We start from the raw sequence: 142,495 nt of genomic DNA on the forward strand, positions 1-142,495 counted from the left end.
GGACCTTGACTTTCAAAAGAAATGCAAAATTTATTTTCATTTGAAAGCAGGACTTTGGATCACTGAGCAACAGTCGTTATTTTTCCCCTTTGCCCAGGTGAGACGCTTGCAATGATGACAGTGGTTCAGGAGTGCCTTGACACTGAGAACACGACACTTGGGACCCATTTCCTGGACATGTCTGTGTGTGGTGGCTCTGGATCTGTTGATTCCAGCCTCAGTCCACTCCTTGTGTAGCTCCTTAAGTTCTTGAATCTGCTTTGTTTGACAATCCTCTGAAGGCTGAGCTCTGTTGCTTGTGCACTTTTTCTTACCCCACTTTCTTCTTCCAGTCAACTTTCTTTGATACAGCCTCTGAGAGCAGTCTGCCCTTTCAGCAGTGACCTTCTGTGTCTTACCCTCTTTGTGGAGGGTATCAGTGATTGTCCTCTGGACATTTGTGAAGTCAGTAGTCTTCCCACTGATTGCAATTGGGTGTACTGAGCCAGAATGAGAAAAAAAGCTGACTGGACTTATCCACAATATTCTAATATTTTGAGAGTGAGTTTTAGATTTTGTGTGATCTGTAATCATCAAGATTAAAACAAAAGAGGCTTTAAATATTTCTCTTTGTGTGATTAATCTAGAATTACTATAATGCTAACTTTTTTAAAAGTAAATCATGGATGGATAAAGTGAATTTCTACACAATATTCTATTTTTTTAGATGAACCTGTAGCATGGAAAGATGATCTGGAAACTGTTGGTGCATATTTTACACTGTCAACCTTATTCATGATCGTATTCTAACGGTATTGCATCGTAAAACTAGTTCTTAATCTTGTTTGTCATCATTAAAACATTAAAAAACACCTATGTTAGTGGTTCCCAACCTGGGGTCTGGGCACCCCTAAGGTGGGCACTTAGGGAGTGCAGGACCCTGTTTGCTTTACATATAGATATAAGCATAATTTTTTTAAGTAAAATCTTGAAAAGAAACATAATGTACAACAGCATATAAAGGCCACCTTAATCAACAAAAAACTGGTGGATCCAATATTTTTCTCAGCAAAAAAGTGTACATTTTTTGGGGAAAACATTTTTGAGATCATTGAATGAATGAATGAATGAATGAAACCTTTATTGCCCCGGAAGGAATTTGTCTTGCACAGAGAGCTTATAAAACACAAACTACAAAAGACATCAGCAAACACACAGGACGACATATAATAACATGAACAGAAAGTTATAATAAAAATAAAAATACTTGTAATAAATAATGATGTAAAAATACAGCATTAAGCATCGCATGATGCTATGTGAGCCAGATCACATGTCGGGTCTTCAAGGTGCAGAGTGTCAAGTTCATATTGTGTGCTCACAGTTTATTCAAGGGCTGGATGCTCCGTGGTACAAAGGACGTGATGCCTCTTTTATTGGGTATACATTTACAAGAAAACATACTCAGAATTTCAGAGTTTAAAAAGGTGTCAATTTCCATGGAAAAACTTAACATTATCAAGTTTAAAATGTCATATTTTTATTTTTAAAATTACATAGTTTTACATTTTTGTTACTTTAAACTTAAAACATCCAAAAATGTACATGAAACTGAACTGAAAACAGTGGTTGGATGGAAAAATTCAAAGTTTAAGTTCATGTACATTTACAACTTTTAAATTAAAAAGAAAATTCTCTTTAAAGGTGCAGTGTGTAATTGGCCTAGTAGCATTTAGCTGAACAAACTTGGTCAAATAAAGCAAAAAATTTCTAAGATGGTCTATCTAAATAAGTGTTTAGTCATCTAAATTCAAAAATAGCTATTTTGGAAAAAAAAAAACAAAAAAAAACAACTCAGAATAAACCTTTTATCCATACATAGGGAGGGTCCCCTCCATGGAGGCCACCATGTTAGATTTTTACATGTTTCCATGGTAACATAGAGGAATAAAGGATAAGTAAAGTTATTGTATTGTATTGTATTGTATTCACATTACAGATACACATTAAATTCAACTGGTTGCCACAGTTTCCAGCAGAGAAATGCAATCTAGAACCCACTTCTAGATGTTGAAATTCAGTTTTACACACTGCACCTTTAAAATAAATAACATGAGAATTTAGAGTTTTTTCTTGAAAACGAACTGATTCCCTTTATCATTTTGATTTCTGGAGTGCCCCTGATACACTGGTGCAGTAATACTCTAGATTGTTTATACAAAGATTGTTTTTCAAGAACAAGGGTAAGCAGGGCAATTATGCTGGCATGTTGTAAAAAAACAAACAAACAAACAAACAATAAAAGAATAGAATAAAATAGAAATTAATGTTTTTTTTTTTTTTTTTTTATCCAAATGGGTCCTGGTGGGGGAATGATGGTGGGGGGATTTAGATACAAGTAGGGGGGCTGTAAGGAGAAAAGGTTGGGAACATGACCTATGCGTATACTACACCAGCATGCTCAGAAAAATGGACAAATTCACTATGTTAAATATGACATGATAGTATTATGTTCAAAAGAGAGCAATTTATTGTACTTTTTGCATCTCTCCTTAGCAGAAAAATAACAAAATGTTTGGAGTGGTTTTTAAGATTTTTTTTTCAATCATTAGTATTTAAAATAAATGTATTTTTGCCTTGTCTTTCAAAATAAAACCAAAAACTGCATAGAATTAAAATGTGTCCTAATACAATGTAATACCTGAAAATACATGTTTAACTACCATAAATGGCAATAAAAAAATCTTATGTGTATGATTGAGGAAAGAATCGACACCTTCCTTGGTGCACCTGAAGGCAGCATGTGTCATTGCTGAGATCATCCGCTAAGTAGCACGCATGCGCAGTCGGAAGAGGTCTGGGAGTGTCTGAGCAGCTCGTTGGACGTGAATCCCACCCGCAGTAACTGAACTGAACCCAGGAGCATCTGCATGAACAATGAACCGGCTGACTTGGGAGGAAATGATTTGAAACGGACATGAACGGGACGTTTGAGGAGTGTCGAGCTGATGGGAATTTACACCAGCAGTGATTTTTACGGGATTTCTGTGCTGTGAATGACCTCTAACGGTACAGGGAATTAGTAATTTGTATTACTTTGTTGTCTGGAGTGCCAATCCTCTTACAGACTGATAGCATTACACTGGCGGGCTCGTGTCTGTGCTTTTTAATGAACTTTCACTGTAACCTTTGTGAAAACTGCAAACATATCGAAAGGCTTGGTCACCGTAGTGTCTCCTCTTATTTATCTACACTGATATAGTCTTAACGGTCTGCTAGATTTATCTAAGGGGAACATAGTTAAGCAAACTCATCTATTTTATTTTTAAAAAGAGGGATTTTGCTATTTTTTTAACCCACTGTGCATCACCAGCTGCCACAAACACAGAAGTGAATCTGATTTGCTGCAGATCACCACAATATTAAACAGAGCACAGCTCTGACTTTTGTTTTTGAGACACTGCTGGCACAATAAGCTGCGGGGTGTCATGAGGTGGCCATCTGTTATGGGATCCTGCTTAAAACTGCGAGCAGATTAACCAGTGAGAGGTCCAAGGCATCAGCAGGCAGGACGTTAGTGTGCCTGGACTCTGTGTTGGAGGAGGAAGAGGAGGTGGAGGAGGGATGCTGAGGGCCACTGTGGGCTGTGTGCTGGAGAGAGATGAGGAGCAGGAGGATGAGGGTGAAGAAGAGTTGAGGGATGGAGGGGTCCCTTTCTATGTCAACAGAGGAGGCCTACCAGTGGATGAGGAGACTTGGGAGAGGATGTGGCGTCATGTGGCTCGAACTCACCCCCATGGTGAGGCTTTGGGGAAGGATATCCGGGGTGCCACTGACCTTCCCAAGGTAAAAAGTGCATAATATGCAAAGCTGATTTTAACACTATGCATGTGAACCCAACACATAGTTGAGAAGCAATAAACACCTATGTGTTGTGGGACATATTTACTTTGCAGCTTCCCAGGGCTGATAGAAGCAGTGCCCCTAAATTAATGAATATTTTCTTCTGCAGTCCAATGCAAGGATTCTTTTGTTTATACTGGCCTGTATTTTCAACTATTTGAATGTTACGGATGTTCAGAAGAATGACACTTTTCATTCCTCTCTTACCAGAGTAGTTCAAGAGTTACCCTTGCTATTCTTCAACAAATAAAACAACTTTTTCCAGCAGCAATGAATGCTGGGATTGTTTAATGCAGCTGTTTGAATGCTCTCTCCCACAGATTCCAATACCGAGTGTGCCTACATACCAACCTACCACCACTGTCCCACAACGCCTGGAAGCCATACAGAAATACATCAGGGAATTGCAGTATCCTTTGGTAAAGTTGGAATGACTGGTTATCACCAAAATGGATGGGGTTGTTGTTAATACAGGGATGTCATCTAGAGATAGATTTTGCACACTAATCTTATTCAAAAGGATGATATGAAAATAATAATACTTGCATCGTTGTTTTCTTAATCCGGCTGACCCACTGTTTTGACACACTTTGATAAATATGGGCCAAACATGAGAAAGTAGGCCACTGTCTCAATATTCTATATTAAGCTTGATTTTCAGTCAGAGCAGAAATTCATCCATAATTAACCAACAACCTATGAATATCACAAAGCACTCTAAGTGATTGTGTCGTCTCCCCGCCTGCTTGGAGCAGAGTTTTATCTTGAAGCAGTGTCGTGTTGCTCAGTTTATGACCTTAACTGTTCCCTGCAGGTACAATCACACAGGGACGCAGTTTTTTGAAATCAAGAAGAGCCGCCCTCTAACTGCGTAAGCACATTTGTTTCTGATCACCGGTAATCGCCTCACAGGGCTTTGTGTCCCATTATGTCAGTGACTGTGTTTGTTGATTTCTTCTTGTTCAGCCTGTTCTGCTTATGCCTGGTCTGTGTGGAGCAGATGCATCTTTGGTTCAGCCTACAGGCTTATTAGAAGGAACTGCAGCAGCAGCAGGGGCCTGGGCAGTTTCCAGAGCTAGCTTTATCAGATTTAATAGCACAATTTTTTGTGTGTTTCTTCTTTTTATAGAGGTAGCGAAGGTGTTATTCTCTTGTTCTTCTTCTGCACAGGTTGATGGATATTGCTAAAGAGATGACACGGGAGGCTCTGCCAATCAAATGCCTGGAGGCGGTAATCCTAGGGATGTATCCTTACATTCAACATACATACATACATCATTTCATACAACAATAACAAATTTCTTTCCTGAAAATTATTCTGATATAGAGACTTAAACATTTTAGACATTTACAGTGCCTATACAAAGTTTTCACCCCCTTGGATGTTTTACCCTTTTATTTATTTTATAAATCAATCAATTAATTTATCTTTTTTGACAAAAACACTCTCGGGTGATACCCATTTCACTAATTGTGAAACTATTACTGGACCCTTGTTGAATTAGGTCAGTCACTTTAAAGGGGGTGAATATTTATGCAGTCACTAATTTTTACATTGCATATATGTTTTTTCACTTTGACACTTAAGAGTTTTTTGGTCAAAAAAGCCTAATTATATTATCAATGCTGACAGCCCTTGTAATATCTTAATATAGCCATTCTTCAGTGGTTGACATGTTTCAAGACAGTTGAATAACATGACATGACAGTATCTGGTTAACTGAAGAAATTTAGTTAAATTGCAAGGGATTCAAAAAAATAACTTAAAATATTTGGCACCAGGACTATGATAATTGTGTCACACAATCTGGGACAATGAAATATCGTTGTATTGCTATTTTTTCCACCACTACTCCAAACATGAGTGCAGCATGTTAAGAGCCATGTTGGTTTCTTTGACCCACATTCACACAGTTACCTCACCAACAACATGCCCGGAGTAGAGCGCTTCCCCCTCAGCTTTCAGTCTCACTTCTCAGGGAACCACTTCCACCACATCGTGCTGGGAGTTCACAGCGGGGGACGCTTTGGTGCGCTGGGCATCAGCCGTAGGGAGGACCTCATGTTCAAGCCCCTGGAGTTTAAGACACTCATGGACCTGGTGCAGGAGTTTGAAGGAGCCTACAGGGGCTACTGGCACACGCTAAGGAAGGTTAGGATTGGCCAGTATGTGTCCCATGACCCTCACAGCGTGGAGCAGATTGAGTGGAAACACTCCATACTCGATGTGGACAAGCTTACCAAGGAGGAGCTGCGGAAGGAGCTGGAGAGGCACACTCGAGACATGCGGCTGAAGGTACAGCTCAGACACGTTTACTTTTTCATGTAAATTACACGCCTTATTTTATTCTTACTTTCCAGCCTCTTTTTGCATACTGACAAAGATACTGCGGGATGAAGAAAGTGCTGATAAATGTAATTTTTCTCACTTAAGCAGCCAGCCTCTTCAATGCTTATTAGGTTTCTTTGACATGCTGTCTCTTCATGCTCACTGACACCGAGTTGGCCTGCTGTCTGAGGAGCAATTCCTCTCAAACGACGCTCTCTCATCACCTCTCATGCTCTCATAATGAAGGCAGCCTTGGCGCCGAGCTCTGTGTGTAATAAAACTAATGTGATGGCTTCACTCTGCACTGCTGTGCTTCATGCATGGCCAGCTCAGTCTATCAATAGCTGATCTTATGCAGCAATGCTCTGCAAAAAAACACACCAGGGACATAAAGCACAGTCAGCTCATCTGTAAGGGAAGTTGTTGATTAGATACTCATTTTTGTGATCTATTTTTGCAGATAGGAAAGCCTGCACCACCCTCTCCCACCAAAGACAGGAGGAACAGCATGGGCTCACCGCTGCGAGGACAGAGCAGTCCCATACGCAGACTCAGCCGCGTCGAGAGACGGTATGATTAATCATGTGCTTGAGCATCATTCACTCCCCACTAAAAATACAGATATGCAGCCACTGTGCTGATGTGTTTTTAGAAACTGGAAAATTTTTGGTCCTTGGACGCCTCATGACCTGAAGCAGAATTAGTCACATTTTCCTCCTTGAGTGAATAAAACTCTTTTTTTTTGTCTTGTGTGTGTTTATTGCAGTCCCTCTGGAGAGAAGAAGGTTTTGGAGCAAAAACCGTCCACAGACATGAATGGATACCAGATTCGAGTCTGAAAAGGAAGCCTAGCTTTGTTTTTAAAGTAACAAGGTACCAAACACAAGTCTGATGGGGCCATTACATTACTCTTTGGACAAACTGGTCTATTCACAGGATCCAATGTTGGTTACCAGCAACTTTGACTAAAAAACAAACCTTCATTCATTTTGTGTCCCTGATTCTGTGTTGTTGGGGGCTTTCTGGAGCACTCACTGCGAATGGTAATTGGTGCTGGCTAGGCTCCCAAATTATAAATAAGCGGGGTCAAAAAAGTGCATCTTGGTAAGTCTTTCCAACTCGTACAAGAGAGATATGACTCTTCCCTCACACGGAGTAAACCACCACCCAGTGTAATCATACTGGACATATCAGATGTCTGTGGTGTTATTTGGTTCAACAAAAGCTCTTAATGCATCGTCTGCAATCTGTATCGTTGTACTGTAAGTGTGCATATACATGTGATGTGATTTGAAATCCACTTAGGCTCTGCTGGGCAGCGACTGCTTGTGTTGTGACTAGTTTGCAAACCACTACCCTTGTGCCTTGTTTGAAAGTTCAAAGAGACTTGTTTTTATATCCAAACCCTTTACTCTCATTACATTACTCTGCACTTCCACAATACTGAAAATCAATAAAAGAAATTGTCATTTTTTTAGTAGACTTGTCATATCCAGATGCTAGTATGTTGAACTTTCTATTACTGACTGAAATGTTGACTGGGGGATTTCATCACAAGTTGTACTAAAGTATATTTAAGTGGAGGCGTCTGTTAAACTTTTACATAAGAAACTACAAAGGTGATTTGTGGCAATCCAGCTGACTGAGCTCTTCTGCATTTAATGTGGATTTAAAGAAATTGAGGTCAATTATAATGTACTGTATGATGGCTTTATAGATACATTGTTTCATACTTTTATTTGTAGCAGTTTTTTCAAAATTTTCACTTGCCTTAAGTGGTATCCAAGCAACTGACTTCCATTCAAGGTGTACAGAAGTTTGTTTGCAGCAATTTTGTATTTTTTTAATGGGGATTCTGCCATTTTATACAACCTTCAGTGTTGCTGATGACCCGTTGACCACCTAATATCTACCACAACTGATTTTTAATTTTAACACACTTGTATGAGTTCGGCACTGTAGATGTCCACTTTAATTTCAGTGCTCCATAAGGCACTTGTTTTGTACCAAAATACTGCTAATAAAGGCTCACTAAGATTGTGGCAACATCATCCTGATTCTTTCTATAAAATTACTCTAATTTATTAATTGTTTATTTGTGTATCTTAGATGACAGAAATTCAAAGAGAGTCAGTAGCTATTCTTCAATTGGACTTCAGGCAGGCTGGGTGTGAAACAGAGAGGACGGGAGGAACTAATCCTTCAAAAAAAAAGCAGAGGGTGTGCTCAGCTTTTGACACCAAGGCAAATGATGATGACTTAGCACCATTTAGTTTACAAAATAAAGATTGTCTTCCAGGATTTTCTTATTTTTGCCACATTCATTTTACCCTCTACCTTCAGAAGCCTTCCAGGGCCCACAGCATGATGCTGCCACCATCGTGCTTCACAGTGGGGACAGTGTGTTTGTGGTGGTGTGCAGTGTTTAGTGCCTGCCAAACATAGTGTCTTCTCTGATGGCCAAAAAGCAACATTTTGGTCTCGTCAGACCAAAGTTCTTTCTTGCCTTTTGGCAAACCGAAGTCAGGGTTTAATGTGAGTTTTCTTCAACAGTGGTTTTCTCTTTGCCATAAAGCTTTGACTGATGAAGAACCTGGGCAACAGTTTTTGCATGCAGAGTCTCTCCCATCTCAGCTGCTGAAGCTTGTAACTCCTTCAGAGTAGTCAAGGGTGTCTTGGTGGCCTCTCTCACTAGTCTCCATCTTGCGTGGTCACTCAGTTTGTGATGGTCTGATCTAGGCAGATTTACACACATGCCATATTCCTTCTATTTATCGACAATGGATTTAACTGAACTCTGAGGAATGTTAAGTGCCTTCAATGTTTTTTATCCATCCCCTGACATATAGTTTTTCTTTATACTTTTGTCTTCATGGTGTAATGGTTGCCAGAAACACTTACTGACCAATGACTGTACCTTCCAGACACAGGTGTCTTTATACTGCAATCACTTGAGACACATTCACTGCACTCAGGTCAATAATTGTGAGACTACTGTTTAATTAGGTCAGTCACAGGGGGTAAATATTTCTGCAGTCACTTATTTTACATTACATATTTTTCATTAACTGACATTACTTTGTAGAAATCTGTTTTCACTTTAACATTAAAGAGGTTTTTTTTTGGCAACAAAGCCAAAATATATTGAGCTTAATTAATTTATAATACCAATAAAAGGGTAAAACATCCAAGGGGGTGAATAACTTTTTATAGGCACTGTATTCCAATAGTCTTGTCTCAGAATATCTGAGTTATCTATCAGGCATTACAGCATTTTAAGTTTTAAAAGCCTTTTTCCCTGAAATCAATTGCCACTTTTAGCTTTTCATACTGCTTCAGTGTCGGAAGCGTTTGCTGCAGTGATATACTGTACTCTGAGTAGCAGCTACAAGCACCTGTGTTTTCCTGATCATGGATCCTACAACTAAATGGATAGACAGGTTGACGGATGCCCAGCTAATCTACTAATAAGGCTTAATGGCTGCTGCATTCAATGAAAACCAGTCTGCAAGGAACCACTTTCATGTGTTGGTCAATAATACATTTCTAAAAGGGCTGCATGTGAGCACTGGCATGTTGCTGTATACACAGACCTGAACGGGCTCCTTCAAACTTTGTTTTAGCCATAGCAGAGGGGAATAAGACAGCTTTTCAAACATCCTAGTTTGATTTTGATGCTTTCTCCAGGTTGTCCTTAGCATACTTAAGTCTGAGTTGATGGTGTCTCTTCTGCAGAAATTGAATTTTTCTTGGTCTGCAACCTCACAATTCCCACCTTGGCTAAGTCATTCACTAGTGTCTTGGCAGTAGTTCTGGGGTCTTTAGACACACCTTGCACTAGTTTTCTTTCCAGGGTCTTTGAAATCTTTTTCTGTCTACCTCTGCCAGGCTTGTTCTGGACTGTGTGGCTCTGTTTGAATTTCTTGATGATACTTCTCACTCCAGTTCTTGACACTTGAAAATGCTGTGATAACTTTGTATATCCTACTCTTTGCTTTGTTTAATGTCACTTGGGCAATACTTTAAAAAGTGACATGTATAGGGAGGCTAATAAATTCTTCCTCATTTGCATGTTATTAAAAAGGGGATCTTATTCCCTCCTCCTGATGCCAACACCTTACCCTACTGTGGTTGTAAGATATAAAAACAAGACTCATGACCTATTTAATGGGGAAACCCTACTGACCTACTTCATCTAGATCTGTAAAACTACCACAGGCAAGCGATTCCTTGATATATTAAATGTTTCGACCTCTCCTGCATCATTTTAACAGTTATACTTATATGGCTCGGAAAAAGGAGAGAATAGACGCCCAACTGCTGGGCATCATCGCCACATATTTTCTATGGCCCACACATAAACACAAAGCTCTCTTACCAAGCTCTATCATGCATGAACACTCAACTATCTAAATGAATTATTCATTCATGCATCACGTACGCACACACATATACAAGCAGACATCTTCACCCTGACAAAGTGAGTGCTGCAGTGTAGTGGGAAGGGAGGGGGGGAGCTAACATTCAGGTCACAGTCTCACCCGGCAGGACACAGCCAGACAGCTTGTATATTTAACTGTGATGCATTATAAATGCAAAAAAGAGCTCAATATTGGCATGGTGAGCGGTTAAAAAAGGAGCCAAAAAGTACTGTAAAATATTTATTCAGTATTCTTACAGTCTGAAAACAAAGAACCGACTCATAATGAGCGAATTATACTTTTTAAACACTAGAAAATATGCCACTATACAGAAGCAACAGTCCTCACTCTCCCTCCTCATATGTCTTGTCTCTCTTCAGCTGTCCTATGAAACAAAGGCAACAAAGCCCACAATATAATCTTAAACAATAAATTAAAAGCGTAGTCAAACAATCATTATAAACTTGTGTTGACCTCCAACACAAGGAGTCAGGAGTAATCCACGATGGTACTCGTACTCAAAAAAAGAAGAAAAAATTGAACAGGGATTGTGGCTCAATGTGTAGAGTCGGGCGTCTCTAATATATAACAACATTGTGGGTTCGATCCCAAGCTACTACAGTCAGCCAGACGCTTAGACACATCTGCTCCCACTGCTGCATCAGTGGTATGAAGGTGTATGGGTGCGTGTGAATGGGATTACTGATGGCCACGCTGCATAGCAACTTTCACCATCAGTGTGTGGTGAATGGGTAAGTGTGACCTGCGGTCTAAAAAGTGCTATACAAACTCAAGTCGATCAACCATCTGAACAAAAATAAGCACATCATCAGTTATCTCTTTAGATTTACCCAGACATTTCCTTCATGCAGCATTCAGCTCCAGCTGGAATTTGGCAAGTAGACTGAGATGGTCAGAGGGGAATATGTGATTAGGAAGACCTCTCATTGACCACAAAACATCCTCTGATAGCAGAGAGAGAGATCCAATGAGCTTCAGACCCTCATTCGCATAGTCATCACCAGCTGAGGGAGGAAAAAAAGCAAATAAGTTATCTATTAAGAGCTGAAACACTGCCCTTAGTGTCTTGTCTTCGTACCTCTGTGATCAGCAGTTAGCACACGTCTCGGGGTGTAGAAGATGTAGTCAACTGTTGCTCCTCCTTCAGAGTGCAGGGTGGTGACTTCGGGGTTGCCTGAACCAGGAAGAGAGTGCTTGTAGACAGAGTCCAGGTCTACCTGAAGACTAATAGTGTGCCGGAAGCTGTGAGACAAAATTTGGGAAAAATAAACATTACTCAGGGATATGAATTGATATTTTATCAGATTCCATTTGGCAATAATCCTGCAGTCCAGGGGTTTCATTCATCAACAGTGCAAGTAGGATGAAGTGGACCATATCCTACTCATCAAGCAGGATGAGGTTGATCAAAAAAACCTCTCATATGGAGTGAACCAAATTAATTTATTTCTTTCACTTATTGGGGAGGATGATTTTAAATTGTAGATGTTATGTTAGGCTGGAGGGAAAACACCGTCAGCAATCTAGGAGAAAAGGTTTGATATCAAGCAAAAAGAAAGAGTAGAAAATCATAATATGTTGCACAAGCAGGAAGTACAGTCCCTGTAAAAAGGAATCTTTAGGCACCTCACAATTTGATTTGATTATGATTCACAGGGCTACGTTTCGATTCTAAATCGATTACTGATGCAGTTTGGTTCCCTTTTTATTCTTTTAATATTTCTGTTCTCACTGTGTCCAACATAATAAAAACATGACATTTGTATTTACAAAAAAATAGTGGGGATGCTAGATATTGGATTTTTGCTATTATCCAATATGCCGATATTTACAGATTCATTTTAGCCTTTATCGATACCGGTATTTAGATATGCTTTTTGGACTAGAAATTTCAGTCCTTTTCGACACACTTAAAGATTAGAGGATGACCACGGAAACAAACTTAGGTCTTAAAAAACACTTTAAAGAACGAGGATAAATAAAGAAAAAGACTTTAACTGACATAGGTATGTTGGTCCAGCCTAAAACGCCACAAATTTATTAGTATATATGGACAAAATTTAGTTGATATATGCTGAAATACACAGACAAGATATTGGATGTAAACATCAGCAGAAATTATGATATCTTCCGATACTGATACCTGACTGATAATATTGTGTATTCCCAAAAAACAGATAAATTAAATGTTCACTATCCTCTAACGGGAGATGTGTGTAAACTGGAAAGTTACAATTGCATTGAACCAAAGGTAGCAGCAACCTTTTCATGTAACATATCTGAAATTACAAACATAAACAACTGGTAATCTAAACCAGTGTGCTGCGTTTCAGAGTTCCGCCTTTTCATTACTGCTATTTCACCGTATTAAATATTCGAATAATCACTAATTGGACATTTATAAATCCACAATCTAAATAACGATGCATCGAAGAATCTATTTTTCTCCCACTTCTACTAAATACTGACTTGAAGGGGATGAATACCACACAATTTTTACTATTGGACACTGAATTTTTTAGCATATTTAGCTACACAGCTCTCTGTGTGATTAGAAATAACTATCCAAACAGTGTGGTTTACCAGTTCTTCGAATAAAACAAGCACTACTTTTCAAATGCCCATCACAGCTGCCTTTCAATGAAGAGATCCCAGAACATAAATTAGAGTGACTAATGCATGCTTTAACACCCGTAATGCTTTTTATTTGTAGTCTCACTATTCTACCATTGATTAATTGTGTGTAAGGATAGTCAGAACTGTCTTTAAATTTACAAATTCCTAAGTAAATGTGCATACTGATAAATACCACATTTAATGAGTGATGAATACAACAGATATATCTGTTGTAAATATTGGCTGAAATTTTCCCATCTGCCAATACCAAAAATGAACTTTTTAAGCTAATGTCTGCCAATACTGACATCATGCAGAGAATGTTGTACATCCTTAATGCAAAACAATTAAATGACGGCCAATAGGGCAGATATGGTATTGACTGTTATGGCTACTCCGTTTCTTGTTGCTGTGACACTAGAGCCCCATTGTCTTTAATAGTAATTTCTCTGAATCTTAAGCCAATTTGACACAAAAAGAACAGGTGCTGACCTTTTTTCAGGCAAATCTCTCACTGAAGCATCTGTATAAACAGACAGAAAACCCACTGTTAGAGACAAAGAACACTATTTAAATCAAACAGTAACTGTTTTTAGACTGTACCTGGTGTGTTGTCAGTCACACCTGGGATCAGCTCTAAGTCAACAGGACGGACGCATGCAGCTGGACAATAGCGCAGCTGCAGCAGGAAGTCATGGCTGAACTGACCTTTTCCTACACAAGATCAAAATAAAGAAGTAAGTGGAGAGAGAGAGGGACTGAAACAGAAACAACTCTGCTTAGATCAAGATATCAAAAATAACAGCAGGTACGAAGGGTGCTATGGCTTCAAACGCTGACCTGGTTTCTGATTCTGGTCCTTAAATATCTCCTTGACAGTCGAGTACTGGCAGCTGTCTGTGATTCCTAGACTGCTGGGCCACAGAGGAGCAAGCAGTCTGTGACAGTGGACTTTGTAAGAGAGGTCCTCCTGCCCTGAAATCTATTGGAAATGGTTGAAAATATACAGCAGCGGGGGTTAATCCTGCAAGCATTGTATCAGACAACATAAATTAAAAAAAAAAATAACTTGGGTATTTCAAACAGATAACAGAGTCAATTCTAAGAAGTTTGCTTTTGCAGGCATTGATTATAATCTTTCTGGTGTATTTTAGTCTCACCATCCATGCTGGTAAACCTTGGAAGTAGAGCTCCCCTGTGGTGATCAGCTGATACAGAGGCGTGTGGGGGAGGGAGTTAAAATCTCCACACAGTATAATGTTACAGTGTTCACCCATGGCCTTACAGGATCTAACCACACTGTCAATGTCTGCCATCAGTATGGCCAGCTGAGCTAGCTTCACATCACCCCTTCTTGGGTTGAAGAGAAGGTGGGTGTTCGCAACGCAGAGCGGCGGACCCTTCGCCTTCACAACAGAATCCCTGGTGACCACTGGCTGAAGCAATAAAACGATGCCCACGTTGTGCCGGTCCAGCAGCTCTGTGTCGGGCCTGTAGAACTCCAGCAGGGTGACGGATCGCTCTGAGAAGAGATTGCTGCGATAGCAAGTGGCACAGCCGTCTGTTTTGTCTCCTGTACGCCGCTTGTACACACATGTGTAGCCTGGAGTATAACAAACACAACAGAGTCAAATCTGTGTTCCATTGCCTAAAAATAACTGCTTCTCTATATCATTTCTGAGGACCTACCCATCTGAGACAGGACTGGAAAGAGGTGTTCATTGTAGTGGTTCTCTTGAACCTCTTGGAGACACAAAATCTACAAACAGGAAGAAACACAAGTAAATAAGAGACTAGAAAAATCAATCTGAAGGTCTGAACTGCGTTCATATATTGGTACTGATACTGGCACTGGCCAAAGTGGATTTGTATAATCAGCATTTCAGAAAATCCAGTATTGTGCATCCCTACTTACAGTGCATTCATAAAGTATTCATACCTCATTCACTTTTTAAAATTTTGTTATGTTGCAGCCTGATGCTACAGTTGAATAAAATCATTTTTATTCTTAGTAATCGACACAGTACTCCCTCATGACAAAGTGAAAACAGAACTTTAGACATTCTTGATAATTTATGAAAAAATAAAAAACTGAAATATCACATTGACATAAGTATTCAGACTCTTTGCTGATCATTGCTGAGCTGTTTCTACATCTTGTTTGGAGTCGACCTGTGATAAATTAAATTAATTGGACATGATTTGGAAAGTCACACACTTCTCTATAGAAGGCCTCACAGCTGACAATGCAGATCAGAGCAAAAGCCAAGCCATGAGGTCAAAGGAATTGCCTGCAGAGCTCAGAGACAGAATTGTTGCAAAGCACAGATCTGGAGGAGGCTACAAGAATGTTCTGCTGCACTGAAGGTTCCCAATATCAAATGGAAGAAGTTTGGCACAGCCAGGACTCTTCCAAGAGCTGGTCGCCTGGCCAAACTGAGCAATCAGGGGAGAGGGGATTTAGTAAGAGAGGTGACCAGGGACCTGGTGGTCATTCTGACTAAGCTCTACAGATTCTGTGTGGAAATGGGACAAAGTTCCAGAAGGGCAACCGTTATTACTGCCCTCTTCTGATCTAGGCTTCATGGCAGACAGAAGCCTCTCGGAGTTTGCAAAAAACTCATCAACGTTATATTTCAGTCTTTTATCTGTCACATATTTGCAAGAATTCTGTTTTTAATCTATTTGTTTACAGGAATTTAGGGATGCATGATACTGGATCCTTATTGATAATTGCAAACTCAATTTTGCTGATACTGATGTATACATTTTTTTTTATTGTGAAAAACACCAAGTGTTGAAGTTGACAGGCTGAATAATAATACTAATATTTAACTTTTTAAGCTTACATCTGCTGATACCAATATCATTCCAAGTATATTGTGCATCCCTAACTAACATGACATTGAAAAGGGATAAATACATTAGATTTTAGACAGGATTGTAGTTTAGATCCCAAACAACCCTAGTACATTGTGTTTTGAACGGTGGTTTTTGACTCACATCTGGAGCCCACTTCGCTATCTCCTCTAGAAGCAGGCTGCAGCGGTAGCTCCAGTCTAGCACCTCCAGAGGGCAGTGTGTGTACAGCTCCTGGTTGGCCTCCAGTAGATCCTGAGCTAGGATATTGTAGGACATAACAGTGAAGTCCATTGTGGGGCTTGTGAATGGAGAAAACTTTGGGGTGGGTTCTGCTGCAGTGGTGCTCTCAGCCACCTCCTCCCACACTCTCCACATTACTGAATAGAAAACAAACATAAAGTTTGGACAAATTTTATTATAGTGGAAGACTTAAAAAGCCAAACATTGAAACTTCCAGTTAAGGGAAAAATCTAATTCTCACCTTCAAACAGCCCTGTCGGCTCTAATGGAGGGTAATAGCTCACTGCAGGAAATTGCCACAGTGGACACCACGCTTCTTCTGCAAGTCCAGGTCCTGCCGGAAAGTGCCATCCAGTTTGTGAATCATGCTGTTTGTTAATTTCAAGATGAGTTTGAGCATTAGTGAGCACTTCATCTTCAGCAGGAAGAGAATATTCATCCCAGCACTCAGCTACTCCAGCTGGAGTCTTTGACTCTTTCATGATTGGTGTTTTTGTCTGTTCCTGTACCTGACAGGATGTTTCTCGAATGCTAGGCTCAGCTAGAACTACACAAGCCTCAGAGCTTGGTTGCTCTAATTTTTCCTGCACAGGAAAAGTATTTTCCTCCATGTTTAGACAATCAAACTGTGCACAAAGTTCTTGTTTAAGGGTTATACCGTCCTTCACAATAACACTCCCCTCCTCTGTGTTTTTCTTGACATGACACCTTTCATCCTGATGTGTTATTTTTCTGCAACCATTCTCAAGAGCTTCCACTTTGTCTTGTAGCTGCCAATATCCACTCTCTCCTTCTTCATCTCTCTCTACAGGGTGCACATCACTCTTGTTGGGAGCATCCCCATTCTTTACATTTTCTTGTACAGCAAACAGATTTTTGTCTTTGTTAGAATTTGTTATACATTTCATTTCTGGGATTTGTTCCTTCATCCTTTCTTTCGTTTCTGCTTCCATCCCACTGCCTGAGCTGAGACACTGGTCCAATAGGGTTGTGTGAGACTGGGTAAGCTCTCGGGTTGTGACGGTACCACCATCCCACACTGCCTTGCCAACAACCACTGCAGGAGGGTGACCCTTTCTGGGGGCCTCTGTGACAAAAGACAAGCAACAGATAGGATTGTCAAAATACCAGAAATCTGAACCTCCATATGACAGAAGCCATAAACAAGCCAAGCTGATACATGCTGATTACCCATTGGGTAGTTTTTAGTTTAAAATGCCTGCACTGATTACTAAAATCTCCTGATTGCAGTTCTAAATGGATTAGTTCCTGTCCTATGCACCTGTTTAATGAAATATACATTTTAAGTTTATTTAAACCTCTGAAAATCTATGGATAATAAAAACAACAGCCTGCATTGTTTCAAAACACCTGGTATTGAAAAACCACCAAAGCACCAACACGTTTCCCAGCATTGTTATGAAAAGACAATGATGCTTCCAAATAAGCTGAAAGCTGGCTTCCGTCAATTCTATAACTGTAATAATGATAATCACAGGTCACGTTCCATCAATGTTGCAGCAAAGCAAAACTGCCCTACGACACCTGACGTCATTAGTGGGGTCTAAAAAGTGCAAGCTACCAAAAACATACAGGTGCTCCACACACGTTGTAACGAGCAGCGTTAGCAAAAGGGCAACGACAAATGAGCCGCAAACGTTCTTGTTTACAAAGAAATGAACACCAAATTACACCGGGAAATAACCAGAAATGTGTCATGTCGACTTTGCTGACTTTGAAGTGAAATAAAACTTTATATTACCAGCTTAAAGCTGGCTTTAATAAAATGATAGCACTAACTGCGCTGTCAGCAGAGACTCAAACTAAACGTTAGCTACCGTTAGCTCTAAAACGTTACACAAGTGAAATGCATATATGTTCCTGACAACTTTTAAGAGTTGTTACCTGAGTTTCGACCAGTCAGGAACCTCGAAAATGGGTAGAGAATGTAAAATAACACACTACCGATCATGCTGCCGTGCTGAAATCAGCGCATGCGCAGTTAAGGGACTGGGTTGGGAAAGGTCAGGGCTCACCCCCTCCCCCAACCCACCGTAGAAAGACTTTGAATGTTTTTATTTTTTCGTTGATCTGTTTCTAAATTCATCTGAAAATAAAGTCACTATTTGATTAAATATAAAGCATGAAAATGTAGCCTACTATATTAACGTCCTGCAAGCCCTATTCCAAAAAAAGTTAAGGCGCCGTGCAAAATGTAAATAAAAACAATGCAAGATTTGCAAATCTCGCAATAGAACATAAACATATCAGATGTTCAAACTGGCACATTTTAACATTTCGTGAGAAATATTGTTTGAATTTGATGGCAACAACACATCTTGAAAAAGTAGGGGGGACAATAAGCTGGAAAAGTTAGTTGTACTTATGAAAAACAGCTGAAGAAACATTGTGCAACTAAATAGGGGAATTGGCAACATGTAAGTAAATAACTGGGTTTAAAAGGAGAATTTTAGAGAGGCAGAGGTTCAGCAATCTGTGAAAAACTGCGTCTAAAATTGTGGAATAATTTCAGAAAAATGTTCCTCAACAGCCTTGAAAATTTCAGCAAGACAATGCTAAACCATGTACCGTATCCATCACAGCAGCATGGCTTTACAGAAGACGATTCTGGGTGCTGACCTTTCACCCAAAAAACATTTGAGTCATCATACAACAAAAAAAATCTGACAAAGACCCAGCACTGTTTAGCAGCTTGTATAGTACATCAGACAAGAATGGGACAATATTCCTCTCCAAAACTCCAGCAACTGGTCTCCTCACTTCCCAGCAGTTACAGACTGTTGTTAAAAGAGGTGATGCTACACAAAGGTAAATGTGGTCCTGCCCCAACTTTTTTGAGATGTTTTGCCACCATCAAATTAAAAAAGAGCTAATATTTTCATTAAATGGTAAAAATGTCTCAGTTTCAACATCTGATGTGTTGTTTGTGTTCCATTGTGAATGAAATATAGGATTATGAGATTTTCAAATCAGTGCATTCTTATTTATACAGTGCACTAACTTTTTTGGAATTTGGGTTGTGCAAATGCTAGTCCCCTTCCACTGTTGGGCCTATTATTATGCCTTTTGGTTTTTCTTGCCTCTGCCCCCAAAAACATGCTGTAACTTTACTGGGGTGTAAATTATTAATGTAACTACACATGACACTTACCTGTAGGGTAGAATTACCTGCGTGGCAGCACAGCTCTATTTCATTACACCACAGGGTTAGCTAAACAGAACCTGGTAAGAAACACATAAGCTGAAGACTGCAATCCTTGTCTGGCTTTGAAATGATTTCTAAGAGGAGATAAAATCTGATTGCAATGTCAACATTGTCATTTGAGTCGCTCTGTTTGAAAGATGATTATCAGTCCTCAGATGAAGCCCAGGGAATGGAGGATGAGACCGACTTAGAGTCAGATGGTAAGTACATTAAAGTGTTGTTTTGTCACTAAAATACTACTATTGCCCCGTAGTATAAAACTATGAATTTATTGATTTAAAACATTGCAAATGAATGTCATGATTTGAGTTGCTGTGAATGAATGTATCCCTTAGCAAAGTGCCACTGCTGAAATTGTTGGACTTATTTTCAGAGAAAGAGGAAACCCAAAATGAGATGTCAGTATCTGAAGTGTACCTCCAGGCCTGTAAATTGGTGGGTGTGGTGCCAGTTTCCTACTTTATAAGGAACATTAACTCTCCAACAATGATGCTCAACCATCACGGGCTGGGACCTTTGGGGTGCAAGGCACTCGCCATTGCCTTAGTGGTAAGTTCTAAATGACAGTGTGCAGTCACATATGATTATTTACATAGTCTAATGATCTCTCTTTATTTAGACTGATATGAATATCAACACCTTAGAACTGGCAGACAATAATGTTCAAGCAGAGGGAGCCAAATACCTTGTGGAGATGCTAAGGGCCAATTTCACCATTCAGCACCTGGTATGTCATACTGTCAACTCACCACTAGAGGGAAGAAGTGCTTCTCAGGTCATATTTTGCTTTCCAAAGGTGTAACTCACTATACCATCCTCTGTTTCTTTTTCCCTTAAGGATTTGTCTGACAACCATCTGCTGTCTATGGGGGCTGAGTATGTGGCTAAACTGCTGCTGGACAACATTTCTTTGAAATCTTTGAAACTTTCAGGTAGTGTGGACATTAACACAGTTTACACAGGGTCATGTAATTTAATTCAATTCAATAAAAATAACTGGTTGTCTCTATTCAATTCAGTGTACTTGGAGCTGCAGCATTACAAGACGCAAAGAGCAGAAATCTTAAAAAAAAACACACAAAAAAATAGGTTTTTAAAATACATAAACAGTAAAGCCAAGAATGGTAGTGCAAAGAGAGAGAGATTTTAACTGGAAATAAAGATCTAAACAGAGTAATGTGAAATGGATCAATCCTGAGTAAACAAAGTGGTTGTAGTGCAATGAAACAAGATAGAAATAGATCAATAAGCATATAAGCGGAGGTATATGAAGTGGACTGGAAAAAGCACAAAGTTACAGTAGTGACTGTTGAGTCATCATCAGGGTGAGCCTGTGACTGTTAAAGGGGACATATTTTACTCTTTCAAGACAAGTTTATATCGGTCTCTGAGGTCCCCAAAACATTCCTGTTAAGTTTGTTTCTGAAAACACACTCCAGTTGTTCATTGTTGCATGTCTAAAACCCCTCTGTTTCAGCCCTGCTCAGAACAAGCTGTTTCTGTGTCTTTGGCTTTAAATGTTATTGAGCTATCTGACTCCGCCCCTGACCGCGCCCCTCTCAGGAAATGGATGAGGCTTAATGGATGTGGCTGTCCTGATCCTCCTCTCAGCTGGCAGCTAAGAAGAAGATCAGGAGAGGAGGGCGGAACTTTTTCCCAAGTGAGGAGGGCCAACCGAACCTGGGGGTGTGGCTAACTCCCCACATGACATCATGAGGGGAAAGTTTGAGAACAGCTTGTTTCAGCACACATTTCTTGAAAGATGGGAGGGGGTTTCTGGTACTTGAGGGGATTGTGGACTGGCCAGGGGCACATATTTTTATTAAAAAAAAGCCTGAAAAAGTGATTTTTGCATAATATGTCCCCTTTAAGTGGTTATTGGAGTCACTCCATGACTGTTGAGTGGTCCACATGAAATTGTCTACAATGAAAATTCCATCTGGAATCAACAGAGAATCTCATTAAAGTCATGATGTTTGTGATGGATTTGAATAATCATTAGTCATTTTGAATTAAAATATTTTTACATTTTGTCTCAAAAGGGAATGGATTTACTGATGATGATGCTAGATATTTTGCAGAGGCTTTATCGGTAAGCCCTACAAGACAAATGACATTATATCTGTGGTTTGAAATAAGGTAAGGGAAGGTTATTTGGTTACTCTAGTAATCATAATTTTAAATGTCTTTATAGGCAAATGCCAGAATAAAGGAACTAAACCTGAGCCATAATGCCTTTTGTGGAAAAGGAGGGGAACATTTGGGACAGCTTCTGGGTAGGCCTTTGTAAACATTCACTAATTACTGACAGAACATGTGACTAAATATATTTGATCTGTCCCTGTTCGATTTCTCAGCTTTTATTTTACTTTTGCAGCTAACAATGAGGGTCTTGAGGTTCTAGATCTGAGCTGGAATCACCTTCGGATGAAAGGAGCTGTGGCTCTTAGTGCTGGACTCAAAGTAAGACTTTATCGGAAGTGTGTTTGACTGCTATCTTGTTTTACTAAACCCATTCACATGCTTCATATTTAGGTCAACATGATGTTAAAACACCTTGACTTATCATGGAATGGCTTTGGGAATGAGGGAGCCTTGGCTATGGGGGAGGCCCTGAAATTCAACAACACTCTTGTGCACCTCAATCTCAACAACAACCATCTCACCAACGAGGGTGCCGGGATGCTGTGCAGGGGCCTGGAGTTCAATGACACTCTAAGGGTCCTACTGGTGGGTAGACGGTTGCATTAATCCAGCCAAAATCATCCAAATGGTTGTGTAATACATTTAATCTTGCACTTTTGTAGTTGGCTTACAACTCTTTAACAGTAGAGGGAGCACTGGCCCTGGTTAACATGGTGAAGAACACATCGAAAACTGCCTTAGAGGAGATCAACATATGTGTGAGTTACCAGGGCGTGATTTTACTTTCTGATCCTGCTCCAAAATGTTCATAGTATCACGAAGAAAAAAATGCTTGATAAATATGTGTTATAATTCAAAGTTTTTCCTATTTCTCTTTCTTCTTTTTCTGCATGTGCAGAATGTGCTGGTAAATGAGACCTTCCTGAACCTGCTAGAGGTAGCATGTCAGGAGCATCCCAGTTTAGATGTACAGTACGGAGGAGTTGGGGGGTTTATCGCTAAGAAGCCACCAAAACGTGTTGATCCAATGAAGGTTATCCAGGTGAGTTGGCTTTCTAAGTAGTACTGAATTTATTTATCCTATTTATTAAAAAAAATACAAGGAGAACCTTGTCGAGATTAAGAAAAGCGTCTTTTCCAAGACAAGCAGCTGCATGGTTAAAAAGTTTCCAACAAAACACATCAGTTCATTAGATGATGCTAAAATAACACATAAAGGCTCATTTTTTTCCCCAAAATTAACCATGATTAAAATATACAGTACTGTGCAGAACTTTTAGGCATGTTTACGTAAAACTACCAGGGGCATGGATGAATAATTTGTTGGGGGTAAGGGGTAGATGTGGCAAGTAAGCATGTCCCAGGGTACCGTCCAGGCAGGTAGATTCTCCAGGTGTCTTAGCCCGGACAAAAGATATGCCGCTGAGCTCGACCTTGGCTGCCAAGCAACAGACTTGTGTATCAACATTTGTTGAGCTTTTCTCTGGCCTACTCACCTCCTTCTCCTGCTCTGGGTTGTAACACATCAGCCCCATGATGAATCCTTAGCGCCCTACATGCCTAAAACTTAAGCACATGACTTCTGTTTTTTTAAAGTTACACTGCCATATGTATTTCTACAACTTTCAAAATGTCTTCATCCAATGTTTTTTGTAGGACTACTTGGATCAGCGTAAGCTTCGCCTGTGGGATTTCTTCCGTAACATTGACAAAGATGGCACCATGCGAGTCCCTACTGCTGACTTCAGGAAGGCAGTGCAGGTTTCCAAACGAGATCATTTATTGATCTGTTAAGGGACAGTGATGTTTGAAGGATTAAAAATAAATTTAATTGCCCTGTTTTTCTTTTTACAAATGCAATGAAGCAATCAAGTATCCCTTTGGATCGATACCAGATTGAGGAGCTGATTCAGAGGCTTGACCGGGACAGGACAGGGATGGTAGACTACAGGTGAGCTCTCTTGATGACCTCTCATTGTCTAGCTTTATGATATTTGATATGTTTTATTGCTGTAGACATTGGTTAATGGTGTTGTATATCTTATCATCGCTCATAATGCTTGAAAATGTTGGATTTGCACTTGTCATAAGAGCTGGGAATTTCTCCAGATCTTCACCTTGAATGACGCCTTCAGAACATCCGATGCAATGTTGATGTTTGTGTGCAGGGGTCTGGCAGATACGAGGAAACAGATGATGAGGGATCACCGTCGTCAGCTGAGGAAGGTCGAGTCCCGTCAGAAGAAAGAGAAACAGAAAAGTGACCGCATCCTAAAGACCTTCCAGAGCGCTGTGGAGGCTGTAACTCCACGCAGCTCTATGGTGATGTCTCCTGGGGGAACCAAGGAGGATTCAAGTGGCCCACAGCATTTCTCTGCCACCCCGCTCAGCTCCTGGCACCACATCGTCATGTCCAACAGCAGTCGATACTCTGTCACCAATCTGAGCAACGAACACATCCACTTGCCCATGCTAGGAGGTGCCACGCCATACCGCCCAACCAGTTCACCGGCCATGCGCTCCTATTCCCAACCGAACCTGCTGGATGAGTCCCCTTGCTCTGCTCCAGGCAAGTCCATCTCTGCTCAGGGTGTCCGCTCAGATCCAGAGATGGGTCACAGCAAGCTGAGCCCCACTGCTAACACTTTGACCAGATCCAGGCCTGCTCTGAATGACAAGCAGCCTACAGTTAAACTCAAAACCAAGAAAGTTAAGAAGAAGAAGAAAACAAAGAAAGTTTCAAAAAATCCTACATGAAGATAATCTCTCCATTACTCTATATGTATGACTCCATTTGTCTAGGCTTTTGTTTTTTCATTAAATAAGTTAGTATTGAAACTTTACTCTGTAAATTTGAGTTTATCGCAATATCTTTCACATTTTTGAGACATTTGCAGAAGATTTCAGTGTATCAAAAGAAGAATTATCGATGGGACTTTTTACCAATGTCAAAAGCTGTTCCACAAGGTCAATGCTGAGCCCTGCCTGATTTCAATTTTGGATGCCATCTCTTCGTTAACTGACCATAATATTCACCTATATGCAGATGACACAATGCTGTATTCTTTCCATGACTTTGCTGTTAAAAGCCTGTGTTATTCTATTAGTGAACAAAAAAAAAAATTAACAGCCTTAAATTCTAATTCTTACTGCAAGCAAAATAAATTTGAAGGAGTGAAGGTCAAGACATTATTTTAAAAGCCTGCTGCCATAATTGGTTTTATCATAAGGAAAGGATAGGCAGTTGCCAAGGATGCTCCAAAGAGCTTCAAGATATAGTCATATAGGTTTGTAGAGACACTTCCAGTGTACACTGTTTGTACATTTTAGACAGTGTGCATTAGTTTGCCTGCAATTTTTGCTCATATTAGGTACCAAGGATTTCTATTTTTTTGTTACTGAAACATGCATCATTATTGTATACATTTTTAGTTTTTACAAGTACCATACTGTAGTTAAAAATTTTTGAGTGAAACCCTGCTCTGTAATTTTAGTTTTACTCAATTTCTTTCACATTTTTGAGACATTTGCAGAATATTTCAGTGTGTCAAAATGTGAAATATCCCTTAGGTTTTTACAACTGTAAAAAGGTGTTCCACAAGGATCAATTCTGGGCCCTGCCTTATTTTGAATTTAGATGGTGTCTCTTTGTTAACTGACTATAATATTCACCTTTATGCAGATGACACAATTCTGTATTCTATGTCAGTTGTTCCCAACCTGGGGACTTGGAATCCCTTTGTTTTGACATTGTCAAAACTAGAAAGTGAAACATAAAGTACAATGGTGTATTAGACATCCTCTAAAACATAAAAAAAATCTGTTGATTTTTGAGAAAGAATTTGAAATTTCAGAGATTATGAGGACGTACATTTACAGGAGATCAAACTCTAAGTTTAAAAAGTTGTTGATTTAAAAAAAAACTTGAAATTTCAAAAGTTGTTTTAGCAAAATTTAATTTGAACGAATGCCAGGCAAGACATTATTTTGACATTTTGCACAAGTAAATGATTTTATCAGAAGGCAAAAGTAGGCAGTTGTCCAGGGCCTTGTGCTCCAAAGGGCTTCAAAATATAGTCATTTTGGATTTATATCAAATGTGACATATGTCTTATATGACTTTGAATGATTAAGGCATATATTCTGAATGTAAATAAAGGAGTCATGAGTGAATAAAATTGTTTTTGGGGGATTTTAATTGACACTAAAAATGTCTTTAGGAGGTCCAAACTCCTCAAAAAGTTCTGATATGACTTCATATCAAGCAAATACAGTAGAAAGAGCCATACTGTGTGGTAAAATGAGATTCAGCAAATGAAAATGTATGATTTGTGGCAAAATTCTTCACTTACTGTGAGTCGCATATGTTTTTTTATTTTTATAAGTTACACATGGTTTAAGACATGTTGACATATTTACATGTGGCGAATTTGAGTTATGCTGCTATTCCAAAAGTGATGGGCAAATACTGTTTGGTATAAAGAGTTATTGTAAAGATCTGGGTAAGTCTTCTCTGGCTTTGTTGCTTGAAAAGAGATTTTTCAATATATGTTGTTCATTCACTATGATTGCTTTTGGTTCAGTGGGAAAGAGTCTCGCTCTCTCTCTCACGCTATAACTAGGGCCTCCAAATGTCTAAAATCACTGCTGCCTGTACTTTTACACATTGAGTAGAGTCAGAAAGTATACATATCTTGGTTATTGGCTTGATGCATATTTCACATTTCACACAATGTTGTTTTGTACAGAAACTGATCCTGAGACCAGATCAATGCAGTTTTATAAATCAGTAAAGTCCTTCCATCAGTGCTCGATCATGATTACAGTTTCACATGCTGTTACTTCCAATGTCAAATCACTAGTCTCACTTGTCATTCAGCTGTATTAATATAGAGCTCTTTGATACTCACAGAGAGGTGTAATCAGTGCTTCTGTTTTTAATCTATTAACCCTTTACTGGATGTTCTCTACTCTATGACATCTACTGGACTCTCTCAATCTCACTGAACTAATTCCTCTAGTCCAGCATGTTAAGTCTGAACTTTTAAACATGCCTTACTTAGAAAAAGTATTCAAAACTGACCTTTAAGAGGAAATGCAATGATCTCAAAGTACTCTGTATTTTATGTTTGCTAAGATGGACCATCTGATAACGCAAGGGAAGTCTGTCAGATTGTGGACCCACCCTTCACTAGTTCTTCGAATTCTGATGCACTGCCTGTCAATAAACTATCATATCAAACAACTATTCAAGGATGTGACCTTTGTTTGCTAAACATAATGTGCCACATCATGGCATGTACTTTGCTAACAATGCTGAGAACCAGAGCAGGTGCTGCAACATGCAAAATGCTGAAACTGGCTATATAAGCCCTGAAGATCCAGCTAGGTTCACCATAACAGCTCTGACTGCAACAGAATGATAGGCACACTGTATTTCTTAGCGGTGCTGAGCTCCACCACAGCCTGGGGTGTAAGTATTGCTCTAAAAGCCAAACTGGCTTACCTTACTCATTGGGTTTCATTGTCCTGATAATCTCTACATTGATATAATTCTTTATAGCGTGCAGGCCTGTGGAGTGAGGGCAGGAATGAGACAGGAGGTGGAAGTGAGGACAGGTGCACATGTGATGCCTTCTTGCCTACTGCCACCTTTCCTATCAAAGACCTTGTGGAGTTGGAGCAGGCTGCTGTGGAGATCTCACACCAACTGGAGTTGGAGATGGGCAAGGTACACAGACTTATCTGAAGCATGTGCAATAGATCATGACATATTTGGGTTCGGAAAAAAAGTGCTTGAAATGTATTTTTGTTTCAGGTTGAAGAATACGAGTCTAAGCTGACATCCTATGCAGAAAAGATTGCAACGTTAACAGCAGAAATTGACAAAATGGAGAAGAACCCTGACAACTACAATGACGCCGACATGGAAGATGTAAAGGTAGAGATCAAACAAGTGGAGGCCCTGATCAAAGATCTTCAGCTCTCCATCAGCGGCTCCACAGCTGTCTTTGAGTCCCTGCAAACTCAGGTAAGACCTTACAGTAGCTGTCAGCAGACATAATGCCAATCTACATCTACTTATGGGCCGTGTATTTTCTATCAGATTACAGCCATGGTGGAAACCCTGAATAAGCTGGAGAAGACCTATGACAAGAATCTTGTCCTGGCTACCCGTCGAGAATACATTGAGGTGCAGGCACAACTGGAGGATTGTGAGAGACGCCACCAAGAGCTTTTCAACCCCAACATTGGTAGGCTCCTTCACAATCAGATCCACTTTGAAATCTAAGTCTTCTCATCGATACATTTGACCAATTTTTCGTTTTCTTCTGCAGGTTCTTGTGCACACACTGGTATCACCAGGATTGGCACACCAATTGTTAGCCATCTGAATGCACATCTTAGCACTAGCTATAAATATGGAGGCTGGGGTAAAGATTCAAAACCCATTCCTGACAGAGAATCTATGTACTGGTTCTCTGGCAAAACTGGGGCTTCTATTAGTGACATTAGATTCTACACTAACTACAAAAACCTCATTTTGGGAAACCACTTCCAGCATTACACTTTATCGAGCGGCTGGACAGGAACAGGGAATAACTACATAGTCCGCGACAACACCCTTTATTATCAGTTATACAGCCCTTTTGGGTTGGGGAAGTACAATTTCACTTCCTCAAAATATGCGTCCAGGGTGATTCCAGGCGCTAGCAGTCGTTTTTCCTACACCAACTCTGGTAATCAGAATTTTGACTTTGCAGCAGATGAGACAGGCCTGTGGGTGACCTACGCTTCAGAGGAGTCCAGCGGGCTCATGATCATTGCTAAAATAGACGAGCCTTCATTTGGGGTTGTGGAGGAGTGGACGACTAGCGTCTATAAACCAGGTGTGAGCAATGCCTTTATGGTGTGTGGTGTTCTGTACGTCGTCAGAACCATTGATATCAACACTGAAGAAATATTCTACAAGTTTGACACCAAAACCAAGGAGGAGAGCTACGTTAGCATTCCCTTTGAGAGGTTCCAGGATAAGTACTCCAACCTGGACTACAATCCCACAGATCAGAAGCTCTACATGTACAATGACGGCTACTACGTTACATACCACCTGTGGTTTAACCACACAGCTACAACCACAGTGGAACCACAAATGCTTCTGAGCAAATCACCATAAGTGACCTACTAAATGACATATCATTTGAATCAATTGAAGCAGTTGTTATCATGTCTTTCCTTTTTCTTGCACTTCCTGCATTGCCTCTGTTCTTTTATTCCCGCTAATAAATGATCTAAAGCATTGCAAAACATGTGTTGCCTGTCTTTGTGCAAATGTTCATACTAAATCAAAACATTCTCAGAACATGACAGAAAACAACTACAAACAATAAGTTGACCATACCCCCCTGATGAAGTGAGTATGGAGAGAGTATGGTGATGATACTTTTATAGTGCACAAATGCTGATGGTTACTGTGTTTTATCTTGCAAGTCTTAGAAGCATGGAGAATCTGATAAATGCATATAACTGCTTTCCAATCGCAAAACATCAAGTCAGTATACTGAAATCCTAGCATGAAAATATAAAATTTCAAATAAAAAAAAACATAGCCTACTTAATAACCTATTAGATACCACCAGGACACTGATAATATTAGCACTCAACCACACACAAGGAAATAGCTTAGATAATTAAATTTTGAGAATCAGGATTATGATTTAAAAAAGGTTTTATTTTAGATATTAAAGCTCAGCTTAAACACTAGCTTAAGGTAACAATCACAGAATGTATATATTAACAACATAACATTATCTGTGTAGCTCTCTGCCCGCTCCACAGTTATCATTAGCATTGTCACTCTGGCCTGCTGTAGGCTAACTGTTGCATTTTTAGCTAGCTACAGTAAAGTTATATTTAGGACAGAAAAGAAACATTTTATTTCAGATAATAAAGCTAAACTTGAATACTAGCTTTTGGTAACAATCATAGAATGTGTTACAACAAAACATTAACGGTGCAGTTTTCTACTGTTATTGTTAACATATTGTCACTCAAGCCTAATGTAGACTAACTGTTATGTTGTAAGCTAGCTACAGTATAATTATGATAGTTTTCACAGAAAAAAAATCGTTTTTCAGCTATTAAAGCTCAGCTTTAACACAAGCTTTAGGGGACATCCACAGAATCTATATCAAAACAACACTTGCCCTGTAGCTCTCTGTCCAGGCTGTAATTGTTAGCATAATGCCACTTTAGCCTTCTGTAGACTAGTTGATAAGCTATATTTTCCACTAGCTAAAGTACAGTTATGATATGAGAAGTGTTTTATTTTAGATAATAAAGCTCAGCTCAAACACAAGCTTCAGTAACATTCATAGAACGTATTTATTTGTACAGGTCAACATTTACTCTGTAGCTCTCTGTCCAGGTTTCACTTGTTAGCATACTGGCACTTTAGCCTGCTGTAGGCTAACTGCTGTATTTTGAGTTTGCCAAAACAAAGAAATGATAGAAATAACATTTTATGTTAAGCTTAGCTTGAACATTAGCTTAATAAATTATTAAATTATAATAATTATTAAATTAATTAATTGTTAGCATATTGTCACTTAAGTCTTCTGTAGACTAGTTGATGTATTTTTAGGAAACTTAAGTAAAGCTATGATATGAAATATGTTTTATTTCAGATATTAAAACTCAGCTTAAACACTAGCTTTAAGTAAAATTCATAGAATGTATTAATATTTTAAATTAACACTGTGTAGCGCTTTGTCCAGGCTCCACTGTTGTCGTTGGCATATTGTCACTTTAGCTTGTTGTCGGCAAACTGTTGTATCTTTAACTAGCTTAGGTGAAGTTTTGACTGTTATGATCAAAGAGAATGTTTTATTTTAGATATTAAAGCTCAGCTTGAACACTAGTTTTAGGTTATATTCAGAATGTTTTTATGTTAATAACAACATAACATTAATTGTGAAGTCTCTGCCTGCTTCAGTGTTATTGATAGTCACTTTCGGTCAGTTGTTTTATTTTAGATATTTAAGTTCAGCTTGAGCTAAAGCTTGAGGTAACATTCTTTGTCATGTTTACAACACAACATTAACTGTGTAGCTCTCTGTCCAGGCTACACTATCAATAAACTTAATACAAAAAGTTAGGAAATTTGTGTTTGGCAGAGAAGATTTGAAAAATTTTTCATGGGCACAACCCACATACTCAGCTCTGCTGCTCATCCCACAAATGCATGTTCCTTACAAATGTGGCACCATTTAAAAGGGAAATAAACAGGCTTTCCAACGGTATAAGATTTATTGCCAAGAAGCAATGTTACAACAAAGAAATAATCTACCAAACACAAATTTCCTTCCTTTTTTGCTAAGTTTAGTATATCCTTAAAACCTGCTGTAAGCAAGGGCTAGGATACAAAAAGTAAGTCAAAACTTGACCTGCAAAACCTTATTACAAAATGCTTGATAATGCCGAGCAAACACTCTGCTTACAGGAAAAACTTTGTCCCCCATGGAAACACTTTAACAAGGCTCATGTAGTTAAGGCTAAAGCTGATGCAGCTATGTTAGCTTTGTAAGTTGTATCGGTAACATAGCTAATGTAGCCAAAACAAATGCTAAAGAAGCTACATTGGCTAAAGCTAACAAAGCTACATCGGTTTTAGCTACAAAGCTAATGTAGCTATGTCTTAATTTTGGCTGCCAGTGTAATTAACAACAGTGCTGCCTCCATTAGCAGTGCTAATGTTATAACAAACTATCACGATATATATATTTGCAGAAAAAGTTCATTTTTTGATGAGAAAGTACTTTGAAAACCTTGTATTTGTGTTGAATGTTCCTTTTTAGTGGGGAATGTTGAGTCTACTATATTTTGCTTATGTTTTTTATGTTAACATGTTTTGGAAAAATAGGGCTGGTGTGTTCTTGTATTTCTGTGACATGTCAGGTTGTACAGTGTGAAAATGGCCTGTGACATTTTTGTGAATAGCAAATTATTTTCACAATCACAAAACCTTTAAGCAATCTCTGCTGTCATGCATGTTCATTCACCATTCAAAGATGAGTCAAGCATAAGAATAGTGATTGAGGAAGCAATACTTAGAGGCCTATGAACCTGCCAATGTCATATGAGAAGGTTTTTTTTTTTTAAAGATGATACAAACCCGGATGATCCATTGTGTTTTATTAGATTGGATCCAGTTTAATCACCATATCCATATCCAGCTATAAATATGATGATTTCCTGCTGTATAACGCATGCAATACACAACTAACAGACCATAAACATAACAAAGAGCAGACTAAATCACTACACCTGGTATTTTTCTCATACTCCTCCCATAATGATATTAAACTTGATGTGGTGGACTCAGCAATGTCACCTTAAGTAAACAAGGATATGATCATTACCTAATCATTCAAGACAAACCAAGCATGGGAAGAGAGAAGGTGTCTGCGATGAGATGATAACATTTGTCTTTAAAAACCCTCTGACCAGAAAGTCAAGGAGACACTTGAGAGGAAGACTGAGTCAAGATGTTGTTGTTGTTTCTTCTTCTGTTGCTTCTACCAGCCCTCAGTCCGGCTTCAGCCTGGATTGTAAGTGACCCTTATTTTCTTTAAAACCCGTCAGGTGACCTTGTTGTTTATTACAGTAATGGTGGTCTTAATTTCAGCCAGTGGAGGACTGGGAGTCTGGCAATGTGACTGCATCAGAGGGAGAGTCTGGTCAGTGTGTTTGTCATGTTTATCTGCCAGAGACCACCTTCCCGGCCGACCGGGTTCAGCACATGCAACAAGTCAGCAAGGATCTGATCCTGGAAGTGGGCATTCAAATGGACAAGGTGCAGTGAGACCTATTTAGATTGCATTTGAATGATCATAAGCCAATAATGAATGCTGATCCCTGTTTCTTGTTTCAGATTGAGGGCTATGATGGTAAGCTGAACGTCTACCTAAAGGAACTGGCAGAGCTGAGTTTCCGAGTGGCCATGCTGGAGAGCAGCGCCGACAATTACATCAAGCTGGACTTTGAGCTGCTCAGGATCGAGCTCAGAGAGTTCGAGGCTCTGGTGTCACAACTTAAAGACTCCCTCAACTCCTCCTCACCCATGTTTGACAGCCTGTACAATGAGGTGAAGAAGATTTTTATAGACCTACCTGCAAATATTGTTGTCATTCTAGATTTGAATGTTAGATTTATATTTGATCGCAGATCCGCAACATGACCCTCATTGTGAACCAACTTGAGACTTATGACAAGAGCAACCTGATGGTGATCCGCATTGAGTTTGCCAAGCTGCAGAAGAAGCTGGAGGAGTGCCAGCAGGAGCAGGATTACATTGAGCCAGATATCGGTAGAAAACCATCTGAAAGAAGACAGTGAATGGTTAAAAAGCCTTTTTGTGCTGACTGATGCCAACATTTCTCTTTTCTTTCCAGGCAACTGCAATCACACTGGAATCTTGAGCATCAGCAAACCATTGGTGGTCCAGCTGAATGCTCATCTGAGCGCAGGATACTATTATGGTGGTTGGGGGAAAGACTCCAAACCCATTCGAGGTCACGAGTTGATGTACTGGTACGGTGCTTACAGCAGCACCAGTGTACATGACTTCTATCAGTATGCTGACTATGACAAGCTGCTTCTGAGGTCTAATTTTAAACACCATGACTTAGCTTGGCCTGGTACTGGTAACAATTACATTGTTCATGCTAACGCCATGTATTACCAGATCAACAACCCTTTTAGTATGGCAAAACTGAATCTGACCAGCTCTGCCAAAGACTACAGAGTGATCCCATCTGCCAGCACAAAGTTCTCGTACAGTTATTCAGGGAATCAGAACCTGGATTTTGCAGCTGATGAAACAGGATTGTGGGTAATGTATGCCTCAGAAGAGAGCAAAGGTAAAATAGTGCTTGCTAAAATCAACGAGAAATCATTTGGTATTGAGGATGAGATGAGCACCAGTGTGTTCAAACAGCTGGCTGGGAACGCTTTCATGGCCTGTGGAGTCATGTATGTCACCAGGTCAGTGGACCTGACCACAGAGGAGATCTTCTACTCCTTCGACAGCAGGACCAAGGAGGAGAAACACCTGAGCATCCGCTTCCCCAAGTTCCAGGAAACATACTCCAACCTGGACTACAATCCCACAGACCAGAAGCTCTACATGTACAACAACGGTTACTATGTGTCCTACAATGTGAGGTTCAACAAAGAATGAGCCCTCTTCATCCATATGTGATCAGTCGATTATGATTAATAGGACTGATCTGCATTTACTCACTCTGTCACTTCAGTGGTATAGATCTACTCACTGTAACACTAACACTGTCTTTTCCTGAATAAAATCAAACTGAAGCATTCAAGACATGTCTTTTTTTGCTTGATGCACACCATCAGTCAAAAGGTCTACTATTAACATAACTGAAGTGTAGAAAGCTTTTTTCCAGATAGTCAAATGCAATTTTTGCATTAAAGCATTTATTATTTGAAGCAAGTTTATTTGTGTTACATCCAGTATTAAACCAAGATAGTGATTAAAGCATTATCGATTAAGCATTCATCAATGTCAGTGATATTTCTTGCATGCCTTCCATTTGAACACATTTATCTTTACCATATCTAAACTGGACAAAGACATGGCGCAGCTGAGACAGGTTTACATTTGTTACTAAATGGAAGTTTAAACAGGATATCTGTCGAAATCAAATAACTGATGCAACGGTGGGAGTGAGCCACTGTGGTTTATACCATGGACAACACCCTTTTCTTCCCACAATCTGCTCTTTGAGTGTTGCAACTAAATCAAATAAAATGCAGCTGCTCTAAAACTGTGTTAAAGAAAAAGAAAATCCTTTAACAGTGGGTGTTATTGTGATTTATTTTTTCATAGTTTTTAAGTGAAACTGATAAAGTTTTATGAATGGGCACAGCTGCAGACAAGAACTACAACCCCAATTCCAAAAAAATTTTGAACTGCTGTGTGAAATGTACATAAGAAAATAATTTGTTTATTTTCAATTTTCATAAACCCATATTTTATGAACAGAAGAAAATAAACAACATCAAATGGTGAAATCGAGATATTTTACCATGTTGTGAAAAATATCGCCTAAGTTTGAATTTGATGGCAGCAACACATCTCAAAACAGTAGGGACAGGGTCATGTTTACCATTGTGTAGCATCCCCTCTTCCTTGAGCAACAGTCTATAAACATCTGTGAAGAGAGAGAGACCAGTTGCTGGAGTTTTGGCAGAGGAATGTTGTCCCATTCTTGTCTGATGTAGGATTCTAGCTGCTCAGCGTACCTGGGTCTTCTTTCCCATTTTATAATTTTCTTGTTTGTTTTTTTCACTTTTATGATGCTCCAAATGTTTTCTATTGGTGACAGGTCTGGACTGGACTGCAGGCATGTTAGTTCAGCACTCAGACTTGTGTAATGTTAAGCCATACTGATGTGACTGATGCTGTATGTCAGGGGTAATCAACTAAAATTCAAAGAGGTCCAGTCAGAGAAAATGTATTAAACCAAAGGTTCGGAACATCCAGGGACTTCAGGGACTTGTTGCGCTGATAAAATATGAATATTTTCTTTGTCGACAGCTCACCTGTTTCTCTATCTGTGACTCTCTCCTTTAGGGCCCTATGAAATCAGTTTAATTTTTTGCCAAATTTGGTTTAAATTTTTTGGAATTCCGTTTTTAAGCTTTCCAGATTTTACCATGAAAAAGTGTCCTTTTTATGTAAATGAATAAAATGTTCACAAATGAAATAGAAATAACCTTAAATTCATTGAAAAAGGGCCACAGTTAGCCCAGGGGCCACAGTTTGGATAACCCTGATATAAAATAAATATAACCAGTGTATCAGACATTTTACATTTTAAGACACATTCACGTGTATAATCACACACATTCTAACTGATGTTTATAATGTAAATGAAGAAATCCTTCTGTTCTCTCAAACAGAGTGATAGTGACTTATTAAGAAGGTCACATTAAAGTTAAATGGTTAAAAGTAAACCTGTACATTTTCTTTACCCTCACAGTCTGTAACAGTCCATGCAGTTTGATGCTGCATTGTTCTACTGACTGTAACTGTTCTCTCATCATCTCCCTCCAACTTCCTGTCTGTCTGTCTGCCTCAAATCAGACCGCTACATTAATGCAGACACGCATTGGCTCATTAAGCAACCAACAGTAGCTACGGAGGAATTATGAAGCTAATTGATACTTGAATGTAACATCATTTAAACTACGGGACTTCAAGTCCGTCTGACATGAGTTTGAAGCCTCCATGGGGTGTGCAGGTCCTCAAGTTGTGACTTCATTTGTGTGCCTCACACACAGACACCTCTCTCTCTCTCTGTGACTCTCTGGTGTGGTGAGGTAAAATAACTTGTAGCACAGATGGGTTTTCTTGTGGGTGTAACATGTCGCACAGTACTGCCCCGTGCTGAGCAACCTGATGTTTGCCGGTGTTTCGTGCAGCTGCTTTGACATGCTTTGTATTGTTTAGGAGGGGGTGGGTGAGTGTTTGTGAAGTGAGGCACAAGTTGTGCCCCGCTTTAGTGATCTCCCGGAACATATTCCTCAGATATACGTTCCTCTTTCTAGAAAACACAACAATTCAGTCAAATTCATTCAATTTCCGCAATTTCCGCGTTAAAAAGTTGATTACGTTTTTATTGACCAATAACATAATTCCATTAACCCGGAAATCATAGGGTCCTAGACTCCTTGTGTCAGGTCACTCGTCTTTTTGTCTGCTCTCTTTGTCTTTGTAATGATTGTAGGTCCGGGTCCAGGTCCGTATTAGATGGCGTCTAGGTCCGAACCCGGACTACAGTCCGCCAGTTAGTGGCCCCTGCTGTATGTGGTTAAGTACTGTCTTGCTAAAAAATGAAAGGCCTGCCCTGGAAGAGACATTGTCTAGACAGGAGCATATGTTGCACTAAAACCTCTATCTAGTTTTCAGTACTGATAGTGCCTTTCCAGATGTGTAAGCTGCCCATGCCATGGGCACTAATGCAACCCCATACCATCAGAGATGGCTCCTCTCCTTTTTAGTCCACAGAACACAGCATCTGAGCTTTCAAAAAAAAAAAAAAATTCAAATTTCTACTCATCTGACCACAGAACAGTTTTCCATTTTGCCTTAAAATGAGCTTTGGCCCATAAGAGATGGCGGCTTTTCTGGATCATTTTCACATATGGCTTCTTGCTTCTTCATTGTATCATACAGCTTTAAATAGCATTTTTGGATGGCACGGCTAACTATCTTGACAGGCAATGATTGATGGAAGTGTTCCTGAGTCCATGCAGGGATGTCTAGTACAGAATCATACCTGTTTTTTTATGCAGTGCTGCCTGAGGGCCCATGGATCATGAGTATCTCTTGATAATATTAAGTACTGTAGATGGTGAGATATTCAAACTCTTTGCAATTTTATGTAGAGGAACAATTTTCTAAGATTGTTCCCAAAAGTTTAGCTTTTTCATATTGGTGAACCTCTCTACATCTTTATTTCTGATAGGCTGTGCCTCTCTAAAATGCTCCTGGCAGGTTGCTATTTAACCTAATTAGTTGCAAAGTTCTCTTCAATCTGTTTTGCATAAGTACCACTTACTCTTCCAGACTTTATTTCATCCCTACTTTTTTGAGATGTGTTGCTGCCATTAAATTTAAAGGAGCTAATATTTTTCATGAAATGGGGAAATGTGTCAGTTTCAACATCTGATATGTTGTTTATGTTCTATTGGGATGAAATATTGGTTTATGAGATTTGTAATCATTGCATTCAGTTTTATTTATATTTTACACAATTCCAGAACTTTTTTGGAATTAGGGTTGTATATTAAACAAAGTAATTTATTGGAAAGTACTATCTAAATTTCTAGATTGCACTTGTTGAAACTTGGGCACTAACAATGGATGGAATCCCCTGAGGGTGGAATGAACTACCAGACTCCATTAAATCAGTTGATTCCTTTTCTACTTTCAAGAGAAAGCTAAAGACCCAGCTCTTTCAGGAACACTGGTGACCCTCAGCTGGCGAAGTAAGTCAGTCCAGACGTCCCCCTCCCCAGCAATGCTTTCAAGTTCCTCTTTAGAGATTCTGAGGTGCTTCCAGGCCAGATGGGACATATGATCCCTCCAGCAAGTTCTGGGTCTGCCCTGAGGTCTTCCCAGGAGGCATCCGGATCAGATGCCTGGACAATCTCAACTGGCTACTTTAGACGTGAAGGAGCAGCGGCTCTACTCGGAGATCTCTCCAGATGTCTGAGCTCCTCACCCTATCTGTGAAGCTGAGTCCAGACAATCTCCCGAGGAATCTCGTTTCAACCACTTGAGCCCACACTCTCATTCTTTTGGCCGTTACCTAAAGTTCATGGCCATAGGTGAGGGTTGGAACCAGTGTTGTAGCCGAGTCACCAAACCTCGAGTCTGAGTCGAGTCCAGAGTTCCTAGTGTTCAAGTCCGAGTCGAGTCTAAGCCACCAAAGAAAAATCTGAGTCGAGTCCCCAGTACCTAAAAACTAGAGCCAAATTAGTAATTTTTTTAAGCCATTCTAGCTAGACAGGTGGGTCACACTGATGTGTTTTATTAATGCATGCATGTCTTTTTATTCTAAAGGACTGGAGGAGCTGTTTACAGCAGGGGTGCACAACCAGACATCTAGCAGCCTTAGAGAAAGTGTTATTTTGGCAACCATTTTTTAGTTTTAGTCTTTAGACAAAAATACTTTTAGTTTGAGTCACACTTTAGTTCTGATCCCCCTTCATAATTTTACTCGAGGTAGTCGTTGAAAACTCAAAAACATTCCAGTCCAGGATGAGGGTCCTTGATTTTTATTGATATTGACACTCTTATTAATACTCTTTAATGATCACACTTTATATGGATAATATTAGTTCTATATTAACAGGATTATTTGTGTCTTTAGGGTGGAAAAATGAGATGTTTTTAACTGAACTCATGCTTTACATCTATCTTACACTAAATATTCCTCCTTTTAAATGACTGGATTTATTCAGATTTCCCACTAAAAACTAGAATTCTAATTTTTTCCGTTGAATATTTGAACACATCATGAAAAGGTCTTAACTTTGTCCCCCCTTCGATATTCTTTAGTCTGAGTTGTCAGTAAACACATCATCGTTTTACCATGCCACCTCATTTAGCTCACTAATCAGCATTATCTAACCAATGTCAACACAGCTCAACGCTGGATTAATATTTTTGACTAACAGGACTCACTACAAGGTTTAAGAGTTTTTATCACCCTGCCAAAGACTGAGGAGGATTACTAATATGACGAGTCTGAGCAGCTGATGGAGATTTTCTGTGATTCAAAGGTAGGCTGGCTGCATTTGAGTTTAATTTCTTGGAAAGATTACTGCGGGAATACAGAGGAGAGCCACAGGTTTAGGCTACCTATCAACCTATCAGCTCCTCTCTCTGTCACCCAGGCTCCTCCACTCCTCCTGTTCTCTCTCCTCTGGTTGTTTTCACAGACAGCAGGTTAGATACACGTGAACGCGCATGCAGGTGAACGCATTTGCTGGGCGCTGCTTGAACGCTGATCAGTTATGCAGGATTTTCTCACACAAAAACAACAAATATTAAAGAATAAAGTAGTCCTCAGCAAAAATGGGTTGGAGTCCTCCTCGAGTCCTGACACAATCATTAAAGATCGAGTCTGAGTCCGAGTCCAAGTCCAAGTCATCAGCGCTCGAGTCCAAGTTGAGTCACAAGTCCTCCAAATCAGGACTCGAGTCAGACTCAAGTTGGACTTGAGTACCAAAAGACTGGTTGGAACATAGATCAACTGGTAAATCGACTGTTGAATCCCACAGCCATTCTACTGTACTTATTTATAGTAATCAATAACCGTGTTCCTTTTAAGTATTTCAGCTGTGCTTTCTCTAAGATGACCTTCCAGTGTTTTTTTTCTCATAATGCACTAAAATAACCATGTTATTACCAGATAAATATTTGGTATAGGACCATAAAAGACAGAATAACAGACTCAACTACATCTGGCATTGTTCTCATCCAGCTCCCATGATCAGGTCAAACCTGATGTGGTGGATTTGGCAACATTTCTTTTCTCAAACAAGGATATTGTGTCTTCAAAATATGAACAAACCAAGCGTGGGAAGAGAGAAGGTGTCCGTGATGAGATGATAACATTTGTCTTTAAAAAACCCTCTGACCAGAAAGTCAAGGAGACACATGAGAGGAAGACTGAGTCAAGATGTTGTTGTTTCTTCTTCTGCTGCTTCTACCAGCCCTCAGTCCGGCTTCAGCCTGGATTGTAAGTGACCCTTATTTTCTTTAAAACCCGTCAGGTGACCTTGTTGTTTATTACAATAATGGTGGTCTTAATTTCAGCCAGTGGAGGACTGGGAGTCTGGCAATGTGACTGCATCAGAGGGAGAGTCTGGTCAGTGTGTTTGTCATGTTTATCTGCCAGAGACCACCTTCCCGGCCAACCGGGTTCAGCACATGCAACAAGTCAGCAAGGATCTGATCCTGGAAGTGGGCATTCAAACGGACAAGGTGCAGTGAGACCTATTTAGATTGCATTTGAATGATCATAAGCCAATAATGAATGCTGATTCCTGTTTCTGCTGTTTCAGATTGAGGGCTATGATGGTAAGCTGAACGTCTACCTAAAGGAACTGGCAGAGCTGAGTTTCCGAGTGGCCATGCTGGAGAGCAGCGCCGACAATTACATCAAGCTGGACTTTGAGCTGCTCAGGATCGAGCTCAGAGAGTTCGAGGCTCTGGTGTCACAACTTAAAGACTCCCTCAACTCCTCCTCACCCATGTTTGACAGCCTGTACAATGAGGTGAAGGAGATATTTTCTGTAGTACTCAGAAGTAATGAAGTGTTAGATTCTCTTAATCTGAAGTATGTGGTCAATGCCAGATCCACAACATGACCCTCATTGTGAACCAACTTGAGACTTATGACAAGAGCAACCTGATGGTGATCCGCGTTGAGTTTGCCAAGCTGCAGAAGAAGCTGGAGGAGTGCCAGCAGGAGCAGGATTACATCGAGCCAGATATCGGTAAAAAAAACCATCAAAAAGAAGACAGTGAATGGTTAAAAAGCCTTTTTGTGCTGACTGATGCCAACATTTCTCTTTTCTTTCCAGGCAACTGCAATCACACTGGAATCTTGAGCATCAGCAAACCATTGGTGGTCCAGCTGAATGCTCATTTGAGCTCAAGTTACTACTATGGCGGCTGGGGGAAAGACTCCAAACCCATTCGAGGTCATGAGTCGATGTACTGGTACGGTGCTTACAGCACTCCCCATGTTTACGAGGTCTTTTTCTACTCTGACTATGAGAAGCTGCTCCTGAGGTCTGCATTTAGAAAATACACCTTTTCAAGTGGTTGGATCAGTATTGGTAACAATTACATTGTTCATGGTAACACCATGTACTACCAAACTCACCATCCTTTTAGCATTGGCAAATTAAATCTGACCAGCTCTGCCAAAAGCTACATAGTGGTCCCATCTGCCAGTGAAAAGTTCTCGTACAGCTACTCAGAGAATCAGAACCTGGATTTAGCTGCTGATGAAACAGGATTGTGGGTAATGTATGCCTCAGAAGAGAGCAAAGGTAAAATAGTGCTTGCTAAAATCAACGAGAAATCATTTGGTATTGAGGATGAGATGAGCACCAGTGTGTTCAAACAGCTGGCTGGGAACGCTTTCATGGCCTGTGGAGTCATGTATGTCACCAGGTCAGTGGACCTGACCACAGAGGAGATCTTCTACTCCTTCGACAGCAGGACCAAGGAGGAGAAACACCTGAGCATCCGCTTCCCCAAGTTCCAGGAGAAATACTTCAACCTGGACTACAATCCCACAGACCAGAAGCTCTACATGTACAACAACGGCTACTACGTGTCCTACAATGTGAGGTTCAACAAAGAATAAGCCCTCTTCATCCATATGTGATCAGTCAATCATGATTAATAGGACTGATCTGTGTTGACTCACCCTGTCTCTTCATAAATTTACTCACTGTAACCATATCACTTTCATTTTCTCAGTAAAATCAAACTGAAGCATTCCAAGACATGTCTTCTGGTCTTTGCCTTCAATGCATATTTCCCACTCCATCATAGCTGTCCTATTGAATGTCAAGGTAAATAAAAAGAAGAATTGAAAACTGATGTATTATGTATTGTGTTTCATCCAAAAAGACTAATGAAGTTTGTGCAATGGAAAAACACTATCAATAATTACTGAATGTTAAAAAATAAAAGTCCAATTAACAGCATGTCTTCTGGCTGAAATTAATACGCTATCAAGCACATTTTATCTTCATCATATCTGAAGTGGACTACGAAATGAGACATGCACTAAATCTGAAAGAGGTGCTTTGATAGAAGATTAAACAGGATATCAAACAAAATGAATTATTGACAATGGGTGGGGGGGTGCCATTGCTGGAGTCCATGTGAAACACACACATTGCCCACAACAGCGCCAACAGAAAAGGGTTATCTAACATGTTTGCATAAAAATGGAGTCTAAATGGTATTATCATCCAATCAATCAGTCAATCAGTGTTTTTATAGCAGTAGTTTCTAACCAATGTTATCTCAAGATACTCTACAAAGAGGGAAGGTGTTGACTGTACTCTGTTATATTGTTCATATGTATCTAACATTAAGCACTAAGCAACCATTAGTAAAGTTACAGTGGCTGAAGAAGAAGAAGAAAATGCAGGGAGTAAGGGGAAGAAGCTAAAAGAGAGGAGAGGAGGTGCCAAAAAAGATAAGAGAGAAATGCAGAAAAAAAAACAAGCAAAACAACAACAGTGAATAAAATAGATTAAGGCTGTTCTGTCCTTGGCTTTATTCACACTCAAAAAATTGGAATAAAAAATGTAAGGACTATCACTAGAATCCTACAATCCTCTTCAGGTGGTTAAAATTGCTCTCATTGCAGTAAAATCAAAAATCTGTTAACTGAACATTTAATCGTGCTCCGGACACAGACTGTCCTGTGACATGAGAGCTTGTTTGGTGCAGCACTGAAAGTCATCCAAAATTACCTAGAGAGATGGGACAGTTCTAACCTTGCCAAGCAGATGGATACACCCGTTTCTGTTTCTCACTGGCGAATCCATCTCGCAAAGCTCCCGTCTAAACTGTTTGGGCCCAGTTAGAAAGTGACAGGACCAATCAGCGTCGAGGGGCAGTACTTTCGGGCGCAGCAGAATCGTAACATAAGCAAGCAGGATGCTGCTAAAGTGCCAGTTTTATTAGAACGTGACAACATTTCTATGTTAAAAGAAAAACAAAGAGCAGCATTGAGTTGTTTTCTTTTTAAAAACAACAAAAGTTGTCTACTGACATGTCTATAGTCGCCATGGTTTGTGGCGTTACGCAGTGCTCTATCAGCTCAGCAGTGGCTACGTCACGTGTTTTGTTGCTCTGATTGGCCCGTAAAGATGTGACAGACAGAACGTTCATCCAGTCGCCTTCTGAATTTTTTTTCAAAGGCTCTGCCCTTTCCCAAACGCTTTGTATAAATGGTTTCACATCCATCCGGCGTGCCAAGTTTGCACAGTTCATGGCGCATAAAAGACTGCCAGGGGGATTCAGATAGTACACTAACTCACAGAGGAACGACTGTAGGGGCTCATTCAAGTTACAAAATCCGGGTTCTATTTAGCAGAAGTGCTTGGAACTCTGACCAGGCTTATCGGTCACGGGATTATATGCTGTGACCAATAACTCTCCGCTATGAATCTCTCTCTCCCTACTCGCTGGGCTCTGTATAGTTAACGAAGCCCATTGATCCCAGGTCAGGTGAAATAACCCCGGTGTCAGATCAGATATCATATAAATCTGTAGCTATTTTACAGCCTAAAAACAATACAAATAATTTTACCAGAGGGGACCAGCATCATGAAGACCTGATTAAGGCAATAAAGTCATTTTTGTCAATAAATGACTTAGCCATTATTTTTAGGAAGGTTACAATTTTCAGGTAAAGCACTTAAACTGGTGGGATTACCAGCAATGTGAGCTTGAATATCACTGGCGTTTGGTCAAAACCTCCTATCTCCATTTTTCATTAGTTTAATGTTTTCTTAAATCAGTACAAAATATGTTGACTCGGACCATTCAGTCTTAAATAGTTTAAAGAAAACAATGTTTTCCTCTTCCCTCTCTGCAATCATAGGGAGGGAGATTTTTTCAGATGTGTCCGTAGAGTGAGTAGGTTTCTTACCATGCGAACATTTGTCAATAAAATACAACCAAGAAGTCATAAACCTGCTGTAAATCCTAGAATGTCTTATCAGTACACACAGCTGCACTGATCTCAAGGATGTGAATACATGAATGATGACTGCTGAATGTTGTCACATGTGTTATCTTGGATGATAAGAGGTCTACACCCACAAACTACAGCAGCAGTCTCCTCAGGTATCCTAAAAGTAACGACACAATGTTTGGGATTCTGCTGCTTCTCTTTTCCATCCTGAGCCCTGCGCTGGCCTGGCTCGTAAGTTGACATGATAAATGTCCTTGTTGAATACTGCCTCTGTGAGCTCTTTAATGTCAATAACAAGGTTTGCTTGCAGCCGATGGAGGACTGGGAGTCAGGGAACGTGACTTCATCTGGTGGAGAACTGGAGTGTAAGTGCAGCGTGTTTCTGCCTGACATCAGCTTTCCTGCTGACCGAATGCAACAAATGCAGCAGGTCAGCTCCGACCTGAGAGTGGAGGTGCAGATCCAAATGAAAAATGTGAGTTTAAAAAATCCTTATTTATGATTTTTAGCATTATTTGTGTTCCTTACAATATGAGCTTAGGCTACACATAGTGTCACCAGTTACCAGTTAAACCATGACACCAGTTCTGTACTACAGATAAAATCAAATGAAAATTGAGATGCTTACTGTTTCATTGTTGTAGTCATTACTGAATCTACACAACTTGGCATTGAGCCAATCAGTCCATGGCACTGCTGAGGTGTTATGAAGCCCAGGTTGCTCTGATAGTAGCCCTCAGCCCTTCTGCATTGTTGAGTCTGGTGTCTCTCATCTTCCTCTAGACCAGGGGTGTCCAAACTATAAAAAAAGCAACAGAAGGAGCATCCTCCCAACACTAAACTTAGGACTTAGACGCGCTTTGGAGTTTCTCTATGGGGATCGGGACAGACCAGTTGGCTGGCCAGTCAAACACAGTAATACCATGGTAAAACACCCTGTGGTCCTGACTGTTTCATGCTGATTTATGCTTTCGTCACTCCTCAGATGGAGAACTATGACGGTAAGCTAAATGTCTACCTGAAGGAGCTGGCACAGCTGAGTTTCCGAGTGGCCATGCTGGAGACCAGCGCTGCCAATTACGTCAAGCTGGACTTTGAGCTGCTAAGGATCGAGCTCAGGGAGTTTGAGGCTCTGGTGTCTCAGCTCAAAGACTCCTTCAACTCCTCCTCACCCGTGCTGGAGGATCTGCTTACAGAGGCAGGCAGAAATCATTCAGCTTCACTGCTCTCTTCCAATTTTTTTCTTATCTTACTGTGACTTCATCTATTCTTCCAGATTCACAATATGACCAACCTTGTTAACCAAATGGAGACTTTTGATAAAAGCAACCTGGAAGTGATCCGCATTGAGTTTGCTAAGCTGCAGAGGAAGCTGGAGGAATGCCTGAAGGCGCAGGACTACATCGAGCCGGATATTGGTAAATGCATGTGCCATTTTTGTGGTGCAGTATCTGCTTAGCAGGTTGCATGTGACAGTAACCTTTTTTTCTTTTCCAGGCAACTGCAATCACACAGGAATCCTGAGTGTAAGCAAGCCCACAGTGATCCAAATAAATGCCCACTTGAACTCAGGATACCATTATGGCGGCTGGGGAAAAGACTCTAAGCCAGTCCGTGGCTATGAGTCGATGTACTGGTACGGCGCCTACAGCAGTCCCAATGTTTATGAGTTTTACTTGTACTCTGATTATGACAAACTCCTTCAGAGATCCACCTTCACTCATTACACGCTGCCACAAGGCTACGTAGGCACAGGGAATAATTACATTGTCCATGGTAATACAATCTACTATCAGGCTGCTGCTCCTTTCAGAATGTCCAAATTAAACATGACCTCCTCGGTGTTTAGTCACATGGAGATCTCACAGGCAAGCGAGAAATTCACCTACACCTATTCACCAAGCCAGTATCTTGATTTCTCAGCTGATGAGAATGGATTGTGGGTAATGTATACCAATGATGAGGCAAGAGGTAAAATAGTTGTTGCTAAAATCAATGAGAAGTCATTTGGCATTGAGGATGAGTGGACCACCAGTGCATACAAGCCTCTAGCTGGTAATGCTTTCATGGTTTGTGGGGTTATGTACGCCACCAGGCCTAGTGATCTGAAGACAGAGGAGATCTATTATTCCTATGACACCACGACAGGTGAGGAGAAATACATGAGCATTCCCATCCAGAAGTTCCAGGAGAAACTCGTCAACCTGCACTATAACCCCACTGATCAGAGGCTTTACATGTACAACGATGGCTATTATGTGTCCTACAACGTGAGGTTTAACAAAGAGTGATATGTCTTTTTCTTTGATCTAATGTATTTTAATTGATACAAATGATCTAAACTGTCTTTCTTGTGTCTGTGCAAGGCATGGAGGCTATTTCTGTTTCTGCAATAAAATCAATGTTGAGCATTCAAATGAGTCTCTTGTTTCATTTCCGTTTAGTTGTGAGTTTCCAAAGGGGTCCATTCTAGGACCATCACTAATCTTATCTTTACTTGGGATTTGTTGAATGTCTCATTTGTTCTTTTGGCAATATTTTCGCCGATGACACAACTCTCTCATTCAAATTTTGGTTTGTTGATAAGGGATGCTAATGCTGCTTTAACTTCAGAAGGTTCAGGTTAATCAAATATTCTTTAAATATAAACATACAAAGTTTTTTCATTTTCCATGGGAAAAATATACTGTGAGTATATGTTGAAAATTACTCTGTTGAGATGCTTCAGGTATCAACCACTTAGTTTCAAAGAACTTTTGTTGTTGAGAATTTGAGATGGTAGAACAATTTTACACAATAAGAAGAAACAATACCAGCTATCTTGGTACCATAAGAAAGTTTATTCGTGTTCAGGAGCATTCTAAGTAATTAAGGGGCAAATAAGACTTCTACCCACACCTTGCTACTGGTAATCATAACAAGTAACCAAAATTTTGAAGCATCTTTTTCAGATTACAAAGCCAGAGAACTACAGGACATACCCAATTGTTGAATGAAGCCTAGCGTTAGTTCATGCAGGACACGTCATGCCAGTTGATCCCAATTCTCACCTACCAGCTCCCGCAGCCAATCACAGCTCTTCCTCTCAACACAGAGGTGCATTTAAATATAACATACTTATCACTAATCCCTGCTTGCAAAGATGCTGATGCACCACACTGCTGCTGCTGGCAAAGCTTAACCTCCTCCACCCCAGCCTCCTCCTTTATAGCAGAGAGCTTCTTGCACCTTCATATTCAGATCCATGCTACTGTGGATTTACTGCTTTTGAACTAATTTTATTTCATTCAGTACACATTGTCATAAATGTATCTATCTATATGGGGGGTTTCTAACCATGTGCTCCCTGGAAAGTCAAAGCATTCTGCTTGACTAACCCAGGGAGCATCTTTTCAGCAGAGCCTTCTCCACCAAATAAAACTGTATATCCATTTTGCAATGAAATGGTTCAATGTGTGACAAGAGTGTTCCTGACTTAAATATAAATACCCAACAGTACTCCATAAGCAATTACAAGAGCATCATAACCCAAACTAGTGTTACTATCCATTCTTCTGCCACTAATTCTACATTTATTTACTGCATGCCATTTTTATCTCCCAAATAATAATTTGTTTGCTATGAAGATATGTTGGGGCTTTTGAGGAGTGTATTATAAGTTATTTGTTCAATACATATGTGTTCATATTTTCTGTTGATTGTGTGTTTCTCTGATTATGACAATTAAAAATGTTTAGGTGCAGGTTTCCTCTAAGTACTCTGAGTTCCCTGCCTCCTCTGTCCCACTCTGTATATCTGTAAACTCTGTTTTAATTCACTTATGCATTGTAAAAAAGCAGATTTGTGATGTGAAAACTGTCAGAGCCCTGCCTTTTAGTTCTTTTTTGGTTAAGGTTGCAGCATCTGATACATCTCAGCCCCCTCCTCTTCCTCTCCTGCCATCCTGCCACCCCTCCTCTGTAAGCCGGCCCTCCCTTGGGGAGGAAACGACTCTCCTTTGTGCTTTGGTCGGAGCCTGGCTCCATCTGGTACTGAGCACCAAGAACCAGCAGATTAAAGCTTCTGGGCAGGGTTTTCCCTCCATTCATACACAAGGGGAAACATCACGCAAAAACAAAAAACACATATTCTCTCAATTTTCTAATGGGATTTGGTTGTATTAAGTTGTACACGCTGACTGTAATCCATTTTAGGAGTGAAACTGAGGGTTAAAAATGGCTTTCACTCAGTGCACACAAAAACAGTGCTGTCTCTTTAAAAGCCCAGCATCTGTCAGGATGAGGAGGAGGGGGAGTGAGCGCCTTGTGTGGAATGGTACCCTAAAGTGACATCACGCTCAGCCAATCAGCAACCTTGCCTGAGCTCTCTCTCTCCTCCTCCTCCTCTCATGAGAGGAGTGTGATGAGGCGGGTGAAGACACGGGTGCTGCTGCTGATGATGCTGCTGGTGTAGCTGCTTGGGTGGAGGGACCAGAGCATGCTCGTGTCACGTCAGGTACACCTCTTTATCATCCCTTTATTTATCCTGGTTGAATAGCTAAATAATGTACTAGGGAGTTCATGTTTAGGGAGAAGATGGGCGGTGATGGAGGAGACAGAAGATGGCTTTGTGTGTTTCATAACACCCCTTGAGGATGTTGCCTCCATGACTGTAACCAGGATGGGGTGTATGTGTGTGGGATGTTTGTTTTTCAGCCACATTTAGAACCACTGTAGTTGGCATCCAGGCCTTGTTTTGCATTTTTTCTTTAGATTTAACCTCATATGCCTTACTAGTATAACATTATGTTGGATCTAAAAAGGAGAAATGCATAATTAAAGTGATCTTAAAATTCTTAGCTGTAAAGAATGTATTCAGTATTTGAAAATAATCCATTTCATGTGACTTATGTGCTTATGTGGGTCTATTTCTGTGCTGCTTGAATTCAGAAACACACTCTTTTATTGCATGTTAAACTGTGAAAATAAAGCAAGACACCTTCCATAGTGTAATCTTAATTTTTAACTTAACCATGCATTGCCCAAGACATGCACCATGACACACATTGTGCCTCAGCACTCTGAGTAACCTCCCTGTCATTTTGGACGTTTGCATTTCTTTCCATTCATCTAAAATAGTAAGCACGAGCTTGTGCTCACTTCCTGTGCTGGTTTGGAGGTTAACTCTTTGTTTCCTCTGAGGTTGCACAGATGATCATGCTCGGCTGCACGGACCTGAGCCTTGGAGTTGCTGGGGGCAGACACGCACACGGCCCAGTGACAACGGACAGAGATGTGCCCTGCTGTTGATAAAAGCAGGGAGCAAAGGTGAGACCAGAGAGAGCAGTTATGGTCTTTAAGAGCTGAGCAGAAACAGAAAGAGTCACTTGCAGCTAAAGTTTCAGCTCCTATTTCTGATTTCTAGTCCAGCTGAGTCAGCAGTATCTTTATTTTCGCTGCATGTGCTCAGGCCCATCCGGTCCCTGAAGGGTCCAAAACAAAGCAGCGATGGCGAAGAGGGATTACCTGGTAGAGGCGGCCAAGCAGATCCGCATGGCCTTGGACAGTGAGGTCAACGAGGACTATGAGGCTGCTTTCAGCTACTACAAGAATGGGGTGGACCTGCTGCTGAATGGGGTTCAGTGTAAGTGGAAAACACATAGCCTTTTAAATCTTGTGATAAAGAGGAATTTCTAAAGGCGTGTTTGTATAAGACACGTGATGGGGAACATGTGGACCAGAATAAAAACAGGAAGTCACAGACCAAAGGTTGGACAGTCATAAGTTGGCAGTGGAGGGTCCTGTTTTGCTGTTTTGTCTTCACTGGTTCTGAATGTTTTACAGTGGATCCAAATAAGGATCGTCGGGAGGCTGTGAAGAGAAAAACAACTCAGTATCTGAAGAGGGCTGAGGAAATCTTCATCACACATCTGCAGGATAACCTTGGGAAAGGAAGCTCTCATTTAGGGGTAAGACAGGCATCACATTTTGGCATTTATAGAAAACTACATTTTGGTTTGCTTGAAATGATTACTCTTGAGCTCCTAATGTAAGATAACAGCAATTTTGCTGCATTTTGAGGCCTTTATAGTCAGTTCTTGTAGCATATGGGGGAAAAACCCTCTTCTATCTAATACCATTACATATCTAGGGCCTGTTTTAGATTCAACATTTCAATGTCCCATGCTCATAGACCCGCACACAGAAATGGCCGTGTAAATGAGCCCTCTCCAGGTGTGCTTTGATTGTATTGGTGCATGTGTGTTGGGTCAGTAGCATTAGCATGAGACTCCTGGCTTAAATAAGCATCCTTGGCTTGTTTCCGATCAGTTTTCAGAGCAAAACCAATTCAGATAGTCAAATGCCATTCCCGGTCTTCCCCCATTTCTTCCCATTTCTTTTCTAGATTCCCAACTTTAGTGCTGGTCCTGGCTTGCCTGTACACTGTCTGACATTATCGGCCAAATGGTGGAGTTCCCAGGGCTTGCTAGGGTTAATAACATTACAGAAAGAAAGCCTAAAACCATCTGAAGAGGAGGGGGTTTAAAGGATACATTCAACCGAAGCGGCAATAAACAAAACGTGTTATGTTTCTTTGACAAAATGTCAGTTAATTGAACGCTAATTGTCCCTTTTAGCACACTTTGGCGAAACCGCTGCAGCCTTAGTAATGTAAAATAAGTCTACCACTGTGCATTTGTACCTTGTGTCATTAAAAATAACCTTTTACGTGTACCTTTCAATCCATAGCAAGTTCTTCTTTCCATGGATAAGTTTATGTCATAATCTTCATAGCTATGCAATGTCGCTAAGTTAGCTTTAGCAACATGAGCTTCAGCAAATGTAGCTAAAGCTGAAGTAGCTACATAGATAATGTAGCTAAGTTGCTTACATAGCTGCTTTGTGAGCTTAGCTTTAGCTATGTTAACTAAGTAGCTCATTTATCTACATAGCTTACACAGTTAAAGGAGCTAGGTGAGCTACGTCTGTTGCATCAGAGTGTTTTCACGGAGAACAAGCTTTTTCATGTAAGCAGACTTTTCAGATTACAACGATGAACTGAATCTTTTGAAAGCCCTACCATTATTTTCAGTTTTGTTGACCTCCATAGCCGCTCTTACCATCCCACTGTGTCCCCAGAAGCTTCCCTTCTATCACCCCTTGCCTTCCTCATGCAGATGAGCAGTGCAGTGCAATGACTGTACCATGAAGCCTTACAATGAAAAAATACTCAAGGATTACTCTAAAAACCACAAAAAAATATGGAGAATGTGGACATATAAAATAAAAGATAAATTAAAAAAGGTAAAAAGAAGTGTACTGTGCTTTTATATTGCCTGTAAGCCTTAATCATGACACAAACATAGAAAATTGCATTTCTCCCTTGCTTCATTCAACCGTCACTAATATCTTCTGTGCCTTCCGTCTTCAGGGTTACAGCAGTCTGCGGTTCAGACCAATCAGACACTTGAGTTCGCCTGTGGAGGACCTCGAGATGTGTAAGGTGGTTGGAGTGACTGATAAGGTAAGACCGCTTTGCTGGTATCCTAAAGCCAAGGTCAGACTACATAATTCTTTTGTCTGTTACTACGGCCACTCTGTCAGATAAGGTGAACACAGAGCCAAAAATTCATGCCTTGGCTTTGCTGACAGTCGTGTCAGACCACAAGGAGGTATGCGATCAATCATGTGAAAACTTGAAGAAGATTCTAACAAACATGCTGTATTTACTGTACAGTACTATACTGTATTTGTTCGCCCAGCCAAACATTAAAACAAATTATACACTGCCTGGCCAAAAAAGTCGCCACCTGGATTTAACCAAGCAAATAGGTACGAGCCTCCTATTGGATAATTACTGCATGGGCGATTATCTTTCAGCTGGCAACTAGTTATTTAACCCCAGCTGATGCAATGAGTAACTTCTCATTTCTTAAACAACCATGTCGAAAGACACATCCTGTGGTCGTGGAAAAGATGTTAGTCTGTTTAAGAAGGGTCAAATCATTGGCATGCATAAAGCAGAGAAAATATCTAAGGAGACTGCAGAAACTACTAAAATTGGGTTAAGAACTGTCCAACACATTATTAAAAACTGGAAGGATAGTGGGGAACCATAGTCTTCCAGGAAGAAGAGTGGTTGGAAAACAATCCTGAATGATCGTGATCGGCGATCACTTAAATGTTTGGCCAAATCAAAAACAACAGTAGAACTCAGGGGTATGTTTAATAGTGAAAGCAAGAGCATTTCCACATGCAGAATGCGAAGGGAACTCAAGGGATTGAGACTGAACAGCTGTGTAGCCTTAAGAAAACCGCTAATCAGTAAGGCCAACCGGAAAAAACGGCTTCAGTTTGCTAGGGAGCATAAAGATTGGATTCTGGAGGAATGGAAGAAGGTCATGTGGTCTGATGAGTCCAGATTTACCCTGTTCCAGAGGGATGGGCGCATCAGGGTAAGAAGAGAGGCAGGTGAAGTGATGCACCTTTCATGCCTAGTGCCTACTGTACAAGCCTGTGGGGGCAGTGCTATGATCTGGGGTTGCTGCAGTTGGTCAGGTCTAGGTTCAGCAATATTATGTGCCCAAAGAATGAGGTCAGCTGACTACCTGAATACACTGAATGACCAGGTTATTCCATCAATGGATTTTTTCTTCCCTAACAGCACGGGCATATTCCAAGATGACAATGCCAGGATTCATCGGGCTCAAATTGTGAAAGAGTAGTTCAAGGAGCACGAGACATCATTTTCACACATGGATTGGCCACCACAGAGTCCAGACCTTAACCCCATTGAGAATCTTTGAGATGTGCTGGAGAAGGCTTTGCACAGTGGTCAGACTCTCCCATCATCAATACAAGATCTTGGTGAAAAATTAATGCAACACTGGATGGAAATAAATCTGGTGACATTGCAGAAGCTTATCGAAACAATACCACAGCGATTGCGTGCTGTAATCAAAACTAAAGGCGGTCCAACGAAATATTAGAGTGTGTGACCTTTTTGTTGGTGGCAACTTTGTTTTTGGCCAGGCAGTGTATGCTAGCATGATGCTAATGCTAATGACAGTTACTCAATTGCTGAAGTGTGTCCGCATCTCACCAACATTTCTCTTTATTCAGTCTGTCATGATTGATTCTATGACACATCATCAAGGCTGGGATGTTGTTGTCAGAGATGAACAAACTTTTCCTCAGACTTCCACAGGTAGACAGTGACTAACTCGATGAACACCCTCACTCATGATGCAGAAGTGTTTAACATTAAAAACAACAACAATCCATCTGAGGCAAGAGCAAAGTTATCTCAGCAGTGATTACTGTACAACAGGCAACGTAAACAAATCTAAACACTGTGTCCAAGGGCATAATGGGAAAACTCTGCCTATATATCCCCAGATTTGAATAGGCAGTGGGCGGATCTTAAACCTTTTGACCCTCTACGGCGACTTAAAATTACACTGAAGACCGTTTAACTCAGGATGGAGTTAAATTTATACTTTGGGAGTTAAATCCTCTGAACGCTGGGATATCAGCACTCCGGTTTTTAGAGTGTACGACTGTTGGATTATAATAGTGCTAAAAATGTGTAGTCTGACCACGGCTTGAGACTTACTACCTGTCTGTTTCAGAAACTGTGTTGGTTTTGTGTTTTGAACATTATTTGTATCTTCATTGTTTTTCCTAAAGGTCCTGATTGTCCAAAGTATGGTCAATAAGGAGACATTTGTCGTTAAGGTTAGTCTTTATTTTCTCACACTAAAGTAAGTAGTGAATAATGCTTTTTACATTGCTTTGTGTTAAGCAAATTAAGTTCAAGCTCCCATGAAGAATCTTTGCTTTGTTTTGATTTGGTGTCCCCTTGTGTACAATCCCCCAACAGCCATGTTTTGTGTATTTTTTCCTGCATATTAATAAGTTACTAAGTAAGTAATAAGTTTATTTGCAGTTAAGGTAATGAAATAACTCCAAGGAACATCTTTTTGATGGTCTTTTTTAAAAAGAAGCATCATGGGTGTAGAGATGGTTGAGTGGTTTTTACATACCCATGTACGCAGGTGGCTCAGGTTCGAATCCGGCCTGAGGCCTCTTACTGCATGTCCTTCCTTACCTTTCTTCCCTGTTTCCAAGTCTATCCACTGTCCCTTCTCTATCAAATAAAGGCATGAAAAGGCCTAAAAATAAATCTTTAAAAAAAAAGAAGCATCATTGTTAATTTTAGTCCATTTTATAACCAGATAAAAGCTCTTCACAGGAGCTTTAAAGACCAGTCCATGACAGACATCTACCCACTGATAGATGAGCCCGTCCTTGTATTGTGTGGCAGGCCAGTCGATGGGAGCTCTCTCCATCCTGTCTCCCTGAGTATCTCCTTGTACTGATGTGCATGAAAGTGCTCACCCTTTTAGACAGTGCAAGCGCAACTCAAATTACACTGACTGGAGACAGCATGACTGACAGGCCATGATCTTTAAAGAAGCAGTTCTAGCAAGCAGTAGTAGTGTTATTTTTTAAAGCAGTTTCCTTCTTGCATATTTAATTCAATTCAAGTTTATTTGTATTGCAAATTTCATACAGGTGTAACTTAATGTGCTTTACAGAAGATTAAAAACAAACAGATAAAAGCAATCAGCAATTCAAGCAAATTGCCCCTTCCCACACACACACCTATATACAGTGCAAGTCAGGTGTACTCCTTAGAGTATAAAGGAAAAATGCAAATATATTGCACTTCATCTAACAGTCAAAGGCATAAGAAAAAAGCAGTGTTTTCAGATTGCTCTTAAAAGAATTTCAAGTGTCTCCTGATCTCAGGTTAGTTGGCAGCTTATTCCATAGAACAGCACCATAATGTTTAAATGCACCTTCCCCTGATTTGCCTTTTACTTTAGGCACATTTAGAAGGACCATACTTGAAAATCTGAGTGACCTGGTTGGGTGATATGTGTGTATGTGCATTCTCCCTCTTTCATTTTATAAACTTTACGTTCCAGAGTCTGGTTAAGTCAAGCTGGGAGAGCAGGGATCAGCCGACCATTATTCCTCAGGGGGTGCCGTACATGGTAAAGCTGCTGAGATACTACGTCAGCGAGGATGCAGTGTACCTGCATCTGGAGCATGTGAAAGGTGAGATGTGAACTGCTCTGTTATATGTGCTGTTGGTTTGTGGAGCTTATAAGATGTGTAAATCTCAGTCCTTTGTTTATACAGGCAATTAAAGCTAGAGTATATAAAATTGTCTTTTTGAAATTTTAGTTACAATGAAGAATTTTGATCATTGCGTGTCACTAACAATTTTTAAGTTCAATGTTTCTTTGAATAAATGTGAGTGACCTGTATGCAAGCCCTTTGTGTTTAGTTTGAAAAGCCAATAAGGTTTAGTATACACAAAACTAGCCAATAAGAACTATTGCGAAACTTACTGTGATGTAACAGAGTAGGAAAAAAATGTTTCTCCCTGTGGTTAAATATAATGGATAACCACCAAAAGTAGGGCGGGGTATTTCCCAAAGCTTCAAAATATGATACGTATTGGAATGCATGTTGATTTGGGATAATAAACATGATGCAACAAACATGCCCCACACAGACTTCACCACAGCAGCTGTTCTTTATTGTAGAGCAGGAGTGTCCAAACTATGGCCCTGGGGCCTTATGTGGACTGTGGCCCACTATTACCGGTACCCAAAAATTATTTAAATTAAATTAAATTAAATGAAAAATGGCCCTTAATAGAGCATGAAGCTTGTGCTACAATGTATTATTCTTCTTAGTTTCGAAACAAAGCAGTGCTACCATGTTAATACTGTAAACAAACATTTTGACAAGGAGAAATAGCTGTTTTTTCAGAACTTAATTGAGATGACACTATAAATAGTAAAAATATTTGCAACTAAAACAATAAAGATATCTTGAATGACCTAAAGTATTACAGCAGCAAATAGCAACACCAATGATGTTCCAGGGCGGGGCCAGTGGTAGCCAGAGCTGCTTAGGGCCCCCTGAAATCTGATTGGCCTCCTCAAAATCCTTAAAATGATTGACCATTTGCCTTGTCAACTTTCAACTAGCCATTTAAGCATACCCAATCACTCAGTATATCTTAACCAACATTGCATTGGTTTTACTCTTAACTAACTTTACTTACTTCTTGGACACCCCTGTAGTAGAGGATAACAGAAAAGATATAGTTTAAAGGTTCTTACACTTCAAAACACTTAGATTCAGAACCTCATAGATCTGAGTAAATGAAAATAGTCTAGTTATAGTCACTTTGATTAAAAATGTGCTGAAGAAGTGTTGTGAAGTGACAGCAGCTGCTCTCTGTGTGGGCATGGGCTCATGGTTTACACCCCTTCACCTTAGATTTCTCCTGCTAACTGGTCTACACTGAAGTTTTTCACCTCTCTCTTTCTTCTCGCTGAGTCTCCATCTGTAGAAGTTGTTCAATTTACTCTGGCTAATTAAAGTACCCAGTCGAAGCCACAGCACACAGGACGTCATCATCACTTGCTGCCCGCAGACACAAACAGCTGACTACGTACACTGAGGTGGAAGAGCACATAGCCAGTAACTGAAGCTTGCATTGCAAAATAGGGCCAAACACAGAGGCTTCCTGGGTGAAAATAAAATGCTTAAAAAATGTTCCGATATAGCGTACAACTGAGCCAGCATTTCTGGCTCATTTTTACCTTAATCTCTCAAAATTATGCAGACAAACTGTACCTGTCTGCTAGCTATATAGCCTAGCTTCCTCCAACGCGTCCTGTTTGAGGAGTCAACACTCACTAAAATCACTAGAGGCCAATGCCACTTTCATTGCCAAATACCTCATATAACTCAACTTCAAAAATACAGAAATATCCATTGAAGGCCCTGACTTGGCTCTACGTCTGTTAAGATATGAAGCTAATAAAGTTAGCTAAACATGCTTGTGTTTTTTTTTTTTTTTTTAATCAGAGGCCATTCCTTCATTGTCTTTCCATCCCAGTGGGAAGTGGAGGAATGATCACTTCATACCATTTGAGTATGACAGATGACATTTACACATTTTTAAAATCTCTTAACCACTTTAATTATCAGGATTAGCATCTTGTTGCTATAAAACGTACCACTTTCTCATTCAGTGGTAGAAGACGCCAGAGGTCGCACCCAGAGTTTACGCAAGGTATCATGAGGGCTAGGAAAAGATGCTATGGCTACCTAGCTAGCTCTGCCATTAGATAGTCTGTGTAGTCACAAGGAATTATGGGGAAGTTGGGTACAATACTTAAAAATTCTGGCCATACAATTTTTTTTTGAACACAAAATTGAAATAGCCTATTTTTGTTTGATGTAATTTTGGGCTGTGTGTTGTTTACTGCCATTTTTGGCATGGTTAGCTTGCAGCATTAACATTAGCATTAACATTAGCATTAGCATTAGCATTAGAAGGCATGAAAAGTATCACAGTTTGGGTATTTGATTGATTGTTTCTGACCTTATTGTCCTAGGTGGGAGGCTCTTCTCTAAGCTGAACAAACTAAGGAACGAGAAGGCTAAGGAACACCCAGAGTGCTTCACCGCTGGGCAGCCAAGCATCAAAATGAAGACCAGCTACACCTCACCTTCAATCAGCACAGACTACCAGCACAACACTGGAGAAGGCACAAGAGTTAAGCTAAGTGATGAGAGTGCTGATACTGACTTTCCCACCTCATGGGACGAGACTCAGCAGCTTGTGGAAAGCTGCGGCACTCACTCTTACATCGAAGAGACGGGCTGTCTGCAGAACAAACGCTCCGCGGCTTCATTTTATACCAAGCTAGAAAGGCTAACCCTGCATACTGGCCCCACAAGAGCGCAGGTCAACACCCACATCCATCCACCAGCTCCCAGTTTGTGTTTGCATTCTGGTGAAACTCAGGAACAGCCCGCTCTTCCTCTGTCTTGCGCTCGTGTCAGTCAGGCCCTTAACACCATGTCAGGCCTGCATGCGAAGAAGGCCGGGATGGGACTGACGGAATGCAGCTCTGAGTTTGAAGTGGCTTGGAAAGCTGCTGAACCAGCACAAAACTGTGAGAAAATCAACCCCTATGCAGTAACTGATAGTCATTCACTTAACTTAATAGGACCAACATCACCTCATACCAACCAGACCTCATTGACAAAAGCAGGATCACCCAGCAGTGAATATAACGGTTTGAGTTCCTCCCCAGCCATTTTACATCTTCCTCTCCATTGCCAAACCCAAATTCGAGGCAGGGCTTCATGGGACACCAATGGCTCCCACCAAGGGTCTGTTTTGACTGGTCATGCCACAGAAATGGTTACAGACTCAAAGCAGGAAAGCAGCCCAACCAGCGAGGAAAGAAACGGGATGGTAGTCGTCAAAAGTACAGACAGAGCAGTATTTTCTGAACACACGGACTCACAGATTTCTGTAGAGAGCCATTGGACTTCCTCTTCCTCCCTCTGTCACAGCTTTGCAGCAAAACAGGGGACATTTTTAGGGGTCCAACTGGCCCTCTCAGGGGACATGTACAAAGGTGGAACAAGCTCAAAAGATGGTGTAGAGGAGGCATGTGAATTAAGTCCAAAAGAGAAGGTACCACCTACAAAAGAGCGCTCATTCATGAGCTGGTTTTCCTCCAACACTGCTGAAGCCCTGCCCCACAGGAAGACAGAGGATGTTGTCCTCAAATCAGAGGGATCAGAGGGACAGGGGGAAGATCAGATCATAGAAGTAGACGGCTGGTGCCACCTGCCTCGGTTTCCTATGAAGCCCTCCAGGCCTGCAGAAAAGACCATGCAGACTTGTTGGGGGCTTCCAGAAGCGGAGGTGCGTGTCTGGGGGGCTCAGATCCTTCTGGCACTGGAGAGTCTGCATCAGCAAGGCATCCTGTGTCGGGATCTCAACCCGAGAAATGTGCTGCTTACCAGCAATGGTGAGTTTATAGAGTTTCCTTTAAGATCGATGTGGGAAACTGAAATTTACTGAAGCCTTAAGCAGAGGTTTCTATCAATTTTATTCAAATTGTTATGACCAGATCTTGATTGATTTATCTCATACACAAAATTAAGCTTAACTTTGCTTATTAGAGTCGGTGCTGCAGCATGCAATGCCACTGATTTGGCCTGTCGCAGTTTTTTTTTTTCCAGATTACAAGAAAATTATCTGACATCATGAGAATACCAGGTTTATTATCTAATAGTAATGAGTAAAATTAACTTGTTATCCAGAAAGGTTGGGACATTGTGTTAAAAATATAAAAAACAAATGTGATTACTTCAAGACATTTAAAGCCTATAGCTGATCAAAAAAAGCTCAGACATCATAATGTGACACCTTTCTTTAAATGTTGCACTATTTTTCAGTTAAGATTGGTGAATCTCTTCCTATCCTTTCTCAGACAGACTTCGCCTCTCTGAGATTCTATTTTTATACCCAGTCATGTGACTAAGTTGTTGGCCCTGATTTATTGTGCTCAGCAGTGCCAGGGTTAGTGCCGTTGCCTCGCTTAAGAAGGTTCCTGTGCAGAATCCCTGTTGGACAGGCCCTTTCTGTGAGGAGTTTGCATATTCTCCCTGTGTATTTGTAGTTCTCTTCAGGTACTCTGGCTATCACATAAAAATACATGCTTGTTAGATTAATTGGTGACTAAATTGCCCATAAATGTGAGTGTGTGACTGTTTTTTTGTCTCATTATGTCAGCCCTGTGACTGACTGGCGACCAGTCCAGAGTGTACTTTGTTTACTTATATATGCATTTACATATTTATTGTAAGGGACAGTGCACATTAATGAACATGGACATGTAAATGCGCCAGACTGCAGTCAGGCTAATTCCCATCTGTAGCCTCTGGCAGGTAGGTGGTATACATATAAAAGTGTACATCAAGCATGTACATAATGAAAATAAAAAATATACATAACATCAGACAACACATAGAGACTAAACAAAGACCTATACAACAATGCAGAAGGCGGATTTATTCGCTTAAGACTGACTAGGAATAAAGTGTCCATTACACTTATAGTGCATAAGGCAGATGGTAAAGTGTTAATGTAATGCACATGATTATAAATGTGCTTGAGGAAACACATTTGCCCTTGGCCTGTTTATTTAAAAGTGCTCAATTTAATTGCACATATCCCTATTGCACATAATTTGCATATAAAGATGTGTTTATGCATGTATTATTACACAGGGAAAGCATACATAACTGTATCTATGTATGCAATATTGCACAAAAGATGCATACATAGTTATATGTAAGTATGTAGGCATGGAGATAATTAGGTGGTTAAGCATGGTAACAACTCTCCTGCCCAATGACGGCTGGAATCGTCTCTAGCCTTTGTGACTCTGTAGGGAGTAGCAGTAAAGTTAATGAATGCATCGATGGCTGTCCCACCAGATTTTTTCTTTCAGCATTCAACTTTTCTGCTCTTTTGTTGCTACTGTACTAATTTTTATGAAAGGTATTGTGAGCATAATATTTAAAAAGGTCATATATTTTCCCCCAAATTATGAGATCACTTGGTTTCAGCATTTTCAAAGCTTTATTTTGGGACTTTTTGCCTTTAAGGTACAGATAGTAAAGCAGCTGAAGTCAGAAACAAGGAGTGAATGACAGGCAATGGAAGACCAACAAACTGGATGAGCTGTGTAGCGCAACATTACAGCAAGGCCATCTGTGCCCCTCACTTTTGACATTTGACATGCTGCTTTTGTGTTTTTTAATGCAATATGGTATTTCAATAGTTTAAAACAATCACATTATATTTTTACATTTTGAACACTGTATCCCAACTTTTTAGGCAATAGGGCTTTAGAAAAATTAGTTGTTAGCACTTTGAATTCATGGTAAAACCAGCATGTTATCTTGAACTAAGACAAATAAGTCCAGATCTTATAAAGACATATACCTCACAGAATGAATAAAATATACTAATGTGTGTCTGCTCAGGGCTTCTGTAGCTATAAGATTCTGATTAAATGTGATGTTTTCACAGGAAAGGTGTGTTTGACATTTTTCGGCCAGTGGAGTGAGGTTCAGTCAGAGATTTGCTCCAAAGCCATGGACCAGATGTACTGTGCTCCAGGTAAAAGCTGCCTTCACTGGACTCAAAGAAGTTCTTTGGTGTAAGGTGCCACCTAGTGGCAGGATTTAAATGCCTCAATTCTGTTGAAAATGCAGTACTGCCCACAAAGACAGGGTTATTTTCAGAGCTGTTTTGAGATACAAACTAAATCTAAAATCATGTGATTGCATGTTGACAGAGATCGGTGGGGTATCCAGAGTGACTGAGGCGTGTGATTGGTGGAGTCTGGGAGCTTTGCTGTTTGAGCTCCTCACAGGAATGGTAAGTGACAGATTTTAGTAGTAAACTGATTTGCATCATTCATGAAAAAACTACAACACTGTCATGTTTTCTTTGCCTGCAGCCACTCTGGCAGCTCCATCCAGCAGGAATCCACTCCCACACCCAGCTGCTCATCCCCGACCACCTGAGCACAGCAGCTGCGTCTCTGCTCACTGAGGTCAGATCTTAGGCTTCAAACACCCTCAAGGATTCTGTTCTCCATCAATTACACACAGCAACATTCACTCAGTGGAATCTGAATTGATGTCTCTGTCCTTCTTTATTCTGCCCCATAGCTGCTTCAGTTTGACGCAGGCTATCGTCTGGGTTCTGGAGGTGGAGGTGTCAGCGACATCAAGTGTCACCCTTTCTTCAGCGCCATCTCCTGGAAAGCTCTGAGCTGTTAGCAGGAACAGCAGAAGCTCCATTGATACTCCCTGCTCGCTGTTAGACTGTGGTTAATCTGAATTAAAGCATCCTCATACGGCTGAATGGGTGCAGTGACAGATCCTGGTTTCCTTTGACTTTTGGGCTTCCACAAGAAAAATGACAAAATACACTGAAACAAGAACAAAAGTGATCATATGCCCCTTTTCACAGCATTTCGTATTTCTATCAAGACTTCACAAATGGGAATTTAAAGTTATATTCTGTTTTATCCATGCATATCACCCTTTGTTACCATGCATGAAAATTGAAACCAACAGACTCAGAAATATTTGGACCAACTCACAACAAATGTACAAATATAAGGAAATGAGGCAATAAATTGTAACCTCTTCTCTATCCCTGGTATTTGGTCGATATGGGTAATCATTTTGTAATTTCTTAATTTTTTTTTATCAGCTGTTGAATCCAATTTGATCCAACATGTTCTCTAATAAATCATACAGTAGTATCTACTGTTTATTTAAGCTTGAGAACATTTTAAAATCAAATGTGTTTTAAAGTTTCTATCAAGACTTTATAAAAAAAAATCAGGAATAATTAAGTTGTACATCTCACGTTAAGGTAAAATCTTAATGTATAAGGTGAGAAACCGCAAGTTCAGGTCAGATTTATGTAAAAAAGGTAGTTAATATCATCTAGAAGCAGCCTCTTTAAAATTAAATTGTATTGAGTTTAGTTTATACAACATAAATCACTGTATTACACCATATGGAGATGACTACAGAGTGTTAACATGAAAGCACAAAAAATACAAAACAAAGGCAACAGTCAAGTAATGCAGCTTTTATTTTTTTAAAACTTTATTTTCTTAAATAGTCTTTCTTACACATCATATAGAGAATTATCCTCATTTTTGTAAAACAGATGACAATTTTTCCAGAGGGTTTCTTCACTTTGGACATTTTTTACATAGTGTTTCTTGGTTTCTGGCTGCATATGTTCTCATTGTTCTTCTCTCAACCAAAATAATCAAATGATACAATGCAGTTTATCCGTTTGATGTCCATCTTTTACGATATTTTTTCTGCTGAATGTAGAAAATGACACATGGCGAGTGGGTTATAGGATATCATTTTTTGATCTAGAGACCAGCACCACAGAAAACCCAGACCCCGACATTTGTCCACGTCAGAACTAAACCTTCCCAGAACCACCTGCCCTCCAAATGTCCAGTGCACAACCAAACTGTTCTCCAAAAATCCTCTTTTTCTACTTAACCAATACAACAATACATTAACTGCAGTTACAGTAATGTTCATCGGGTGGAAATGGCCGCTGTTTGTGTAGGGTGATTTGTTTGGCTGGGCCTGGAGTTCACAAGGGCTCACATGTCAAGGAGCAGCACCCGGGGATCCTCCACCACTGACTTGATCTTGCGCAGGAAAGTGACGGCCTCTCTTCCGTCGATGAGACGATGGTCGTACGTCAGGGCAACATACATCATGGGACGGATCTCCACCTGAGAGAGAGAGATAATCAGTGAGACTGGATTCTAATTCACTGAAGAGAAAATGAGGGAAAATCAAGCAGATTCTGTTTTGAGAGAGTATCTGGTCTGATAAATGCAACAAGGACACAGGCTTGTCAGACATATAAACTCCCTGTAAAGTAATAATCTGTATTTTAGGTTTGTTGTATGATAGCCGGCTGTGCTATGAACCACCAGGCCAAGTTTCAGTCATGAAAAACATTTCTAAGTTGAGCATAGATTTAAACACACCTTCAGCAGGTAAGATGTTTGTTCCTGCTGCATCTGGTTTGAGTGAAAAATAAAAAAGCACTCCAGCAATTAGCCTGCCCCCTGACCTTACAGGTAACTATAGCCAGAGCTGCCTGCCTTTGTGACAGGAATTTGTTTTCTGTCACCAAATATCAGCGTTTAGCTGGCTGTTTTTCAAAGAAGGCAGTGTTATAGTATAACAACAGACTGTTTTGAGATAAGCCTGTAGCAAGGGGGGGGGGGCTGTGTTTGCCTTGCGCAAATTAAACGTAGCTTCTAAAGTGGTGAAAAACTTTCTGTCTAAATCCAAAATTCAGTCACACAGAGAGATCTGAGTTTTCACATTTTTACTGCAACCTTATTCTAATATATCTAGTTTTTTAGGTGTAAACTTTGGATTTCACTTCACAGGGACTTTAACCATTACTTACATCTCCAAAGTTTTAGCTACGTAAGTGGTCAAAATGGACATTTTAAGACCAAGCTGAAGAACTAAACAATTAAATTAACCATGCATTCAGAAATATATACATTCAGGAAAAGTCGATATTTTCCTTGGAAAAACCTTTGTGTTAACTTATTTTCAACCAAGGTTAGTACAAATATTACACTTTTTAGTAAAATGTTTAAAACATATATATAAAATACACTGATCATTATTGTAATTTCATTCTGCATTTTCAGTAAAAAGCATCAATTCAATAAGTCCATAAGTTGCTGCAATGATAATAATGAAGAATGTTTCAGGTGTTTTCTCCAGATCTTGAATTTTCTTCTTAATCAATGCATGGTAACAATGCTGCTTTTCCGGTGACAAGACAGAAAGTTGTCAAGATCGAGAAATTGACTTCATTTCATGAAAACCAACATTTTAATCCAATAATAATGGCATACATGAGGTGAGATCTCAAAAAAAAAATTGACAGATTTAAAAATTTACTCAAAAAAATAGGAAATACAATGCCTTTTCACATATACAATCCTGAAATTTTTAGGAAGTTTCCCATCTTGCTTGTTCACCACAGTAGAAGTTTTTCAGTAATCTGTCTGTCTGACAAAGAAGCGATAGGGAAGGGGAAATACCAGGGGGCAAGCAGGGACAATTCTGGGTAAAGTCCTGAAGAAATATTCAGCTGTTTGCATTCAGACATGCAGCCCACCTGGGAAGTTATCAGGAGTTTTGAGTATGTCAAAAAAACAGCCTTAGGTATAAAAATGCATGGATGCATATCCTCTTAGGGCTTCCATAACAACACAACAAATTCTATCAGGATCTCCTCAAACACTGACAATGCCTACTAAATTTACAACAGTTTTTCATGTTTCTAATATTGAAGCAACTCACCTTGCCACTGACTGCGACCGGCCTGTCAAAGATGCCATGCATGCCTAAAATAGCAGACTGTGGTGGATTGATGATAGGTGTGCCGAACATGGACCCAAACACGCCACCGTTACTGATGGTGAAGGTTCCTCCATCCATGTCTTCAACGGCCAGCTCATTCTTACGGGCCTGCAAGACAAAAAAACACCATCCTCAGGTTTTATCATGCCTATTATTGTAACATCTTAGAGCAGTGGTTCCCAATCTGGGGTCCAGGGACCTCTAGGAGGTGCACACAGGACCCTGCCTGCTCTGGCATTTCCAAAATTAGTTGTATAAATACAGTTTATTATTTACAAAAAATATACTCCAATTCTGGCATTTAAAAATGTGTTTATCTATGAAAAGAAACTTAAAATTCCTTAGTTTAAAAAGACTTACATTTTGACATTAGAAACTCAAAATAAATCAAGATTTCAAAATGAAAAATTAACAGTGTAAAGTCAAATTTACAAGAAAATACAACTTTAAAGTAAAAGAATATCTTTTTTCTCTTAAATTAACAACTTTTTAAACTTGCAGCACTTTAACAGATTCTCTTTATTTTTGTTTTCAACAGTTGCCCAAATACAGCGTTGTAAGAAAAGTTGGTTTATACATAGATCTTTCATCAAGACCAAGTGTAAGCAGGCCTGTTATATCGGGATTTTGTCAAAGAAAACCAATAAAGTTGGGGTGTATTTTTTTCAAGGAAGGCCTTGGTGGGGCTTATCTTTTCTTAGACACAAGTAGGTGGGGTTAAGGAAAAAAGGTTGGGAACTACCGTCTTAGAAGGTAAGAGTGAAACCAAGAATTGACAGATATTAGGACCACCCCTTTACAACTTGTAATACTTAAAAATTAAAAAAAAAAAAATCTTACTTTTTCTCCCAGCAAATTGATGGCTTTCTCAATGTCTGCAAAGTTCATTCCCTCTACGTTTCGGATTACAGGAACCACCAGACCCTGAAAGAAAAGTCTGTTACTCAATTTTCTGCCGTCACATTAGTGAAAAGTGGACCACTGAACCCTTAACATTACAACATAATGCACTTGTCTCACCTTTGGCGTGGCCACAGCTACACTAATGTCCACATATTCCCTGTACACAATCTCTTTGGTTGTGTCATCAATCACTGAAAACAAAGAGACGAGAACAAATAGGTTTACAGCCTTAAAAACATTATAGATTATATTACATTATAAAGATTATATATGTCATCTACTTTTCCTTTATGTGTGACATTTCCTATACTGTGCAACTGTGAAAACCACAGATTTTTAAAAGCAAGAAAAACACCCTCCCACCCCCCACTCAGTGGTCTGTCTAAATAGGGCAGGGTGGTCTGAAGGCAGTAAATAAGTTGGTGTTGGTTTTGAGGTCTGTGAATGGAATACCAAGGCCTAAAATTGCTAACTTCACCAAGCACTTGCTTGCAGTAGCTTGGAAACCAAACGTGCATAGAAACCGATAGGCAGAGACCACAAAGACAGATTTCTCAATCTTTGATGGTTAAATTTATACCGGCATTGACAGCAGGTTGGTCTGTCAGAGCGTAGGCAGCGGCCTTCACAAACGCAGACATGAAGCCCAACTTGATGTTGTGCTTTTTTAGGAAGGCATCTTTGTACGTCTTCCTCATCTCTGAGATGTTGCTGCAGGAGAGAAAAACACAAAATGCATTCAATTTTCTATCATTAGGCATCTAGCAGCATCAAAACTTTATCTTTTTGAAGAAAAAATATAAAATGATTTCAATGACCTGATTTTCTAAATCACTGAATGTTCATGTTTTAGCCGTTTTTTCCAACGTTTATAATTGTGTTGCTTTGATGCTGTTGAAACCAATGCAGAGATTTATCAGTGATCTTTTGAAAAACTAATACTTGTCTCACACATGGCATTACTTACAAAACAAAACAGAGCATTTTTATGGCTGTGACACACTGCTGTGTATTTGGGTGAATTTAAGCTATTGAAAATTTCCTGCTAATCGTTTCATCATCGCTCATTTTTCTCTTGTATCTCTCTTTTTAATTGTTTGTTTTCCTGTCTCTAACCCTGTTGAAGCTCTAGGGTTTCTCCGCTAACAAAATTAGCCCCTCCCAAGACACAGACTCTCCGAGAAAGGAGAGAAGAAGCGATAAAAATCTTCACTTTCTAGAGCCTGTAAATCTTATTGGGCTGTCATAAAAGCCCATATCGGTTGAGGCAGCTCTTCCACTCAGCACGTGGGTCTCTGTGGGCCCCCGCAGATGCTCCAGCCTCCTGCTCTGACTCGCTCCTTCGGCTCCAGATGAGCCCTAGCCTGGGAAGTCTTCCTCCAGACCGTCAATGTCAATCCAATTAGGATACATAGAAAACCCTGAATAGCTGAAAGACGACACCGCACATTTGCGGGGAAAAAGAAATCCTCAAAGTGTCCTCTTCAGCGCAGAGGGCAAGTGGAGACAATAACATTTCCTTGTAAATTAATAAAACCTCTTTTACCAATTCTTATCTTCGTGTTAGATGGCATTACCACCAAATATTTACATTCCAGTGTTTAAGAGGAGATTAGGTTTCAAAAAGCTTTTCCTATTTGGCTGATTCCAATCTATAACCATGTTAACCAGTGTTGTTTGGGCTTTTAACACAGATGTACATACACTGTGCATCCTGTATAGTACTATGTAAGAATGCACTTTAACAGAAATAAAGAAAATTATTTTAAAAAGTTGGGATTTCTTCACTTTTTAAAGCCTGACTTTTCCCCTCCACAGATTCTTTTTATGTATGTAGCTGAGAACTTTACATTTATTTTTAAAAGACACCGAGGGCTAAATGATGTAGGTCATCTAATTCAGTATTTCATACCTCATGTCGACCTCATTAAACGTAGTCAACATAGCACAGGTGTTTTGGGCTTCTTTCAGTCTCTGAGCAATTCTCAGTCTCATGCGGTTCATCTTAACCTTTAATTAAAAAAAAAATACGAGTCCATAAACACAGAAGTTCTTAAATTGTATCCATCTCTACTTGATCATTAAACAAGCCTAGACAACTTTAGACAATCCAAATTCTTTGTGAATTATGTGCTTTACCCTGCTCTCTGTCCGAGCTCCTTTGGCCACAGCTTCTGCTTGAACTGCTGCAGCAGCCGGAGCAGGAGTGGGCTTGATGGCTGAAACTAAGACAAGGCATAAAGGAGCAGTTAGTGTCTATAGACGCACAGTTTATTGGTGCCTATAGAGAGCTGAACAATGATTAATCCTGTAAGCTAGAGGTCAAGAGCACAGATGTCAAGCAAAACACTTCTCACATGACACAGGCCGGCTGTCCCATTACAACTAACCTGGTTTGGTGTCCATAGCATGTGCTGGCACAGGTGGCACAGGGGGCATAGTGGTGGGAATGGGGCCCACAGCTGAGGGGGGAGGAGGTGGAGGAGGAGCAGCAGAAGGTGGTGGAGGGGCTGCGGCAGGGGCCTCTGCTTTTGGAGCTTCTGCAGCTTTGGGTGCACCAGCTAAAACACACAAGATAACAGTAATTGTTAAACAGACTTAAAGCTTTACATCAACAACCACTTTTCTGGTAAATTTTAGCTACAAAAATAGATAGCTGCAGACCTCCTTTTCTAAGCTTAAACAGGGGAGTCCCTCCTTCGACCTTTCCTCCATCTGGGACCAAAAGCTCCTCAATCACTCCAGCAGCAGGGGAGGGAACCTGCACTGATGTCTGAAAGAAGACAGAAACAAAGCCATTTGAAAACTGAAATGCAAAAAGCTCAAGAAAGCTTGCAAAAAGTGAATAACCATGATAACAGGGTGTATACCCTGGACCTTTTTTAAAACCTTCATCATACATTTTAAGACCCTATCGCATCATCGGTTTCTAACCAGTTTAATTAATGACACAGGTGCATATATGTTTTGTGCTGACAGTAAGGCAAGAATGTGACTAAAGAAAAGAAAAGCCAGTAGTATCATTTAATGTAGAATGAAAATGAAGCTTTCTTTGAGCATTTTGAGATTAGACTATGACAAAAAAAGAACCAAATGCCATAAGGTGCTTAAAGGCAGGGCTTATTTTGTAATTAAGAGGCCTAAAAATATATAATTGCCAATTTCAGGATATTATAATGGTTAATACTGATTTTAAAGCAGTGATGTGTCAGTGATAACTTCACTGCTGCAGCTGATCAGCCACAGCTCCCAACAGTTGCATTATATTCAATTCAAAAATTTATCTCAATAAATCTGGGAAAAATTCAGGTCTGACCTGGCAGAGTTTCTAAAGATTCTCATGTGTGATTAAATCCAAAATATCAAAAAACAAACAAACAGATAAACTAGCCCACCTATAAAGATAAACATGCTATGGAAAAGAAATTAAGACCATAAAGTCTTGCATTTGAGACTTTATGACTTTCTTGAATTCAGATGGAGTCAAACTAATGAGTGCATCTTTGTAAATATAGTTAACCTTTGATCAAATGTTTATGTATTTTCTTATGGTTTCATAACATCTTTGAAAAGGATAAAACTCACTATTTCCTTGTTTGACTGTCTGTTTTATCCCCCAAAGCAGTCAACACAAGCAAATGTCTTCAACAAAATCAAAAGACACAACACGTCCTAAATCTGTCATGTTATGCATGGTAGGTATCCACTTTTTAAGCAAAGCTTCCCATTTAACAATAATCACACAGAATATCCTTTATAACTTTTACCTTATCAGTCTCAATCTCACACACCACCTCATCCTCCGAGACGCTGTCTCCAACAGCTGTAAACACAGAATATGTTTAGCATCTTACATAAAGCAGACTTACATTGTATTGTTTAGCTCATGTTTTCAACAGAAATACTAATCAATTTTCCACTTATTAAGGAGTTACCTTTTTCCCACCTCACATCCCCCTCTGTGACAGATTCTGCAAACGCAGGAGTCTTAACTGTGACGACTTCATCTCCTGAAAGACAAAGAAGAGGGGCAAGTTTAAAGACATGCATTTCTTTCTCTCCCCAGAAACCGTAGTTGTGATAAGGATGGGGTGGCATTCATTTTTTTTATTGCCATTATTCCCTCCCCAAATTTTACCAGGGTATACGACATAATTGTCAGATGTTTTTAAAAACCACAGTAATACCGTGATACCCCCCCGTGTTATGTCTAGTTGTAATCACAATTTTAACAGCTGTAGCAACTGAAGGCTCAAACATACTGTAGGCTGCAGATGTCCTAAAGTACTGAATTTGGAAGACACTGGACCGGGGATCAGGTTTTCTGGAGAGAAAAAAGAAAAGCATAAAAAATTCATCAAACAAAGATAAAATCTTAAGAGGGCTGAAAGAGTGATACAAACATAGATCTTGTGGCTAGAAATACATGTGCTATATTTTATATAGATGCTGATGAAAAAATGCATGGAGTATTTTTGCATAGTTATGATGTTTTAAGGGTCAATAAAGGCTATCCAGATCAGTAGTAAGTATTTGACAGTAAAGTGTTTTATTTCTTAAAATTGCTGGGTGTTTTCTGGTTGGTTTACTTACACATTCTTGTTGAGAGTGACCGAATGGTTAACTGATAGAGCTGCGGGAAAACAAAAAAACAGCAATGTGTTATACACGTTCTTGCAGCTTAACAACCCCCAAAGCAAGTTGAAATGCAAGACATTATGCTTAAACAGTAAGAAAACATACCTGCAGTGGCTCGACGAGCTAACACATTATTTCCCTGAAAGAACAGGCAAAAAGTATGTGTCACGATATGTTGGTTACTCAATGAGTTTTAAGAATTAGTAAAAGTAAAACAAAAACATTCATCAAGAATATAATGTTAAGGAAAAATGCCCCCTCCTAACTTAACGATTAAATCAAATTAAATTCCAATATTGCACTTTGATTAATATAAAAAACAAATTGAAATATATGGTCACTTATTCCAGGTGACAACAGTCTGCTGTCAGCAGTCACTAGTACCCTGCAGACAGTGACCTTTGAAATAATCGATCAAAAGTTCTGACAAACAGGTGATTTGAGAAACATAAGAGCTGAACGAGCAAATTTACAACATTTCTTTAAATTAGAACAACTATATTAGTGCTTTATTATCAACTAATAATATCCTTGCAGGCTTCTCAGACATTTACTCATACATTATTAACATTTAACATTGCTAACTTAGCTTAATTTGTATGCAGCAACAAAAAAACAACACCCTAAATGAGAGCAAACATTTGCTTCAACAGGTTAGTCAAACAGGGCTTTCTTTCTCCATACAGCACAATATGACCTCAGCATGATAGCTAAAAGCACAAAGCTAACCTCTCAGTGTGGCTAGCATGATTGTGCTAGCTCCAAACATGTTATTGAATAAGTTTAGTATGACCCTAACATGGACGTGATAATGATACTGAATGCTTATATAAGAAGCGTGTGGTATGCATGTCAACTCGAGAGGCATACTAGAGAGTTTGGGCACTGCTTTAACTTTCCCAGACTGCAGCAGAGATTTGTCAAGGAAAGTGTCAGACTGTCCTTGGCTTACAATGTTAAGGCCTCCCCGTGGCCTACAGCAGCTAGCTGGCTAATGCTAATGCTAGCTCTGGGAGCTCAACAAACAGACTTTGAGACCACACCCGCTAACAAAGACAGTGAGGCGACCTGGAGCGAGTAGCAGAGACAACACTTCGTTTGTTTGTTGCCTACCTGGCGGATGGCAGAGAGGGAACGGCCAAAATTCCTGGTGAGACACCGGGAATGGGATAACATGGTGGCTGTGTGACAGCAGCCTGTCGGCGGAAGGGAATCTGTGGTCACAGCGACAGGCGCGGATGGGCACGCGCAAGAAACGAGGAAGTAGTGTGGGAGAAACCAAGTTTCCAAGAGGGAGGGGGGAGGGGGAGCCCACTTTATAGTGCCCTCTGATCCCTGAAAGTACTGGAAAGTACAAAAAAGTGCAAATACGATACAGTAGCCGCCACTTTCAGGTAGGTAAGGAGCGTATAAAAACGAAATATGATAAAATAGTACGAGAAACGTCAAAGCTATCAGACGACAGTCAAGATAAGATCAGAAGGATGGAAAGTATGATTTAAAATGGTAGTTTACACAACTAGAAAAGTAAGAAGTCATTAGATTTACTTACATATGTTTTATTTTACTTTATTCTCCCATGAACATATTACATTTCAGTTGTTTATTCCTGACGACTATTTATCTTTTGGGCACAGATTACAACCCTTGGTAAGAAGTCAATTTCCGATGTTTCATGAGACCTAGAGAAAGTAACTGCACAGGAAAACCAGCGTTTTTTGTAGTGAGATAACTACATAGATAATATGTAAAGAAAGCAGCTCTTAATCACAGAACAGAAAACGTTTATAGCATAATTATGCCCCCCAACGGCTTCCGTCTAAAAGACAAACACCTCTCTGGGGTATGTGTAAAGTAAAAAATATTATTACTGAATAGCAAAATATTCCACGTGACATTCTAAGTGATGACGTTTGTGTGGACTCTAACTTGTAATGACTGTTAAGAGTTTAGAGATGGGAAAGTATAATCATTTAGCTTTTCTTTTTGATACGACTAATTTAACCGGTGCCCTCATGTCTTATTTATTTATTTATTTATTTGTTTGTTTGTTTGTTTATATTCTGTCTTACTGCTAGGTCAAAATGATTTATTTAGATTTATGTAGGCAGCCATTATGAATGCATGCACACCAGGCTAAATTAGTTATTTTATAATTGTTATTCTTAATTTTCATGTCGCTAAATGCCTACATAATTGTTGACAAATTGTCAAAGGGCAATGAAAACAAAAGTCTATTACCAGACATGACCATATTATTTTATTAATTTGCCCTCAGTCCAGCAATTTTGATAACCCTACTTCATGCACCACGACTAGACTATAACGCCAACACCTCACAGCAAACAGTTTCCTTTTCTTGGCAGATTGTGGTTGATGTTCGACCACCTCGTTGCTGTGTGATGGCCACGCCCCGGCTCCGTTTGATGCCTCTCTTCTCCCTCGTGCTGCTGCTGAGAGTGTCTGACAGTTAGTGCAGGCCAGCAGCTCGGCAGCACGTCCCAGCAACAGGTAAGGTCCCATCACTGCCGCTCTCTCACTCTTGTCTGTCTTTTAACCGTGTCAGACTGCATGCTGTAGGGCTGTGACAAATTGCAGGTCTGTTATTATCTTCCAAACCTATTACTTCAGCTTTGAGAGTTTTGGTAAGTTTTTATCATAACTGAAAAGTGTTTATTGTTGTGTAATTTTGTCTTAAATTATTAGTAAAATGCTCTGCTTATTTGCTTCTGTATCTCATTTATTCGAAGGGTAAAAATTATAAATGACACTTGCATGCAGATTCTCCTGACATGATTTGTCACATGGATGTTATGTTTTAAAATGTAAAAGTCTATTTACTATAAATTTTATGTGTACTACCTGTTAATTATAACAGCCTGTGTATTTTAGAATTGGTAAAAGTGAATAAAACACTGTAGTTACTCATACACAAATTATAACTAAAATGTGTCGAACTTTGCAGTGTGGGATATGTGAGTGCACTTCTAAGGCATTTTATATCCTCATGGAATTTTCATGAAATAAAAAATTAAAAAAAGTTGGGAAACATGAGTGTAAATTACTGATAAGTAAAGGATTTTTAATGTTACTATAAAGTTGAATCTATCATTTTCCATTTAACATCCAGCTTGCAGAATTATTTCTGTCAGTTAACGTGTGTTACAGCTCACAAATTTGTTTTTACAGAAATCTAAAGTAAAGAAAATTATTCCAGTGATTGTAAAATGGCTGCAATCCAGCTCTCTATTTTCAAACCTTGAACTCATTCTTGATCTTTCCTCAAGATAAAAAGCCATGAAAGAGTTTGTCTGGTTTCTCATCTTAAATAATGTATACACAGAGCCGTTCTGCATGCCTGCCTTTGGCTTTAATATGCAGACATTTATTTTCATGCTTGTATTACAACTGACGTTTTATCCTTTATGTTAACTATTGCTGCAAACCCAAGATGAAATAATATTGAATACACTCCTCATCATGTTAAGATGAAGGACCTCTTTTTATTATAGATCTGAGAATCTTGCTAATAATGCCAGGCTCTTTGCCTATCTTTGATATGTTGAAGTGATTCACATTTGTTGTAAATGTTTTATTTTTGGAACTAATAAGAGCCTTATATGTAATTTTATATAGACCAAGATAACTTATGAAGGATACATATATAATCATTTGTCTATTAAAACATCTAGTCTTTGCTATGCATTAAAAAAAAACTTTAAATGGTAAGGTGAAACTAGCCGTAAACACAAAACACATGTTTCTTTCTTTTTTATAGAGGGAAAAAAGCATTAAAAAAAATCAAAATAAAAAACTATTAATTTGTATATGACTCAGTTTTTTTTGCTCATCTGTTCTCATAATATTCTTCTATTTTCTGTCACTACAGATTCTTATATTTGAATTATCCTGATCCTAAGAAGCATGAACCTCAGTCTCCCTGACCAGAACATGCACAGCTCTTCTGAAAGCTGCCTGGAGGATGACAAACCTGATGTTATGTTGCCGTGTTTCCGTAGAAACATGTATGACGAGCCTCTGGCCTCATACCCCAACGGCTCCATCATCTCCCAACTCCTCCGCAAGACAATCCAAAACAAGAGGGCACTGGATGAGAGTCACTTCTTCCTTTCCTCCTCTGCTGCTGACTCCAGCCAGGAGGACCAGAGCAGCGTCTCCTCTAAGGACAGCACGGTGGATGCTGCCTCTCCCAGTGCTCACGTGTCCACGGGAGGAAGCCCAGAGGGAGAGCATCCCATCGCTGATCACCTGCAGGCAAAGAGGGCCAGGGTGGAGAACATTATCAGGGTGATGGCCGGCTCTCCAAACAGCAGGCAGCATGGAGACAGTGAGAGGTCTGACACGGATGCTCGAGACGTCAGAGAGACCAGAGAGACGTACAGAGAGAATAAACGCAAGCAGAGGCTGCCTCAGCATCAGGAACACAGTATTGGAGGACCGGCAAGCAGAAGCAGTAGCAGTGAAACATGCAAAGCTAAAGATGAGGAGTGTCATAAGCTGAAGGAGCAGCTCCACAGCATGCAGAGGCTCCTGCGTCAGCTGCAGGAAAAGTTTCTTCAAGTTTACAACCAGGATGAGCCTGAACATGACACGGATGAGACAGAAGTCACAGCTGAGCATGATGGCCTGGAAGAAAGCTACACAAACACTGAAGAGGATTTGGAGAGGAAGACTAAGGACAGAATGAAAGTTCTGGTCCACCAGAGAGAAAGTCAGAACCTGCAAGAGACCCTGAAGCAGGAGCTGTCCCGGGCTGTGAATGACTGTGTGGACAGAGTCTTCAAAAAAATCTCCTCCTCAGGGTTGGATCTGTCCCCTCAGCAGCGCATGTGCTCCTCTCCTGAGCTGCAGACCAGCATGGGTGCAGACAGGAAGAGTCAGCAGGCTGGATCCACCCAGGAGCAGCCCCAGGCCGAGGAGGCTGCAGGGAAGCGCCGCTCTTTGGAGTATTATGAAAGCTCCGAGGCTCAGAGCCCTCAAGACCAGACTGAAGCATTGTCCCTGGTGGTGCGCAAGCCAGCGGTAACCCCTCTGAGCTCGGTCACCCCGACTGTGAAGAGGCCCTATCCTGTGCACCAGACGCCATTTCAGTTCAATTACCCCACCCCTCTGCATGACAGTCAGATCCTGGAGCACCTTCTCAAGTATGGGCCGCATTCAAGCTTCGGGGGTCTTCCGTGCCTTCCTCCATCCATGGACAGGACCTCCCCTGACTCAGTGGAGCTGCCCTGGGAGGCCATCTCCATGAGGTCCAAGGTGACATCCGGCCACCTGGGACACCACCCTCGCCCCTCCGCCCTGGGGGCAGTGACGGTGGACAATCTGTGTCTCCCTCATGTGAAGATCGAGTGTGGAGAGCTGCAAAGCATGGCTGAAAGAAACCCCTACATGTCACTCAATATATCCTTTTATAAAAAAAGAAATATTTTAGCCAAATCAGCATAAATATTTGTGTTTTAGCCTTTAAGAAAAAGATTTAAGATGTAAAACAAAAGCCGTTTATTCAAGTATTTACTATAAAAATTTAATTTAACTGTCAAAACCTTTTACAGAGTGGTTAAAAAGGATTTATTCAAGCATTTTAATTCTGCTGGCACAAATTGACACAATTTTCAGTGACAACTTTGATTTCACATCATATTTTTATGTGCTATTGCAAATTACAACAGGCTATGTCTGATAATTTCCCATATATACTGTTTTGATATCAAACAAACTCTCTTTATTTCAGCTCCTCCATCGGAACAATGGCTGGTTGAAGCTCATTGCAGCATGGGCAGTTCCAGTAACAAACTTCAAGGAGAATTTTTTCTTTGATCTCGCTAACCCCATAGAAAATTACAGCGTCTTCTTTAATCTGAGCCGAGTAATGACTTTAAGTTTAGAAAAAGACAAATAAAAAGGAATACAAGGCTTTGATAAGAATTGCCAGGAACAAAAGCCAATTTTTCAAAGGGAGAGAAAGCATCGGTTTCTGTTTCAGGAAGCGTCGTTTTTTCTGACTTGAAAAGGTGCAGGATCTATTTCTCCATCATCAGAGTGATGGGGGTGCATCTGAAAGGTCACATCTGAGTGCTGGTTGGAAATCAAAAGTGCCTCCCAACCACAACACTTGAGCTCTTGTCTTGAGCATTTGTTGTAGGATGCATTTGTCAGGATGTACGAGGGAAATCAAGTGCAAGATAACAGTGCTTATTCCTCAAAGGAAGTCAAGAAATCACTGGGTAATAAAATATATCCAAGCAAAAATATCTGAAGAAGTCAGAACCAGAATTACATCCAGGTATTGCAAAACCTGAAGTCTTATCAACAAATGTATAATCTAAAAAAAAATCTAAAAACATCTTATTTAAGAATAAAAAATAAAAGGCCCGATAGGTTAAAAAATATCCGCCAATGCACAAGCAAAAGCAAATGTCTTGAAATGAGATGGGCTCACTGATAGAAACCCAAAAGGACATGCATCTTTCATTGTGCTCCTGTAATAATTAGAGACGAATCGTTAATGAATGAGGTGGCACTTTTATGTAAAAGACAGGAGCCGGATCCTGTTTGAGAGTCAGTTTCTCTATTTATTATTATTATTTTAGATACAAATATATACAAAATCAGGAGATCATTTTTCCACCACAGGCATATCAGGCAAATGAGAACTCATACAAGATGGTATAATATTGTTTAACCTGAGCAGGTTTTGTAGGGACGGGATATATCTCAGAAAATAAATTCATGAGATTTTCATAATTTAAAAGAAAATACTGAGGCCTGCACGGTGGCACAGGGGTTATGCACAGGTTCTCTTCAGGTACTCTGGCTCCCACTACTAAAAGCATGCTTGTTAGGTTACCTGGTGACACTAAATTGCCCGTAGACATGAGTGTGAGAGTGCCTGGTTGTTCGTCTCTGTATGTCAGCATTGCCATTGACTGGTGACCAGTCCAGGGCGTACCCTGCCTCTCGCCCAATGGCAGCTGGGATCCGCGACCCCAAAAAATGGGATAAGCGGTGTAAATAATGGAAGGATGGATGAGCACCGGCTTGGCAGGGTCCCACATGCAGAGGCTAGAGTCCTCGAAAAACACTGGTTGCAGGAATGATTCTTGGTCCCAGTGCTGTTTGGTGCTTGGATCCACTCTCTCACTCTCTCTCCCTGTGTTTCCTTTTTCTTTTCACCTGTCTCCTGTCCTATTGAAATAAACACAAAAACCCACCAATAGCAATATTTAGAAAATATGGAATAAAATACATGTACACATATCAATCTTGTGTCAAAAAATACTAAATTTCGCTGACTTGTTGAAGTCCAAGTGGTACCAAATGAGAGCCGTCTCTTCTTGCTGAGCCAAAATGATCTGGATCCCTAAAAAGATACACAATTCCCCTCTCTAGCAATAATGATTACATTTTCACATTTTCAGATGTGGATATCAAGAAATTAACTCACTAATACAGGAAAAACAGTTTTGTCATCAAAAATAACAAGATTAATCATTCAAAATCTTAAAAAAAAACAACCAAAATGTACTCAAAAAATGAGTAAAATAAAATAGATGTTTGTCCTCTTCAGGCCTTCACTTACCAACCTAGAATTAATATCTAATTTCAAGACATTTACCAAATATAATGTGCTTGCTGCATTTGCAGATATTTTTTTTGCATTACAAGCAATTCAGGTTTTGTTTTTGCACTTTCTTATTCCTTTAAATAGAAGTTTGTCTGGACCTGTCAGATTGGTCTGGTGTACAGAAACTGAGCGTTGAAATCTCTATGTTGAACATCACAGATTTGCTTTTTACTCTGAAGTATAATTTTAACTCCATTCTGAATCAAATGGTGTTCGGTGTTTGTTTTATTTGACAGTGTTGATCAAATCAGTGTTAGTCCAACTGTCATCAACCCACTGCAAATTTCAAATCTGGGGGAATATGTGGGCTGAGTTTTCCCATTATGCCCTTGGGTAGAGAGTTTAGATGTGTTAAGATGTATTTAGATATGTGTCTAGATGTTGCCTGTTGTGCGTTGAATACTGCTGGGATTCATTAGTTCACGTGTCTGGTGGATTGTTGTTTTTGATGTAAGATGCTTTTGCACCATGAGTGAGGCTACCCACTGAGATAGTGACTAACTGACGGTGGAAATAGATGAGTTTAAGTTGAGCGTGGTGTTATTTTGATGCCAACGACTGTCCTCTAGCCATAAATTTGACTCTTGGCTTCTTACTTGCCAGAGAGCCTTGCAACAAATGTTCAACACAAAGTGGTAATCTTTATAAAGCTTTAGAATATATTGTTTTTTTGTTTTTTTTTTGATAAGTAACATTTTAAATACTTATTTACACCCTTAGTGAAAGGAAATAACACAATGTGTTAAAAGTGCCCTTAAATGTGCAAAAAACAATATGAGAGTTAAATAAATTAACACTACAAGAGAGTTAAAATATTAACTTTAATTTAACAAATGAATTTAACTCGAAACCAGGGAGAATTATAGTAATTCTAATTTAAACTAACCAATTTAAAAATTTTAAATTTAACAGTATGTGAGTTAAAATGAAACAGATGATTTTGCTGTGTGTAATGTGATATTTTTTAACAATTAAATAGACAAATACACTTTCTTAGAATGGATTTTTTGCAGTTTTGCAGAAATTAAATTTGCTTTAGGATTTTTGTTGCAACTAACAAAAAATATGGAGGAAGAAATTGAAAGTAGAAGGCTTGTGAACAACAGTAATCATACTATAAGGGTAATTTAGATAAATAAACATTAAGCAATCAAATGTATGAAGTTTTAATACAAAGTAAAATAACACTAGTGATGACAGAGCTGCACAAAAAGGTGCAGGATTTTTTTAGAGCATATACTGTAAAATAAAGCTATGCATGATACAGTAAACAATGATTTAATATTACACACAATTTATATTGTAATAATAATGTGAAATAGATTTAATTATTCTTTAACTCAGTTAGATCTGTTTTTATTTTTGATTGTAATAAGGAAAGGTTAAAAATTTTTTAAATATTTTCAATAAAAATATTTTTAAATCCATGCAACCTCTGTTATTTTGATAATCGATGAAATGGCATTAGTGAATGAGGCCTTAATACTTCACATCTCCAAAAGCTGCAGCAAGTGAAAGAGAGAGGCAGAGTATTGCTACAGATACATTGCTCAAATATTTATGCAGTCAAACAATTTTACAGGAGTCTATTTATTTTTTGGTACCTAATAAGACATGGCCCAGCACTAGGAGCCTAGGACTTTTATTTTTGTTGCTGTGGTATTAAAACATGAATTATTCCCAAAGTCACATCAGAGTTTTAATTCTGGTATCATTTCAACCTTATTATTACATAAATTATCTCCCCTATTATTTCCCCCTAAAAGCCCTCATAAAGTCAGAACTTTTTGGTTTAGTTGGCTTTATTTTTGCGAGGCATTAGAGAGATATTGTTATGTGATGCCTCTCAGGACTCACTTTCTCTTTACAGTGCAAAAGAGCTCTGCTTCTCTTTGAACAATATCGCATAAATCTTTCATCCCAACTTCCTTATTTCAAAGGTAGGGATCCCTAATAAAATGTACACGCTGGGGTGACCTGATAAGGAAATATTATGACCTAAGGCATACTGCTGGACTACAGAGGAAATGCTCTGGAGCGTCTTCTTTGCCATAGGGGAGAAAACTTGAGTAGGTATAGAATTTATTCATTCTTGCAGTAAAGAAAATATATATGGAAAGGCAGTATGTGTCAGATAAAATCAAATCATTTACATTTGCAAAAAAAAAAAGTATCTTTTTATTTGTCAAAATAATACTTGTCAAAATTTCTAAGACAAATACACAGCAACATCTGCTGTCTTTAAACCAACTTAATTATATCAGAAAGTCAGCTCCTTTTTCAAAACATTTCCAAACACGCCATCTTAACTGCCAGCCATGAAGTGCTCCGCTCTCTAATTAAAAATCCCTAATCAAATTCGTAATTCTGTTTTGCCAATAAGCACATGTTAGGGTCATTATTGACTCTCTGGTTAATGTCGGGCTGTTCTTTAGGGAAATTCAATTTAACTGAAGATTGAGGCAACACAATACTCTGCTCTGCTATCACTTTGCACTGGATTGTTAATGTGTGTGTGTGTTTTTGTATTTAATTGTCAGTTTTTGTGCCTTAACATTAATGTGAACATCCAGGAAGGTCTCACCCCGAGCCACCTGAAGAAGGCGAAGCTCATGTTCTTTTACACTCGCTACCCCAGCTCCAACGTGCTGAAAACCTACTTCCCTGATGTCAAGGTAATTCTTGTCTACTTTTATTTCAACAGATTGTTTTCGCTGTGTTGAACTCACCGGTTTCTACTTGTCAGGGTGTGTTCGGGACAGAAAAATCAGCAGTGTGTCGGAGGAGAGAAACAAAAAGGCAGAGGGTTTAAACAACAAAGGCGCTGAGCTGCTAGTATGTCCTGGGGGCAGAGGGAGATACACGGGCATTCTCTCTGTAAAAAGGCCACTCCAGTCAGCAAATGGAGTGACAAAGGACTCTGTAGGAAAGGCATTGCTATTGAGTGTCAACACAGAGTTGGTATTAGAGACTTGTGCGGCTGTGAGCTGGTTCTAAACACAACATCCTGTCTGTTTTGGCCTTGGTCTCATGTCATGGCTTCTCCTCTGTGTCCTCATCTCCTTATCTGGTTCCTTTTATTATTACTTCTCATGATCCTTTTTATCATATCTTTCTAGTATTTTAAATAGTATAAGTTTTATTCATTTTTTCCTCCAACACCTCTCAGGTTTCTCCTCTTCTTCTACCTTTATTTCTGAGCCCATGCGGGCCCCTGCTCTGACCCCCAGGGTCAGGGGGGAGGATGCTGTCGCTGCAGCCCCTGCGAACGTCTCCTCCTTGCTTACAATCCTGTGGTGGGAAGTGGCAGTGAACAAAAGAGCACCTAATCCCAGTGTCTGATTCCATCCTATCAGCCCGAGTCAATGAGAGGGAAGCTTCCTTCTGTCCTTACGCTGCCGCTTTCTCACCCACCACACCAGAGGGAAGAAGCGTCTTTGATGCCTGCCCAGCCCTTAGGCATTTTTTTCTGTCTTTCTGGATGAGGAGATAGAATAACAAGACTAATGTCAAGACTGAGTTTAGAAACACAGAGCCTGACAGATGTTTTTTCACCCAGGATATTGGTGGGAAAGGATCAGAGCAATTAATTTTGCGTAGAGTGACAGACCATTTGGTGGCATTTTGCCCTACAGGTACCCGATGAAGCTTTTCAGGCAATTACAGAAACGCACAGTGGATTTTATAATTGAAAATACTGGAGATTCCTGTTTTTTACATTTCTTTTTGCTCTTATTGGCTCTTAGAATTAAATTCTGCATTAACACAGACCCTCCTTACAGGTGGATTAAATGTTAAGGAAGCTCTCCAGCACCTTGAAGGAAGTCATTTTCCCATAATCCTTTGATTAAACAAACATGTTATAAAACGCTTTTTTCTCGCTCTGTTTCTAGTTTAATCGCTGCATCACCTCTCAGCTCATCAAGTGGTTCAGTAACTTCAGGGAGTTTTACTACATCCAGATGGAGAAGTTTGCCCGTCAGGCCATCGTGGACGGCATCAGTGATGTCAAAGACATTACAGTCAGCAGAGACTCAGAGCTTTTCCGGGCACTCAACATGCACTACAACAAAGCCAACGACTTCCATGTAAGTGTCACTGATTACTCATTTATCCCTTCATACAACAGTTTGCACTGTTGGTGTCTAGATAATTCTAGCTGAATATCCTGGAGTCATTCTTAAATGAGTCTTATTAATTAGTCATATACTTAGTTTTAAAGCAAACTATTGACATTTTAGCGTACACACATTTTTTCCTTTGCATTACTGGATTCCAAAATGAACCCTTAATTTGAAGACATGTTTACTATATTAGATTAACAGTAGTGTCTTTTACAGATGTGTTATACGAAGAAACAATAGATTTTGAAAAATGTCACATACACTGCCATTGTTGTGCAATGCACTCTGGGTAGTGACACCAAATGGTTGTTTCTCTCCCCACATCGTCCAAGTGAAGCCTACTTACCTCCATCCATGTTACACTAACGTCTTCCTTATAGCCTTTCTTTGTACATCGTACACATAGGATATACTAATCACTGGCATCAGGCCAAAGTCTCATTTCTCCAGAGTCACTACTTTTCAGGGAATAAGAAAAACACTGTATTTTAAATTAATTTAACAGTGGATAGTCATAGGCAGCTTCTTTTTGAAGTCTTGTTTTGAAAGGTGTTAAAATTAAAAACATGAAAAAAGGAAGAAGGGAGGTTTTGCCCTAAAACCAGCATAATGTTTATCCAATAGTTTCAGTTTATCTTAATAAGGAGGGTTCCCTGTAAGATAAAGATTTAAATAACCTCTGTTTCTTTTTCTTTTTTTTTTTTTTTTTTTTACAAATTGTGAAGTTACAACCAGCCACAAGTTAGCTTAACTTAGCACAAAAAAATGACAAGGCAAAATAGTCACCCCAGCTTCTTATACTATAACAAAATTAGCCTTTTAGCAAGTCTACAAGTTAAATGACAGGCATGCAGTATTTCGATGGTTTTATATGGTTTATATGTATGACAATAGGAGAAAATGTGTTTTCTTGCAGAGTTAGAATAATATTGATGACACTGTTGTTCCCACAGGCTCAGTTGATGCTAAGCTTACAGTGTGTCTCAAATCGTACACTTCTGTTGCTGTGATAGGTTAGTAGTGTCTCAAATTGTGCACTGCTGTTTTGCAATAACAGAAAGTGATAACCTTTAAACAGCCCGTTTTCTTCTTGTACTTCTTTTTAACAAGCAGACGGCGTTTACTCAGCTGTTTTCACTCACTACTAAATTTATGTAACTTGTATTTGCCCACATTATTTGCTTCAGTTAAACAAACTTATTTAGCCTTTTTCTTGATTTAAATCTGCTACCGTTGCTGATGATATTAGCTAGCTAGTGGATGCTAAAGTTAGCTAGTGCACTAGCATGCTAACAGTACAACATCATTTATGCCATCAATATGGCATTCAGTGAGGGTGCAAAGTCTCCATGGTACCACACTCAATTCTTACACATTTTACATAGATGTGAAATTACATTGAACTGTTGTTTGGGTTAGCTCAGTGTCAAGCTAGGTGCTAGCACTAGTTTAGCATAGTTTAGCATTAAGTAAGCCAAAGGGGGAATCTGCTAGCCTAGCTTCCATATTAGCTACACTAAGAATCCACAAATCTTTCCTCTTAAAGGTCATTGTATACAACTTTCATAATCCCACCTCACAGTGCCTCTCAAAGTTAAAATTGTTATGCCCCCTGTGATTTTTCACCTTCACTTTAAACATAACTGAGGCTTTAAGGAGGGACAAGGCAATCCACTTCTATGTGAGGGTAGCAATGGCTGCCATCTGTGTAGCATTTAGCTCAGATGTAGCTATACTACAGTGGCAATTTTATCAGAACAGGACTACATACCATTATTAAATAAAGGGCAAAGAACAATACTGAAAGCTTTTCATGAAGAAAAATACGTTTTCACTCTTCTCCCAACCTGCTTCAGTCTGAGTTTTAGATGGTTCTGGGAGAGGTTCAGATCCAGTATATACAATGGCTGTTGCCAGTGTAGCGATTAGCTTGGATGTAGCTATCATATAGCAGCAGTTTTATCAGAGTTAAGTCACATTTCTTTATTAAAACAAGAGCAAAGAGCCACAATGAAAGATTCGCTTGGCAGAGATGATGTTAATTGTACTTCTCTGAACCAGCATTGGCATGAGTTTTATCCACCAACAAGCTCCGCCATTCATAAACTATGGGTACACCTGACCCGAGCATAGGTTACCACTAGAGCTGTGCATGCCTACTACCTCATTTTGTCTTGTCTCTGTTATTGGTCTTAAATGAATGTGACAAGAGGGAATGTTCGTCCAATCACCTCACAAGAAAACACCTATTCACTCTTAAGGATTTATATTAAAATGAGAGCCAGAGAGAAAAAGCTTTATTAAATCTTAAACAAATGACATTGGCAATACATTTTTAGTTTTCTAGCTGAGAGTTAAAATCAAGATTCCTTTCATAGTTCAGTGTTAAGCTACAGTCAGGAGCCAGTTGGCCTAGCTTAGGGAAATGGGTGTAAACCAAAACCAGCTATCTTTGCTCTGCCTAAAGTTAAAAAAATCGACTTACCAGCACCTCAAAAGCTGGAAAGGAGAGCACTTGTATCTATTTTTTCCTCAGTAACTACATGGAAACCCTGCTTTTTGGGTTCCATTTTGCAGATTATAATAATAAAGTGACACAGCATGTTGGCTAGCCTGCTATAGCTTTTCCGGTAAGTCTAACCAAGCAAGGCTACCTGCTTCTCTCTAATTTCCAGTCTTTCAGTGTGTTTAAAATCACATACTTATGTTAGAAAGCATACTGTATTACACATAAATGCATTAAAGAGCACTTACTCATGGAAAGTTAGCATTGCCTCAAATTTTGCACTAATGGCAAGTGACATTGGTTTAACAGCCTCTGTTTTCTTGTTCTACTTCTTTTTTAACATTAAGTTTTAGACATTAGGCATTTATAATGGAAATTTGAAAGCTATTTTCACTGACTATTAGATTTATGTGACTTGTATTTTAACATTATTTGCCTGAAGAACATTAACTTATTTTGCATTAAATGCCCTTTTCTTGATTGAAATCTGCGGATGCCAACGTTAGCTAGCGCGCCAGTATGCTAACAGTACAATGTCTGCCACGTCATCAATACGGCGTTGCTTGAGAGTGCAAAGTGTCCTTCATTCCACACTTAATTCTTGGATTTTTTTGGGTGCCCCAGTAGTGTACTGTATTGGAGTATACTTTGCAGAGTGAACACACTGTGTGCATTCATGCACTCAAAATATTTATTTAGTACATAACACACTGTTTAAGCTAAGCTAACTAGCGTCATATCTAACACTTTGAGAGTTGGATCAGTCTTCTCTTCTTCAGGCCATGAGTAGCAAATAAGAGTATTTTTCCTTAACGTCAAAGCACTCTTTAGCTGAAGTTGCGACAGTGGCCACAGTGGTTACCAACCTGCTGAAGTATGTCCTCATGTCAGCATGTAGCTGCTGTGGTCACATATGTCCGAGTGCTGACCTGTTTGTCACACTGCACCTGTGGCTGGCCGGCCTTTACAGCCATTATCTAAACTCCAGAGTGATGCTTTATCAAACTGTGGGAAGAGGAAGCCGCAAAATCCCACTAAAACAACTCAGGATTAGAGGACCAGTACGCCTGAGCGAGACTCAGATTGCTACTGATGCGGAATGCTGAGAAAGACGCTGTGGATGCCGAGGGAGAAGGCCGTTTGGTGGGAAAGGGACGAGACCGTTTTCTTTACCTTGGGACCAAGACATTCTTTTCCCAGGGATGCTTTTGTGTCAGGAGATGAGGGGAAAGAAAAATAACTTATGCCAACAACTGTATTGCTAACTGTTCAGTGGGTGGGAAACAAGGGCTGCAGGGCGGTTTTCTCCCAGCATCCCTTGCATCTAGACTTAATCTGTTGCTCATTTTATGGCTCCTCCTGCAGTTATTGATCACTCCCAGGTTTTTATCCTGGATTTAACCTAACTTGTGCTGCAATATTCAAATGTTAGCAAGCCTGTTTGGTGTATTTTTTGTCCAAAATACCTCATTAAACGTATTACAGACCACATTCTTCTGATAAGTCAAGATTAAAATTTCAAGATATAGAAAGCAAAAAAGGGGTAATGGGCTGCATTGCTTATAACTAGTAAAAATGTTAATGAAACCAGCTAAATTGTATTTCTTAAGTGTCCTGAATTGAGACAGCCTATCTAAATCAAAGGTTTCAATTGCTCTAGCTTTAGGACCCACCAAATGAGAAATCATGACACAAATTTCCATAGAATTTCAACCACTCAGATTTATTTAATGAAAACTTTCCACTTAGATCAAAGAAAACATGATTAGACAAAGAGATGGGACAAAACAAGCATGTTTAAAAGCATATCATTAGAGAAGCCCTGTGAAGACATGCATTAAATGTTTTGTTCATCCCCTGATTTTGGGATATTAATTTGTCAAAATGTTGTTCTTCTTGTTATCACTAGAAATTGAGTAAAATATAATATATGGGTAGCTTCATGTCTGCTTGTGGCTTCTGTACGTCTTCAGTTTTTTTAGTCACCATTTTCCCCACCCACTGAAAGCAGCTTGCTTTTGGGTCCTGACTAACTAGACATGAACTACTGATCTAAATAAATGAGAATATCTCAATTCAAGACCATCGACAAGTACATTTATTCTTTGTTAAACACTGGCAGATATTTATCACATCTAATTCAGGCCTTATATTTCCTATAATACCTTGAAATAAGTATAATGAGATGTTTTTGACTTGAAATAATACACAAGATATGAGCTTTTGCAGCAAGAGATAACAAGATTAAAAAAAAGTCCCCTATCCAAGAAATCAGCTGAAACGTGCTCATGAATGAGGGAAAACAATGTAAATAAAGTGTAAGGATTTACTTATACTAACTAGCTTAATAATGCACTTGAATGAATGAAAGAAGTTCATTTCGTTTCACTAACAAACATCACAATTTAACAAACAAAACAATTTACAAGTTCAAAGTGAAATTTCTGAATTTCCAAGGTAACTGAAAGGGTTTAGGCTGATTTAAACCTAACTTTCTTATCTCACAAAAACATAACCATCACAAATAAATTCATAGCAAGAACAATGCTGATGCATTGTTATTGTTATCAATTATTGACAATAAATGCATATTAACATATTTATATTTTATATAATATTTAGTTTTATTTAATACATTTTAAGAAGAAGTATTCTGCTGGTTCACTTCCATAAGTGACAGCAAATGAGATTTAACATTTGTTCAGATTTTTAGTTTTTCAAATAGATTGTATTGACTGGCCCTCATTTCAAACAACCTCTGGATACTTTGTGGTAATTGTCCAGTTTTAGTTTTATACATTATTTGTATTGATTTGTATTCTATTAAGTCTGTAAATTTTAGTATATTTAGTTGAATAAATAAAGGATTAAACTCACGATGGTTTTTTTTTAAACTTATGATTCATATGCTTTCTTTTGCAATAGAAAAAAAGAGTTTGTGTTTGTTTTTTAAGTGTTTCCCCAAACATCTACACAGTATGTCATGAACAGGCCGATAAGTTAGTAATAGAGAGCGTACAACGATTTCTGACTAAGAAATATTGAGCTTTATATAGAAATGCATCTGATCTTCACATAGTTTGTGAGATTTCAAATTTAGTTTACTGTTGATTATTACACCTAAAAATCTATTTTCACACACCTTTTTCAAGTTCTATTCTTATAATCAAGGTCTAATGCCTTATTTCCTAAAATATGCTTTTTATTTTACTGAGGTGAAGTAAAAACTTATACATATCATGGCTGTTTCTTAATTTTATCCAGAAGTCGTTTCACATGTTCCCCACTGTGAAAGATTGTTGTGTTATTAGCAAAATAATAAACATTTCAATGAAGCTAAACATAATTGTTAATATACAGTATGAACAACAATGATCCAACCAAACCCTGTAGCACCCCACAGGTTTGAATTTGAGTTGTAATGTGTATGAATTGATGCCTGTCTTCCACATAGCTGGTTAGCCAATCCTGAGCCAGTCCTCAGATACTATACCTCTATAATTTAGATTACACTTCTCATATCAAGACACAACAGACTTTATTAGCTGTATTGACAGGCATTTTTACTTTTAGGCCTTATCTTAAAGTCCCTGTAAAGTGATTTAAAAAAATGTATTTTAGGTTTGTTGTATGACAGGCTACTGTGTTATGAACCACCAGGCAAAACTTCAGCCATGAGAAACATCTCTAAGTTTATAAACTTAAGCTTCAAAATCCGAAAAAGGAGGTAGTAAAATCTGCTATAGGATGATGTGGGCGTGTTGGTTGAAAGAGCTGAAGCCACACCCACTCTAGCGAAATACCATCCTCTTAAATTTAAAAAATGTTTCTGATCAGAGCTAAGCTGAGAAACAGAATTTGGGGGCTAATTTTTACTGTTTTCTGGCACATATTTCTCCATTATGATGCTTTTTATGACCTTTAGTATACCATGACTGATAAATTTGGGAAATGTAGCAGAGCAGAGCAGACAGGGCCTTCATGTGTAGAGTTTGTATTCTCCAGACACTTCCTCTCACAATCCAAAGACATGCTCATTAGGTTAAGTGGTGACTCTAAATTGAGCAAGCAACCACCTCTCACCCAATGACAGCAGGGGTCAATTCCAGCCCCCTATAACCCTGTATGGGATAAGAAATAAAGTTAATAGATGGATGGATCTTGAAATAAGATGTCTATCTGGACTTGCCGTGCAAAGGTGGCAAAAATATGTGCAATGAGGAAATTTTCACCAGAAATAAGAGGCCAAGATTTGCGTTTTTGCAGTTTGACCATCCAAGGCCTTTAACACAACTGTTAAAATCTTCAGTCTCTGGCTATATTTCTGGTGGGATTCATAATCATACTTTGTCGACTGATCTCTACAGAAATAGAGTCCCTGGGGATAAAATTCACCAGTTTAGATTCAAGAAAACAAGACTAGCTAATCAAAGAGGCCTTTAAATGAACGTTAATGATCGCAGCATTGCATTTGTGTGCAAAGAACAAAGAGGTGAGCTCCCTTTCATCAGCTTGAGTGTTTGAAGAATTGCGCTACAGGTCTGCATATCATATTATTTTTTTTACTTTGAGGAAACCGAAGACTGATTGTAAAACAGCTTCTGCACTGTTTGATATTATATTTTTCAACAGCACTGACTCAAGTTTTCCTCTTCTTCTTCTCCTGTCTTTTGCAGGTTCCAGACAGATTCCTGGAGGTGGCTGAAATCACCCTGCATGAATTTTACAACGCCATCTCTGCAGCCAAAGATTCAGACCCTTCATGGAAAAAGGCCATTTACAAGGTGATCTGTAAGCTGGACAGCGACGTGCCGGAGGAGTTCAAGACATCTTCCTACTTATAGGCTAAGCTGAGGAAAGTCATCCTTTTCTTGTAGTGCATTTTAGTGAGATCAAATGTAGACACTGGATAATGAATCATTTTGGAGATCTGTATATGCACAATAAATATAGAGAAGTTAGTCGAAAATGCTGTATGTTCAACTTTACCAACAAGCTAATGAGTATTGATGCTCTTGTGGTTTATTCGATTGTTTTGTGTTTACTTATTTAATCTGCCTCATCACATTTAGAGAGTTTGTAGGTGTGTAAAATGTTTACATGTGTAATTAGGATTATTAAGCTCTAGCCTAGCCTGATTTAGAAGAACTGGGACATTTTTTTTGCAGTTACTGTCAGTATTATTTTGATTTCTTATATTTTTTTTTCTCCAAGCTGTGTGCGTTGTGTAAATGTGTATGCACTGCTGTTGTATGTTGCATTGTGTTATAATTATGTTTGACAGAATGTGCATGTGAAAACACTGCAAGGGTTTTATTATAATGTATAAAGGTCATGTAAAGTACAATCATTTTCACATTTCAGTCAGAAACTGTACTGGATGATAATTGAAATTAAAGATGCACTAAATTATAACGTGTGTTATGTTTTATTGTCCAGCTTTAATCACTGAAGTGAAGAAACAGCGGATAAATGCTTGTAAATGTTTAACTCTCCCTATGAAAACACTGTGTGTCACCGCCGAGCCCCTAAGGTGCCTCTAATCCGCGTCCAGCAGCCAGCTGTTAAATGTCCCCCCAAACTATGCTGCTCACATTGTTCACCGAAGCTCAATTCAAGTCAACTTTTCTAAGGCCTGCATTCATTGTGCGGCCCATGCGGATGCAGACAACTGCCATGTCTTAAAAACAGCCACAATGCATTCCCTCCTAATGACTAATGCCCGAGATGACCTCATATCGCAGTTGTGCAACCGAAGCAAAATTCCACCAACCCGTTTACTCTTCCTTCCAGGCACTCGCTCCGAGCATGCTGATCGCAAACACGCACACAAGTTTGGTAATGCCACACATGGGCCACTTTGAATGACAATCCAGAGCAGGAAATAAAATTGTATGTTTATTTTGCAGAATAGATTATTCTTAATATCAAACAGAAAAGGTGCCTTCAAAATAAAATAAAGTCTGCAGCTTTAACAAAAGCTTGTAACACTTCTCTAAAAATATTCTGCTTCTTTTCCCTGAGTGAGATGACACTGTCACAGCCCAAAACCAAACATTTAATTGAAAAACCTGTTAGGCACCCAAGCACCAATTACATCAGAAATGATAACATTAAGGAAATTAAAACATTAGTTGCATTGGTTGATGACAAAGACTGGAGACAATGACGCTCACTAATCTTTTAATAGCCATTTCTTTTCAATTAGATCAGTCTCCTTCAGTAAATTGATTTACATTCTCAACTCAATTAAAAACGCCTCTGGATGAAGCAAAGAGCGTCGCTCCAAAATTAATTTGTTGTGTTACAATTTCTGAACAAGACTTGGTGACCTCTGATATAATGAAAGAAAATAACAGAAAATACCTCCAGTGGCAGGGCCGCCTCTGGCCTTCAACTTAAACAGAAAGATATGAAATTATTTTTGTTCTGTATTAGAGTGTCTCTGATAAAACGGCGGGCTTTGTAATGAAGATGAAATGAAAAGGAAAAAGGCAGCAGGAGGTGATAACATTTAATAAAAACGTAGTCTTTATGTTATGCATTTGACCTTCTAGAAAACCACAATTATTATGAAAGGAACTCTGCTTTTGATGATTTATTTTACATTGAATTTGTTTCATATCTGAGCCAGTCCGTTCTTAGAGTTCTCAGAGGTGGATGAGGAGAAAAGAGTAACAGCATCATCTAGTGAGTCTTTGCTGTAACACACACAGCTTGGCTATCCGCAATGTCAGTTCATTCAGCTCTAACAACGCATGCATAATTTGTTTTTTAAATTCTATCTTTAAATTTCCAAGAATTTTCCTATCAAGATACAAAATCTATTTCAAATGGAGACTATTTCAAAAAGTAGCAGTAAAATTTTAATATTAAATTACAAAATTATTGTTTTAAAGTTATATAACTCAGTATATAACCAGGCAGTGTTTCTTTTTTAATCTTTAATGCCACAGTAATAATCTATATATACACTGTATGGACAAAAGTATTTGGCCACACCTGTTAATTATTGAATTCAGGTGTATCAATCAGACCTGTTGCCACAGGTGTATAAAATCAAGCACCTAGCCATCTCTGCTGCATTTTTCACAGTCAACTGTAAGTGATATTATCAGAAAGGTGAAGTGTTTAGGAACAACAGCAACAAAGCGGGACACCATGTAGAATCACAAAGCGGGGTCAACCACTGCTAGGGTGCATAGTGTGTAAAAGTTGCCAACTCTGCTGATTCCATAGCTGAGAGTTCTGAACTTCCACTGGCATTAATGTAACAACACATATGTGGTGGGAGCTTCATGGAATGGGTTACCATGGCCTAGCAGCTACTCGCAAGCCTCACATCACCAAGTCCAATGCCAAGCATCGGATGGAGTAGTGTAAAGCACACCGACACTGGACTGTGGAGCAGTGGAAACGTGTTCTGTCGAACAAAGAATCACGCTTCTCTGTTTGGCAGTTGGTTGAGTGAGTCTGGGTTTGGTGGGTTTGATGCCAGGAGAACATTACCTGCCTGACTGCATTGTGCCAACTGTGAAGTTTAGTGGAGGAGGGATAATGGTATGAGGCTGTTTTTTTAGGGTTTGGGCTAGGCCCCTTATCTTCTGTGAAGGCCAATCTGAGTGCTCAGCATACCAAGAAACAATGCTTCCAACTTTGTGGCAACAGTTTAGGGAAGGCCCTTTTCTATTCTAACATGACTGTGCCCCAGTGCACAAAGCAAGGACTATAAAGACATGGTTTGATGAGTGTGGTGTGAATAAACTTGAGCCTAACATCAACCCAATCAAGCACCTTTTGCTTTGATAGATCAATGTTGAAATTATGAACAGGTTGAAAGAGATGGACTGTCTTATTACCGTAATTTTATATGTAGTTAAGTACAGGGGCGTAGGTAGGGATTTTGGGCCCCCAGAAAGAATATAACACAGGAACCCCCCCCCCAACCGGCTAGCCAAGTAAAAAATGTTGCATCATTTTTACAAATATCCATGCATCTTAACCCTTTAAAGCCTGAATGCGCAAATTCTCATTTTTTAGAAATGAAATGTTTATTTATATTCATATATATTCTTTATATCTCATTTGATACATTAAGTGTTTTTGGTGACTGATAATCCACTTGAGGGCATTTTTATCATTTATCAGATGGTATTCTGAATTTTTCTTTAGTAATTTATTGATCATATTGATTAGATAGAGGTATCGTAAAAGTATGTATCAAATATGATATAACAGGCTTTAACGGGTTAAAGTATTTTTGAATGATAATTTCCCCATTGAGCCACAATGTAACTATGGATAAATTAAATTTACTTGCATTATTTTGCAGCACTTGACCACACTATTTTGACATATTTAGGGGAAGAACAGAGCCCCCCAGTACTGTATTTTCTCTGATACAAATTTCATTCTGTTGACCGATTCATTTAGGTCGCTTTTGGATCAATAATGGCATTAATTACTACAAAAAAAAAAAAAACAAAACACACTTTTCATTGCAGGCTTCTCAAGGGCCCCACCCTACTGTGGGCCCAGGTAGTCAGTGCCCTTTTTACCCCCTGTGCTACACCCATAGTTAAGTATTCTTTATGCTGTCTGTTTTATTTCTTATAGTCTTGTCCAGTTTTTAAGTATTAAAAGCCTGTGTGTTGTACTTCAAGAATTTTATTTCTAACTTTCATGGCAGCAGTGGTGGTACTGTTTTTACTGAATCATGGTTTCAAGCACTTCAGACAACAATGACAGTTTAGGTATCTGTTTCTCAGGCACCATGCATGTTTTTTACAGATTCAATAACACATAAGAATACATAATAAATAAAATAACTGCAAAAAAGAAACATGGGGGTGTACATTACCTTCCCAAGATTGATCCCAATGTTGGCCTGCAGAAAGAATGTCATTAGTTTGTCATCATCACTTTAAGTAAACTTGTGATTGATTATGCCACTGCCCAGCACTATGAAACCATGTTCCTTTCTCATAAATCTGGAGTAAAAGTATTTGTTTCGTTTTATAGTTTATGAATCATCTTTGGACATTTTAAGGCAAACATTAGCATGGTTTTAAAATAAAATCTGCATAAAAATACGTATTTGAAGTTGCTAAAAATGCAGCATCAGATCATGCTGTGTGCCAAACTCTCCACAGAGGGGTGCACTTGTCCCCTTGAAAAAAGTCAACCCCTGCTTTGCTCCTTTTTTCACACAGTTTAAGGACTTCAGGGCAACAGAAACTGTGAAATCCAATTTAATTGTCAACACCTTATTTTCTCCATGTTTTCGGCTTAGAAAAGCATGTCTGATTGTGCACATTCAGCGTGTGGTGTGGTATTAATAGGAAAATGAGCCCGGCGTCTCTTTAGCAGGGTCCTGAAAAGACAAAAGCGGGATCAAACGTCCCTGAGCTGGTGACAAAGGGAGCGTGGGGATCGGGGGGCGCTGGGACAGACCCTGTGTTTAATCTTCTGCTCAGATACAGGTTTTTATTCTCACTCTGGGAGGGCGCAGGGAGCAAAAGGGAGTGCAACTTGAGAACGTAAGGCCCCTGACTTTAGGCTGCCCTTCAGACAACCACTTCTTGGTGTAGTTTGGTGTGATCACCAGTAAATCTTTATTAATTTTAATTGGAGCCCCCATTTAAAAGAGCAATTAAAGCGGATTAATCGAGCCCATCCCGTATAATGTCTTCTGTTAATTAGTTTGTCAGCACTGTTTTAATATCGCTTAATGACTTCATATTTCAGGGATGACATTAAAGGGATGCTGAAGGAAAAGAAATGGCCTTATCACAATGCGCTGCTTTAATGGGAGATGTCCCCCGCCAGCGGGCAAGGTCAGGCCGGGGGGCCACCGGGGAGGAAGAAGCTTCAGGGTGGCACTGAGGCAACCACCTCCAGGGATGAACCGGCTCACACATGCTGCTGCAAAGGCGGTGGTGTACATACACTCTCCTGCATTCACCGAGGCTACAAATAATCAAGAAGTGAGTGGATTTGTTGTTTTCCACTCTTTATGTGCATTTGACTTTGATTTATAGTTGAACATAGCTGAGGACTTTTAAGATTTAAATGAACCAATAGGGTTGGGACTTGGCCAGCCCTTTATTTACAATATCTTTTGACCTTTTTGACCTGCCTTTCAGGTACAGCTGTTTGGAAAGTAGAGAGGAGACAGGTCAGGACATATAACTACCCAATATTGGATTTAGCTTCAATATGCTGAAATTTCAAATTAATTTTAGACAATAAAGATATCAATACCAATATTTAAATGCATTCAGACCTAAACTTCAGTCTTAAAACATATCTTAAAGTATAAGGAATGATTATGAATGAAGAACGTAGGTCTGTTGGTCCAGTCTAAAACCTCACTAACTCATTCGTTGGTATGGCCAATATAAACAGCTGATACAAGCAGGTTTTTAAAGACAAAATACTGGTTGTAAATATTTATACTCATATGATGTCAATAATATTTCCATCCCTACACTTAAAAAATGAATTGTGCAAATAAATAAACTATTTCAGCTCTATTTTTCTGAATTAAGTGAACACATTTTTATTTTTTTAGTAAACACTACTCAATCATACTAGGTGTTTTTTTGTCATTGTACTCAAATTGTTTGACAATCATTCCTTAACCTGCAGAGTTCTCCATGTTTGCACCATGAGTGAAGTTGCTGACTCAGTTAGATACACTGGATGGTATTAGCTACTCAGTGGACCCTGGATGGTACACAGGGAATGATAGAAGATGACTTTTCAGTTATTATTTCCTGTATTTACTTAAGTTGGCCTACCTTTAGTGGCATATATGTTAAAAATCAAAACACTGAAGGACAGTAAGGAGAGCTGCAGTGGATGAAGAACATGTAGCTCACAAAAAGTATTTCAGCATGTGCTTGTGAGTTGGATTTAATAAGGATTTTTAAGTGTGTGAAAGTTTCCACAGTGCAATTTAACTTATAAAAGTCAAGTTAACCCAACATAAATAGAGGAGGATTACTCAAAAAAAAAAAAAAAAAAAAGGATTTCTACTACTGAAAACCTTTCAGAATTCTAAGGAGTTTCAACTTTTTTGATATTACACTGAACTTATTTGCATGGTTATTTCTTGTTTTTAAAAGAAAAAAAATTATTTTGACTGAAATAATGATCAGAGATGATGATAAAACATCCCAACAAAACCATAGCTTATTTTGAATGGCAGCAAATAATCCCACTTGTTGTCCTTTGTTGGTCTAATATGACCCTGCATGGCTAATAAAATGTATAAACCACCTAAGTATGTGAATTAGGTTTATAGTCATCTTTATTCCATTCACAAAACAATTTTTACACCTTTTTTTTTGGTAATTTATCGTCAGTATGTCTGATTAAAAGAAATTCTGCCGAGTTGTGGTGTCGAATTTATCAAAACTTGTCTATAGTTATGGTCATAGCACTCCTCAGTCATTTTGATCCATGTTATTTTTCAGCAATTAGCTAGGAGAAATACATATTCATTATCCCAATCTTAAAAAGAAGGCTAAAAATCAACTTGAGCACAACATAAAATTTCACCTTATAGTACTGCTATCCACCACATTGCCTTTTATTAGGTGTACTAAACATGTAGGAGCAATCTATATCACAGGCTGTTTACTGTTGGATGGGTCCCTACCAAAAGTGTGGGCATAAATAAAGAGTATTCACCACTACATCACTGTGCAGCCATAACTACTTGGCTACAAGTGGCCCTAAACACAACAAATTTCTTGCTACACTGGAGGCATATTTATTTGTAACAATTCAGGACTCATTTTGACCTTTTATATTTTGAAATAAACTGTTTATCAGGACTTATCAATTTAATATTAATTTAGTTTAGTTACGCTGAGTTTAGTTTCAAAGATATAAAAGCACAGTCAGAGAGAGAAAAGTAAAGAAAAGTAAACAAATGTGCAGGTGAGGTAGAAACCCACTTATTAATAACAGAAAAAAAACAGCAATTACTGTCTCTGAAAATAATGATAATAATAATAATGATAATAATAATAACAGCAGCCATAACCAAATCTGAACTGTATTAACTATTCACTAAGAAATCTTGTTGAAATCAAAGTCTCATTTATAAAAATCAGATGATTTATTCCATCCCTGATTGAGAATTGTCCTCAAGACGTATGATGCATTGGAAGGTGCAGGTGATTGTTCTGTCTTCACTCAAGATTTACTGATAAAGAATGTTTTTAACAGTTAAGGTAAATCTGTACTCATGTACTTCACCTTAAAAACAGGTTAACATTTGAACATGTCATAAATTGTCATTAGATTACACTTTAAAAAGTGAAGAATTGCAGGACTTGGAGAAAGTTACTATTCTCACAAAATGCTTTTACAACAATAGGAGCTTTTGAAGATGTGTGGTGGAAGAACTGGTCCATCCAACATTACAGCAAGTTTGGTAGGCTTATGTAGACTGGAGTAAAATGTTAATGTGCAATAAGACTGTAAAAAAGAAAGTTAACACTTGATTTTGGTGGGCCCTAATTAAAGAGTAATTTTTTAGTAATAAGTGTAGTTATCTAGTAATTTCTCAAGAATAAGGTGGTAATTACATTGTAATAAGTTGGCATTTTACCAAGTAAAAAAGGACATATGACATATTATGAAAGTATTTACCAAGAAATAATATATTAACCATCAAGTCTTTGTGATATTGTAATAGTGTGGCAATTCACTGGTAATTAGGTAGTATGTTACCTTAACCCCTAACCCTTACTCTAACCCAAAACTCCCAACCCTAAAACTTAGTAAATTATTCAGGAAAGACGCACTTGAATTAAATAAAAAACTGATGTGATCTTCCGAGTAAGTTTTCATCAATCAAAAGCCCTAAAAATCTTGCTGATGTGACTCGGGTTATTTCTTCACCAACTATATGTCATTCAACTAACTCAGAGTTTTAGTTCATTACAGCAATGATAACTTTGTTCTTTTTTTTTTTTTTTTACATTTAAAGCCAATTTATTATTTTGGATCCATTTAGAATATGCAGAAGACCATTGTTAACTTCCTTATAGAGAGGCTTTTCATGAGATAAATACATTTGAGTCAGCTGCAAATAATAAAGGACATATTGTGTTGGATACCAATGCAATATCGTTAATGTAGATAAGGAATGATAATGGTCCGAAAACGGAACCTTGTGGTACCCCAGACTATCACAGCTCTCTCTTAGATTCTATACCATCAATGTTGGCTTACTGGTGTCAGTGTTAATTTTGACAGCACTTTTTAATTTAGTTTAAGTTATAGTCTTTTGCCAAAAATATCTTTTAGTTTCAGTTATAATTTAGTCATCTAAATTGTTTTAGTTTTAGTCTAGTTTTAGTTGACGAAACTTCCCAACATTTTAGTTGACGAAATTTACAGTTAATTTAGTCGACTGATTGGATCTCTCCTCAACTTACCCCACCACCACGCAGCAGAAGAAGTTGTGATTGGATCTCCCCCGTATCTCATCCCACCTTTCCACACAGCCAAAATAGCTGTGATTAGATAAATACCTAACTTGCCCCTACTTTCTACATGACGAAATTAGGTCTGATTAGATAAAGTCTCTGTCAAACATTTTCGTCTCGTCTTTATTTGTTGACTAAAATGTCAATTTTGTTTTAGTTTTTGTCCATGTGCACTTGTTTTTATTAGTTACTGTCTCGTTTTCGTCAGGGGAAAAAAGGCTATTAACAAAAACTATGACGAAAATGATTAGTCAACAAAATTAACACTGACTGGTGTGTATTACATTCATAATTACTGTGCCAATACAAAGCATTGTCATGCAGTTTTGCAGTTACATATCATGTAGTTCCATTTTTAACTTAAAAAGAAAGTTAAATACACTGGTTAAGATTTAGGTTTTTGTGTATGTATAACATGCTTAATTGGGATTCAGTTCCTGATTTTCAGGATGTTTGTGCATGTCTTGTGTTGGATTGTTATAGTATCTGGCCTATAGCATGTAAGTCAATGCACTGATCACTACCATTTTTAACCCCTATTTCAATTTATATGTAAAAATACCAAGCATGTGTGGAGTGCTAGTGATGAGTCTTATGTAAGTCAAAGCTGACACATGCTTGGCCTTAAACATTGTATTCTGTATATAAGAAAAACATAAATGTAATCTATACATTGGTGGTCTTTTTGGGAGGCTGGTAAGCACTAGCGCAGAATGAAAACATTTGAACGGTTCTTTTAGTGCAAAACACACTGAAAACACTTGTCCTGAGAAACCCATTCAAGCTTTCTTCTATAGATTAAAATAAAGACTATTTAATGTCCTTGGCCATTCTTATACTCTACTTTCATTTTGTGATGATGCACAGTTCTTTCATTGTGAATTACAAGATGTCTAACAGAAGCAATGAGGAACTGAAAATGCTCCTCTGGGGGATGTTAACACAAAGTTCATCTCCCTTTTTAACCAGAGACTTGATGTAGTGTAACACTGCCTCACACAGTGCCTGTACATTAGCCTGCGATGCTCCTTTCACAGTGAGACCGAGCCAAAGGTGTCCAGGCAGCGAGAAGTTGATAAAAACCAACAGCACATCCTCCTTATTGCAGCCCGGGCTGCTGTGCATCCCTGCTAATTTGAGTGTGCCCTCGCACCTCCACTCTCCTCAGCACATTCATAAATCTCATTCCCATTATCCCGCTAATTAGCCGGGATTACAGGAGCATGTAATGCCCCCGCTTCCCAATAGATTGATTGGAGGACGGTCTCTTTGTTTTGAAATCACTTCCTGATTGATGTACAGAGCCCTAGTTTGCAATTGTAATGGCCCAGATGTTAACAATCAAATGCGTTTCCGCTCCAGGAAGTAACAGTCTGTCATGGAAGAGGAGCCAGCCGAGCGTGTAACGACACATCACAGGAGTGTGGGGAAGGAGGGACTGCGGAGGAGGGGATGGAGGGGGTGTTAGGTGCCAGAGCCCTGGCTTGAATGCCACTGAGAGAGGGCATAATATAGATGCCCATACCTCCATCAGAACTGTACTCAGTCTTTGTTTTTCAGTTTGGAACTTTTCTATTTGCTGCATTATTCCTGACTTGTGTTTTGTTTTAATTGGCCCATATTAGTTTGGTAAGGATGGTCAGATTTGATGACCTCCATGAACTGGTTTGAGGTTTAAAAGAAATACCCAGAACCCTCTCCCAAACTTCATCAGCACTTCGGTTTTTGAAGATGTTATCAGTGCCAGTCTCCACTAGACCCTCTCTGTGAAATCAATCCCCTTTTGAAACAGTAGAGGGCACTATTGTCTAACCAAACTCTGTCCTCTACCTTCCTCCTCATTCCTTTTTTCTTACCCTTCACCAATAAATCACTTTCCCGGATAGTTAATGGATATAGAAGCAGATCATGAGTGAGCTATCTGCGGGGCGATAATTTAAGTGAAGATCCCCACACTGATTGCAGTGAAAGGTTATTTATTTCAACAATAATGCGGGACACAAAGGGGGGAATCTGGGCCGAGATTACCAGCTAGGGTACGCTAGAGTGCTCATCTCCAATGGAGCAGCGTGTAAATTGGGTTCACTTTCCCCAATGAAAATACAGACTGCAGTTTATTTCAACTTTATGCACATGGAAGGCTGTGCTTCCCTCTCAAGGGTGGCTGGGGACTCAGAGATGGCTGTGCACATGAGGGGAGGGTGGGCTTAGACCTTGAAAAATGCCCCTTTTGTCCCTGAGTCTCTGGGAGGCTCAACTATGGAGGTACGGTCTCCTGTCCAGCATTTCCCACTCTCCTCTAATTAAAAACATGATGACAATAAGGAAATGGCGGAAGGCCCGAATAAAGGGCAGAATTGGCTCCTGAATACGGCTGAGGTAAACTCTTTGAGTGCATGTTTGTATGCATGTGTACACAGCGGTGCATGGGCACTATTGATTGACTGTGTTGGTGCAGACCCGTAGGGCAGAGTAGCCAGCTCGGCACAGATACTCCAGTTGTCCCCTCATGCAGAAAAATGCATGATTAAGGCCCAACTGACATGTCTAAAAAGTCCTGGAGAGAGGAGAGGAAATAGCTCCATATGCTGCCCCATGTGGTCACAGCATCCTGTAAGTATGGCACCCGCTCACTGTCTGGTTCTGCATCGCTTCCAAAAGCCTCTAATCACTGGGCTGCACAAACAAAGCCAGCAGTAAACACATGCTGCTGCATAGTGCGGAAACTTAAAAGCTGCAGTGCACTATGTGTACACTTTTACATGTCTGACATGCTTACAGGCTTTCAACTATGCTGTCAGCAAAGATATGCATCAGACATGGATCCAGTGCTGCGAGAGATATAACCATTGGGTAAAGGATGGGAGCCCTTGAGCTGCATGATAAGCACTGTCACAGAGACATAACATATGTATCTATGCGTTGCTTTGCTTAACGCTCCAGCAGGCTTTGGCTGACTTCACCTGAGGTGGCAGGTGAATTCCCCTGCTCAGGCGTGAGAGCATCAAAGTGCAGAAGAAGCAGGTACAAAACTTAAGGATCATCTTTAGATTTCTCCAGAGGGATCTCTATCCCCAGATGGGCCTCCAGATCATCAGACCCTTCCTCAGGGTGATGAGCTAAGCAGTCCTCCTGGTGCATCCAGATGGGTGGATCACAGGTCAAGTCGTCCCAGACAACTGCGTGACCAGGGAACATTTTTGGGTGGCTTGTCCCAGGGCGACGGCGAGGGACAAGAGGGAACCTGCCCGAGACTGGCAGCTGTAGCTCTCCCTCCTGGCCCTGTAGCACCCCAGGGTGTGCCTGCTGCTCAGCTTGTGCCTCAGTGGCATGTGACAAATGGTGACATGCTTCTGCTCCCCTGCTTTGTTAGATCGGTGGCCCTGATTGAAAGCAGTGCAGCAGGCAGCAGATCCATATGTCTGCAGAGAGGAGGCAGACTCCTCTGCAGCTTTAGCAAACGCTCAGACAAATGATAATAAAATGATGTCATTCCAGCGCATAAACGCATGCAATTTTCTGCAATAATGGGGTGGTGGAGATGAGCACATGCATTCCAGTCATTTTATTTACATATGGATGAGTCCATTTTTGTTTTTATGCACACCACTCTCTTCATTAAAATGTGCAGCTCGAGTCATCTGAAGAAGGATCATATTTCATGGAGGAATAAGGAGAGTTCCAAGGGGTTTTGAAGAAATAAAACAAGAAAGAAGACAACCGAGCCAGGCCTCACACTGAAGTTCCAGCAGCCTTTATTAAAAGTGCAGCATGATTGATAACCTGTCAGTCATCAGAATAATCACGACCAATCCCGTCGCTCACAGCCAGCTCTGCTTCCCGCCCTCATCCTTTATGCCCCTATCACCCCCAACACATCCACTTGCCATTGAAAACCTGTAATTGAATGAGTTTTTGTCATTATTGTGATTAATCATATTAATTTGAACTAATTAAGAGATGGTTCCAAGTTATGACAATTAGATTAATGAAATTAGTTTTAACTTTTTTTCAGCCAACCTAATAAAAAAAGGAAAATCAGACCAAGCCTGTTATGAAACAGTTGGCAATCTGGATTTTGGGACTAATTGAATGTCTGATTTTATTAATGATGAAATTTATAAAAGTCCTTGAGGGGGAAATTAACGCAGATTCAGCTGCTAAGAGTGGAAAATTAATTAAAATTCCTGGAGATATTCCTGTCATTAAAGGCACAGGCTCTGTTAACCCTGGTCCTACTGTGCATGGCTGGTGTGCTCACATGGGGGCTCTCCTCTGTGACTGGAAGGAGATATATTAGGTTTTAAGGATGAAAAAAGAGCCTTTAGTATCTGTTAATAGCCTGGTTCATTTTGGGTTTAGTGATGGAGCTCTTATTTGTTTAGGATTGCTTCCTTATTAAATATAAGACTATTTACTCTTGGTCACAAATTCAGTCAATTTCAGAGAGCAATTGTGCAGAGCTCTGAACAGTCTTGTGCTTTATGTGCAATTTTGAGAAAACAAAATAGAACTTCTTAAGTGTTTGATTTTACATATTAGAATGAACTACAATTATATTCCTCCTAACATTTCAGTGACGGCTCAGGTAGAGTCGGTCATTTCACAATCTGAAGATGTGGATCTGATCCCCAGCTCCTGCTGTCGCATGTAGATGTGTCCTTGGGCAAGACACTTAACCCCAATTGGCTCCCACTGCTGCGTCAGTGGCGTGTAAATGGGTATGGAAGCGTAGAAATAAGATTAGCTAAAACAGATGGACACTTCTCCATAGCTACCTCTGCCATAGGCGCACAGATGTGTGAATGAATGAGTGTGAATGGATAGGTGTAACCTGCGGTGTAAAAGCACTCTGAGTAGTCGGCTGACTAGAAAAGTGCTGTACTGGCATAAGTCCATTTACCATTTACCTACGTAGCATCGTGAGCTTAAGCAAACATAGCTAAAGCTAACATGTAGCTAGTGTAGATACATTGCTAAAATAGCTGCTTAGTGAGCTTAGCTTTAGCTACATTAGCCATGTAGCCACATTAGCTACATTAGCTAATGTAGCTACATTACCTACATAGTATCATTACCTATAGCTAAGTTAGCAGCATGAGCTTCAGCAAACTTAGTTAAAGCTAACTTCATCACGTACATGCATAGCTCATGTAGCTGCTGTGTGAGCTTTTTTAAGTAGCTACATTAGCTTCATATCTATATCCCCTATCATTATCTTTATGTAAACTTTAGTGGCGTGAGCTTTAGCAAACTTAGCGAAAGCTATCTTATTAATGTAGATAATGTAGATTCATAGCTTGCATAGCTCACATAGCTGCTTTGTGAGCTTGGCTATGTTATCTATGTAGCTTTCACAGCTAATGGAAATACTTAAGCTACTCTTGCTGCATTAGAATGTTTTCATTGAGGCCAAGCTTGTCTCCTGTAAACAGACTGTTTACTCTGCTATATCAAACGTTTTGTAATCAGGTTTTGCAGGTCCATTTTTAAACTTTTGACTACCTAACCATTACCTTAACCCTAACACTAAACAGAAATTTTATATAATTTTATTTTAGAAGTTTTAATGTGTATTTCCTTTGTGAGTTACAACATTTCAGATGAATGTTTTTTTAGAGTGGTCGTCGGACATGAACGGTCTGCAACAAGACTGTCATGGAAAAGACAGCTAACTCAGCACAAATCTACAAGCTAACCAAAATATCAACAGCAAAAAGTTAGCTTCTGGCATTAGCATTAGCTAACAGAGCACATGTAAAACAGAGACGTCAAAAAGTTGCTAATATGACATTTCTCCTTACATTTCAACAGTTTTATAATTATTCAAGCACAACACTTACAGACAAATGGCCTCCACGTCCAAAGCTTAGCAGAAAAACAACACCTCTCTCTCTCTGTCCTTGTGGCTCACTCTATTCAGCATTGCTGACTAAAAACGAAACTTAACTGAAAATGACCAGTGGATGGCACCAGCAATGCATCTTATGCAAAATGATTTTTTTTCCTACTTTTAACTTAAACGTATGAAAACTTATTAATTACTGAGTTTATATTAAAGGCGGCACACTAACAGTTTTTATAACAGAAGGCAGTTTATTTGCAGAAAAATATTGCTAAGGGGAGGACATCTGTCCTACACAAACTGTTAATTCACACAGCAGTTTGAGCGCTCTTGCTAACATGATTGAGGACATCGGGAACAAATATGGGGACTGTCCAACAATAATGGAAGATAATGAAGAAGATGTGGAGGCTTCAGAGTGACAACTGCCTGAGAAAGCTGCAATAAAATGTAAGTAATCATCGTCTGCTGAACCTGCTTTTGTAATGTGCTTGTGTTGTTATCCTGTACATGCAAAATGTAAGCTAATGCTAGCAGGCTGTTGTTAGCAAGTGACAAATTGTGCTATTACCTGAATGCATACAAATAAAGTGGTGCTACAGTTATTTTATCAACTGTTGAAGGATATAAGGAGGTCAGATGACTTTTAGAGGTGATTTTAATTTGGACTTGATTGTTTTTTTGAGGGCTTAAAGTAACAAAAATGTAATGATCCAAGTGGAGGTGGTAAAATTCATGAATTACATGATGAAGTGAACAAATCCATTTAAATTAAAGAATGAAGTACTAAATTCTGAATTGACTTAATAATTTGAGGTTATTTGGTGAAAATTGTTGCAATTTGATGAATATAGCGTTCAAAATTTTAGCATTTTGATTGTTTTAAATTCATCATTTATCATAAACAATACAAACAATTTCATACATTATTTGAGGAAAGGAGGCTCAAGGGTGAAAGTAACACAGCATGATGACAAAAATAAAGGGGATAAAAATGCAGTTTTAAATTTTTTGTCTTAATTTCTCAGAAGGTGGTGGTGGGTCCCGAGGCCTGAGAGTTTTGAACCTTTGATTTCGAGCTTTCAAGGCATCACATTATTGATTTATGTTGTAGGCTGTGACACCATCTCATAGTTGTTAGGAAAACACATATTAAAGGCTATAAGCAGATATGTAAATCTAGAGAGCTTCTCCTTAAGTGTTTATCACTACTATGCAAAATCGTGACTCCTGGTTGTCAGTGAAGGACCACAGAATAACTTTGCACATCCACGTAAAGCCTTTAAAATGTTGTAGCATTGTCCTCGACCCTCTCTGCTTTAACATCCAGGGCTTTTTCAAAACAGCACAGAGAAGTTGCTAAGAGGAAGAAGCCGGCAGGTCTCGTGGCTCATCGTGGCTAACTTTTCTTCTTTGTGTGTTTTGTTATGCCTGTTTCTTCCTCATGTTTGTTGGTTGTTCAAAAAGAAAACGGTTGTGAGCGTTACTGCCACATAGATTGGCGGGTTATACTGTCATCCGTGATTGCCATTTTCTCCATTCAGACCATGGACTGTAGATAGAATTCAGACGTATTTGTCGTATGACTACATGCACCGAACCGTGACCTGTGTACATGACAAATACAAATACTGTAACACCCCCAGTAGAAATGAATCAAAATGCACAGGGGTAAAGAGTTGCAACATGTTGGTCAAAAATGTTATTAAGATAACAACAGTAACAAAATAGCCAGCTTCATTTAAGTGAGTAGTCAGCCGTTTGACAGCTGGTCCTTGTTGAACGCCCAGTTATATTATGAAGCAGTTTTTGACATCTGCTCCACAAACATATGAGGTATGGCTATTAGAAAATAAGTCTAATGCTGTAATACAATATTATTAAACATAAACATTTTTCAATGTCCTCAATATACTCGCCTTACATTACATGTAATCACTCCTTCTAAAAAATGTGAGGTTCCTTCAGTTTGTTCCAAAATGTCTCTGTAGATTTGCTTGTGTAGTCAGAAGTTTTGGGACAACTTTTGTCATGTTCAAATTTTTATGCAAAATACTGAGTCGTCGATGATTTCGAACAATTTGATCAATTTGTTGAATGTCGTCAGAAGTTTTTGATGTGCATGCCATTGGACGCCCAGAATGTTCATGGTCTTGGACATCTTTTGTGGCATTCAAACGCACGTGCATGTGACAAGTTTCTGCAACAGTTTAGAAACTGTAATTCTAAGGTATATCTTCAAGCAATGCAAAAAGAAAACACTCTTAAGTTTCCCTGAAAACAATATGTATGACATTTAGGATAGGGTATGAATTAAGTGGTTTTCTCTTTGACTTGAAACAACCTTGAGCTTTTATTTTCCAGTGTCCCATTACCTGTTTGCCTGAGTTGTCAGACGAAAACTTTACTTTCTTTGAAATAAGTTAATTTCCATATGAGTCGAACTACTTTTGGGTCAATTCCAAGCAATCCCTGTCCTGTTGCTTGGCCAGAGCTTGTGATTGACACCCAGGTCAACCCCTGCCACTCCGGGTGCAGTGGGGGTCTGACACTTGTGTTGCGCGGGCTCCGTGCGTTCCTTCAGCTCTGCATATTCACCGGCCTGTCTCCCTCTCTGCAGGCCAATTCATAATTAACAGCTGTTGGCTTGTCAAGAGTGGCCCTGGCCGTGGCGCACACACATATTTATATTCACTGTGAAGACCCCCTTGCCATGGATGGATTTCAAAGGCCGTGAACCCATCCTCTTCCCCTGAATGATGGACACTCACCTGAAAGCTCAAACACATACTCAGTCAACCCGCTCCTCTCTCCCCTGTACACAGTTTCTCTCTCTCTCTCTCTTTCCCCCCTCCTGCTCAGCACCTTCTGCCATCATGTCAGGAACTTTTGCATTAAGTCCAGTCCGTCTGGCCTGTGAGGAGGCAGTATGAAAATGAAGTGTGGCCGCGGCTGGCCCTTTGCTATGTGTGTTTGTCATGTCTGTTTAGCTGAAGTTGAAATGTAAATATAGACCGCAGGAGATCTCAGCCGCGATAGGCTGCTTGAAATTCTAATAAACAAGTAGCTGTCCACCTGTAATAAATGATACCCATAAAAAGGGGTGATTCCCCGAGCAGATAAAGATGAAAAGTAATTGTTTGTGCTCACACAAAATTAATCAGATCAAAACAGGGGCAATCATTTTAAAGAGACAACAGACCCATAAAAAAGGCAAAGCTGTGATAAAGTATTGGCTATCAGGCATGCAGTCTGGAGGTTAGCATTACAATAATATGGAGGGCCAGTATTCATGTGGCTGGAGATAGGATTATTGCATATATTCAAAGAGGGGGGAATGTTTATGGTACATACGTATAGCAGCAGAGGTTCACAAAGACATTCATGGTACAAGGTCATAAGCAGTGGAGAGTTCCACTGCAGGGTGGATTTAAAGGGAAGCAAACATATAGAATAGATTCATCTAGAATTTAAAGACTTCTGAAAATCTGCTAAATTATTATACCATTTATACAATTTTCCATCATTATTACATGCATAGTAATATGGTTGATTAATGTCTAAGTAATTAATGAAACTGTTATCACAAGGACATGCTTAGCACTCTACCCAGTGGCATTTGTCTATCACCATTTTCACATTTGTGTAAAAAGACCCCTAATTTGAATGAGGTCTGCGTCTTGTTTGCTCTGTCATGGCTGCCATCACTTGTATTGAATCTAACACACTTGCAGTGCCAGCCAGGGGTGTTCCCCTCCACCCAGATGCCATCGTGATCAACACACACAGCGCGTGCCATCCGCTCTGAGGGCCCAGATATGATAGACCACCTGGAAAGAGACGAGGCAACGCAAACACGGTTATTTTCACAGCTTTGATATGCTAAACACACAAAAGCCACTCCAGCAAAGGGGCCAATTTCTGTCGCTCAATGTTTAGTCGTACACATGCTGAGGACATAGAGGCGCTCTGTTCAGCTCTTGTGCACTGGCTGTGGTCCTATGCAATGTGTTTACCCGAGCAGTGGAGAGAGACCCTGATATACACAAACAACAGAGGAGTTCAGTGCCCACTTGCCATCTTGGAGACCATCCATACTCGAATACTAGCATGAGAACCACTCATATTTTCAGTGTACTTTATTAGTACTTTAACAGATAAAAGTTAAACCTGTTCTGATATCGAGGCTTTACGTTGAGGAAGTAAGGCCCTGACAATAATACCTTTTGAATACTTTTAATGCATGTTAAAGTAATTTTGCCTTAACAGTCCCAAAAAGATAAATATAGCCTCATTTCTACAGAGGAGCTCTCCTGTTAGAAATTTGTGAAAGAAAAACTTGTCTGAACATTGAGCTGATATAGAGGTCATTACAGTGTTTCCCACACATTGATAGTACTTGGATGGGCCACCCGGGTATATTTAAAGCCAACCAGATAAACAGTACCTATAAAAAGTATTCACCCCCTTGGATAATTTACCCTTTTATTGATTTTGTAAATCAATCATGGCTAATAAAATGTGGCTTTTTTGACCAAAAAAAGTGCAAAAAACTCTTAAATGTCAATGTGAAAACAGATTTTTCAAAAGTAATGGCAATCAAATAAAAACATATAAATATCCCCCCTCTTTAAAGTGACTGACCTAATTCAATAGACATCCAGCCAACTGGTGCTGGGAGTCTCACAATTAGTGAATTGGGGTTTACCTGAGGGCAGTGAATGTGTCTCATGATTGGAGTAAAAAGACACCTGTGTCTGGAGGGTCCAGTCACTGGTTAATCAGTATTCCTTGCTACCATTACACCATGAAGACAAAAGGACACTCTAAGTGACTTAGAGGAAGGTTATTGAAAAGAATAACTCAGGGGATTGATATTTTTAAAAAATCCAAGCCACTGAACATCCCCACACATTCTCATAATCAAGAAATGGAAGGAATATGGCACACGGGTAAATCTGCCTTGATCAGGCCATCCTCACCAACAAAGTGACTGTGCAAGAAGGAGGCTTGTGAGAAAGGCCAACAAGACACCTTTGACTACTCTGTGAATTGTTGCCCGGGTTCTTCACCAGTCAAAGCTTTATGAGGGTGGCAAAGAGAAGGCCGCTGTTAAAGACAACTCATTAAATCTGGACTAGAGTTTGCCAAAAGGCATGTGGGAGACTCCATGGTCAAGTGGGAGGAAGTCCTTTGTCAACAATCATCCATTTTTGAAACGAGTCAAAATTTGACTGAAACGAGCACCGTGTTTCAGATTTTTGGTGAAAAATAGACCATTCTTGAAACTAGTCCAAATCTGATCCAAAACCAGCACCCGTGTCCCTGTTGCAGATTTTTTTTTTTTACAGATTTATTTTTGGCCTTTCTGCCTTTATTAGATAGGATAGTGGATAGAGTCGGAAACAGGGAAGAGAGCGGGGAGAGACATGCAGGAAATAGTGCCACAGGCTGGATTCGAATCTGGGTCGCCTGCGTACATGGCGCATGCCTTAACCACTCGACTACTGGCACGCCCGTCTGTTGCAGATTTTGGGGAAAAAATTGACAATTTTTGAAACTGGTCAAAATTTGACCCAAAACCGCAACGCCCTGTTTTAGTTTTTGGGCATAAAAAGCAACCATTTATTGGTCTGATGAGACCAAAGCGGTGCTTTTCAGCCGTCAGACAAGATGCCACACACCACACACCTCGACTGTGAAGTGTGGTGTTGGCAGCATCATGCTGTGGGGATGCCTCTCGACAGCCAGCCCTTGAAGGCTTGTAAAGGAAAATCCCGAAACATTCTTATTTGGTTTGCAGTAGAGCTACGGGAGAAGATTTATTTTCCAGCAAGACAATGACCCGAAGCATACAGGGAAAGCTACACAGAAATAGTTTAAAGACAAAAAAAGTGAATGTTCTGGGGTTAGCCACAACAGCAAACAAATAATTAGGAAATCACCCCTCTTATGGACTCTGCTGTGCTTTCTGACTTTATTTAGGACTTTGTAAGTAAGTTAATACTTTTATTTGCAGCTTTGAGGATACAATGTTATCAGAGTTTAGAAGTTTTAGGATATGATTGGCAATGCAAAGACTGCCGCCTTTGTGCTATGTTTTGTTGCCCTTTTGCATCACAGTCTCTAATTTGCTTTGGAAACTCTTCTCAATAATAGTAACGATATTAGATGGCCCACCTCTGATAAATCACTTTTTCAGAAAATTATGTCATGTATGTGTGCAGCATGAAAAACACGTACAATGACGTCGCCAAATAATCATCAGCCAATAAATCCATTGGGGACTCATTTGATTTCATCCACTGTGATGGCATAGACCTCTGTAGTAGAGCATTATGTCATTATGGCTTAGGATTGTTTCAGCAGCTGTGTTACAGCTGAGAACATATAAGCCTGGCACTGTGGGCCTGAACTACTTGAAATATAACACATTTATTTATCAAACAAGTAATACTGGTGTTGACTTGTGAGGGCAACTATTTGGACGTAAAGTTGCGTACATTTGCTTTTGTAATTTGAAAATCTCTGATTAAAGATCTGTGCTGGATGGTCAACTTTCATTTTCCAGAAGCTGCTTCTAAGCTTGTTTTTATCTCAGCTCAGCAGAATGACTCTACCCCGTCTAGAGACAATGGCCTGCTATTCTAGTGAAGTGTAAAGCTGCCACAATAAAGTACAATGAACTCTGAGGGTGTCAAACAGAAGAGATCAACAAGTCGTCCATTTAGCAGCTGTCCTAATTGAGTGGGTGATGGGGCTCCAGCTTCTCTGGAGGATATTGTATGCTTTGGCAAGTGTCTCATCTAGTTACAGGCAAAAGATTGCATTTGAAAGTGAGGGAGAGAAGCAGCACCCGAAGGCAGCACTTGTGAGAAACTCTGAACAGCGACCAAATTCCCTGCTCTCTTTATTCTTGTCTGGCAGGTTGTAATAGAGTTAATTGTACAATAAAAGCTATTCTCTAAATCATTTCCTCTCTGTCCATACAAGATTGATCACGGAACCAATCTTTTCTACTGCTGTAATTTTCATATTTAATGAGCGTGACTCCAAAACTATTACACTAATTAGTCAAATCTCACATATCGGTAATGATGCTCGCAGTAATTAATATTGTATTTAATTAAAAAATGACCCATTTCAATGGCTTGCATGCAGGCGTTGCTGGTTGGTTTGCCTGCGGGTAGGAGGGGATGTTAGAGCGGGGGGAGGATGGGGGCTGGGCTGTTGGACAGCACAGTGGAGATGGATAGAGAGCTAGCAGAGACATGGAGAAGTGGGTGGAGGGGGGGACAGGTGTAGGTGCTGTGAGTGTCTCTCTCTCTGACTGTGCCGCTGCAGATTCCCAGCTTCCTGCAGCATATGTCTGTGTGGTAAGCATGTGCTCCAAACCCCCTCTTTCCTTCACTGGAGGCAGCCAGCCTGTGTGATTTATGTGGGGCCCCTGTTCCACTGTGCATACACTGGAAAATCTCCAGTTTACACAAGAATTGCCTGAAAAATGAGATCTGTGACTACATTCTTTTCATTAGCGGCTTACGCTAGCGTGGAGCCTGGGAGCCTCTGAGCTCCTAATGATGCGCACGCAGGCCCGTAGCCTCCCAGCTGCTCTCAGGCTCTCATTACCTACAACACCCGTGTCACAAACACTCTTATTTAATTTCCACAACAATTAAAAAGGAAAACAGTTGCTGAACTTGTGCTGCTTGAGGCAGCTCACTGCTGTGTGCGCAATGGCTCAAACAAAATGTTTGCGTTTCACAAACACACATTTTGATGTTCAGCTATAAAGAGAAGTTATAAAAGACAGCCATATTTTTGATATTGTATTCCACGCAACACACTTCAAAGAGCTCCGAGATGGGAAACGACATTAGGATGGATCTGCTACAATGAAATTTTATTACCAAGGGACTCAGTTCACAAATGCACACTTAGAAAACACAACCCATACCTGTCTATCTGTATAGTGACAGATATTTTCTGCATGTGCTCTGAATGCCTGCAAACACTCAAGCAACATTCAATCTCTCTTATGGCATAAGAACATGCAAAGACTAGCCACTTTCCCTCCTCCTCCTCCCAGCCATCAGTAACAAACAATGATGCTCTCATCCCGGGCAGCAGTTCAGTTCTCTTATCTAAATAAGATTTAGCCTTCATTTAAACGGGGCCTCCATCAGTTTGGAGAGATGGCAGAGGAGTAGTGAGCGGGATAGAGGACCTAGGGCACCTCATTTTATCTTTATTTATGTCTCTCTGCCTCGCTCTTTACCCAGCAGCAGCACTGGGTGTGCACATGCCACCGCCGAGACGCACTCAACAATGTAATTGGGGTGATGAAAAATTATCGTGATTGGGGGCATTGCCTCTCCCTCTCGTGCCCCCCCCCCCCCTCCCTTGGCCTCACCCCCCCAACACCCTCTCTCTCCCCACCCGACCAGTAATAACATCTCCGGGCCCATCTGTCACCATCTAATGTGACAAAGTTTTTATCGCATGTATTAAGGCGGCCAGATTAAAAAGTAAATACGGCAATCTCACCAGGCCCCTGCGCTGGCAGGTTATGGCGCATTTCACGGTGGCCTGAGCACCTCATCAGTGTTCCGCCGCCTGTGCCCCTGGCAGGGAAACAAACAGGCCCCCAGGGAGCACAGCCTGAGGGGGGTGGAGGTAGACGGGGGACCGCGGTGGGCTTGAGAGTGGTTGGCTGCTGGGGGGAGAAGGGAATGGGAGGTGCTCGGCAACCAAAGGGGGGATTGGGGTTAAGGAGATGTTAACGGATACCATTAATGTTATATGTCTTCTTCCCCAAGAGGAAGAAGGCAGCCTATATTGCCCCTTTGTTCCCTCCACCCTTTTCCCCCTTTCTCTCTACGGGTTAAAGTAAGAGCAAACCTGCTTGGGGGAGAAGAGGTGGAGGGCCAACATGCAAATTTAGATACAGTACCAGAGCTTATAAAAGATAACATCTAAGGTGCTGAATTTGATTTTGATTCTCTCAAATATTTTGCTCTAACCAGGTGATTCAACATTGTCATCATGTTGCTCTGCATCCATGGTCAGTGGCTTGCTCTAAAAGTAGGGGTGTTTTCCATCTGGCCCATCCATCCCGACTCTGCACTCAGGAGGAACACACAGTAGCTTTGGCAGATGGGGGACTGAACGCAGTATGCCTGTCAGATTAGCTCCTGTAATGGCTCATTTGGGCTCCTATGAGGAGATATTAGCACATGTGTTCCATACGTCTGTGCTGAGCTCCATTACACCACCAGGAGAATCCTGCTTAACAACAAAACGCACACCTCAGGAGTCTTCTTAGCACAGTAGTGACCATGATGTGAAACAAGGTGGAGAGAGTTTTCTGAAATTTAACAAGAAAGTACAAGATAGTTGAACATGGGCTCTGGAAGACTCCGGACAGCCATTTAGAGCAGGAAAAGAGTGTTTATTTTTGCCCCACACACTCTTAACTGAGCTCATAATGAAGAGTCTGCTTTGAATAGAGCCTTAATGAATGTACCTCTTGGCAGCAGGCTTGGCAGAGCAGTCGACAGAACGGGGTGTGGAAATTGTCAGCCGAGCACCTGGGATAGCCGGGCCGCGTGCTGGGCTTGCATGGATGACAGGCTGGCTGCTGACAGCTCTGTGACAGGTCAGTGTCTGTGCCGGAGCGCTATCTGTAGCCTCCTCCAGAGGGAGAGCCGGCGAACATGTGTAGCTGTCTCTCTGCCTGTCATTAGGGGCTGCTTAGCGAAGAGGGCCCCAGAGCGCCACTCCGGTTCACAATTAACTTTGCAGGGCGCTGGGTGTGACAGACAGCGGGTAGTGCAGGATGGTGTCGGGCCAACAGCGAGGACAGGGCGGCCGCTGTGCTGCTCCCGTCTGTAACAGATGCTGGTTCAGATGCCCTGGACCTCATGTCACTGACCAGCCTCACTGCCACCACACTCCACGGACATGAGATGGCACTTGGACAAAGACCAGGAAATTCAACGGCAGCAAATACTCGAAACACGTGTCTCACTCTGAATAATGTAGAGGAATGATCAATGACAGGCTCATGTGTTTAACTATCTGTACGGTGAAGTTAAATAGGCAACATACATGCTGTAGGTCATCACAGTAAAATGTCATGTGCTGCTCTCATGCAACGTCTTATTTTCCTTCTGCCAACCAGAGTTAGAACATAACTTTGTTACTGCATGTAAGTACAGGTTTCAGGTATCTGTAATTTATTTGAGCATTAATTTTTATGACAACTTTGAAGTTTTACTCAAGGTTGCATTTTCAAAACAGACTTTGACTTTGTTCTTCTGACATCAACATCCATTTTCCCCAGGCAACCCTTTGGAGGGTTCTTGTGTACAATTTCATAATTGTATTGCTTTATAGATTCAATTGGTGTGTTACTTAAGTTTGAGACAGTTTGCACCCTGATGGGTATTAGATACTCCCAGGACTGTTATTTATGTTGTAAAATGAAAAAAAATTATATGTAAGCGGTGTAACTGGCTCCTTGCAGTAGGTGGCGCATACACAAATACATGCAAGTGATATTTAAATATTTAAAGGGGCGGACCTTAATCATACATGTGAGACCTGAAGCAAATAAAATGTTTCATTTTAGAGTTATGGTAAATAATGTGAAATGGCGAGATGACAAAGTGCTCGCTATTGCCACTGTGTCCTATATTGAAGCATTTCAATGTTATGGACAGACACGCAGACAGTTTGGTTTACCAAGTGTGGTTTAGGTTTGTAGTGCTAACACCACTACCACAAGTCTTTGGTCCTTTTTGCAAGTAAAAGCCCACATGCCAGTCCTGGTTACACATTGCACAGATAGTCATGCCAGTTTAACCTCACATGGCAACGTTATCTCTGTTCTCAAGATAAAAAAACTGACAAATGGCTGTGTGCTATGAGATGCCATGGGTCCAGTCTGCTGGTTATTAGAGCTTAGATCATGCCTATAAAAATTCCAGCTCAACCTAACCTGAGACTGTGCACATTCTCCCAGAGCCGGTTCCTTCCCATCCAATTTACTGTATTTATGGGCTCGATTTAAAGCAGGTTTTTTATTTAATTTTATGCAGCATTTTGATAGTGCTTCACTATGTAGAAATCACTTCCAGCTAACCATCTGGAGTTTTTTGCTTTGATGTGAAATCGTCTGCCAACAACCTATAAGGAATCTCTAAATGCTTATTTATTTATAAACAGCCATGGTAACTTTTTATCATTTTCAAGCAACTGTAGTTAGTTTGACCGCATTTGCTGTGAGTTTGGAGTGGCAGGTAACAAACCATTTTGTGGATCATGGACAGATTAGACTCCACACATATGAAATTCCAATACTCACCAATTATCAAGTTTTCCTTACTACCACTTATTATCTCCTAGATAAAAGAAGGGACACATCAGCATAAATGCTACCTGCAAGTCTGAAACAATCCCAGCTGCACGAGCGGTTAGACTGTAGGCTCAAGAGGACGCATGTTCTGCATTGAGGCCCTCCCTGCTCTCAGCTGTTGTGGTTGTGCGAGAGAGTAGTGTCTTTGCATTTGTACAGTGAGCGTGATGTGCTGACAGGCTGCGGATGTCTGCCAGCCTGGCCACACTGCAGATGGAGGACACCCATGGTGCTGAAAAGGCCAGGACCAAACACTTAGGAGTCAATTCAGCTGAAAAGAGCCCACCAATAAAGGTCAAGTGGACACATTACGGCATTCAGAGAGGAGGACGTTGGCTTTATAGGGCGGAAGAAATCAATTCATAATCTCCTAACTGAAGGTTTTTCTGTGTGAGTGTGTGCACATTTGCCGATACCTGCTATATCTCTCTCTGTTTGGATGTGTGTATCACGATGCAGTGTTATCGAACGGCCTGTTGTTGATCTAGTCTGTACACACACAAACATTTCAGTCACAATGCTCACCTTATCCGACTTCATAAGGTTCTACTGTGAAGCTAAGAAGCACAGTTGATACACAGAGTTTATTCTTACACCACAGAAAGACAAAGAAGCCTTCTGAGAGGCTTTTAACTGTTGGAGAGAGATATTTTAACCTGGCAATACAAGACTCTTAGGTTCACAGGCAGAGGGGGAATATCTAATAAAGTCTTAACAGGTTCAGCTGGGGTTTTTCAGCACCTCAGTATTTCTGCCAAGTGGCCATCTATCATTGATTCCTGTAGCCATTGTGATCAGATATGTGAATGACCTCTCATTAAGTCAAATGCAGCAGATTAATCAAGGCCAATGGGTCCCGTTCAGGAGCAGGATGGGAGAAGGGGGAGAGACGTAATGACTGAGGTTTGAAATGAGATTGAGAGGAGGAGGTAAAGACAGAGGAGAGAAATGGATCATCCTGGGCGAGGGAGTGCTATACAAACTGGAAGATGGATGCATATGCTCCAACACTTAGTGGATTACACTCTTCAGTCTGTTTGGAAAGACCTGCTGGAAATTGTCAGAAAATATATTCATTTATTTTGTTGTTTTAAAGAACAAAAATCAAAAGATAAATATGCATTCATTTGATTTACTGTAAAAAGAACACTTGGAGCAAATAAAAGAAAATTGTCAGACGTTGAAATCAATAAATGACTAGGTCATTAGATTGTAAAGTGAAATGTTATCACTTTTGAAATAATTTGGTCTTTTTTTCTTGCAGAGAAAAGAAAAACCAGAAGGAGTGCGAAAAGGAGACAGCAGGACGACTCACGAGGACAGAGAAAGAAAAGGCAGAACAGGAAAATCTCAAATCAACAATATCAGACCACTGCAAAAGGCACATCATGGACTGGAACAACGCAACAATAACTGGGTCAGAGAACAATAAACACAAACGCTGGATTTCAAGATGCCATTGAAATCAGAAGTGGGGAAAAAACACCATCAACCGGGACGAGGGCGCATTCATGCTCTCCCACACCTGGGACTCTCTCCTCCAGAGACCATCAGGCGGCGAGGGGCGTGGTCAGCCTGATAGACCCATCAGGTCCGTCAGGTTGACTACGCCTGGGAAGAACAGCATATGAGGACACGTCACAGCGGTCAGCTGACGCTTCTGAGGAAGACTGCAGATGACAGTCGAAACATGTCAAGGTAAAAACATTTCCTACAATAAGTTGTCTGAAAAAAGAAACCCTAGTAGAATATTAAGAATAAGAAGAGAAAATGAACTTGCTGGATTTATGAACCTAAAAGCACTCAAGGATTTTCATGTGGAAGAAAACACTAGCCAGTTGAGCAAATATTAATAATAAGCATAATTTGAAAATACAATAGAGAATGGTATGGTAAAATAAAATACCACCTGACATGGAAAGTGTGCTCATCCACCTAAGCAAAACTGTAATTAATCCAGTTTTTTGTGTAAAATGTGATACCTCATCTTACCACTATAATTAGCAGCCTGTCTGTCTGTCCGTCTCGAGTTGCATGTCACACCATTGTTCCAGTTGTCCGTGTTACCTCTCAGAAAACTTCTCGGGTGTGCTGGCTCAAAACTGGTGCCGTGAAACAAATCATAAATATGTACAGATTTGATATAAAATCCAAAATTGTTTCCCCTTTGGCTTCAGTTTGCTCCCCTCCCCATCCTCCATTACATCATTTCCCCAGTATAACACATATGTTCACTCCGCCACAATGCTGAAGAGGAGACAGCCTTCACTCTCAAACAGAGAGAGCAGAGAGAGGCAGATTTTACCATCAGGCAAAGGGATGATTGCCCAGAGCCTCAGACTACAAGGGGCCCCTTGAAGACATAATTAACTTAAGCCTCTCTCCTGCACTGTCTGTATTCTGGCCAATTGGAATTCAAGCAGTTAACACACTCGTTGAGAGTAACATTGAGTAAACTTAACTTCATGTTATATTAGAAAGGGGGGAATCTCAAGATTCTTACACCGCTTTCCACATTATTAAGCAAATGACATTTTTTTCTAATTTTCCTAAATATTAATGCAAATGACAGTCAGAGTATTTTTCAAGTCATCAGCCGTAAGAGCATAATTCCAGTGTTTTTGAACAAACTTCATAATGATAACCTTTTTTTTTTTAAATAAAAACCTCAAAATGCACTTTTCCACATATTCCACATTATTAAGCAGGCCACAAGTTTCAAGCAATATAGGAAAGAAAAAGGATCTCTCCACTGCCGGAAAGTGTCAAATAGTGTAATGCCTTGGACGAGGAATGAAAACATTACATATTTCATGAAAAATTAATCGTGATCATCGTACTGTGAAGGAATTTGTGGCTGATTCATAGCACAGATGGGTTCCTGCAGATAAAGGCATAATGAGGAAGGTTTCTGCCAGACAAATTCATCAGATTAAGAAAGCAGATGCTAAAATGCCATCACAAAGCAGCAAACAGGTATTTGAAGCTGCTGGTGCCTCTGGAGTCCCACCAACCTCAAGGTGTAGGATCCTCCAGAGGCTTGCAGCCGTGCATAAAGCTACTATTTGGCCGCCTGATCCAATGCTCACAAGCAGAAACGGTTGCAGTGGGCCCAGAAATATATGAAGACTCATTTTCATACAGTCTTGTTGACGGGTGAGTGCCGTGCAACCCTGGATGGTCCAGATGGATGAAGTATTGGATGATTGGCAGATGGCCACCATGTCCCAACAAGGCTGTGACATCAGCAAGGAGGGGGCGGCGTCCTGTTTTGGGCTGTAATCATGAGGAGAGAGCTGGTAGACCCCTTTAGGGTCCCTGAAGGTGTGAAAATGACCTCAGCAAGGCATATAGAGGTTCTGACTGACCACTTTTTTCTATGGTAAAAACAGAAGAGCTGTTCCTTCTGTAGCAGAATTTTCTTCATGCATGATAATGCACCATCTCATGCTGCAAAGAATACCTTTGTGTCATTGGCTGCTATGGGCATAAAGGAGAGAAACTCATGGTGTGGCCCCCATCCTCCCCTGACCTCAACCCTTTTGAGAACCTTTGGAGCATCCTCAACCTAGAGATCTATGAGGGTGGGAGGCAGTTCAAATCAAGACTGCCATTCTGGGAGGCTATTCTGACATCCTGCAAAGAAATTCCAGCAGAAACTCTCCAAAAACTCACAAGTTCAATGGATGCAAGAATTGTGAAGGTGATATCAAAGAAGGGCTCCTATGTTAACATGGAACTTGGCCTGTTAAGATGTTTTTGATTGAAATAGCTTTTGGTTTCAATAAATATGACCTCCTAATGCTGTTAATTTAAAAAAAAAATGACCATTTTCAGTTCTTTATAACTTATGAAATGTTTTAAAACTCTGTCATGCTTAATAATGTGGAACAATGCATTTTGAGGTTTTTATTTTTTTATAAATAATGGTTATCATTTTAAAGTCTGTCCAATAACATTTGAATTATGCTCTAATGGCTGATGACTTAAAAAAAATACTCTGACTGTCATTTGCATTAATATTTAGGAAAATAAGAGAAAATGTAATTTGCTTAATAATGTGGAAAGCAGTGTATAAAGTCCAGCAGTAACGGCTCACAAATACACAGAAACAGAAACTAGCCCTTTAGTGTAAGGTAACACACACACACACACACACACACAAAATCAAACTCAAGGTGTTTGCTGCCAGCATTCTCAGTCAAATAGTAGTCAAAAAATATAACGAAATCTAGTAATCCTGGCATCAGATGAAGCTAAAATTCCAACCAACAAAACAAGCAACTCGTGACCTCTTTAACTCTCAAAAGCATGCTAGCGCAATAAATTTATCAAAAAACAAACAAAAAAAAACAAAAAAAACAACAACACCATTAACCATTATCCCGACACAACATATGCATTTGGTTTTGTTTTTCTTATGTCTGACAGGGGCGGTGTAGTCAACAAAGTTCACTGTGTCTGGTAGACTCTAAGTAACAAAACAAGCGCACCCACATGATCCTTTGGTCTGTTTTGGCTGAGTATTGTGTCTGTCAAGCAACCAAGGGCTTCATTACCTATCGGCAGGTTTACTCTGCGTTATCTTTGGCACACTTTTGACCAGAAGCAAGTATTTGTATTTTTGGAGCACCTCTCTGTCCATCTTCTTCTTGGACTGAGGTGACGGCATGTGTGCGAGGTGGAAATGTAGCCACTGCCACTAAAGGAACTCCTCTGACAAGTGCATCTATGTGCACTCACTGTACCTGCAACAGAAGCAGAGCTTTATCTATGCTTCACTCAAACTGAACAACCTACTAAGTGGCATCAAAGTTAGAATTATGTTATCTTTATATGACTTTTTATTTAGCCAAACCAAAGGTAATTTGGTGTAACTGTGCTATTGTAAGAAATATATCATAAATATATAATCAAATATATTAGCAAATATTAATGTCCACTTTTTGAGAGGTTTTGGTAAAACATGACTAAGAATTCTAATTTTGACCACAGATTCCTTTCTTTGAATAATTTTTCATTTCTTATTTTATTTTCTTATTTTTATTCAAACTTCATTTTAGTCATTTGGTTTCCAGATTTCCAATTTAGAGTCTCCGAATTGACATTTTGAAATCCATCTGGACATTTCTATACGAAAACATTGCCAAACAGTTATTTTTGGCTTGTGTTATATCAAATTTTTATGTTTTTAAGCTTGAAAAAACGTAACTTGATAACTTACAATTAAAATATATTCATTTTTAATGCAAGAATCAAATAGACATTTTTGATGCTAGTTTTACCTAATTAGAAGTCAATATTTTTAAAACCTTGAATTTTTTGTTTATTTCATATAATGACACTTTTTGCAGTTTCACCACCTGACATGGTTGTGCAACCTGACATTTGCCACTCATTTTAAATAAACAGATAAATACTCAGATACATTTTATTACTTTCGTTCTTATTAGAAAATGCATCCATATACTTTAAAATAAAATCAAGATTTTTATGGTTAAATACATTTTTAGCAGTTTTACTTTTGTTGTATCACCTGACAGAAAGTGTTCTTACCCACCCATGACTGGCAATAAATGATTTTATCTTTACTTAAAGAGGATCTATAAACCATCAAACCTGTCTGTGAGTGTCAGTTTTTACCACTTCATTTCAAAATAAAATTCCCATGATTATACCCTGATATTTAAGAACTTGCAATTTCCAGGCAACATTTTTTTGATGATCTTACTAACTTTATGTTGAAAAATTTCAATAACATTTGTTTATTTCAAAGATTTTAATCATAAAGTGCTAAAGTATTTTAATTTGAATTTCTTACCATGTAAATGTCATTTTCAGTAGTGTCAGTAATCTGCTCATTTACTCAGGTGGTCACCCCCTGACATTTTAGGGTTTGAGATGCCAAAATTAATTATATATTTTTCCAAATATACTGAAAATGTATTCAAACAATGTACTTTTTGCACAAATTAATATATAACATGAACTGATTAATTTTTTCAGAAGGAAATAGTAGACTAGGACACAAAGGAATGCATGTCACGTCATTGACCCAAATATTTTTAACCACCTCCTGCTTGTGTTGTATTTTTATGCAGCCCATTTTTACACAGTTTCGAAGACTTCATTAATACTTTGTTGTTTGTTCCTCAGGAATTTCTAGTTAAGCAAATCCAGGTTGTTTACTGTAAAGTCTTGTTTGATTTGAGAGATTTCACAGGGGCTTTAACTGCTTCTTTATTTTTTCTTACATTATTATGGAGAAAATTTAGGTCAGTTAAGTGATTCTCCTTCATCTTTCCAGGACAACCTCACCTTTTTCCAGTAAGAATCAAATTGTACTGTACTGTACTGTAGTTTAGTGCTACTCAATAATGCCAAAAATCATCATGAGACTATTTTGATTGATAATAAGATCAAATTTTATTAGTTTGAGGCCATCTGCATCTGAGCATAAATCTCGTATGATAAACTTATTTAAGTAAATTTTGCATATTGCTTTAAAGGTAGGAATGCTGCACCATTACCATACATTACAAAACCTAATGAGCAAAATGTGTGCAGATTTATTAATTTATTAACCTTGTAAAGCAGACGGTTTTGCCAGGTGCAATCGACAACATTTGTGCCAAACCAAAAACGGTTCTGAGCAATCAGTGTTATTTGAGGTGGTAGCTAAGGGCGGGGATGAGCCGTTAGCAATGCCTGCCTCCACTGTAGTAGTTAGCTTGGATGTAGCTATAGTATAGCAGCAGTTTTATCAGAACTGGACCACATTTTCTTTATTAAATACACAGTAAAGAGCCCCACTGAAAGCTTTTCGTGACCAGAAAGATGTTTTCGCTCTTCCTGTGTTAACATAAGTTTGCGATTGTTACAGGTGGGGTTGAGTTGTACTGTAAGCAGGTGTATGCAATGGTTACAGCCACAGTAGCAATTAGCTCAAATGTAGCTGTAGAAAAGCAGCAGTTTAATCAGACCTTGAGCACATTTCATGATTAAAACAGGTGCAAAGAGCCGCACCACAAGCTTCTCTTAGCAGAGATGTTTTTGCACATCTGATAGGCATTGGCCTAAATTTCAGCAAACGATGCGCTTTACTGTTCATATTTCTAAATACTAGCCTGTTTAGCATTGCTGTGCTGCGCATGTCTGATACCTCATTTTGTCTTACTCATCTGATTTATCTCTCTCTGACCTTCCGTGAATTTTTCAGAAAGGCTTGCCGTTCCCAAACACTTTGTATAGGAGGCTGCATATCCATGCAGTGGATATATGAAACAGTCTCTCTGGCCTGCCAGGTTACAGCACTATAGAAGGTGATAAAAACATTTAAGTCTTTTGAATGTAGACTTGAAAACCCATTCAGCTAGAGCTGTGTTAACCAGAATGAGCCCATATCCCAAGAGATAAAAAGCAAGAAAGTTTGTTTACAGTCTTTTATCTTTTGAGCACTGCAAAATTGCAGGTATTATTGGTAAAGAAGTCTATAAAACTTTTCTCTTTATTTAAAGGTTGGTTCAGATTTATCAGTTGGAATCTTAAAATCCCAGATAAACACTGTACATCTGCACTCACTGTTGAGTAGTTTAATAGAGTCATTATTTGTTACACAAAACTTTGCCTAAACTCTATCCAAGAGAAGCTAAAACCCTGTCAGTCTTTGCTTATATCTCACCTACTGTGTCTCATAATGTGTGTTGTCCTCCTGTCTGCTGACTGCTGATAATTCTCTTTGTCCTGTGTGCGTCTGGTCACCTGAGATCACCCTCGTCCAGCGCTGCGTGGATATTGACGAGTGGACAAGGTCAAGAGCCGGTTGCCCTCCCACCTTCCTGTGCATAGCAATTAACCCTGAAGCAGCAGGAGGGCGGGCCTGTTTCACCTGCCAGTCAAAGTGCCAATCAACTCTGATTGGCTGATCTTCTTCCTCTGGTGTGGATGCTTCTGTTGGTGCTAGATTTCATGGTGGGGGGAGTTGTGGTCTGAAGTGTACCAATAGTGATGGTTGTTAGGGAAGGGTGGAGGGGTGTTTAAGCTTTTAGCCCCAGCTCGTGCTACTTAGCGTCTTTGTTTGGCAAAATGGCATTCCTGATTTAATTAACACTTCAATTAGATGTGATTGCATAAACACTTGGCTAATAACAGCAGAAAGGCGCTTGTAAGAGGAGCAACATTTGAAGGAGTTTTTCTCATTATGGCAATGAGAGCAATCTTGTTACACAAATGATAATTAGGTGTCATTAGCAAATACAAACTGGGTTAATTAGGGCGCAGGAGCACAAACAGTGGAGATGGACTGATCCGAGTTTGACATGGTTAATCCGGCTGAAGGTGGAGCTGCAGAATTATCACTCAAATCAGCAGGAGGACCAAAAAAAACAAAATATGAATGCGCACACTACCATCCATTATGGAATATCATACTCTCAGGCTCCCCCTTATCGTCCTAAGTTTTTCCTCTTTATTCATGGAATATTCCTGCAGTAATCTGTAGCCGCTCACAGCATCCCCCCACTGCTCCAACAAGATGGTAGACTCACACCTGAACTTTGATACTCTTTAGAATAATTGCATATCAGCATACAGCATCACCGTGGTGCACGCCAAACAAGCTCTTATGCATGGCAAAAACCCCACTGTTTGCATAAGCCCATTTATTATGAGTGATAGCGCTGCCTTCACTGACATTTCGTAAACTGGAAGCGCCTAATCTTGTTTGGGTTTGATACTTATTAAAATACCAGAATAGTCAGGCGGCCAGTGTCCAAAGCAGCGCCGGCCATGTCCTGATAGCCGTTTTTTTTTTTTGTAACAAATATAAATACATTTGTCTTGTGGCGAGCTGGGTGCGTCTGTGTCCGACGCGCTGTCTGAGGTGAGAGGAGCCCTGCCTCAGTCACATGATTTATGATCTCAGCAGAAAGCAGGAAGACTTGTCTGAATATGAAAAAGTTCAAGAGAGCGCGCCTGTCTTCTCTTCACAGCTGGCTCAAACAGCAGGCCAGAGGAGATGCTGTCAGTATCACCGGAAGATGCAAGCATCTACGCCATAAAGGCAGGTGGAGGGGGCTCGTGATGCTGGTGTGGAGGTTAGCAGCTGAAGACAGGTGGGGGTAGTGTTGCCAAATTAATTGAATCCTACAATGGCTGGCAGATATCTGAATGTGACTTTGTGCAGCCCCAATCCTTTATCCTTTCCCAGTCCGAGTATTGACAGCTAAAAACAACAGCCATTATCTGTTAATTACATTAACATTTTATCAGCGGTGGGTTGCTGGGGTGCATGTCCCGCAGCTGGAAGATAGCTGTCAGTCAGCAGCACCAACACGGAGAGGAGGGGGCTGGAGGAGCAGACCCTGGAGATGCAGCCCTTGCAGAAAAAAAGGGTCTTCTCCAGGTTGCCCTGCTGCTCCTGCGCCCCTGCCCCTCCAGGCCTAACAGGGAGGGGGGCTGACAGGGGCTCAGCATCCCCTCCTCCTCAGTCGTCCTGTCCACAGAAGACAGGCCAAGATAACCGCTGACACCTGCCAAGCTATCCCACCTCAGGGCCAGAGGCTCAAACAAACTACACAGGACAATGGAGTGGAGACGCATGCAGACGTGTGATCAATGTCACACTGCAGCGCTCACTCACAACTAAAGGTGGAGCTGTTGGCTCTACAGCTGTCTGTGTGACTGTACTGAACTTGTCTGGAGCTGTCTATCTGTGTGTATCAATGAACATGGCTCTCTGGCTCTGGTCGCCCCGCAGCTCTTTCCTCATTACAGCTCTCATATGCTTTATTTATGCCGTCTGTAGAGTGTCCAGCTCTGCCCGGGCACTGGCACGACTGGCAGTGCCAAACAGAGGACAATAAGAGCGGCTGCCAGCTCGAGCTTGAGGACTTGGCAGTGGCCTCTGTGATGGGCTCAGTCAGGGATGGTTTGCCTGCAGGTCTTCGGGGTGATCCACAGACCTCAATCGCATTACCTCCCGGCTAGTGAGGGCTCCCGCTTTGGGGACTTGGCCCTGCCCCTCCCCTGCTCCTGGCTCTGTTTATTGATTGGAAGCTGACTTATAACTTAATATTTCACCTGCTTATTTCCCCCACTGAGGCTGCTTCCTGTCAGAGGGCCGACAGAGGGATCAATGGGAACCTTGTCTGAGCAGTGGAAGGTCCCAGCAGGGGTCGGCCGCTGATTGACAGGAGCCCTGCATCCAGCTGGCAGCAGGACAGCACACGGTCAATGAGAAAAGCCGTGTCACTCCTGTTATAGTTGGTCTCCTTGCAATTAACAGCATTAGCTTGTTTTTGCATGTACATTGCTTTAGATTTCAGTCACTGAGGGGTTAAGAAGCAGCTGCTGAGCTGAATACACACAAACTGTACACAAAAAATGCTAAGAATCACTGCTGACAAAGAAAGAGTAAGAAAGAAAGAGATATCAAGTGTAGTAATCAAAATGAAAAATGGGACTCCGGCTACTTTAAACAAGAGCTAATTTATCACCAGAAAGTACGGATAAGTAGCCGAGTTGTTGCCGTTCAGTAAGTACCCGTTCTGCACCAAATTATTCCACCCCTGCCTGCGTGCAACCATAAATCATACACTTCCACACATCTTTTCCTATTAGCAGCCGTGTTAGGCATGGGCGCGTGCTCAGCTACCAAACACAGACTAATAGGCTACAACTTTTAATTTTGAGAATGCAACTCCCCCTTCAGCACTCCCCTCCTCCAATCCCTCATCTATAGTCACAACCCCCCCCCCCCCACCAACCCCCATGCACCCCCCCACTACTCTTCACAGCACAATATTCACATTATCACATACAGGAGCATTACACAATCATGTTTATCAGACGGTGCCTGCTATTCAGCCTGATTATAAATGCTGTCCTCCCCCTCAGTTTGCTTTTTGTGTAGTGTGACTGGGGGGCTTCATGTTCACACAGAATCACAGCCCACCTCCATAGATAGAGCTGATCTTTTAACTGTGGATATAGAGGAGGAACCTGCTCATGCACTGTTCTGTCTGAAAGGATAAACATAGAGCACTTATATGACTAATTATACAAACTGGTAAACATTACAGTTGTACATTTAAAAACACATTTGATGAAAGACAAATTTAAAACCTACATAACCTTCACTGAGCAGATGTGTCAATATGAGTAATAGTTTAGTTTGTTTGTTTTACGCTTTTATTAATTTTATAAATCAATCATGGTCAATATAATTCAGCTTTTTTGACCAAAAACAACTACCAAGTAATGTCAATTTAATGAAAGTACATAATATAAAATAAGTGACCCACTTCAACAGAGGTCCAGTCATTTGGTGCTAGTTGTCTCACAATAAGTGAAATGGGGATCACCTGAGGGCAGTGAATGTATCTAAAGTGATTATAGTATAAAGACACCTGTGTCTAGAAGGTCCAGTCACTAGTCAATCAGTATTCCTGGCTGCCATCACACCATGAAGACAAAAGAACGCTCCAAGCAACTTAGTGAAAAGGTTACTGAAAAGTATAAGTCGGGGAATGAATACAAAAAAAATCTAAGGTACTGAACATCCCCCAAACTTCAGTTAAATCCATTATCAAGAAATGGAAGGACACCTGTGTAAATCTACCGAGATCAAGTTGTCTTCACGAACTGAGTGACTGTGCAAGAAAAGACTGGTGAGGGAGGCCAGCAAGACACCTATGACTACTCTGAAGGAGTTACAAGCTTCGAGATGGGAGAGACTCTGCATACAAATATTGTCAGGGTTTTTCACCAGTCAAAGCTTTATGGGAGAGTGGCAGAGAGAAAGCTACTGCTGGAGAAAAGTCATATTAAATCTAGGCTAGAGTTTGCCAAAAGGCATGTAGGAGACTTCATGGTCAAGTGGAAGAAAGCTCTTTGGTGTGATGAGAGCAAGATGCTGCTTTTTGGCCGTCAGGCAAGATGCTATTTTTGGCGGACACCAAACACCGCACATCACCCCAAACACACTGTCCCCACTGTGAAGCGTAGTGGTGGCAGCATCATGCTGGGATGGGGGATGCTTCTCAGTAGCTGGCCCTGGAAGGCTCGTAAAGGTAGAGGGTAAAATCAATGTGGCATAATATCATAAATCCTGGAGGACAATCTTTTTCAGTCTGCAAGAGAACTAAGACTTGGGATAAGATTTATTTTCCAGCAAGACAATGACCTAAAGCATACAGCAAAAGCTACACAGAAATGGTTTTAAGACAACAAGGTGATGCTTTTTAGTGGCCAAGTCAAAGCCCAGACCCCAAGCCAATAAAAAATTTGTGGCTGCACTTGAAAGAGGTTGATATCTTGCAACCTGACAGAGCTTGAGCAGTTTTGCAAGGAAGAATTGAGTAAAATTGCAGTGTCCAGATCAACGTTATAATAGTTTTTGATTTTTCTTTAGTTTTCATTTTGCAAAAATGCTTCGTTTTAGTTTAGTTTTTATGAGTTTTAGTTTTGCCAGCGATGTGGGATACGTGTCAGGGGCAAGACCCAAAAGGCCTGTTCACTTTTTACTTGATCATTCAATTTTTAAGTTTGTATACAACTCAAGACCTAAAATGACCATTGTGTGATTGTGTGTCAGTCAGTATGCCAGTGTTAAAGACTAAAACTGAAGAGATTTTGTTCCTAATTCTATTTCACTTTAGTTTTGTAAGCACACATACAGTTGTATTTAGTTGAAGTTTTATTAGTTAAACTTTGTTTTTATTTACTTTCTATTAACTAAAATGATTGTTACGTTTTATTTTTAGTTAGCTTTAGTTAACTATAATAACCTTGGTCCAGGTGTGCAAGACTGATTGAGACCTATCCACACAGACTCCTCTTTGACATTGAAGAGGGTTTTTGTGTTGTTGTGGTTTTTTTGAATTCAAAGAGCCTAATTATATTGACCTTAATTGATTTGTAAATTTGATTAAAGAGCAAAGCATCCAAGGGGGTGAATATTTTTATAGGCACTGTACCCACAGTACAGTACAGCTTAGGACGTATAGTGGTAGTAGTTAGATTTATTCACCTTAAGACAGAGCAAAGCCCACAGTTTCCTTCTTTTTCCACTTTTTTATGTTAAGCTGGCCAGCTCTTGGCTCCATCTACATATTTTCTGACAGATATGAGAGTGGTATCGATCTTCTCACCTTAGTCTCAGCCAGAAAGCAATAAGCTTATTTTCTCAGATGTCTGAAGTTTTTCTTCAAACCACTTAAGGAAATAACCAAATATGGTTTCCGTCTGTATACATACATTATATTAAACACCCCACACCCCCACTCACAACCTTCTCTTCAAATGGAATAACAACAACAGCCAAACAATGGCTCCTGCAATAAATTCATCACACAGACTCGTGAGTTAGGCCGGGAAGTCCCAGGGAAGACAGCAGCTCCAGCCCCAGTCAAACGTTAAGGGGACGTTGTGCGTGATGGATGGAGTCTTTGACTTCCAGTAGAAGTGGCATGATGGCCTGGCATCTCTCTGAAGTGCTCCGCTCGCATTGTGACCAAATCCTGTTATGTCCCTGTTTCATTGTGGTGACAGCATGAGGAATGCTTGGTTTTGTTCTCCCCACTGTTGCTATCCATCATCTGTGGAGGAATAGAAAGAGAGCGCCGTGGCACTTTGCTTTCCCCCCCTCCATCCCCCCTCTCCTGCCTGCACACACCTTTCTCTACACACCTTTCCCTGCACGTTCTCTCTGTTGAGACATCCTGTCTTTACCACAACCCCCCTCCTCCTCCTTTTCATCTACACGTGTGTTGTTAAATTATCCCTCCTGTTTTTCACATACTCCACACTCCATTCCCGAGGAGCCCTCTTCTTTATGGGCCATGTGAAAGGACAGAGGAGGAGGTATGCGCCGCAGCTCTATTCAGAAACACTTAGCTCGTAAAGACAGCCCCTTCTTTCCCAATCAATCTGCTTCTTAAAGGCGGATGTAATTTGAGCTCAGTCAATGTGCTTGGTGTTGAAAGCATCCTGCCTGGTTTTCCTAACCTGAAAAAAAAAAAAACTGCTGCTAATGTCCAAGCATCTAATTAAAGCTTGAGTCTCACTTGATCACATTCTGGAGCGGTCAATGGGTGGAGAGGCAGAGTGGAGGGTGGGTGGGTATAACAGTTTAATTATCTCCTCCTAAAGTGGTTAAAGCTAATATTTAATTAGAAAATAAACAGAAAACGGAGGCCTCGGTATCAAATCATGATCAATGAAGCAGAGCCAGGACCTATACCGTAATAAAGGGGGAAACTTCCAGCTTATATTGCCACATAAAAGAATCATAATTAGTCAAACGTAATTAGCAGAACATTACAGAATTACTCGGCTGCACGGCAATGCCTTTCATGCTTGTGTGAAGAGAAACAAGGAGACGACTAATCAATGAGTCTATAATTCTGTAGATAAGGACAGTTTTAATACATCACAAACCTTTTGTTTTTTCTCTGTTACACATGTAAACAATGTATGGCACATTTTTATTTGTTTTCTTAAGTATGGATCATATTTAAAGGTAGTGCTTTAAAATCCCCAGTGGAGTACTTTTATTTTCCTCAGTGAGCAGTAGATCTATTTTTATTTATAATGACACTCAACATCAACCATCCTACATTAATCAAAGAGAGACTTACTTTCACAGACAGAAACCTGGAGCAGAACTGGATTCATTGGTCTGTTATAGGGATACACTGATGTCTCAGTTTAGCATCTGTATTGGCAACATTGGCCCCTTGCCAGTAGGGATGTGTGTGGTTAGCCAGCTAAACTGCTAAATTCTGATATCAAATTACAGGGTGCAAGATTTATAAGATGGTTAAACTAATTATTATTTAAATCCTGGTCTGAAACCCTGGTCAAAAGCCCTTTTAAAACTGTAATGTCGCCTCCTGCCACTTTTAGCCACTTTAGCGTCAGATAATGCTGCTGCCTTCCTGCTGGGGCTTTCCCCCACAACTTTGAATGACGTAAACATGAGAAGCTAAATGTTTAGCGCGTCATAGAAACAGCATAGTAGTGCACATGTATTACTAACCAACTGAAGTGATGAGTAACCATGATAAGCTTAATATTAATCTGCAAAGACAAAGAGAGGCCAATGGAGTTAGCTGCTAACTTTAGCCACACTCTACTCAGTACAACAGCGTCATATCTTAAGCCCAATAACACAATGAACCTGTGAACCAGTAGAAGATTTTTATTTGTCATGTAGTATTAATTACCTCCGCCAAGGAGGCTATGTGATCGGGTGGGTTTGTTTGTTAGTTTGTTAGTTTGTTGATTTGGTAGGAACATAACTTAAAAAGTTGTTGACGGATTTTGATGAAATTTTCAGGAAATGTCAGAAATGGCATAAGGAAGAACTGATTAGGTTTTGGGGCTGATCCGGATCACCGTCTTGATCCAGGAATTTTTTTTAAGAATTCTATACTATTGGGAGATAGGGCAAAAGGTGGAAGTCTACGCTGTTACCACTTTACACCAGGAGATGGCGGACATGAGTAACTTCAATCCCAGCAGTTTTTGGGTGTGTTTCTATTCAGAGTTTTGGAGTTTATAGAGTTTGAAAGACGCACGCCCGGTGGAGGAGAAAACAGGAGCAGGAGCGTAACAGAAAAAAAGACACCGAATTGTAGCGAGAATATTCACAATGCTGGGAGGAATAGAGGAATATTCACCCTCTGCCATGACTTCCAGTCGTCCAGTGAGACTATGGGTGCATCTGTTGGCACACGTCGTGAAGCCAATGCTTTGCTTCACTGTGTTTCCACCCTACAAATCAAAATCAAATCAGTTCTTCCTTATGCCATTTGTGACATTTCCTGAAAATTTCATCAAAATCCATCCACAACTTTTTGAGTTATGTTGCTAACAAACTAACGAACAAACTAACAAACCCTGCAGATCGCATAACCTCCTTGGTGGAGGTAATGAAAACAAAAAATATCACATTTACATAAGTATTCAGCTTGCTTGGCTTTCAAATGGATTTTTTTTTTCAAACTCTAGGTGAGCTTTCATTCTGTCTAGCCCCTCTGTCATAAAGCCCAGATTGGTGAATGGCTGCAGTTATGTTTACCTTTTTGAACTTGTCCCACCTCCACACAGGATCTCTGGAGCTCAGTCAGGGTGACCACCGTGGTTTTGGTCATCTCTCTTACTAAGGCACTTCTCCCCTGATTGCTCAGCTTGGCCGGGTGACCTGCTTTTGGGAGAGTCCCAGTTGTGCCAAAACCAATACACATGGCAAGAATGCACAAACACATATGCACAAACACATCGAAGAGTTGGATGTTCATTGCCTTGCTTGGGAAGTGAATTGACACCTATCCAGCAGGTAGGCCGCATTCCCACTTTTGGTCCATGCAGGGGGTTCAATTTCCTCCACTTCCATAGTTCATACACAGACTAACTACTGCCACTAAAAGCAATGTTTGCAGATATTTCATCACTGTATGCATTTACAGATCATTTTAGCAATACTGATCTATGTACAGAGCTTAACAAATTTATTAGACCACCGTAACCCTAACCAAAGTAAGGTTTATGCCACAACTGCCCTAAATTAACAGCATTGGCAATTACCAAAATCATTTTTCATGTTTCTGCAATGGTTAATACAACAAAATGTAGAGGCTCTTTAACCCACATGATATTTTTAATGCTAAAATAGAATTATTATTGTTATCCATGAATTTTCAAATTAACTGATTTATAGAAAAACTGAAAAAATAGTAAAGCACATTAATATTTCTTGATTATTATGTCAAATTATAGTTATTTACTTGCATTCCTGAACAGAAAAATGAGCTTTAGTGGTTGAATGTTATGCTTGATTAATTTCTGACTTCTCAGCGAAGCCCAGTGAGCCGGCTGAAATTTGGGTGAATTCAGTTTGAAATCCCTCATTCCTGTTCAAAATGGTAAAACGTGGAGAGCTCACTTAAAATGAAAGAGTCCGCACTAAAGCACTTCATGATGCTGGATGGTCTTTGAGACAATATGACAGGTGGTTTAATAAATTTGTTAAGCACTGTATGTGTATCCACATCTTTTATGAAATGCTAATCTGTGCACACATTTATTTCTACATATTTGTGGACCTGTGTAGGCATTTGTTGATCTGATTACACATATTTTTTGATTTACAAGCAGTAGTTTGTATTGAGGAATCTCCCCCTCAGGCTAATTTACAGACATGCTGCTATTCTGTTGCCTAATAAGCATCTAAGCACAGGCTCTGCATGTAATCGTGTCTCAGTGTGTATGACGCAAGCTCAGGTGCTGAGATCTTATCTCATAAAGAGGCTTATAAATGTATAACTATCTCATGTCACATAAAGGAGCCTGCTGATTTATTCCTATTGATCAGCTGCCGGGGGCCGCGACAGCCTTGTAACGGAAATCAACACTCTCCTCGCAGCCATGGTAGTCTGGCTGCACCAAGACGTATGCACACAAGTCGTCTGCAGGACTATACAGATTAAAATGGAAATTATGCATGATTTATCACGCTTCACTTGAAAGTAACTCCATGAAAAGAAATGCAAGCGGTGTTGCTGGAAGAGTGTTGGACAGGTGGACACGCATGAATATTTCAGCACTCCATCCCCAACTTTAGCCAGCCTTTAAAAAACAAGCGGAGTTAACTGACACCAAGTTTACCAAGTGTTTATGTGACATCACAGCTGACCAGTGCTAGACAATGACCCTCAACCTGTCTCTGTATGGTGCCCCAGAGGTGTCATAAAACCTGGGCAGAGAGCTTCGCTGGCGATGACAGAGTGCCAGGCGCTCTCCCACCAGGACCTAATTTCCCCCTGAGAAAATGGATAGCACGTCCATAGCGAAGCTTAGTTTAAAATGCAAAATGTGGACATTATCTGGCATGGAGATTCAGCAGCATCCATCACGCTATGCTAATGCAGCCCAGTGGTTAAGATATTCTAATGTAAGCCACCCTGGAGATGTAGAGGAATTAACACAAACAGAGCAGGGCGGCAGGAACACAGAGGGGTCAGGAGATAGGACAGGGGGAGCTACTCCTGAGACAGGCTCTGCCACACACTCTCACACACGCGCAGAAAGAGAGAGGCGAAGAGTGAGAGAGAGAGTGACTCAAACTGAATGAAAAACTCAGCAGTGAGGGCAAGAGCACCTGCAGATTCACTAATACACACTTTATTGTTCTTGGTGATGCACATTCACCTGGTCTGCATTATTAGAATGTATTTGCACAATAATATTTTAGAATTTTATGATTGCTGCTAAACTAGATTTTGAAGGTCTCAAAATACAAGAAGACAGTGAAGGCAGAAGGCAGTGGTTCAGTCTGTAAGGACTTGGGTTAGGAACCAGAGGGGTCAAGTTCCAGTCAGACCAAATCTGGAAATTAGTCTTGGAGCTAAAAAGATGCAGGTTTACTTATTCAGTACTGTTGAGGTGCCCTTGAACAAGGCAGTGAACCCTCAGTCTGTCAGATGTGGACAGCAGCTGTCACTTTGACGTCTCTCCATTAGAGCATGTTATTTATTTGTGAAGTCTGTTTTTTTCCCTTTCACTGGGGCCACATTTATAAGGAACAGTGTTAATTTGGTAGACTAAAACTGACTAAACATATCCATTGACAGCCTTCGTTTATGAGAAAAACTAGACTAGCCAAAAATAGATCTTTGATTACTAAAACTGACTAAAAGTAGTTTTGTTTTCTTCAAGATGACCAAAACTATACTAAAGTGTAATTTAGTTTTTGTCAGACATTTAATACTCCGTGATATTTCTCCACTGTGGAAAAATCTGTCACATCTGTGCTTCTTCTGCAGGGGCCGCAGGTTTTGCAGGGTGCATAGAACACACTACCATGATTTAGTTCCAGATTCAGGCAAGAGATGACTAAAATGTGACTAAAACTAAAAGGTATCTAATGTAAAGATTAAGACTGAGACTTAAGTAAAACTAGCTGTCAAAATGAACACTGATAAGGATCATGCATTTGTGAGATGAGCAGCAGAGCTGACTATATGGGTTGTGCCCGTGATAAATTTGCCAAATCTTCTCTGCTAAACAGCTTATGCTGCTGTTACAACTGACTCTTGATTTGAGCTTCTAGTGCCCCTAGCTGCTGATAATCAGGTGCCTGTGAGCATGGGCCCTGCTACAGCCACGTCAGACTGATCTGGATAGGGCCTCTGTGAAATGGCAACTTCAAGCTGGTGTTCTGCAAAACCAAGTTGCAGCATTATTTTGAGTGAGCCCTAGTACCATGTCCAAACTGAAGGCCAAGTTCCATATGACAGGGATGTGAGAGACAGGCTGTGACGTGGGCATCCCAAGAAGATGACACCAAGGTTGTAAAAGTTTGGGATTTTTCATTTGTTTATATTTCTACTTCATTTTCACTTTCTGTGTTAAATTTCAGATTAGTTTCAGTTAGGTTTTTTTGGCTGGTTTGTTATTTTTGCAAAATAAAAACTGAACTAGTTCATTTAAGTTTAGTTTTTATTAGTCTTAGTGTTGGTTTTTATTTTAACATATTCAAACAAGTAACTCTTTACTTACCTATATTATTCTTTTATTTAAAGATTATGATTCAATACAACTACAAGCATAAAATCAGCCAGTTTTACACTCCCCAGACTTGGGTTTAGGTGGTGCCAGTGGGTATGGTTGTGTCAAAGACTAAAACTGAGTTTTTTTTGTTTCTATCTTAATTTTATCAAAGTTTTTTTTGTAAGTGCAATAGTTTTTTAGGGGGGTAAAGCTTAGGTTTTATTTAGTTTTACTTAACTATAATAACCTTTGATCACACCCCAAGAAGACTGTTTCCTCACCCCGTCAGCACTTAGGACTATGGGGGGTCTTCTATAGATTTGCAGCATGAGCAGGAGGTGCCAGGCTCTTGTGCCTTTGTTTAGTTCTTCTAAACGCTACTGAGGTCTGATCGATGTTGGATATGCCAATATTTTAAGAATAATTTTAGCCATTACCAATACCAATATTTAGACATGTTTTTCAGACTTAAACTTGAGTCCTTAAAACACACTTTAAGGTCAAGGAATGGGAATGAACCCAGAAAATACTTCAGATGATGTAGGTTTGTTGGTCCTGTGTAGAACTCCACATATTTAGTTGTACAAATGGCCAGTATTTCCAGTGGATATTGGCTGATATTAATAGTTGAAACATAGTCATAAATATCAGCAGATATTTCCATATATGCAGATAAAGTCATTAACTTTTTAAGCTAATATCTGCTCACATCATACAGGTAATATTGTTTATCCCTATAATTAATGGAGTCCCAACACTGAGCTGTCATGAGTAAATGTTTGGCTACTTTGGCAGCTTCAGGAGAACCAGACTCTTTCATAGACAGCTATCTGCTCCATCAGGACTGAATGGGATGAAAAAAGCACAATGGAGAGAGAATAGGAAGTAAGGGAGTAACACACATGTTGCACACAGCAAAAAAGGCACTAAAATACAACACCTTTATGGTGATAAAAACGATAACCCATTTCCAGAATCCAGATGAACACACACTAATTATCCAACACCATTGCTACTTGCCCTCATATCTGATGTCTCCTCTGTTCAGACTTTCCCTTCCCAGCTGGACTAATGTTTCCATTCTGCACATTACAGCTGCAGGACACTGTAGTGAGACACTTCTCCCCATCCTGGAGGCTGTTTTGGGGCCTGTTCAGAGTCCCAGCAGACTCCCTCTTCTCCGCTTAGCAGCGCTTATGAAAGCCCTGTCCCTGTCCCAGTCCCCCCCTGCTCTGCCTGCCAGAGCTGTGCGGGTAGGCATTATTATCATTATATTAATGTGACATTAATTGCTTTTACTTTTTCACTCCATTAAGTGTGCTCTATCTCTTTGGGAGCCTGGCCAGATGGTTTATCACTTCCTGTGCTGTTGGTAGCACCATTAATGGGCTAAGACACTGGGCTATAAAATAATTGCGCCGCAGTGTTGGAAATGTTCATCGCGCTAATTGAAAAGTAATTGCAGAGGTATAGTGCAACTGTCACGCCATAAAAGCCTGTCATAGAGGAGGAGGAGGAGGGCGTTCTAGTAAAAGGCGATTGTTTGCAGTCATACAGTACAGCAAGTGGTCGAAGCAACGGCGGAACAGCCTTTGTGCTAAATGTTAACAGGGGCAATGATCCATTGAAAACATGACTCTTTTATTTTCTTACACCTCCCACATTAATGTCATAAATATATCAAAGCAATACTCTTTTATATGCTGTGATTTACATGATCTTAGTGCTTTTTTTTAATCTCTAAACCATGTCTGCACTGTTAAACTAACACTGTGGACAGGATAATATGAGTTAATTTCAAGTGTAAAATGACAAATCAGGTCTTCAGATTTGAACCTTTGGAAATAATGCAGTGTAGGGAGTAAATTTACAATAGTGATTAGGGACCAAAAAAGTGGTTTAAGCATAGGTGCAAGAAAAAAAAAAAAAAAAAAGGAAAAGCATGCACAGCAGGGATAAAGCATGCGCATGTGTGAGCATTCATGCATATGCTCATCCTCAGGGATATTCACCTCTGATAAAATATTTAGTGTACCCCTGATTTTCTGCTCTTCTGCAATCCTTGTTGAGATATAAATCATAATTAATATTTCAATAACCACAGAGCCATCAGTAATTACATAAGATTTACTTCTAATGAACTTTGGATATTGCTTTGCAGAACCAAGAGTATTAAATCGTTAAAGTGTTAATGTAACATAGTAAAATGCCATTAAGATGGTAGTTAATCAGCATGAAATATAAAAAGGGAAGTTTTTACTACTTCTAAACTTTGAGATTTTTAATTTTATCACAATACTGAACCTTAAGAAATATATCAATACAGATTTTCCTGCAAAGCTCTGATGCCCTGAAGGAGGACTGTGCAATTTGTTTCAATTTCACCAATGCAGTAAGAGCATTGTGCCCCAAAAGTCTGAATTGATCATATTAGAAAGATCCTAAGGCCTGAGTGAGAGACATTTTAACTCAGTAAGACTGGATGCGTGTTTACATCTTTTAAGTCTAAATGCAATATCCGTGTGTTTAGGATTATCTTCAGACACAGCTGAAGAACTGCCATGTGATTTGCTTAAACAGACATGTTAAAGGTCAGGGCCTTTCTGTGCAGAGTTTGCATGTTCTCTCCAGGTACTCTGGCTTCCTCCCACCACCAAAAAACATGCTCATTAGGTTAAGTGGTGACTCTAAAAATTGGCCGCAGGTGTGAATGTGAGCATGCCTGAATGTCTGTCTCTATATGTCAGCCCTGTGATTGAATGGCAACCAGTCCAGGGTGTTCCCACCTCTTGCCCAATGCTAGCTGGGATAAGCTCCGGCCCCCCCGATCCCCAATGGGACAAGCGGTTTAGAAAATGGATGGATGGAATTACTTATTACACTTCATATTTTTATTGCAGAACTAAAGTATACTGTAAGGCTGCTCAATTATGGAAATCACAATTATTCTTGAATTGGGATCATGATTATTAGACACATTTACTTGTTGATTTTACAGCATCTGACTCATGAAGCTCAGTGTTAGTTCATGCAGGACACAGCTCCCTCCCAGCTCCCACAGCCAATCATAGCTCTTTCTCTCAATACAGCAGCGTATTTAAATATGACATACTTCTCAATAATACCTGCTTGCATTAATGCTGATGCACCACACTGCTGCTGCTGCTGCTGGCAAAGCTTTACCTCCACCCCAGCCTCCTCCTTTATAGCATAAAGCTTGTTGTACCCTCATATTGTCATTTATGCTACTATATATTAATCACTTTTGAACTAATCTTATTGTATTCAGTACACATTGTCATAAATGTACCTATCCATATGGGGGTATCTAGCCATGCGCTCCCTAGAAAGTCAGAGTTTGCTGCTTGACTAACTGAGGGAGCATCTTTTGAGCAGACCCTTCTCTGATATGACGAGGTTGTTCTTGACTGTATTATGCATTTGTTCAACTTTAACACTTGCAATGATGTTACACAGTGCATGAATTTCTCCTATCCTTCGGGTCTACTCTGAATCACTTGGCAACACAGTTTGCAATTAAAGCCAAAAAAATTGTTTTCCTTGAAGCATTTGTTGTCCTACTAAGTTGGCTCCATGCTCTCCTGTTATTGATGAAACTTGTTGTTTAAGGTGACGCTGTGGGTTAACAGAAGCTCAGTTTAAGCCGTCATTACTAAAACAAAGCAGCCTCTCGCTGCTTATCAGCCCCTCATCGACTCCTCTTCTAGCCCCTGTCGCCTGGCCAATCCTGCATATCGACACCCATTGACTTAGACTTGAGGAAGAACAGGATGGTGAACTTGTCTAACACAGATCAGGGTCAGGGCGAAGGGACAGGGCACAGGGATGTTTGTGTGTTTCGTGTGTGTGTGTGTTTCTTTCTCTTGGATGGATCCAATAGTGCTGCGTTTGCTCCAAATCAATGACAGGGGGCAAAAATGAGGCCTGAAATTGGACTGATTGATTCCAGCAGTTATGATGCTGCGATCACTACTCTTCTTTCAGTCCTTCCTTCTAAAAATGAGCGTCCGGACTGTAAACAGCACGTGTGGTACGCTTTGAGGAAGCAAATAAATTCTCCATAGGTCAAACAAGCGGCCTGAACTGTGAGCCACCTCAACCCTTCACCCAATCTCCCCTCTCTCTCCCTCCTCCCTCACGCTCTCCTCCATCCCAAGGTCAATCTTCTCAACAATTAGTCCAGGGAGGAGGAGGAGGATTTGAAGCATGGTCGCACCCCTTTCCAAATGCCCCCTCAAGGGCTTCGGGGGGCAGCAACGGTATGTCAGACTACAGTGAAAAGTGTACCCATTCCCTCTTTATGTCTCCATTTTCTACCCTCATTAGGACCATTCATGAGCACTTAGAGGCCCCCCTGCACATCCACACATCACCCCGGTCAGGCCGGCCCTCTCCATGCACCTTTTTTTTTTACCAATCATAAAGACCACGTCTGTGTGGGGGACAGTGACAGAAAGCAAGCGTCACTAGGATATTTGTGTTCATATAGTGCATCCATACTAATGTAATATCGATTGGTCCCAGTCACCATGGCACCAGGACAATAGTCCAGGCCTGGCGGCCAGTGGTCAGTCTCCCAGCATCCCTTTCTGTCTCCCTCCTCCCCCTACTCGGCTGGCTGCATGATCCATACTGCAGCACATTAAAAGCCATGTGTCTCCGTGTCATTGCACCTATAGCATCAGAGGACAAAATCTAAATGTATTCATAAACTTCACATCCATGCAGTCGTAAATCTCCCACTCATGCCCTTTTCCTCTTCTTCCTTCCTACTTTCCTTCGCCTCTCTATGGCCTGTCAAATCTCCAAGGAAGAGAACATAAGTACAAATGTTGAGCTTGAAAAAAAACAATCCCCTGTGAGTCTGTGCGGAAAAAAAACAAACAGTCATTAGGCTCAGCTGAGGATTTGCTGTTTCTTCTCACAGCCGCCTTTCTCACATGGAACTTCCTCTGTTCTGAGCATTTTGCGGTGAGCTGACGTCATTTTTTTTTTTTTATTCCACATATCTGTGGCTGTTTCTTCAGTTGTTGTGTCTGGACAGCTGCACCGCTCGATCTGTGAGACCACACACGTCCGTGCTGAGAAAGGAGAGGCCGAATTTTCTTGATGTCTCAGCTGCTTGAAAACAAAGAACACCAGGCTCCATGTTTGATCCAACTGAGTGATTTGCATAGAAAAGTTCATAAGCACGGGACATAAGGATATGGCTGTAAAAGAGGGCAATAAAAACGTTAACTATGACAGAATATTAAAAGTGGCAGTAAATTGTAGGCAGGCTGCAGAATGACCCTTGTGGAGTGACTTCCCTCGGTTGGGGGAATCTGAGCGAGAGTGAGACTGTACACAGAGAATAAAACATCTCCTGCCGACCCCTGACAGATACGGTTGTCTCTCACACTTTAATCCTGCTGGATAGTTAAGATTTAAGATAATGACACAACGACTTTCACGTTGATGCCGACATTGAATCTTTTTAAGGGGCCTCCCGCTGCCGAGCCGGGACGAGCCTGTCAGCCACTGGCAGTGAAAGAGTTGAATGTCTTGCGCATACTCGTTTTCCCCCGATGTCAGGAAGAAATTGTTCGTAACATCGGGCCCCCCTCACACTTGTCTCAACTCATTTATTTCAGCCAAGGTCTGCGGATATAAATAAAAGGAAATGTTACTGGAGCATTTAAACTCGGCGCCAGCCTTGAGACCAGTAATGTAACCACATATCATCAAAAGTGCTGAATCTCCCTTTGTCACCACACATGACGTGCAATTCCTCCAAACATATTCACGATTTTGTTGCCATTCATACAAATAAATAATCACAGGGAAGCCTTTAAAGCTGACCTCTACAAGAGCACTCAGCGTCCATCACATTCATCCTGCAGCAGCTAAAAATACTCCTTTAATATCATTTATCACAAGACTTTTCCTCAGCCTCATCCCAGCTGGATTTCTTTAATCATGAATGCAGTTCAACAGGTGGTCTATAGATGGAGCTCTTCTCATTAGAATATACATCACATTACACGGCTGTCCTCGGGTAACTGTGTGCTGCATGCCCTTCATTCCTCAACAGCAGCAGAGCTGAGCTGCAGTGTGCGCTCTACCTCCACCTGCCCTCTGTGTAAGCAGAAAAAACAAACGCGCACGCATGTAGAGAGAAATGTGGAGCTGCATGACTTTAAAGAATATACTGACCATTTTAATAGCTGGTTTCTCTGCTTTACTTAACACACCGGACCCCTTGTGAGAGAGTGTCAAACCACAAACCAGTGTGTCCCCGGAGCTGTATGACTTAATTGAGCTATCCTGGGAAATCTAATTACAATAATGCACAGAGGATTGTGTAATATTCCCTCTGCTTGTGCTGTAACACCTATTCCTCACACTGATAGACACACAGATGAGAGATAGGCAATGAGGGTAGACACTAGAGATGTGGATCTTTCAGTATCTCATAATTTTGATTTAAACTGATGACTGATTTACAACACATTTGCTGTTTTTATAGATGTATTTCAAATACACCGCATTCCAAATTATCACGCAAATGATATTTTTCTCTGATTTTCCTAAAAAGTCAAGGCAAATGTCTCTGTCAGTATAATTTTCAAGTCATCAACTGTTAGAGCATAATTCCAATTTTATTGAACAAACCACCCAATGATTACTTTTTTAACATTAAAACTCAAAATTTACTGTTCCAAATTATTAAGCACAACAGAGTTTCAAAAGATTTCATAGGTTGTAAAAACTGAGAATGGTCTTTTGTTGAATTTGCAGAATTAGGAGGTCATATTTACTGAAATCAAAAGCTATTTCAATCAAAAACATCTTAACAGGCCAAGTTACATGTTAGCATGAGAGCCCTTCTTTGATATCACCTTCACAATTCTTGCATCCATTGAACTTGTGAGTTTTTGGAGAGTTTCTGCTTGAATTACCTTGCAGAATAGCCTCCCAGAGCTGCTGTTTTGATGTCAACTGCCTCCCGCCCTCATAGATCTTTAGCTTGAAGATGCTTTGAGGTCAGGGGAGGATAAGGGCCACACCATGCGTTTCTCTCCTTTTATGCCCATAGCAGCCAATGACTCAGAGGTTTTTTTTGTTTTTTTTTTTTTGCAGCATGAGATGGTGCATTGTCATGCATGAAGATAATTTTGCTACAGAAGGCACGGTTCTTCTTTTTGTACCATGGAAGAAAGTGGTCAGTCAGAAACTCTACATACTTTGCTGAGGTCATTTTCACACCTTCAGGGACCATAAAGGGGCCTACCAGCTCTCTCCCCACGATTGCAGCCCAAAACATGACTCCGCCCCCTCCTTGCTGATGTCACAGCTTTGTTGGGACAT

The 142,495-nt window shown here is 40.0% G+C and overlaps 10 protein-coding genes across 11 annotated transcripts; 8 read left to right on the top strand and 2 right to left on the bottom strand.

The window, feature by feature from the left end:
- The first annotated feature begins 2,821 nt into the window (after positions 1-2,821).
- vash1 (vasohibin 1) lies at positions 2,822-8,217 on the top strand. Its single transcript, XM_041813002.1, has 7 exons — positions 2,822-3,825; positions 4,203-4,291; positions 4,697-4,753; positions 5,053-5,127; positions 5,797-6,178; positions 6,672-6,781; positions 6,978-8,217. The coding sequence occupies exons 1-7, from the start codon at positions 3,604-3,606 to the stop codon at positions 7,048-7,050; spliced, it is 1,008 nt and encodes a 335-aa protein (XP_041668936.1). The 5' UTR covers positions 2,822-3,603; the 3' UTR covers positions 7,051-8,217.
- Positions 8,218-10,845: 2,628 nt separating this feature from the next.
- angel1 (angel homolog 1 (Drosophila)) lies at positions 10,846-18,376 on the bottom strand. 2 transcript variants are annotated; one of them, XM_041811908.1, is made up of 10 exons: positions 18,277-18,376; positions 16,613-17,458; positions 16,273-16,508; positions 14,959-15,028; positions 14,430-14,872; positions 14,110-14,251; positions 13,873-13,983; positions 13,762-13,792; positions 11,732-11,895; positions 10,846-11,657 (listed from the first exon to the last, which is right to left on the bottom strand). In XM_041811908.1, the coding sequence occupies exons 1-10, from the start codon at positions 18,341-18,343 to the stop codon at positions 11,497-11,499; spliced, it is 2,271 nt and encodes a 756-aa protein (XP_041667842.1). In that variant the 5' UTR covers positions 18,344-18,376; the 3' UTR covers positions 10,846-11,496. The 2 variants fall into 2 exon arrangements, with proteins under 2 accessions (XP_041667842.1, XP_041667843.1); XM_041811909.1 differs by lacking the exons at positions 10,846-11,657; positions 11,732-11,895; positions 13,762-13,792 and having other exon boundaries at positions 13,922-14,027.
- A 1,321-nt stretch (positions 18,377-19,697) lies between these two features.
- Positions 19,698-24,499, top strand: LOC121526580 (leucine-rich repeat-containing protein 74A). Its single transcript, XM_041813226.1, has 13 exons — positions 19,698-19,797; positions 19,971-20,146; positions 20,217-20,324; positions 20,436-20,529; positions 21,640-21,689; positions 21,792-21,873; positions 21,975-22,060; positions 22,133-22,327; positions 22,405-22,500; positions 22,641-22,784; positions 23,399-23,503; positions 23,608-23,693; positions 23,911-24,499. Exons 1-13 carry the CDS (start codon positions 19,698-19,700, stop codon positions 24,497-24,499), a joined length of 1,911 nt encoding a protein of 636 aa, XP_041669160.1.
- A 2,662-nt stretch (positions 24,500-27,161) lies between these two features.
- LOC121526581 (olfactomedin-4-like) lies at positions 27,162-28,919 on the top strand. The gene is made up of 5 exons (XM_041813228.1): positions 27,162-27,215; positions 27,306-27,473; positions 27,561-27,773; positions 27,849-27,996; positions 28,081-28,919. The coding sequence occupies exons 1-5, from the start codon at positions 27,162-27,164 to the stop codon at positions 28,917-28,919; spliced, it is 1,422 nt and encodes a 473-aa protein (XP_041669162.1).
- Positions 28,920-32,289: 3,370 nt separating this feature from the next.
- On the top strand, positions 32,290-33,983 carry LOC121526582 (olfactomedin-4-like). The gene is made up of 5 exons (XM_041813229.1): positions 32,290-32,352; positions 32,430-32,597; positions 32,676-32,888; positions 32,969-33,110; positions 33,196-33,983. Exons 1-5 carry the CDS (start codon positions 32,290-32,292, stop codon positions 33,981-33,983), a joined length of 1,374 nt encoding a protein of 457 aa, XP_041669163.1.
- Positions 33,984-40,023: 6,040 nt separating this feature from the next.
- LOC121525779 (olfactomedin-4-like) lies at positions 40,024-41,724 on the top strand. The gene is made up of 5 exons (XM_041811903.1): positions 40,024-40,083; positions 40,161-40,328; positions 40,409-40,621; positions 40,702-40,843; positions 40,931-41,724. Exons 1-5 carry the CDS (start codon positions 40,024-40,026, stop codon positions 41,722-41,724), a joined length of 1,377 nt encoding a protein of 458 aa, XP_041667837.1.
- A 2,529-nt stretch (positions 41,725-44,253) lies between these two features.
- Positions 44,254-46,370, top strand: LOC121525778 (olfactomedin-4-like). Its single transcript, XM_041811902.1, has 5 exons — positions 44,254-44,310; positions 44,390-44,554; positions 45,065-45,277; positions 45,356-45,497; positions 45,577-46,370. The coding sequence occupies exons 1-5, from the start codon at positions 44,254-44,256 to the stop codon at positions 46,368-46,370; spliced, it is 1,371 nt and encodes a 456-aa protein (XP_041667836.1).
- Positions 46,371-48,491: 2,121 nt separating this feature from the next.
- On the top strand, positions 48,492-62,171 carry rps6kl1 (ribosomal protein S6 kinase-like 1). Its single transcript, XM_041812967.1, has 12 exons — positions 48,492-48,573; positions 49,260-49,385; positions 49,528-49,701; positions 49,902-50,026; positions 51,490-51,582; positions 53,748-53,795; positions 55,052-55,184; positions 57,551-58,984; positions 61,057-61,146; positions 61,325-61,407; positions 61,490-61,585; positions 61,704-62,171. Exons 3-12 carry the CDS (start codon positions 49,566-49,568, stop codon positions 61,812-61,814), a joined length of 2,349 nt encoding a protein of 782 aa, XP_041668901.1. The 5' UTR covers positions 48,492-48,573; positions 49,260-49,385; positions 49,528-49,565; the 3' UTR covers positions 61,815-62,171.
- Positions 62,172-62,625: 454 nt separating this feature from the next.
- Positions 62,626-71,790, bottom strand: dlst (dihydrolipoamide S-succinyltransferase). Its single transcript, XM_041813427.1, has 15 exons — positions 71,637-71,790; positions 70,629-70,662; positions 70,479-70,518; positions 70,148-70,209; positions 69,821-69,895; positions 69,653-69,708; positions 68,550-68,658; positions 68,276-68,446; positions 68,025-68,110; positions 67,798-67,895; positions 66,466-66,596; positions 66,003-66,076; positions 65,823-65,906; positions 64,923-65,090; positions 62,626-63,316 (listed from the first exon to the last, which is right to left on the bottom strand). Exons 1-15 carry the CDS (start codon positions 71,697-71,699, stop codon positions 63,182-63,184), a joined length of 1,386 nt encoding a protein of 461 aa, XP_041669361.1. The 5' UTR covers positions 71,700-71,790; the 3' UTR covers positions 62,626-63,181.
- A 37-nt stretch (positions 71,791-71,827) lies between these two features.
- On the top strand, positions 71,828-90,110 carry prox2 (prospero homeobox 2). The gene is made up of 6 exons (XM_041813083.1): positions 71,828-71,917; positions 72,890-73,034; positions 74,413-75,944; positions 80,736-80,843; positions 82,062-82,256; positions 89,475-90,110. Exons 3-6 carry the CDS (start codon positions 74,448-74,450, stop codon positions 89,640-89,642), a joined length of 1,968 nt encoding a protein of 655 aa, XP_041669017.1. The 5' UTR covers positions 71,828-71,917; positions 72,890-73,034; positions 74,413-74,447; the 3' UTR covers positions 89,643-90,110.
- Positions 90,111-142,495: the final 52,385 nt, after the last annotated feature.

The sequence above is a fragment of the Cheilinus undulatus genome, linkage group 18 (assembly GCF_018320785.1).
Source record: "Cheilinus undulatus linkage group 18, ASM1832078v1, whole genome shotgun sequence".
Taxonomy (NCBI): Eukaryota; Metazoa; Chordata; class Actinopteri; order Labriformes; family Labridae; genus Cheilinus; species Cheilinus undulatus.

Excerpts from the sequence above, each read along its gene's own strand:
- LOC121526581 (XM_041813228.1), top strand. The coding sequence starts at position 27,162 with ATGATAGGCACACTGTATTTCTTAGCGGTGCTGAGCTCCACCACAGCC. Across the intron at positions 27,216-27,305 it reads GCTCCACCACAGCCTGGGGT|CGTGCAGGCCTGTGGAGTGA; the intron begins GTAAGTATTGCT and ends AATTCTTTATAG. Across the intron at positions 27,997-28,080 it reads GCTTTTCAACCCCAACATTG|GTTCTTGTGCACACACTGGT; the intron begins GTAGGCTCCTTC and ends TTTCTTCTGCAG.
- angel1 (XM_041811908.1), bottom strand. The coding sequence starts at position 18,343 with ATGATCGGTAGTGTGTTATTTTACATTCTCTACCCATTTTCGAGGTTC. Across the intron at positions 11,896-13,761 it reads AGAGATTTGCCTGAAAAAAG|CTTCCGGCACACTATTAGTC; the intron begins GTCAGCACCTGT and ends TTTGTCTCACAG. Across the intron at positions 11,658-11,731 it reads GCTAACTGCTGATCACAGAG|CTGGTGATGACTATGCGAAT; the intron begins GTACGAAGACAA and ends TTCCTCCCTCAG.
- LOC121526582 (XM_041813229.1), top strand. The coding sequence starts at position 32,290 with ATGTTGTTGTTGTTTCTTCTTCTGTTGCTTCTACCAGCCCTCAGTCCG. Across the intron at positions 32,598-32,675 it reads TGGGCATTCAAATGGACAAG|ATTGAGGGCTATGATGGTAA; the intron begins GTGCAGTGAGAC and ends TTCTTGTTTCAG. Across the intron at positions 32,889-32,968 it reads TTGACAGCCTGTACAATGAG|ATCCGCAACATGACCCTCAT; the intron begins GTGAAGAAGATT and ends ATTTGATCGCAG.
- dlst (XM_041813427.1), bottom strand. The coding sequence starts at position 71,699 with ATGTTATCCCATTCCCGGTGTCTCACCAGGAATTTTGGCCGTTCCCTC. Across the intron at positions 68,447-68,549 it reads GTTTAAGCTTAGAAAAGGAG|CTGGTGCACCCAAAGCTGCA; the intron begins GTCTGCAGCTAT and ends TGTGTGTTTTAG. Across the intron at positions 66,077-66,465 it reads CCAACCTGCTGTCAATGCCG|TGATTGATGACACAACCAAA; the intron begins GTATAAATTTAA and ends CTTTGTTTTCAG.
- rps6kl1 (XM_041812967.1), top strand. The coding sequence starts at position 49,566 with ATGGCGAAGAGGGATTACCTGGTAGAGGCGGCCAAGCAGATCCGCATG. Across the intron at positions 55,185-57,550 it reads GCATCTGGAGCATGTGAAAG|GTGGGAGGCTCTTCTCTAAG; the intron begins GTGAGATGTGAA and ends TTATTGTCCTAG. Across the intron at positions 61,147-61,324 it reads CCAGATGTACTGTGCTCCAG|AGATCGGTGGGGTATCCAGA; the intron begins GTAAAAGCTGCC and ends GCATGTTGACAG.
- prox2 (XM_041813083.1), top strand. The coding sequence starts at position 74,448 with ATGAACCTCAGTCTCCCTGACCAGAACATGCACAGCTCTTCTGAAAGC. Across the intron at positions 75,945-80,735 it reads ACCCCTACATGTCACTCAAT|ATCCAGGAAGGTCTCACCCC; the intron begins ATATCCTTTTAT and ends ATTAATGTGAAC. Across the intron at positions 82,257-89,474 it reads ACAAAGCCAACGACTTCCAT|GTTCCAGACAGATTCCTGGA; the intron begins GTAAGTGTCACT and ends TGTCTTTTGCAG.
- LOC121525778 (XM_041811902.1), top strand. The coding sequence starts at position 44,254 with ATGTTTGGGATTCTGCTGCTTCTCTTTTCCATCCTGAGCCCTGCGCTG. Across the intron at positions 44,311-44,389 it reads GCCCTGCGCTGGCCTGGCTC|CCGATGGAGGACTGGGAGTC; the intron begins GTAAGTTGACAT and ends GTTTGCTTGCAG. Across the intron at positions 45,498-45,576 it reads CTACATCGAGCCGGATATTG|GCAACTGCAATCACACAGGA; the intron begins GTAAATGCATGT and ends TTTCTTTTCCAG.
- vash1 (XM_041813002.1), top strand. The coding sequence starts at position 3,604 with ATGCTGAGGGCCACTGTGGGCTGTGTGCTGGAGAGAGATGAGGAGCAG. Across the intron at positions 5,128-5,796 it reads GAGGCGGTAATCCTAGGGAT|TTACCTCACCAACAACATGC; the intron begins GTATCCTTACAT and ends ACATTCACACAG. Across the intron at positions 6,782-6,977 it reads CTCAGCCGCGTCGAGAGACG|TCCCTCTGGAGAGAAGAAGG; the intron begins GTATGATTAATC and ends TGTTTATTGCAG.
- LOC121526580 (XM_041813226.1), top strand. The coding sequence starts at position 19,698 with ATGTCAACATTGTCATTTGAGTCGCTCTGTTTGAAAGATGATTATCAG. Across the intron at positions 20,325-20,435 it reads ATTTCACCATTCAGCACCTG|GATTTGTCTGACAACCATCT; the intron begins GTATGTCATACT and ends TTTTCCCTTAAG. Across the intron at positions 20,530-21,639 it reads GAAATCTTTGAAACTTTCAG|GGAATGGATTTACTGATGAT; the intron begins GTAGTGTGGACA and ends TTGTCTCAAAAG.
- LOC121525779 (XM_041811903.1), top strand. The coding sequence starts at position 40,024 with ATGTTGTTGTTTCTTCTTCTGCTGCTTCTACCAGCCCTCAGTCCGGCT. Across the intron at positions 40,084-40,160 it reads GTCCGGCTTCAGCCTGGATT|CCAGTGGAGGACTGGGAGTC; the intron begins GTAAGTGACCCT and ends TCTTAATTTCAG. Across the intron at positions 40,622-40,701 it reads TTGACAGCCTGTACAATGAG|ATCCACAACATGACCCTCAT; the intron begins GTGAAGGAGATA and ends GGTCAATGCCAG.